This window comes from Podarcis filfolensis, assembly GCF_964270895.1.
Source record: "Podarcis filfolensis genome assembly, chromosome: 8".
NCBI lineage: Eukaryota > Metazoa > Chordata > Lepidosauria > Squamata > Lacertidae > Podarcis > Podarcis filfolensis.
In genome coordinates, this window is record NC_139611.1 from 912,705 (window position 1) to 1,056,883 (window position 144,179).

Here is a 144,179-nt window from a genome sequence, read left to right on the forward strand (position 1 = left end):
ATTGATTGATTGATTGATTGTGTGACTGCGGAAATAGATAAAAAAAACCTCATCCAGACAATGAGTATCATCAGTGCAGGTAAGAAAAAATAATAATTTTAATTTTTATCATCTACAATACTGTCTTATTTATTTTATAGTACAGTACATTGATGACCTTGAGCCAGACATCCTGGAGAGTGAAGTCAAATGGGCCTTAGAAAGCACTGCAAATAACAAGGCCAGTGGAAGTGATGGTATTCCAGCTGAACTATTTAAAATTTTAAAAGATGATGCTGTTAAGGTGCTACACTCAATATGCCAGCAAGTTTGGAAAACTCAGCAGTGGCCAGAGGATTGGAGAAGATCAGTTTACATCCCAATCCCAAAGAAGGGCAGTGCCAAAGAATGCTCCACCTACCGCACAATTGCACTCATTTCACACGCTAGCAAGGTTATGCTTAAAATTCTACAAGGAAGGCTCAAGCAGTATGTGGACCGAGAACTCCCAGAAGTGCAAGCTGGATTTAGAAGAGACAGAGGAACCAGAGACCAAATTGCAAACATGCGCTGGATTATGGAGAAAGCTAGAGAGTTCCAGAAAGACATCTACTTCTGCTTCATTGACTATGCAAAAGCCTTTGACTGTGTCGACCACAGCAAATTATGGCAAGTTCTTAAAGAAATGGGAGTGCCTGATCACCTCATCTGTCTCCTGCGAAATCTCTACGTGGGACGAGAAGCTACAGTTAGAACGGGATATGGAACAACTGATTGGTTCAAAATTGGGAAAGGAGTACAACAAGGCTGTATATTGTCTCCCTGCTTATTTAACTTATATGCAGAATTCATTATGCGAAAGGCTGGGCTGCAGTAATCCCTAGCCGGAATTAAGATTGCTGGAGGAAATATCAACAACCTCAGATATGCAGATGACAGAACCTTGATGGCAGGAAGTGAGAAGGAATTAAAGAACCTTTTATCGAGGGTGAAAGAGGAGAGCGCAAAATATGGTCTGAAGCTCAACATCAAAAAAACGAAGATCATGGCCACTGGTCCCATCACCTCCTGGCAAATAGAAGGGGAAGAAATGGAGGCAGTGAGAGATTTTACTTTCTTGGGCTCCATGATCACTGCAGATGGTGACAGCAGCCACGAAATTAAAAGACGCCTGCTTCTTAGGAGAAAAGCAATGACAAACCTAGACAGCATCTTAAAAAGTAGAGACATCACCTTGCCAACAAAGGTCCGTATAGTTAAAGCTATGGTTTTCCCAGTAGTGATGTATGGAAGTGAGAGCTGGACCATAAAGAAGGCTGATCGCCGAAGAATTGATGTTTTTGAATTCTGGTGCTGGAGGAGACTCTTGAGAGTCCCATGGACTGCAAGAAGAACAAACCTATCCATACTTAAGGAAATCAGTCCTGAGTGCTCACTGGAAGGACAGATCGTGAAGCTGAGGCTCCAAGACTTTGGCCACCTCATGAGAAGAGAAGACTCCCTGGAAAATACCCTGATGTTGGGAAAGATGGAGGGCACAAGGAGAAGGGGACGACAGAGGACAAGATGGTTGGATAGTGTTCTTGAAACATGAGTTTGACCAAACTGCAGGAGGCAGTGGAAGACAGAAGTGCCTGGCGTGCTCTGGTCTATGGGGTCACGAAGAGTCGGACACGACTAAACGACTAAACAACTAAACAACAAGAACAACAACAGTACATCGATTATTGCTTTCATTTTATTGATCAACGGTCTGGTTAGATAGTAAAATTCCTGTTAAATTCTTGTTTTAGGGGTTATTTTTAAAAGTCTGGACTGGATTAATCCCCTTTGCACTACTTTCTATGGGAAAGTGCACCTTGGTTTTGGAACGCTTTGGTTTCGGAATGGACTTCCAGAATAGATTATGTTTGAGAAACAAGATAACACTGTACTAAATTGAAACTCAGTTAGTGTAGAAGCAGAAGAATCCCTGTTGTTAAGTTGTGGGTGAACATATCAGATGACACAGCGATTCTTCAAACAGCTCTTGTTTATTCAGAGGCCAGAACTGAGCTGAAGGGTTCAGTCAGCCTGCTTATATAGAGCTCCAGTACACATAATTGTAACAACTTTCTAAAACTATCCAATCACTGAACGTCACTTTCGATCCCTTATTTGCATAACTATCTACAGTATCCCCCTGCTAGCCCAGGGTGAGAACTTCAGTACACCTGTTATCGGATATCTTGCATTAAATGTCTACTGTTTTTATTTGCAGATGTCTGAGTTATATTTTGTGATTGTATGAAATTGCCATGGCCCTCCGCTAGTACAATAAGCCCCATCATCCAGCCCAGACATTGAGGTCCACCTCCAAGGGCCTTCTGGTGGTTCCCTCACTGCAAGGTTACAGGGAGCCAGGCAGAGTGCCTTTTTGGTAGTGGCGCCCACCCTGTAGAACGTCCTCCTGTCAGAAGTCAAGGAAATAAACAACGCTCTGACTTTTAGAAGATATCTAAAGGGAAGTTTTTAATGACTGATGTTTTATTTTGTTTTTATATTTACTGGAAGCCTCCAAGAGTGGCTGGGGCAACCCAGCCAGATGGACAGGGTATAAATAATAAAATATCATCATCATTATCATCATCATCATCCAATATTAGGTGGAGCCAGAGCCAAAGAAAAGACAAGTGGAGCCAAATAATGCTACTTTTGTCCCGTTCTTTTGGAGTCTGCCAATGACACTCCCAACTGCCCACACTTGCATTATTCCATCAGGAGACACCTCCAGTCCATCCAACCATCCACACTCCTCACACAAGAAGGTCTGGATTGCTCTTCCTGAATATCCCCAACATTTAGTCACAATAATAGCTATGGAAATGCTGCTGCCCACTGATGGGAATTGCAGTCCAAAATGTCTGGCGGGCACCAGGCTGAGGAAGCCTGCATCTTATGCACGGGAAAAAGCAGCCCCCCTTTCTGGTTGCAAAATGAAGTGCCCCTCAGGCTGGGCCTTCAAGAAGACTGTTTCTTATTTTTAATATTTGTTTTAACGGGTCGGTGAGATTTTTCTTCCTCCCTATGTAGCCGGGGCAGGGTCTGGATTTAATCAAGGCTGTGGTCCAAGTGTGTTTGGTTTGGGCGGGCTATTTTAGCAGAGCCATGGAAAGAGTTTCACCAAATGTATCAGCCCCTAGCAGATGGCACCTTAGTGTAAATATACATGATGAAAAGGGGCTTACATAGAGAAGCCACTCTCTGCTCTCTGCACTTAGAAGCTCCCCCATCCACTCAAGCGAGTGACAAATGATGAAGGATGATTGCAAGCGGTGGATCTTTCAGTCGATGCTAAGTAAAGCTTTCAGGCTGAAATGGCACAATTTACTTTTTGTGTCAACTGATGCTTCAGATGGTCAAAGTCTTGCTGGACCTGGCCAAAGCGCAGAGTCCTTTGTAGCAGCCAAGCGACTCTGGAAGCTCATGCACAGAGCATGAAGGAGATGGCCTCCCCTTGGGTCTCGTCCCCAACATCTGTCATTTGGGGATATACAGCAACTGCTGCATTCATTTAGCCTGGCTCGTAGCAATCCTATGCAAATTGGTAGAATCATTCATTCATTCATTCATTCATTCATTTATTATATTGACAGTCCACTTTTCTTCCAAGTTGGGATTCAAGGCAGCTTCCAACATTAAAAAATTATGACAAAATGCTAAATAAATACTGTAATATGTTAAGATCTGGTTAACGACAACAATTTTTTGTAATGTATACAAGTCTGTTTTGTTTTCTACATGGGTTCTTTCTTTCTTTCTTTCTTTCTTTCTTTCTTTCTTTCTTTCTCCCTCCCTCCCTCCCTCCCTCCCCCTCCTCCTTGTTTAAAATAAAATAAAATGCTAAATAAAACACATGTTTTTACAATGTCATATACTTACTAAGGTTTGGGAGAAAGTAGTGGATTATACAATAGGACTGTGTGGAAGAAGCAAAAATTTTCAGAGGATAATATTCTTTTGAACTGCATGCCTACTATATGGAAGTTGACATCTGGACAATGTAAATTGATTTTCTGTGTCCTCACAATGGCCAAAAGACTTGATAGTGCTGCATTAAAAATATAAATGTAAGATCTGACGACACTTGCCACCTGTGAGCAGACTGCTTATAGATGCAGACTTTGCATTGACAAGTATAATGAAAGTTGGAACTCATTTATACAAAATACAGTAGTAAAAAAAAGAGAGAGTTATATGAGTGTATTAGAAATAACTATATATCTTTTTTGTATAACGTCTATATTAGATAAGGATATATGGAATTGTAACTGCTAACTGTTAACATTTATGGCAATATACTATATCCTAAAATAAATAATAATTTAAAAATGCTAAATAATAAAAACAAACTAAAAACAATAGTTAAAATACATCACAACACATTTAAAATCAGCAATTAAAATCCAGTTTGCCAGTGGTTAGCATCATCTGCTCCTTGGTTCTCAAAGGCTTGTCTGAAAAGGAAGGTCTTAGGGTACAGGCAGAAGGAGAACAAAGAGGGAGCCAGTCTAACTTCTCTTGGGAGGGAATTCCACAATGTGGGAGTTGCCACAGAAAAGGCTCTCTCTCGTGTCACCACCAACTGTGCTTCTGGCTTTGATGGGACCAAGAGAAGGTGCTCACAAATTCATCGAGGACTGGGGAAAGTTCACGGATTATCTGAAAACTATCTGTGATGAACAGACAACACTAGTGGGTTTTAAGGAGGCTTTGTGATAGTATAAGGTATATTGTAAAAAAGAAATAGAGATGGAAAGATAATATTAAATTGGCAATATCATATAGAAAATGCGTGAAGATAAGAAAAATGGATGATTGAGGGATGTGCTGGTGGAAGTTCAAAAACAGGAAATTTGTAAACATGGTTGTACGGATTTATTTGTAAAGGAAAAGCTTAATAAAAATTTATAAAACCGAAAAGAAAAAGAAAAAAAGAGAAGGTGCTCACCTGAGGTTATTAGGGAGATACAAGAAGTAGATACTTCCGGGCTGCAGTAGCCCAAGCTATAGAGCTTTAGATGTCATAACTTGGGACTAATGACAGGCTAGGGATGCATTTTAATTTGCATTTCAAGGCAAAGCTTCTTACCGCAGACTTCCCAGCTCAAGGTGATATTGTTGATATCACTGCCTGAACTCTCAGCCGAAATGGCTGTTAGTATTTTAGAACTGATCTTCAGACTGGGGAAATGTTTTTGAGAAAATCAAAAACATCAACAGATTCACCTATGGATCTGTTCAGTCTATAGAACCACTGCCTAAATCCTGACTCTTGCCAAAGCTTGAGGTGTGTGTGAGCATGTGTGCATAATGGTGTCATTTCACTGTTTGATGACCATAAAATTTAGCGACACAAGATAATTTAGTGTTGTGGATCAGGAAATAATATCTCTCAGAAAGTTGTAAATGTGATGGCAGCTCCTTATCCCGAGGAGTATGACAACTTCTTACAACATGTGAAGATTTATGGGTCTATAATAATAAATATCACAATGAAAATATCCCTCTTGGAGGCTTTGCTGAAGAGTCCTGAAAATGCTGGTGCTAGATGTGGTCTCTGCTACTTCATCACACACAATGTGTGTCAGGTTACAAGGTTAAGTCAAGAACAAGTTCAAGAATCAGACACATCACCACCAATCCATTACAATGGCAATAGGATGGCGGGACAGATGGCTTGAGTAAATAGCAAGGGTTTTTTCCAAAACAAAGAGGGCAGTTAATGCAAAACTGCTCTTTATATTCAGTATAAACACTTCCCACGTTCAGTAATGCCCTTTGACCTCATGGAAATGCCAACATTTTCTTAACAAAACCTTACAGATATTCCTCAGCCTTCTGCAGACATATGTCTGGTGGTATTTTCATTGCTTAAGAAAACAGGTTGCTTGCACAGAAAATGTTCCATATGCAACTAGGACACCCTGGAGAAACAGCCACTCAGGGGTGCCTGACTGAATGAGCCAGGCTGCCTCAAACCTTTGCTAGCAAGCTGCAGAAGAGAACACTGAACTGTACTTTTTCTAATTTAATTCCCTTTCTCAACACCTGTTTTTTTTCTAATGAATTGATGCTCTTATATTTTGCAAATGTCTTACCTTGCTGCAAGTTTCTCATCGGCTTCTGATCTCTACCAAACAGCAATGTGGGCAAAGAAGAAGGAAGATGCCACTGAGAGAAAATATATATAAATCAGGGGAGCAAAAGAGTGATGAAGAGCACCAAACCAACACAAACAAGATGAATATTTGCCTAGGTGGATGTAATGCTCAGCAGTTTGGCTGCATCCAATGGGCTGCTTCTGAATATCAAAACGGGAGATTTTTTGGCACAGTCTTCTTGTGATTGGCTGGTCTGGTAAAGACATGTCCTGCTGGCATCAGACATCTTCACCAGCTCCCAGCAGAAGTCCCAGGTGATTCACTCCTGCTTTCCTTCTCCTTCAGGTAGTTGCTTAGCAATCAAACCCCACTAAAGTAAACATTAAATTAGGACATTTTGCCCCAATATTCAACTCCTTACACTGAATTGCAGTTGCCATTTTACTCCCCATTTCCCAGTCTGGAGAGATCCTATCAGAGTTCTTCACAATCCCTGCAAACATATCTCACTACAGATCCTTGGAAGACTCTGGTCTCTACATCCCTCGCTTGGGAGAATAGATCACTTACCTCCAGCTTTGGTTGCAGTCTGGCGCAGCAGCAGAAAGTCAGTGCTGTCTCTGACACATCTGGGGGAAGGTGTCACTTCCTCCTCCACCAGGCATGATGGGTGCTGGGGTTAGCCGCCAGGGAGGGCGGGATACAAATAAAAGTTGTTGTTGTTGTCGTCGTCATCATCATGGTTGTAGCCAATCACGGGTGAGCTTGGAGGCGTGGCTTGGGGAGCAGACCAGAGGGTTGAAGTCTTCCCTCTGATCCACTCTCTGACCATAAAAGCCAGCTGTGCCCAGGCCCTGGCTGTGCCCCCTCATTGCTGGATTCCCCACCTACCCTCCCTGCTCTTTAAGTGGCCCAAGGATAAATAGACAGCCCCTTCAGAGGACCTTGCTACAGAAGTATCGTATATGGTTGCCATATTTGGAGACAGGGAGGAATTTGCTTTTAAACAAATTGGGCCTGTCTGGGGGTTTTACCTACCTCATAGCAATTGTCACAGCTTGATGGCAGATAAGGCATTTGGTTGCATCATTTGTGGACAGTGGGTGGATGGGGGCCCACTCCAAAGGATCAGGGTATCCCCTTAAAGGGATCCAGTGGGGTGCATTTGTCCAGATGTCTCAGATGGGGGGCAGATGGGCCATGGCACCCCAAAATGTTGTGGTTTTTTTATGTACACCATAGGATAGATCCTCACCCTTGGTTAACCCTGCCAAAGTAATCAACTAGCAGATAGGTTGGTTGATTCAGGATACACACCTATTGCCTTCAACAAAACCTGCTGATACCAATAAAGTTGGGGTCTTGGATGTCCTGTGGTGAGTGCTTCCGGACCAGCAACATCCATGTATTCCTGCCATCTGCTTCCCTTTTCTTAAGCAGTTACTGATATACAAGAGGACTTCTGCACTTATTCCATGGCTGCTAAGCTTTCTCAAGAGTCTTTGGTGAGGCACCTAGAGGCTTGCATCTATACAGTGGTACCTTGGGTGACAGATGCTTCAGGTTACAGACGCTTCAGGTTACAGACTCTGCTAACCCAGAAATAGTACCTTGGGTTAAGAACTTTGCTTTAGGATGAGAACAGAAATCGTGCGGCAGCGGCAGCAGGAGGCCCCGTTAGCTAAAGTGGTACCTCAGGTTAAGAACAGTTTCAGGTTAAGAATGGACCTCCAGAATGAATCAAGTTCTTAACCCGTGGTACCACTGTGCATACAAGTCAGCAGATGCAATTTTTATGCAAATAAGTGTCAGCTTTTGCCAACTTTTTTGTTTGGATACATTTCACACGGGGGGGTGAGGAAGTAGCTGCCTTACTTGCTTCTCTGGCTCAGATATATAGCATACGTAGGCTACCCCAGCAAAATGAGCAATAACTGGTTTTATTTCTTAGTTTCTGGTACCCAGCTTTTCTTCCGGCATCCATCGCAGAGCCACTTCCAAGGACAAAGGCCTCAAGCATGCTCAGTTCCAACAGTTTCCTCAAAAGAACACATTTGCCTTTTGGCCAATGGGGGCAACCACATAAACATACGTTACAGGAGGTTCTTGGGCATTCCACCCACTGCTTTTCCTTTGCTCAAGATCCCTCAGCCTCACATCTGACTTCCAGGGCAGCCCACAGCTGTTTGGCACTCTGCAGTGACGTCCCATTCAGGCACCCCAGGGCACTCCTGAGGCACAGCTGCTCCAATGCCACAAAGACTTATGGGCTGGGTGAGGGTCTGGCCAGGCTGAGGTCACAGCCACTCATATCACAACAAAAAAGTAGCAAGGAAGACCACACATGTTCTGATTACGGTTTCTCTCCTACAGTCTTCACAGGCCAACCTCATCATCAATCTTCCTCTGAAAGTCATCCACATCTTCATAAATAAATGCCACTTAAGGGCTGCTGAGTTTCCCCTTTCTCAGCACAGTTTACATTTGGCACTTATTGGGCTGTAAAATTTTTCCAAGGAAGGAATCAAGCACTTTCTCTATTTGCTTTCTTTCTCTCTCTCTCTTTTAAAAAATAAAAATTCGTGTACCATACTCCAGGTATAATTCAGGCAGATCCAATAAATAAACGCTTCCTGGAGAGCAAAGTTAAATGGAAGTTGTCCACTTCAGCTAAATTTTCTAAATGCTCTGGACTTCCGGGTCAGCGCCATCGACGAATGGCAGAGTTCCTCCGGTCGGAGGAACGGGCTCCGTGGAAATTGGGTCTTCCCGCCGCGGCGAAGGCGGGGACCCGCTAGAAATCCCAGGCGGAGGAGCCTGGGAACGTGGGGTTTGGCAGAGCACCAAGAGCGCCTCCCCTTCTCTCAGGGAAACCCCCTCTTTGGGGCTCTGGAGCGAAGTGGGGTGAGCAGCGCGGTGCAGCGAACCGATTGCTACTTTCACGGAGGGAAGCCGCACAGCCATCACCGGAGAGCGCTGACCTTTTCCTGATGACAGTTGGACTCTAAACAAAGTACCCGTGAGTAAAAACAGAAAATTGGATTAAGAAATTTATGAATTAGGCTCCGAAGCGGGAAGGTTTAAACAGGAAGTCCGCCTTCCGCTTTTTGTAAACAGACTGAAGCAAAAACCTTGCAATCTAATAGCCTGGAAAGTTGTTTTAAAGATTGAAATTTCCTGCATCTACTACCAATAAAACCCCCTTGGAAGCAGGAGAAAGGGGGGGAGGGAATTTGACTGTTTAAGCCTGCAGGAGAGAGAGTAAAGGAATATAAGTTTCCATCGTCCCAAACCTGGGAACGGGGTGTCAGGACAGAAATCGTTGGAGACGTCCATTGATTAAAAGTGGAGCACTTTGACAGATAGTCAAAAAAAAAAAGAGAAACAAACTAACTTCAACGCTGCTTTCTGCATTTCAAAGAAACAAAGTATTTGAAAATCGAAAGTAATTTTCCTTTGTTGGATACATTTTTGAAGATGGATACAAATAGAAATTGTGTCCCCTAGAGGGAGCCTGTCAGTTTGCTGTTGCAGTTTATTCGGAGACTTCACAGCTGCGAGATTGAGATCGTGGGACCAGTCGTTTGACCTTGAACAGAAATGTGCTGGGAGGAAGTTTTGGTGTCTGCCCTTGGCAGGACAAATGCATTGCTGGAGCAGTTGCATGAGAAGATGAACTTGATGAATGAAAAGTTGGACTTGATGACTGCTGTAGCCAGTGAATATGATTTAACAGGAAACAAGGATAAAGAAACTATACAGAGACCAATTCAGGAACCTGGTTCGACAGGGCAAGTCCAAGGGCAGATGAAGACGGAAGAGGTTGCGACTGCACCCCAAGCAACACAAATGGTGAGACCCAAAGTCCTGCAGGAGCAAAAGCCGCTGCTTTGGAAGATTGAACTTGGAGTGTGGCTGGAAGCGTCTGGAGTCAAGGAAGCTCTTAATTCTGGTGGGACTATGAAACAGGTTGACAATTATCTTTTGGATAACTACTTTTTGGATTACAATGACGATGACGGGGAGTGGGACTGCGGGGAATGGGCTAGCTTGATGAAGGAAAATGGAGATTATTACCGGCTGGAATTCCCCAGAGACCCACTCCCCAAAGAGAAAGGAAAGAAACTACGAAAGAAACCAACAAAAGACAAAGAAGAGCGTAAGCACAAACAAGAACAAAAAAATTTGCAGAAGGGGCATAGAAGAGACTTAAGGGCCTCGGACATAAGATCACCAGATTGGTGGACTGGATGCAATGATTAGAAAGGACTGACATAACCCGAGACCAGGAAGAAGGGACGTTGGATAAAAACTAGAGAAAAAGAAAAAGTCTATAAAAAGAAAAAAATCTTTCTATTTTTGGAATTAGTTTTAGTAAATTGGCTTTAGTAAAAAGGATTTAAGGAGTTATGTAGAAATATGGTTTAAAATTTGAATTTTAAGATTTTTAAGGCAAGACAAGGTTAAAGAAATTAATGTAAATTGAACAATAGAATATAGCAAAAGATGGAAAGGATATGTTGAGTTAATAAATAAGATAGACTGTTAAGATAAATTATTTAAACAAAAATTGAGAAATATGGGAAGAATTTGCTGAAACAACGAATTAAGCTAGAATACAAAAAGGGAGGTGTGAGGAGGTCCAAGAAACAAGCAAATGAAAAGGTGCAATATGGGATTTGTATTCTTTTTTCTTGTTTTTTCTTTTTGTACTTTCTTTTTGATATATTTTTCTGTTGTATTTTTCTGTTCCTTTTTTTATACTTATGTATTTTTGAAACTCTGAATAAATATCATATATAAAAAAATAATAATAAATTTTCTAAATGCTCCCACCCTAACTCTGCTGCCATTGTGGAATATGAAAGCCATTGTGGAATATGAAAGCTGGACATTTTGTCCTGGAAGGACATTTGTCCTGGACATTTTGTCCTGGAAGGAAAAAGCAGGCTGGGGGAACCTTTCTCCCCACAGGGCCACGTTTCCCCAAACTTTGATCAGACAGCCTTTCAAATAGAGGCTCATGCCATTGCCAGTTTATTTATATGCTGAATTTTCCACAAGCACATTTGTGCTCAAAGTGGTTCACAGAAAAATCAAGTTCTGACTATGGTAATACAATAAAAATCTATACAATATCACTGCAACATAGCACTAAAAGAATGAATACTGAATAGAAAACAATCGACAGTTCCTGCATTGCAGGAAGCTGAACTATATGACCCTTGGGATCCCTTCCAACTCTACAATTCAATGATTCTATGAAATAAACATTTAACCAGCCATACAGTTACAGATAGGTACATGGGATATTAGGGAAGGGGTAGTACATCTAGGGAAAGTAGCACCTCTAGGGAAGGGGTAGTACCAGGGGTAGGACCTGGTGGGGGACATGTCCTGCTCCTTCTGGGGTAGTTTGTGGCTCCTAGAAGCTGCCAGCAGGCGACAGTGGCCACAATCCCTGGAAGCAGCTGGCTAAACCAAGTGAGGGGAGCTGATGGGTCTCAAACCCTCTATGAGTGAGGGACTTCCCCTGCATGTAAAGACAGGCTCTGGCATAGACAGGACCAATCGTGGGTCCAGTGGGCAAGAAGGCGGTTGGAGCTTTTAAGCCGCAGCCTTTCAGGGGTTAATTTTATGTAGTAGATGAAGATCCTTACATCATACATGGGGCTGCTGCTCACAATCCCATTGGTCGCCAACCCTGCCTACCCCTGGCTTCCGGCAAAGCCATTATCGCCTCATGGGGGCTGAGTTGCAAATCCAGGACCCTAATGGGGAACTACAAGCTTATGCATTTGGGAAGATAATGGAATGTGAGCTTACTTTTTAACTGCAAGAGATAAGATAAGTCACATGGCCTTATGTTATCAAGACACGAGGTCAGTCGTGAGGTCAGTCGTGGCTAATTACCAAATGCCATGGTCAGCTCTTCAAGACCACGGCCATCATTTAGAACATGTCAAAATATTTAAAAGCATTCACATTCCCTCACAATTATTTATTTCATGGTTGTCTTGGCTGGTATCTATCAGCCATCAAACGCCTGGGCAAACAGGAATGTTTTAAAGTTTCTCCTTCTGAAAATCAATAATGAGGGAGACAGATGCACCTCACCAGGGAGAGCATTCCACAGATGGGGTACCACCACCAAGAAGGCCTTGGCATGAGGCAACGCCAACTGGGCGGCACCATTATTCTTTAGGAATATGCCATCAGCTGGTTAACATGAGACACAGCTGCTGCATAGTGTGAACTGTCAGGCTGTACATTTCATAGTGTCTGACATAACATTTATATCCTACCTTCCCTTCCTGAAGCTCAAGGAAGGGGCGGGTAGAGAAATAAGTTCAGCTTCCATGTTAATGAGAACCAGCTAAGTCACACTTTCTGAACCAAAGCATGAGCTGAAACAACTATCCTTTGAAAGTAACAGTTCTTCAAATTTTACGAAATCCATATTTAAAGTGTATGTTAGGGAAATGTGTGCAAATCTGTGTGTATGAGTGAAAATAAAGTATGAAATCCACTTTATTAGACAATATTGAGAACGCAAGTGCATGCATTAAAAGAAATGTGCACCCAATATATGCAAATGTTCGACCATCCTAGCTCAAGGTAATGTGGCCTCTTGGGGGACCTCCATCTCCCCCCACCTGCCTGACCTGTGGCCTCTCAGAGGACTTCCAGGCCAGGACCTGCCTGCAGCTGAGCAAGTAGGGAAGGGACCAGGACCCCAGGCAGGCAAGCAGGCAGGCAGCCCTGGAAACACTGGCTGCACCAGCTCAGCAGGCCCCCGCGGCTGGGGCAGCACTATCAAGCCTGCCTGCTCTGGGGACGCCCTCCCCCGGGGGCAACACCAAAGGGGCTTTCCCCCCTGGGGTGGCACTCTAGAGGTGGAACGAGGGCCTGGGCCAGCTCTCTTGTGATGAAATTATGGTTTTAATGGAGATAGAGTTTTAACTTCGGTGGGTGTGGTTTTATTGGGAGTGGAGCTGTTTTAAATTGTTTTAAAATGTTATATGTGGATTTGTATTTTGTATTTGAATTTGTGAGCTAGGATATTATTTAAGGGATTATGTTGAGGAATGTATTTTTTATTAGTTTGTATACATCAGTATTGCTAACTGCTTTAATTATTGCTATTGTGCACTTTGTGCTTTTTATATTGTAACTTTAAGTTGTGAACTGCCCTGAGACCTATGGGTATAGGGCGGTCTACAAATTTAATAAAGTCCAACTACCTAGGTGGTCTCCTATCCCTTTTTTGCATCCCATGTGCAAAATGGCCACCCTAGCCCCATGTCCGTTCTAGGGCCATAGGGTCTGCCCAGAACAGAGGCTGATTCTGTCTGCATGCAGAGACATGTCAGGACCTCTTCCAGAAAAAGAAAGAAAAAGGACAATGCATGGAAAATGTTCCTCCTACCAAAAAACAAGGCCAACTTCGAAAAGTTGAAAGCAGACCACAGTTATAGGGGCGTATCCTCTGTAATGAAAGAAAGCTTTTTTCCTATTTATTTCCTTTCTTTCAATTTCCCATGTTACTGCTCCTGCCTAATGGAATTAATTTGTCATTGCAGCATGTTCTGGCAGTATGTTGTTAGTCTGATAGCAACTGTGACTCAAATGACCTGATTATTTTCTTGCGCCATGGAGCAAGCTTTTTGGCAGAGTTCCATAAAGTGTTGTCCAGAACATACAGTATCTGGATGGCAAAACCAATAACAGTGATGTGGCCTTTTCAATGCCTTCCGAATGCCTACATTTTGTGCAGTCAGAAACTGTGTGGGCTGAAGCAGGACTTCACCCAGCATCCATGTGATTTACCTCCAAACTTTCCCTTGTTTCTTGTGCACCAAGCAAATGAACATGTGGAGGTGAAGAACGGGGCAGTGGGGGCAATACCACTCTCACCCATACAACCAGGCAATGCCTGCTCTAGGATTCAGAGTACCTTTGGGGGAAACCTCCTCCAGGGGCCCTAGGGTTGCCACACCTTCAGTGCCAGGTAGGTGTGAGTGTCTTTTTTAAAAAAATAAAAAAAAGGTCCGTGCAGCTTGCAAGATTCAGGATTAGGCAAATCCATGGAGCAGGCTGCAAATTATTGTATAGACTTTTTGGCAAGCTTCCCCTTATATATTCTACCCTCTCGGACACAGGGCTACAGTTAGAGATTAGGATCCTGGCACAGCTACCTCTTTGCTCATCCCTTACAGAAAATGACTGTTCTCCTGCACTGTCAAACCATGATTTAGCATTATGAGGATTAGTTTATCTTGGGCTCTCATGTCCCCCCCCCCCCAGCATGGCCACATGAAGCAAATCAGAAGCTTCCACTTACAAGCCAGCTACATAAACCACACCTTGTTTTAGTCAACCAAAGTTAAGACTAACCACAGTTCATCCAGATTGGATGTCACAAGATACAAGGGTGAGCCTAATATGGAAAGGAAAGCTTTTGAACTCTGCCAGAAGAGCTGGAAGGAAGGGCACACCAGCCTGAGGCTTGCACAGACTCAGCCCCATGAAGCCCATAATGCCAAGCCATGCTTTCATAATACATGGACATGCAAGGCTCGCTGTTCAGGAGCAAAATGGCTTACCTTGCAGTAACAAGGCCTCTGCAGCAAACTCTTTGTGGCACAAAGATGGATGTCTGCAGGCAGCCGAGGGGTTATCTGTCCAGTTCATCTTGTTTGTGGCCCCCTCCTCTTCCCCAGAGGAGGTGTGGGGCGAATTGTCCCCATCATAAGAGAAAGCCAGATTCTTTTCAATAGTTTTTATTTTATTTCTCTCTCTCTCTCCCTCTCTCTCTCTCTCTCTCTCTCTCTCTCTCTGTGTGTGTGTGTGTGTGTGTGTGAATTGATAAAGGCTTCCTACCAGTCTATAAAATCTGCTGATACTTTAGCTTGGCCATAAACTCATAATCGCATGCAGACTATGCTGTGCCTGTAAGTGCAAGCAGATGTATCTCATTGCTGAAATGCTAAATCAAAGCACAAAGGCCCTCGCTGTTATCTCCAATCATCAATTTACATGAAAAGCAAAGGACAGATTTTCAAATTTTATCTTTTGCAGAGCAGAACTGAGAGATTACATTCCTGAAGAAGCAGGACATTGCAAGAAAAACAAAACAGCTCAGAGAAAAATAAAGTTTTGTTACTTGGGGTTTGTTTACTTGGAAGGTTTTTGTCTCTTTTTTTAAAAAAAAACAACCACCACCACCACCCACCCACTCTGAATCCCATACCAAAAGGAATCCCTTCCCACTAATGAATTGTCTCTATTGTAGAAGAAAGTACTGACTCCTATGGAAAACTGCCACTGATCCAGGGTGTAAGGATGGAGGGAAACATGCTTTGTTCAGCCTTTTTCCTTTCAGTGTCTGATAGGGAATTTCTGCAGTGGGAAATTCTGCTTTTAAAAAATGCTGCCTTCCCAGGCCTGCGGCAGGTCTTCTGGGGCTGAAGTAATGCTCAGCAAAGGTTAGGTTATCAAGCTGACATCTTTTTAGCATTAGCTTTCTTGCCCTACACAATGTCTAAGCAGTGTTGGCTTTCAGATGTCTATATTAGCATGTTCCAAGCAGAAGGCTACCTCCCAATGTGCTGCGTGTGGGAGTTGGGCAACCCCCAGCGCCAGGGAGCTTGCAGGCCTCTTGTTCTGTCTCCCCCAGGGCCCTCCTGCCTTTCAGCAAGGCTCTCAAAAGCCCCGGGCTTCCCTTGGGACAAAGGCAGCTGAAGAGCCTTCCAGCAAGCAGGAAGCAGGGAGCACTCGTGCCATTCAGGGGCAGTCACCCAGCAAAAAAGCAGGAGCAGAACCTAATCTCCTCACAGTTACCCAGGGAGATTAACCATTCTGTGCAGTTTATTGTGACAGAAATTGTCTGTGTTAGTGACAAGGCAAATTGAACCCAGAAGGCTTGGGGGCTGCCAAGGTCCAGGGCATTTTCTCCATCCAAGAGAGAGAGAGAGAGAGAGAGAGAGAGAGAGAGAGAGAGAGAGAGAGAGAAGCTGTCCCCTTTTCAGCTTGCAGCCTGGCAAATTCTGGAGATGGATGCTCTTCTGCTATTCACACATTTTGGGCATCTGGGGCTCCAGGCAAAGAGTCTGGCCCAATGGCCAGTTGCATTCTGCTCCCATGGACAGACAGGTGAGACTGCATTCTTGGTTCTTGAGGGAGGCTTCCAAAAGTGTTTTAGTTTAGAAAAAAGCAAATAAGCAAATAACACTGGAATTCATGGACATCCAATGAAGTTGAATGCTGGAAGATGGATGACAGATAAGAGAAAGTCCTTCCTCCTCCCCCAGGAGGCAGTGATGGCCACCAACCTGGATGGCTTTCAAAGAGATTAGGACAAATTCATGGAGCCTAGGGCTATGGATGCTCACTGGCGATGAGGGCTTTCCTCTGCCTCTCTTCCTCCTTGTATGTCCCTTTGGCCCTGATCTGCTTTCTGTGGCTTCAGCCTTGGCTCTTTGGCCAACACCCTTATCTCAGCATCTGACCACCTAGAGCAGATTCCTGCTGAGACCAGACACAACTATACCTCTCAGATCTGATCGCTTCCATAATCAAATTCAGTTGATTCTGGCAGAGATAAGTTCCATAGGTTAACTCTGTGCAGCATGAAAAGGGACTTCTTAAAATCTCCCTTGTATCTTCCAACATTTGGCTTCATTGGATTTCTACAAGTTCTAAAGTTATGAGAGAGGGATGAAAACTCTTCTCTGTCCACTTTCTCCAGGCCAGGCATAATTTTCCTTGCTCTTCCTTGCCTTTTCCATCCACTAAGAAGCCCCAATGCTGCAACATTTCCTCATAGAAAAGTCACCCTGCCCCCTGGATCATTGCAGTTGCCCTTTTCTGACCCTTTTCTGACTCTACAATGTCCTTTTTGAAGTGAGGTGACCAGAACCCTTCACAGAATTCCAAGGGTGGTTGCACCATAGATTTGAATAAAGAAAGATGAGTGAGTGGAATGTCCTTTGTCAACCTTGGGCACAACAGCAAATGACCAATATCACTGCCGTCTAGAGATGGTTCTAAATTATCACCATGCCAAAGAATGGAAAGCAGTTCCATAAATGATGTTACCGGCCACCTGAATCCCTGCCGAGCCATTCACAGGATTCCAGGGGTTCTGGCCTTCGGTCAGTGTCTGTGCTCCTTTGCAGAAATGAAAACATGGCTGAGGCTGCAGTAGCTTTAAGAAATATGATGTATTAACCTATTTACTCCTGAATTTAGATGGAGGGAATCTAGATCTTACAGCATGGTCATCTCAAGAGGGGTCTGTTCCCCACAGCAGTGCAGTGCTGGAGTCCAAGGCATCTCTCCCAGCCAGCCTTCAGCCAGCCTGCCCAAGATGGATCTCTGTCTTTGTTCACCCCTTTTCTTACCAGTACACCTTGCTAAAGACTCTCTTTTCCTGTCACCTCACACCCAGTTATACTGGCAACCTTCCAAATCTGCTGTCTCTGTTCATATCTCGGAGCAAGTGAGAAGGATGGTTCTCTTGCCTTGCCAATGGCCCTCAATGCTTTCTTAATGGTCCTAAGCTTGGCCAGGTCATCCTGCATAGGCTAGCTCAGGAATTCCTCTGCAGCTGGTATTTTCCCCTTTTGATCCCAAATAATCAGAATCCTACCATTTATTAATTTCTAGGGTTTAGTGGTGCCCCTTCTAAGCCTATAACATCAGTCTAAGAGAATGCCTTTTCCCATGGCATTGAGGTCAGAGAAGGAGGCCTGGCTGGCAGTCGTTACACAGAATGACTCATGCAGCGCCTGGTTCCATAGAAGGGCCTTTTCAGTGGTGGCTTCACATCTGTAGAGCACTCTCCCTACTTCAGGTGCATCGAGCTACACCATGGTTTTCTTTTAGGAAACTGGTGAAGGCGTCACCTTCTAGCCAGCTTTTGGGTGAGATCATCAGTGACTGAACAATTCATGAATAATTTGGCACTGCTGATTATTATGAATTGTAGTGTTTCAACTATCATCATCATTATCATCATCATCACTTCATGGGAACTGTGTTACATATCCACGCTATGTTGCTTTTTGTGTTACTCTGTTGTAAACTACCCTGCACAGAGACCCTTGCACCGTGAAAGCCAGCAGATGACCCTTGCTGCTTGACTAGAGACAGATCTGGCCAGGCCAAATCCCTCCATTGCCCATTCATTCTATTTGAGGAGCTCACAGAGTCCCAGGCTGTGGGGCTCCTGGACCCACATTTGGGGAGGGGTGCATGTTGGGGGCAGGTCTGCCAAGGAACAAGCAGATTTCTTACCATTCCCTAAAGAACCCAAGGCTTGGACTGTCTCCCCACAGCCCAGGTCGTCTCAAGCGAAGTCGAGCTGACAGGGTGTTTAGCAAACATTTAAACCCAGGAAGCTTAATAGCTCTTTCAGGATTATTAAATAAACATTGAGAATGAGTGAGGAGGCAGGCAAAGGAAATGGTGGTGGGATTGGGGGTGGGTGGGGGCTAACATAAACTTTCCAAGGCTTGAGGCCAGGGGAGGTGGAGCAGGGCAGAATCCTGCCAAGTCACGACGGCCCTCTCATAATTTGAGAAATGCCACAAATTCGTGAAACTTTGCACTGCTGTGTCGTGTTAATTTTGGGAGGGAGAGCCATGCAAATGTTTAGTCTGGTGTTAATATTTCATTCCAGTCAAGGCCACCTTCAGGTGGGAGGCCAAGGCATCTGTTCCCAGTCCTGTTGAGGGGGCTGCGTTAAATTCAGTGACACAGCATTTTACACACAGGTGTCACGAGATCTGTGATGGCAGATGGTGACCTGGACATATCAGGATATAATGAACCTTTCAATCAGTGCTAGAAGAGATTTGGGGGGCAGCACACACACACACCCATGTTCAAAGGCAGCCAAGGAGGCTGAGCGCAGAGCCAAGTGCAGTGTGGCTTCAGTGGCTGGCTCCTTCTGCTCTTCCTGCCATGAAAGGGAAAGAGCGGGGGAAGCAGTCCCCGATCAGTGGTGGCGGCAAGAGCAGCAGCAGGAGGAGCCACGGCCACTGAAATTCCATGGCCACCACATCCAGCTCCACCTACAGCTCTTTCCGTGTCGTGATATTGCACACGCAACACCCCCACAATTCTCCTTCGGAAGCTGGCGCCTCTGGACCAGAGAGAGATGGGACACTTTCCTCCAAAGGTTTTCATTCTCCTTTCCATGGTGACCCACAGAGGCATAAATAAGACAATGCAGCATTTTTAACAGTCAGAAGTATGGACACATACATTTTTTTTTGTTTTGTCCTCCTGTCACTCCTGATCAAACAGGTTTTGCACCATTATCAAACCATGCAAAGAAAACCCGTACAAAACCTTTTAACCAGAGATAGAAATGTGCTAAGAGCAGTCATCCCTCTTGAAAACTGTTTTCCGATTGGGGCGGGAGGGGGGAACTATTATCTGTCTCAAGCCCCAGAAAAGGCCCTTAAGTTAAAGGAAGGGTGAAAACTTAGATACAGATACAAAACCTAAATATGAATTTATCTACAGGTGATCACTCAGGTCGCTTGAAACACAACAAACTAGGGTTAGAAAACAACATTTCTTCATAAAAACACTCATAAAAACTTTAGTTAAATGAACGTGAATAGACACAGGGAAAGCACTTGAGAGGGAAACAGAAGAAGTATGAGCCTGCACATAGAAGTGAAGTGGTTCCATCAAACAGTGTGTCCAATTCTGGGCACCAGCTCCGGCCACTGATGTGCTGGAGTCTCTTCTTCCTTGAAAGCCAGATCCTCAGAAATTGTCCTGGGCCCTAAAGTTGCAAGCCTGTGCCTGCCTCCTTGGCAGTGAGACCCAATCAACTCTCTTCTGCGCAGGGTCAGGCTGCATGTTTTGCAAACACCCGAGGTGGCCTCATCCTCATCCTCTCTCGACTCCATTGGTTCCACTCAACAGCAGACCTCCAAGGAAGCAGGCAAGGGGCATTCCCAGTCCTGCTAGATGATATCCTCTTAGCTGGAGATGCTGGGGATTAGACTTCGGACCTTCTGCCACTGACCTAGGAAAAGGGGGAGCTGCCATCTGCCTTGCCAGATCATGGGCCCATCTTTCTCCATATCATCAACACTGACTGACAGTGGCAGACCAGGATTTCAGGGAGAAGTCCTTCCCTTGTGCAATGACCTGCACACAGATAATCACTGGCCCCAATATGTTGCTGATAGTGCTGATATGGGCGGGGGGGGAGGCCTAGTGATGGCTCCCAAGAGAATGTGCTGGAGCTTCCAGAACATCCCTGCACATTTATTCATTTATTGATTACTTTGCTGATCCAATGACCTCTACTGACACTCCTTAAGAGACCCAGAGCCACTACATCGCAGGACTGAGGGAGGCAGCGTGTTAACCAAATGCAGGTGGTTAGTTTTCCCCACTCATACAGGTGCTTCCCTTCAGAGCCAAAGCTAGCTCATTGCCACATACATCGCTCTGCACTTCTGCCTTGGACAAGATCCATCATTCCCCTTCGCTGGGGAGGTGGAGCAGAAAATGAAACTTGCCACTTGAAAAGATAGCACAGAAAAAAGTTGTGTGTGCGGAAACCAATAGGTTGCCTTCAGTATTCCGACAAACGAAGGTCACCCCAAGAACTCAGTGCAGGACAGCTTGATCTCATGCATGCTTACTCCAAAGTAAGTCCCACTGAGTTAAGCAGGGCTTACACCCAAAAGGTGTGCATAGGACTGCAGCCATTGGCAGAAAATCCAAACATTTTATTCAACACCCTTATCAGTATTGAGCACAATCTATGTGAACAATTCTCCTGCTCAAGCCCCATTGGAAATGGGCAAGACCACAGCAAAAATAAGCATCTGAGTTGGGCCTGACTACATGGAACAAATCCGATTCTTCTGCCCAGTAGTCCCACAAAATGGAACTGGAAAAGCTTGATTCTGTGATTGGGAGGGAAATAGGAAGAGACCAGGCAAATTTGCCTCGAGCATGTCTTACCTCTCTACTCTCCGAGAGGAAATGCATTTATAGTATCCCTGCTCTTCATATTCTTGCTCTCTCCACCCCACCCCACCCCGCATTTCCCAGAATTGCCACTGGCAAAAAGCTCCCCTCATTTTTGGCTTGCCAGTTTTATGCTGGGGGGATCTTATACACAATTTCCGTTTTTCTTTATAAAGCCACAATAAAAATGCACAACTTTTAGATGTGAATCCAATATGCAAACTGGAAATATTTGCATATATTTAGCCAATTTGTAAATGTCTCATATTGCCTCATATAACAATGAAGAAGAAGAAGAGTTTGGATTTGATATCCCGCTTTATCACTACCCAAAGGAGTCTCAAAGCGGCTCACATTCTCCTTTCCCTTCCTCCCCCACAACAAACACTCTGTGAGGTGAGTGAGGCTGAGAGGCTTCAGAGAAGTGTGAACAGCCCAAGGTCACCCAGCAGCTGCATGTGGAGGAGCGGAGACGCGAACCCGGTTCCCCAGATTACGAGTCCACTGCTCTTAACCACTACACCACACTGGCTCTCACAATGGATATTATGCCTGTTTCCAACCTGGTGTCCCGTCCCCCCACATGCTGTTTGACTACAACTCCTATCATCCCTGACTACTGGCCATGCTAGCTGGGGCTGATGGGAGTTAGAGTTCAAGAACACCTGGAAGGCACCAGGTTGGGGAAGTCTGGGATATTGTGGCAGCTCTGGTTTGGGGCGGGTGGTGAGTCAAGGTACCTGGGAGCCATGGTTGGGCAGAATTTGGCTGCGCTGAGTGCAGAGGCCCCAACCAGGCCACCTGCTTTCTCAGCTTTGAACAATGGATGTGTCTTCTGTCCCTTCCCAGCATCCATGAGGAACTGATACCTGATCCCATTTTAAATGGTATTGGAAAGAGATGTCTGTGTTTTGTGTCAGAGACCTTGCACAGAGAATCATGGGGCTGCTGGGGTTGGGCAAATGTTGAGACTGCTTCTCTCCATAGAGCCTTTGCTGGAGTGGGGGACCTGCAGCTCCCCCAATGTTACTGGACTCCAACTCCCACCAGCTCCAGCCAGCCTGACTAATGGCCAGGGATGCCCCACATCTCTGTTTTTCAGAGTAATACAAAGATTTACAAGTAGCCTAAAAAGATTGCCATATGGCATTGGATGTATTTTTCTGCTTCTTGGGTTCTGTTATTTTTATGAAAATCAATATTAATAGAATAATGAAGAAAAAAGCACAAACTCCATTCTTAAACCTCAACATATCTCACATTTAACAACAAAATAACTGAATTTAAGAGGGGGTGGGGTTCAGGAAACAAGAAAATAGCATACTTTAAAACTAGAAAAAGCTACCAAAAACAAAATCCAAGGAAAGGGAACAGGGTTATAAACAATCATGTAACTTGTCCCTCCTGGGAAATAAAAAGGAACCCAGCAAGGTCCAAGCACAGTTAAAATAACTTGACACATTAATTAGCAACAGTTCATTAGATTACACTTTTCAGTAAATAACTAGAACAGGGATGGGCCACTGTCAGCCCCCAGAGCAATGTTCATCTAGCCTCTGGTGATGCTGTCAAAACTGAAGTCAGTATGCAGTAAAAAGCTTCATTCATAAGGACGATAAAAATGTTTTCAAGTTGCAGTACATATTCCATACTTTAATGCTACACATCTCTTTTGCTTTCCCTAAGCAATTTGTAAATGTAAAAATTATATTGGTATGTAATATGCTGTTCCTGAGTGCATGGTGTGCTCCGTAATTGTGAGGCTGTTAATGCTGGATGGCACCTGGGACAGCTCAGTGGATAGCGCCAGTGGCGGAGGAAGGGGGCAGGGGACAGTCCACACTGGGTGCCATCTCTGAGGGGGGTGACAAGAAGGTACCCCGCGGGGTGCTTGTCCCGCCGCCGTGAGCAGAAGATCCCACCGCCATCCGTACGGCGCTTGAGTGTATCAGTGCCGCGCATGCACTGCCGGGCGGTTTGCCCCGCCCCTCGACACCCCACACTGGGTGCCGGAGAGCCTTCCTTCGCCCCTGGATAGAGCATGAGACTTAACCTCAGGTTTCGGGGTTCAAGCCCCACATTGGGCAATGTTGGAAAAGATTCCCGCACTGGAGGGGGTTCGTCCCTTCCAACCCTACAATTCTATGAACATTCCAGAAGGATCTGTTTCTGCAGCAAAATGCACTTCTTTCTCCGAGCCCTCAGACCATTGTGTACAGCAGCCTCCCCAACCTAGGTGGCAAATCCAATGGTCAGAAATTAGAGGAGCTGTAGTGTAAAACAAATGGTTGGGGGAAGGCTGATTTAAAGAATGCCCCCCCCCAAATACAGACACCAGTCATTTCTGAACTATGGCATTATTAAACTTACTCTACCCCCATTCTGCCAATTTAACAATTAACTCTTTATCTGCTTAATCCTGTGCCTTGGCAACACACAGGACAAATGGAGTGGAACCCAGGGGTTCTCGAACTGTTTTGACCATGGTTCTCCCCTCCCTTCGTCTGCCTTGAGGAGGCAACCGGAACCCAAGTGCTTCCATTTATTCCACAGGAGAGTGTGAGGGTTGCACACAACCTTCTGCTGGTTCATGTGATGATATGTGGGCTGAAATACTAGCCGAGCTGTGGAAGCAGAAGAGGAGCCAGATGGGGCATTGAACTCCATCTTCCAACAACCACCTATGTGGAAATTTTGTCAGAAGAAAGAAGCTCTTCTGAGCTTCCTTCTTTCAAAACTGAATTGATGAGCCAAAGGGGAGAGATTTCTACCAATCTAATGTGAACTAATGAGGGTCCTCCGGCAGGGGACACTGAACTATGATTAGGGGAGAAATTCAATTCAGTTCCCATTTAAAGATGAATCTATCAAATCCACACTTTCCAAAACAAAACACAATCAGACCCCTCGTTAGGAAGGACTTCCTGATGTTACAAGCTGTGGAACAGACTTGGAAGGGGGTGGACACCCCTTTGTGAGGGGTTTCTTAAGCAGAGGCTGGACGGCCTTTCAGGGAGGGACTGAACTAGGTAGTCTTCTAAGTTCACTTCCAACTCTATGATCCAATGAAATGATTTAAAACACATCAAGTAAGCATGACATATGTGGGTGGTCTTAGGGTCCTCATTACTTCCTGTTGCACCTGCAGACACTCAGACTAAAGCTGAGTTTTTGTTTTTTTACAGACTAAAGCTGAGTTGAAATACCTCACAGTTTTTGTCGATGTTTTTGCCTTGCCAAAAGGAAAGAAAGAAAGAAAGAAAGAAAGAAAGAAAGAAAGAAAAAGATGTATTTCAGTTATATATTCCATTATACTGCCCTCAGTTACCTACAGTGGCATCATCACACAGCAAAATCTAACTGGCCACCTCTTGCTATGACACTATCCCATTCACCACAGGATTCCTTACTGGGTGGGATCGTCCACATGGATGGTCACTGAAGAAATAGCCAGGAGAAATGACAGAATCAGAAAAAGGAGGTTATTCAGAAATCTTACTTTTTTAGTGAAAACTTACACCCCAGTGACATTGAAGATTTCTCCCTGAAAACTGGAGAGCAGCCAGCACAGCTCTGCTGAAAGTGCTTCCTTTCAAAATCACCTCAGTCAGGGGCTTATAGAATCATAGAATTATATATAAAGTTGGAAGGAATCGAGAGGGTCATCGACTCCAACCCCCTACATTGCAGAAAGCTCAACTAGATCATGCGTGACAGATGGCCATCCAACCTCTGCTTAAAAATTTCCAAAGAAGGAGAGTCCACGCAACACCAGATTTAGGGCAGTGCCCAGCACAGGGCACTGAGCTAAGGGGGCACAACATTGAGAAGATCCATCACTGAGAAGATTCATTTGGGGTGCCAAATTTTAGCCTGGCTCAAAGATTACCCAAATCTGCCCCCATCCACCACCTCTCATGGGAGTCTGTTCCCCTGTTGAACAGCTCTTACTGTCAGAAAGTTATTCCTGTTTAGTCAGAATCTCCTTTCTTGTAACTTGAATCCACTGGTTTGAGCCCTACCCTCCAGAGCTCCCTCTTCCATGTGACAGCCCTTGAGATATTTGAAGACGGCTCTCATATCCCCTCAGTCTCCTCGTTTCCAGGCTGAACATACCCAGGAGGATGGCCTGGGCAGGGGTGCGTGCCTGAGGAGATGTGTCCCCAATGACAGATAGAGAGGCTTGGAGGGCTGCATTTGGACCTGGGCCTGAGGTTGCCCACCCCTGCTCTAAAGGAACAAACAGAAAGAAACGACAAGGGATCAAAGTTCAGTGTCCACCAGGGCAGAAGGAGCCAAAATGTATGAGCCACCAAGTCCAAAAGAAAGTCTGTGCAAGTTCAGGGCCAGCAACAAAACAAAACAAAGAGAAGAGAAGAAATGTTCCAATCCTGGCACCATCTGATCATTTGAAGACGGAGTGAAATGTGGGGCACTCGGGACTTTTCATTTTCTTCATGAACTTTTTGAACTCTTTGTTTTTCTTATCCCACTTGTGGATGGCCGTCAGAAGGTACTGGGTCTTCACTTTGCGCCCCATGATGAGAAACTGGTGACTGAGGTTGTCCAGTTGGTGGCAAGGACAGTCTGCCCCGTTCTTCAAATAGAGCACCAGCTTCTTGAGATCTTTCTTCTTGATGGTGCCCAATTTCAAGGGCTTCTTCTTCTTGGGGATGATCTTCTTGTCTCCATTTTCTTTTTTTACCTCTTTTATTTTCATCTTTAAAGCTGGAAGTCAAAAGAAATGGGAAAAGGAATTTTTAAAACTCTTACCCATCAGGCACATGTGATCATAGGGCAGGTGAAAGCAGGATCCCATTTCACTGCATGGAATGACTTCATTTCTTATACCACAAAATTAATAAGACATGAACACTGATGCAGCACGCATCAACTTGAAAAAAATAACCGTGGGAAAGGTCAAGAGATAAATTATTAATAGGGGTTAATAGGTAGGTTGGCATTATGATTTGCAGGTCTTGGTGTCAGCAATCAGGGAGTGGAAAGGGGTCATCTGCTCTCTTCGTAACAAAAGTGGGAGGAAAGATAAAATGTTATTTTCCTGTTGCAACTTCCTGTTGCAGATAGTTTTCTATTGCAAAGCTTTATAATAAAAAGAAATAATTGAGAAATAAATGAGTGCTAGCCTCTTACAGAAAGCAACAATAGCCAAGTGTCCTGTGGCCAAAGATGGAGGGATATTGCATATCCCTATATGTGTGTACATACTGTATGTGTGTACATACATTTCACCCAACGGCATGTGAATTTAGCACAAACAAGCTTGTTCAAGTCTACATTCACGGTCTCTTAAGTTGTGATCTTCTGTCAATTGCATTGAGGCAGCAATCAAAAAACCAAGGTTTACCTTGATCACCCTGACTTTTGAGCAGGCCTGCATAGGATTGCACTGTGAGCGATCCTAGATATAGGAGCTTTAGTAGCACCCAATCCTTGCAGTTTTGCTTGCAACTTGAAACAGAAGAGCAATGCCACTTCCAAAACTCTGGAACCCAAGTGAACTTTTGCAGCCAGACAGGCAGGACTGCCCCTCTCCCTACAGCCAAGCGCTGTGTGGGTTGTTTGTGCACATTTGTGTGGTGGGGCCAAAAGGTCAAATGCTCCTCTCCATCTCACTGCAGATCTCTCATTTCCAACTGTGGCTGCAATTTAGTGAAATTTTAAAGAAACAGATAGTGGCCAACCAAATGCCTGTAGGAAACCAATGAGCAGGACATGAGCACAGGATCACTCTCTCCTCTCTCCACCTGCAGCTGTCAGCAATCCAGAAGCACAAAGCAGAGCAGTTGCAGATATAGTCACCCCACTCTGGCTTTTGCAGGTCTGGAAGGTACACATAAAGTTAAGAAGAGTCACACTGCCTGCTCCACTCATTTTTGCCTCCGGCACCCCCCACCCCCCCGCGCGCAATGCAAGTGGTTCTTGGAAGGTTGTCTTTGAGGTCATGTGGCCCTCTGGCTGATAAGGCTTGTGCCCCACTCCTGACCTACACAGGGCCACACCTCCCCCACCAACACCACCACTTTAAATACCGGTCAAAATCCACCATTTCTGTGAAGCCCTCGGATTAACTCCTTTGTCCCTCACTCCTTTCAGAAACTAAACCTAAGTATGTGGAACTGGATGTGTCTCATGTTGGAAATGCAACAGCAGAGATCATTCAGTGTATAACTCAGGGGTTAATTCTGTTGGTGTTAAAGTCGACTAGCTAAGAAGGGGAATGATGGAGATGTTGCTTAGCAACCAGGCAGAATGGCTTAATCTTTGCTGAAGTACTGATTGACTGTACAGTTCTGCAAAAGCTTTTCTTCTGTATGTCTGGTTATATGTCTGCCTGCTATAAACAAGGTCTGCTCCTTTCTTCTCAAATTATACACTGTTTTTGCTCAGTTTGCTCAGTAAAGTGTTTATCGGGGCTTTTCTCTCTGGACTCTGCCTGTATTATTTAAGTGACTTTGCTAAACTCCAACCCAGTTGCCTGTTACTCCTACCTCTGTCTCTTCCCACCCATCTCTGCTGTTCCTTTCTTCTGTCATCTCCCTTGCTTTGAAATTTACACTGTGAACTCTTCTCAGGGCAGGTCTTTCCCTTTGCTTCCTTTACTCTGCAAAGCACCATGTACAACCAAGAAGGTAGCACAACAAGAAAAGGGCGCACGGATGATGCACCATGTTTCAAGCGTGGTGCAATCTGCAGACTGACTAGTCCTGCTGAAGGGCCATATGTGCTTGAGCAACAAACAGAGCCAAGCGGGAGAGAGAAAGGGCATGTTTAATGCACAACACATTGACGTCCTGTTTGCCCTATTAAACTGAATTCCGTCACACCGTCACCCGCAAAGGAACATTCACTGTGGGCTGAAGCTGCAATCAATAACTCAGAGAAAGCTCTGTGCCCAGCTGAGAATATTTTCCATTTAAGTCACAGCAAATTAGCTTCTCCCCCCCCCCCCCTCAACACACACGTCTGGGGCTGTGCCTGCAGTGGCAAGCTGTCCCGAGCACCTTCACTCTTGAGGTGCAGAGCGGGAAGGCAGAAACTGCATCTTCCCGAGAGAGCAGCACCACGGCATGCCTGGCTGTCATCCACACAGCTTTGCTGCTGACTTGTCAACAAAGCCCAGGCAAAACGGGACCCAAGAGTTGCAGCACCTTAAGCACAAACAACATTTATGGTTGCATAAGCTTTTATGGGCCAAAGCCCCCTCCATCATATGCCTGGAGAACATCAGCCACAGATTGGATCCTCCAGGGCCACATGCAACTAAAGCAACGGAAAAAGCTTAAGCGGTCAAACATCTTGTTCAGTTCATGGTACAATCTGCGCTCCCAGCTGTACATATTTCTCTTGCCTTGACCTGGTCCTGGCTTGGTCCCTGAGGGGGAAGGCAGATGCCCAGGGCAGGGTTAAGATAGCAAAAGGCCCGTCAGGGTAGGGAGCCAAAGCAGGAAGCTGCCTTACACAGAGCCAAGGAGCTGGGCTCTTCCAATAACTAACAACTGGCCATGGGGAGCTTATGTACCTTCATAAGCCAGACTCTGTCAAGTTAAAACGGGTTCGCCCAGCCCTCTTGGCCTTTGCAGAGGGTGAATGGCAAGGCCTGGTCAGGCACAGCGGGCTCCAGCGCCCTCTGCACCCTGCCTGGGGGCCATGGGAGCATGCTCCACCGCTGCCCCTACCTGAAAGCCGCTGCCAGTCAGCGTAGAACAGGGACAGCCACATGGTGTCCTCAAGATGTTGGTGAACTCCAGCTCCCATCAGCCCCAGCCGGCAGTTCAGGGATGATGGAAGTTGTAGTCCAAAAACATTGGCTTTCTCTGGCACAGGCAATGCTGAGGTGGGTAGGCCCATCGTCTGACTCAATATCAGGCAGCTTCCTATGCTCCTATTGGTGGGATTTCTGCCAGATTTCAGGGGAGGAACTTACATTTTTATTTTTACTGAATTTATAGACCGCCCTATACCCGGAGGGACGCAGGTGGTGCTGTGGTCTAAACCACAGAGCCTAGGACTTGCCGATCAGAAGGTCGGCAGTTCAAATCCCCGCGACGGGGTGAGCTCCTGTTGCTCGGTCCCTGCTCCTGCCAACCTTGCAGTTCGAAAGCACGTCAATGTGCAAGTAGATAAATAGGTACCGCTCTGGCGGGAAGGTAAACAGTGCTTCTGTGAGCTGCTCTGGTTTCGCCAGAAGCAGCTTAGTCATGCTGGCCACATGACCTGGAAAAACTGTCTGCGGACAAATGGTGGCTCCCTTGGCCTATAGAGTGAGATGAGCGCCACAACCCCAAAGTCGTCTGCGACCGGAATTAACTGTCAGGGGTCCTTTACCTTTACCTTTATACCCGGAGGTGTCAGGGCAGTTCACAGAATAATTTCTTTTTTAAAAGAACTGCTTGCTGCCACCCCTGCAGTGGAGGAAGGAGAGCTCCAGGCCCTTCCCAACATTTACCCACCTAGCCTTTCTGTATTTCCAAATTTAGTTGTTTTCCACCCATTCCTGAGGCAAGTCCACTGTCCTGCATAGCCCTCATCCCGCCTGGAGGTTGGTCCGGCTACTGCAAGGACTCCCTTTATCGTTTTTGCCTGCAGAAGTCATTGGGCAAATGGCCAGAGGAAAAGACTGGCTTGGAAGTCTTTACTCTCCTCTGAAAAAAAAGTCTTCACTCCCTAACCCTCCGCTGCAAGCACCGCCAGGGAAAGAGTAGAGTTTAAATACAGCCACTTATCATCACAGATCTTGGCTTTTGGCCTTCAGTGGAACTGCCAAAGCAAATATCCCTTTGCTGGTTCCCCAGCTTTCCCATCAGCTCAACACACGCTTGAGCATCCTGTCCCAGGTGGGATCCCTGAGGTGCAAATTACTGAGAAACTGGAATCCCGTCCAGATTGATGGGCGTTCAGCCACTCCACTGAACCCTGCACCATTTGGTCATCCTTCATCACAGCCATTATTCACCCAGAAAAGAGCTCAGCAAGAACTTAATTTTAGCATCAGCATGTACAGGAAATACCCAGATGGATGCAGCTAGACAAAAGAAAAGAAGAATGTACGAATGCAGTGAGTTGCAGTAGGCTATGGGCATCAGAGGACCAGGTAAGAAAGGGATGCTCAACTGTAAGCAGGACTGACTCTAGACATTTTGCTGCCTGAGGCAAAGGCAAAGGTGACCCCCACACCCTCCCCATTCCACATACAGAAGCAGATCAAACTAATGGCTGAATCAGGATAGGGTCCTCTTCTGCACCTCAGGGTGCCAGGCTTCTGAAGGGGTGCAGGGTGGTCCCCACGGAACACACAGCTCTGTCCTCCGGCATTTCATCTCACTCCCTCTTCCACCTGATGCCTGCTTGCCACTCACTCAAGCATATGCCACAATGCGGCAGTGGCACCGGTCTGCACCCTGTGGGCAAAGCAGCACACACAGGTGGGCGCAAGGCCTTCTGTGATGCACAGCCCACTCATGCAGCCTGGGGGCTTTCCTGGCAGTGCTGTCTCTGGTTACCATCCACAGCAGGTAACCCAGGAGCGGGGGTGGGGGGTGGCATCATCATGTGAGCAGCTCTTTCTACAAGAAGGGATGGGGGTGAACAGCAGCCTCGTGAGCCCCCATCAAGCCTATCCCTCTGCAGTTCACCACCCTGCCGAAAGAATCCTTAAGAGGCTGACCTCCAGGCTGAAGCTGAGCCCTTTCTGTGGCCTCCTGCCTGGCAAACTCTTTGGGGTGACACAGTAGGAGCAGTAGGAAGGGCAATCCGGCTTGGAGGAAGCTGCCTCCGTCCTCCCTTCCTCCTCTAATGGGGCACTGGGCAGTGGAGGTATGGCTGAGTCCTGTGAGCAGTGGCAGGAGCAGCCCTAGCTTCTCTTCCTCGCCTCCAGGGCTGCATAGGAGCTGTGCCCCGGCACTAAGGCGGAACAGAGCTACCTCAGGTGCCTCACCCGGCAGGAGCCAATGCTCCAGAGGGTGGCTCCCCGTAGCCACTGCTTGCACGAGAGGCCACTATTGATGTGAGCCAGAGCTGGCGGTGGCCCAGAGCAGCTCAGGAGAGAGGCTGTTCCATGAATGCCCTCGACTCTGGGGAGGTCAGTGCCTGGGGAGGCCAGCAACACCCTGGGGCTCCTTGTTTGCATGCACAGTGCCATGCGGTGCCCCGGCTGATGCACTCTGCCCTGGGCAGCGACGCTCACCTGGCCTTGCCATACAGTGGCAGAACCTGCGCAAGGCGTCCCCAATCATCTGTGGGGCTGGCTACGGAGGGCTGGCTGGCTACTCCACCAGTTCAAACCGGTGTGAAGTCCACATCCAGGAATCAACCGTCGCCTGCTTCTTCCGCCCCACCTTATTTTCTCCTTCCTTCTTATTTTCAGGCATCGTGATATATCATTATATCACAATGTTTAGCTGGTGATATATGACGATATATTGCCCAGCCCTACCAGGAACTCAATCTTCTTTCCCTGGACTCATTAAACTCCTCCTTCCCTGACTTACAAGCCAAAGCATCATCACTAAGGATGGGGGCAGGGAATCCCACAAGTCCTGGTGCTAAGTGGAAGCACCAGCCCTTCCTGCCCAGATTCCCTATGCAGGGAACAGGACGGGGCTTCATTCTCCATTGCCAGATGACCACTCTGCTGTGGATTTTCATTCAAGTGGTCTGAGGGAAACCTGCTTGTCTTCTGTCATTTTGCTTTTTTAAAGCAATTTTGCTACCGGCTAGTGATAATAATAATAATAATAATAATAATAATAATAATAATAATAATAATTTTATTATTTATACCCCGCCCATCTGGCTGGGCTTCCCCAGGCACTCTGGGCGGCTTCCAAAAAAATATTAAAATACTGTAATACATCAAACATTAAAAGCTTCCCTAAACAGGGCTGCCTTCAGATGTCTTCTAAAAGTCTGGTAGTTGTTGTTCTCTTTGACATCTGGTGGGAAGGCGTTCCACAGGGAGGGCGCCATTACCGAGAAGGCCCTCTGCCTGGTTCCCTGTAACTTGGCTTCTTGCAGTGAGGGAACCGCCAGAAGGCCCTTGGTGCTGGACCTCAGTGTCCGGGTAGAACAATGGGGGTGGAGACGCTCCTTCAGATATACTGGACCGAGGCTGTTTAGGGCTTTAAAGGTCACCACCAACACTTTGAATTGTGCTCAGAAATGTACTGGGAGCCAATGTAGGTCTTTCAAGACCGGTGTTACATGGTCTTGGCAGCCACTCCCAGTCACCAGTCTGGCTGCCGCGTTCTGGATTAGTTGTAGTTTACGGGTCACCTTTAAAGGTAGCCCCACGTAGAGCGCATTGCAGTAGTCCAAGCGGGAGATAACCAGAGCATGCACCACTCTGGCGAGACAGTCTGCGGACAGATGGGGTCTCAGCCTGTGTACCAGATGGAGCTGGTAGACAGCTGCCCTGGACACAGAATTGACCTGCGCCTCCATGGACAGCTGTGAGTCCAAAATGACTCCCAGGCTGCACACCTCGTCCTTCAGGGGCACAGTTACCCCATTCAGGACCAGGGAGTCCTCCACACCTGCCCGCCTCCTGTCCCCGCAAAACAGTACTTCTGTCTTGTCAGGATTCAATCTCAATCTGTTAGCCGCCATCCATCCTCCAACCGCCTCCAGACACTCACACAGGACCTTCACCGCCTTCACTGGTTCTGATTTTATAGTTATATAAACTATATATATAAACTATAGTGATAGTTATAAAAGAAGAGCCTGCTGGATCAGGCCAAAAGGGGTCCATCTAGTCCAGCCTCCTGTTCTCACAGCTAGTTCACCAACACAGGAGCCAGATATATGGAGAAACGTGACTCAAAGAAGTAGGAGGCCCAGGGTTCGCTCTGATTGTTTAGAAATACGCAATCGCTTTGAGGTCCTTTCCCCTAGCATGGAAGACGAAGAGCAGACTCCATTTGAGGATCTCTCCCTCATTACAGTCGATCAGGTATATGAAGACGAGCAGCAAAGGCAGTCCTCAGGGAATGTGCAGGCGACCTTGGAACGGACAGCTCACGGAAGAACCCCGACCAGACCTAAGAGGAGGCGTGTAGTGGTGATAGGGGATTCCCTACTGAGGGGAACAGAAGCAGTGATCTGTGGGCCTGACAAGATGTCTCGGGAAGTGTGCTGTCTCCCCGGGGCTAAGATCCAAGATGTAACTGAACGACTGCAAGGAATCATAAAACCCACTGACAAATACCCCTTCCTCTTGGTTCATGTGGGAACCAATGACACTGCAAGCAATAGCCTCCAGAAGATCAAAAGAGATTACGAGGCTCTGGGCAGGAAATTGAAGCAATTAAATGCACAAATTGTCATCTCATCTGTCCTCCCAGTTGAACGACGTGGCCCAGGGAGAGAGGGAAAAATAGTGGAAGTGAACAACTGGCTTCGCAAATGGTGTAAACAGGAACGGTTTGGATTCTTAGATCACGGAATGCAGTTTCTTGAAGATGGACTTCTGGCAAGCGATGGGCTGCACCTCACAACGGTTGGGAGGAATGTTTTTGCAAAAAATCTCAGAAACCTCATCAGGAGGGCTTTAAACTGACTAATGTGGGGGAGGGAGACAGTGCTCCTGAAGGTAGGAGTCTATCAATTGATGAAGATGATCATCCAAATGTCATAGACCGAATGGAGCAAACAGCACGCAGACCTAGTGGTGGGAGGAAAAAATCCTTAAATAAGAGACACGGGGGATGATTAATGGACTTCAATGTCTGTACACTAATGCGCAAAGTATGGGAAATAAACAAGATGAGCTTGAGCTCTTGGTACAGCAAACTAAATATGACATAATAGGAATCACTGAAACCTGGTGGGATAAGTCCCACGATTGGAATGTAATAATGGAGGGATACAATCTATTTCAGAGAAACAGACCAGACAAGAAAGGAGGAGGAGTGGCGTTATATGTCAGGGATGTGTATACCTGTGAAGAGATCCAAGATTTAGAACCTCAAAGCCAAAGTGAGAGCATTTGGGTCAAAATTAAGGGAGAGAAGAATAACAGTGACCTCATTGTGGGAGTTTACTATAGATCCCCAAGCCAAACGGAGGACATAGATGATGCCTTCCTGGAACAGATGGCCAAGCATGCAAAAGGAAGGGAGATAGTAGTAATGGGGGACTTCAATTACCCGGATATTTGTTGGATGTCAAACTCAGCCAAGAGCATAAGGTCAAACAGATTCCTCACTGGCCTTGCAGACAACTTCATGTCCAGAAAGTGGGAGAAGCAACAAGAGGAACAGCCATTTTAGATCTGGTCCTAACCAATGTTGATGACCTAGTTAGTGGGGTAGAAGTGGAAGGATCATTAGGCGCGAGTGATCATGCTCTTCTGAAGTTTACTATACAGCGGAAAGGAGCAGCCAAGCATACTAGGACTCAGTTTCTTGACTTTAAGAAAGCCGACTTCATAAAACTTAGGGAAGTGCTTGGTGAGATCCCATGGACAGTAATACTAAAAGGAAAGGGAGTTCATGATGGCTGGGAGTTTGTTAAGAGGGAGATAGTAAAAGCACAACTTCAGGCAATACCAATGAGACGGAAACATGGAAGGTGCCTAAAGAAGCCAGGGTGGCTATCTAAAGAACTTTTAACTGAGTTAAGATTAAAAAAGGATGTGTACAAAAAATGGAAAAGGGGGGAAACCACCAAAGAGGAATTCAAACAAATAGCCAGCACGTGTAGACACAAAGTCAGAAAAGCTAAAGCACAGAATGAACTCAGGCTTGCTAGAGAGGTTAAAAGCAACAAAAAAGGCTTTTATGGGTATGTTCGTAGCAAAAGGAAGAACAAAGAAACAGTGGGGTCACTCAGAGGAGAAGATGGTGAAATGCAAACAGGGGACACAGAAAGGGCTGAACTCCTCAATGCCTTCTTTGCCTCAGTCTTCTCCGATAAAGAAAACAATGCCCGACCTGAAGAATTTGGAGCAAATGATTCAGCAGAGGAAACACAGCCCAGAATAACTAAGGAGATAGTACAAGAATACTTGGCTAGTCTAGATGTATTCAAGTCTCCAGGGCCAGATGAACTGCATCCAAGAGTATTAAAAGAACTGGCAGATGTGATCTCAGAACCACTGGCAGTCATCTTTGAGAATTCCTGGAGAACAGGCGAAGTCCCGGCAGACTGGAGGAGGGCAAATGTTGTCCCTATTTTCAAAAAGGGGAAAAGAGAGGACCCAAATAATTACCGCCCAGTCAGTCTGACATCAATACCAGGGAAGATTCTGGAGCAGATCATTAAGCAAACAGTCTGTGAGCACCTAGAAAGGAATGCTGTGATCACCAATAGTCAGCATGGATTTCTGAAAAATAAGTCATGTCAGACTAACCTGATCTCGTTTTTTGACAGAATTACAAGCCTGGTAGATGAAGGGAATGCAGTGGATGTAGCCTACCTTGATTTCAGCAAGGCATTTGACAAGGTGCCCCATGATATTCTTGTAAAGAAGCTGGTAAAATGCGGTCTTGACTATGCTACCACTCAGTGGATTTGTAACTGGCTGACTGACCGAACCCAAAGGGTGCTCATCAATGGTTCCTCTTCATCCTGGAGAAGAGTGACTAGTGGGGTGCCACAGGGTTCTGTCTTGGGCCCGGTCTTATTCAACATCTTTATCAACGACTTGGATGATGGACTCAAGGGCATCCTGATCAAATTTGCAGATGACACCAAACTGGGAGGGGTGGCTAACACCCCAGAGGACAGGATCACACTTCAAAACGACCTTGACAGATTAGAGAACTGGGCCAAAACAAACAAGATGAATTTTAACAGGGAGAAATGTAAAGTATTGCACTTGGGCAAAAAAAATGAGAGGCACAAATACAAGATGGGTGACACCTGGCTTGAGAGCACTACATGTGAAAAGGATCTAGGAGTCTTGGTTGACCACAAACTTGACATGAGCCAACAGTGTGACGCGGCAGCTAAAAAAGCCAATGCAATTCTGGGCTGCATCAATAGGAGTATAGCATCTAGATCAAGGGAAGTAATAGTGCCACTGTATTCTGCTCTGGTCAGACCTCACCTGGAGTACTGTGTCCAGTTCTGGGCACCACAGTTCAAGAAGGACATTGACAAACTGGAACGTGTCCAGAGGAGGGCAACCAAAATGGTCAAAGGCCTGGAAACGATGCCTTATGAGGAACGGCTAAGGGAGCTGGGCATGTTTAGCCTGGAGAAGAGGAGGTTAAGGGGTGATATGATAGCCATGTTCAAATATATAAAAGGATGTCACATAGAGGAGGGAGAAAGGTTGTTTTCTGCTGCTCCAGAGAAGCGGACACGGAGCAATGGATCCAAACTACAAGAAAGAAGATTCCACCTAAACATTAGGAAGAACTTCCTGACGGTGGGAGCTGTTCGACAGTGGAATTTGCTGCCAGGGAGTGTGGTGGAGTCTCCTTCTTTGGAGGTCTTTAAGCAGAGGCTTGACAACCATATGTCAGGAGTGCTCTGATGGTGTTTCCTGCTTGGCAGGGGGTTGGACTCGATGGCCCTTGTGGTCTCTTCCAACTCTATGATTCTATGATTCTATGATTCTATGCTTCAGTAGGAAACCCACAAGCCAGAGTCGAGCACAAGAGCAGCCCTCTCTCTTCCTGCACTTCCAGCAACTGGGATTCAGAAGCACTGCGGCCTCCATTCAGGCAGAGGAGAGCCTGGCTGGCAGCCACTGATAGCCCCCTCCTCCTCCTCCTCCTCCTCCTCCTCCTCCTCCTCCTCCTCCATGAATTTGTCCAAACATCTTCTAAAGCCCTCCAAGTCTGCAGCCATCACCTCCTCCAGTGGGAGGGAGTTCCATAGACTGACTGTGTGAAGAAGTCCGTTCTTTTTTCTGTCCTGCATCTCCCAACATTCAGCTTCATTGTGTGCCTACAAGTTCTAGTGTTAAGAGGGAGAAAATCCTCTCCACTTACTCTGGGCAGCTTATAGCACATACAAAATTGTAAAACATAAGACATAAAAATTTCCCAATATAGGGCTGCTTCTTCTAAAAGTCAAATACCATAGTTGTTTATCTCAATGACATCTGATGGGAGGGTGTTCCACAGGGTGGGCGCCACCACCAAGAAGGCCCTCTTCCTGGTTCTCTGTAACCTCACTTCTCGGAGCTGGACCTCAATGTCTGGGCTGAACGATGGGGGTGAAGACGCTCCTTCAGGTATACTGGGCCGAGGCTGTTTAGGTATCTTCTATCGTGAGTACGCGGGTGGCGCTGTGGGTAAAACCTCAGTGCCTAGGACTTGCCGATCGTATGGCCGACGGTTCAAATCCCCGCAGCGGGGTGAGCTCCCGTCGTTCAGTCCCAGCTCCTGCCCACCTAGCAGTTCAAAAGCACCCCTAAGTGCAAGTAGATAAATAGGTACCGCTTTATAGCGGGAAAGTAAACGGTGTTTCCGTGTGCTGCGCTGGTGCTGGCTCGCCAGAGCAGCTTCGTCACGCTGGCCACGTGACCCGGAAGTGTCTTCGGACGGCGCCTGCTCACGGCCTCTAGAGTGAGATGAGCACGCAACCCTAGAGTCGGACACGACTGGCCCGTATGGGCAGGGGTACCTTTACCTTTTATCGTGAGTATGTACTCAGTCGATAATAGCAAGTAATAAAAGCAATTTAGCCACTAGCTAGAGATGGAGCAGCCAGCCAGGAGATGGGGCTGTTACAGCCACACAAATAGAAATGAAGCAATTCCCCTGGTGACAGGATGCTGCTCTCGGGGGAATTTTCTCCAAAGAAGACTTCCCCTCAAGTGTGGCCAAGTCATTTTTTTGGAATAATTGTAGAATTTATTGCCTTTCGGTGAATGAGTTTCTCATCTTTGTATTTTATATTGTATTTTATATCCACTTTGGTAACTTTTGGTTGTGAAGTGGTTTATAAATCCACAAACTGAAGAAATTAAATAAAACTTCACATGCAATGTGTGTTAAAGATGTAAAATTCGGTTTGAGACCAATGACAGGTCACCAAGACCCCTCACCCCCAGGGGGAATTGCTACATGGACTTCAAGATGTGCAGCCGCCGCCTCACACAATCACTGGTTGCTTTGAAGCAGCTGAAATTGCCTGGTAAAAACAAGAAAATATGGAGATAGAAAGGCAGCCCTTGGACTTCCTTGTAAGAACTCACGAGGCAGACCACTCTGTAGCATTGCTTTCCTTCATTTTTACATTAAAAACTTATGTGCAACTTATGGAGAAGTTGGCGCACAAGGTCAGAGCCAGACTTTCACAGATGACTTCAGTGCTGGTTGGAAAAGCTTCATCAATTATATTGCAACAACTGAACATGACTGTAACCCCACCCCCGACCCCAACACAGGGAGGTCTGTGGAAAGATGAACTTGGATGGCTAAAAGTCACGCTCATATTTCCTCTTGAACAATGATGTCCAGACTTTGGCCTCATTGAACTTGCTTATGCGTTTGTGACTCTCTTGATGGTTGTTACTGTTTTCTATTTAAATTTACCAAAACAACAGCAACACACAAACATACAACATAACCTGTGCAGATTTTAAGGATTTATACAGAGTCATCCTCAAGAACTTGCACAGTAATGGGATGGAACTGACTTTAGTCTCATTCCATGAGGATGGGCCCAGCACAGATTTTGCCCAGGAGAAGCCACCACTCCTGGAGCACCAGCTCAGAAGAATGGGAACAGGTGGAGGATTCAGGAGAAATGACCTGGGACATCTCAGGAGGAGCAGCCAGGGCAGCAAAGGGGCCTCCACTGGAGTCCCCAAAATCTACTGCCTCGGGTGACTCCTTGGTGGGCAGCATTTTGCAAAGTTTTAAAGAAAAGAAAATTGACAATAGCCACAGCCACGACTGTGAAAAGTAACCCCCTGCTTGCAGGGCAGCAGCTGAAGAAGGAGCAAAAAGGGTTTTCTCGTTTGTGTGTTTCTTTGTGGCTGATTAGCTGCTCTCCCTGCGCAAAGGTCAGAGGGGGCAGGGTTTCATAGAATCATAGAATCATAGAATCATAGAATCATAGAATCATAGAGTTGGAATAGACCCCAAGGGCCATCGAGTCCAACCCCCTGCCAAGCAGGAAACACCATCACCTTCTGTTGAGGCAGGTGATTAGCTGTGGGAGGAGCTTATCAGAGCTTGCAGGGCAGCGGTGTGCGCAGTTTGATCCATCTTTTAGATTTAGGGGAGCTAGTCTCAAATGTTTGTTGGGAGAGACCTAGGTTTTTTGGGGGGGCAGTTATTTGTCCTGTCTTCATGCTTTTTATGATGGAGGACCACTGTAGCCACCCCCAACGACACGTTCTCAAGATGGAGGGTGAGGGAACAGCTGCAGTCGCCTGCGGTTCCTGCGCAATGTTTTCCATCTTGCCAAAGGTTGCAGGCAGCTTTACCTGCAGCAATTGCATGTTGATTGCCCTCTTAGAAGACAAAGTCCAGCAACTGGAGGAATGTGTAGCTACGCTCCAAAGAATTAGAGAGCTGGAGCTCTTCTTGGAAGCAACAGAGCACACCGTCTCCACCAAGGAGGAGACAGGGGGCTCCCCTGAGAAGGAGGCTAGTTCACCAACACAGGAGCCAGATATATGGAGAAACGTGACTCAAAGAAGTAGGAGGCCCAGGGCTCGCTCTGATTGTTTAGAAATACACAATCGCTTTGAGGTCCTCTCCCCTGGCATGGAAGACGAAGAGCAGACTCCATTTGAGGAGTCATTACAGTCGATCAGGTACATGAAGACGAGCAGCAAAGTCAGTCCTCAGGGAATGTGCAGGCAACCTTGGAACGGACAGCTCACGGAAGAACCCCGACCAAACCTAAGAGGAGGCGTGTAGTGGTGATAGGGGATTCCCTACTGAGGGGAACAGAAGCAGTGATCTGTGGGCCTGACAAGATGTCTCGGGAAGTGTGCTGTCTCCCCGGGGCTAAGATCCAAGATGTAACTGAACGACTGCAAGGAATCATAAAACCCACTGACAAATACCCCTTCCTCTTGGTTCATGTGGGAACCAATAACACTGCAAGCAATAGCCTCCAGAAGATCAAAAGAGACTACGAGGCTCTGGGCAGGAAATTGAAGCAATTAAATGCACAAATTGTCATCTCATCTGTCCTCCCAGTTGAACGACGTGGCCGAGGGAGAGAGGGAAAAATAGTGGAAGTGAACAGCTGGCTTCGCAAATGGTGTAAACAGGAACGGTTTGGATTCTTAGATCACGGACTGCAGTTTCTTGAAGATGCACTTCTGGCAAGCGATGGGCTGCACCTCACAACGGTTGGGAGGAATGTTTTTGCCAAAAATCTCAGAAACCTCATCAGGAGGGGTTTAAACTGACTAACGTGGGGGAGGGAGACAGTGCTCCTGAAGGTAGGAGTCTATCAATTGATGAAGGTGATCATCCAAATGTCATAGACCAAATGGAGCAAACATCACACAGACCTAGTGGTGGGAGGAAAAAATCCTTAAATAAGAGACACGGAGGAATGATTAATGGACTTCAATGTCTGTACACTAATGCGCAAAGCATGGGAAATAAACAAGATGAGCTTGAGCTCTTGGTACAGCAAACTAAATATGACATAATAGGCATCACTGAAACCTGGTGGGATAGGTACCATGATTGGAATGTAATAATGGAGGGATACAATCTATTTCAGAGAAACAGACCAGACAAGAAAGGAGGAGGAGTGGCGTTATATGTCAGGGATGTGTATACCTGTGAAGAGATCCAAGATTTAGAACCTCAAAGCCAAAGTGAGAGCATTTGGGTCAAAATTAAGGGAGAGAAGAATAACAGTGACCTCATTGTGGGAGTTTACTATAGATCCCCAAGCCAAACGGAGGACATAGATGATGCCTTCCTGGAACAGATGGCCAAGCATGCAAAAGGAAGGGAGATAGTAGTAATGGGGGACTTCAATTACCCGGATATTTTTTGGATGTCAAACTCAGCCAAGAGCATAAGGTCAAACAGATTCCTCACTGGCCTTGCAGACAACTTCATTGTCCAGAAAGTGGGAGAAGCAACAAGAGGAACAGCCATTTTAGATCTGGTCTTAACCAATGTTGATGACCTGGTTAGTGGGGTAGAAGTGGAAGGATCATTAGGCGCGAGTGATCATGCTCTTCTGAAGTTTACTATACAGCGGAAAGGAGCAGCCAAGCATACTAGGACTCAATTTCTTGACTTTAAGAAAGCCGACTTCATAAAACTTAGGGAAGTGCTGGGTGAGATCCCATGGACAGTAATACTAAAAGGAAAGGGAGTTCATGATGGCTGGGAGTTTGTTAAGAGGGAGATAGTAAAAGCACAACTTCAGGCAATACCAATGAGACGGAAACATGGAAGGTGCCTAAAGAAGCCAGGGTGGCTATCTAAAGAACTTTTAACTGAGTTAAGATTAAAAAAGGATGTGTACAAAAAATGGAAAAGGGGGGAAACCACCAAAGAGGAATTCAAACAAATAGCCAGCACGTGTAGACACAAAGTCAGAAAAGCTAAAGCACAGAATGAACTCAGGCTTGCTAGAGAGGTTAAAAGCAACAAAAAAAGGCTTTTATGGGTATGTTCATAGCAAAAGGAAGAACAAAGAAACAGTGGGGTCACTCAGAGCAGAAGATGGTGAAATGCAAACAGGGGACACAGAAAGGGCTGAACTCCTCAATGCCTTCTTTGCCTCAGTCTTCTCCGATAAAGAAAACAATGCCCGACCTGAAGAATTTGGAGCAAATGATTCAGCAGAGGAAACACAGCCCAGAATAACTAAGGAGATAGTACAAGAATTCTTGGCTAGTTTAGATGTATTCAAGTCTCCAGGGCCAGATGAACTGCATCCAAGAGTATTAAAAGAACTGGCAGATGTGATCTCAGAACCACTGGCAGTCATCTTTGAGAATTCCTGGAGAACAGGCGAAGTCCCGGCAGACTGGAAGAGGGCAAATGTTGTCCCTATTTTCAAAAAGGGGAAAAGAGAGGACCCAAATCAGAGAGGGCCCAGTCAGTCTGACATCAATACCAGGGAAGATTCTGGAGCAGATCATTAAGCAAACAGTCTGTGAGCACCTAGAAAAGAATGCTGTGATCACCAATAGTCAGCATGGATTTCTGAAAAATAAGTCATGTCAGACTAACCTGATCTCGTTTTTTGACAGAATTACAAGCCTGGTAGATGAAGGGAATGCAGTGGATGTAGCCTACCTTGATTTCAGCAAGGCATTTGACAAGGTGCCCCATGATATTCTTGTAAAGAAGCTGGTAAAATGCGGTCTTGACTATGCTACCACTGAGTGGATTTGTAACTGGCTGACTGACCGAACCCAAAGAGTGCTCATCAATGGTTCCTCTTCATCCTGGAGAAGAGTGACTAGTGGGGTGCCACAGGGTTCTGTCTTGGGCCCGGTCTTATTCAACATCTTTATCAACGACTTGGATGATGGACTCAAGGGCATCCTGATCAAATTTGCAGATGACACCAAACTGGGAGGGGTGGCTAACAGCCCAGAGGACACGATCACATTTCAAAATGACCTTGACAGGCTTCCGGTTTTCGTCGCGAACAGACAGGGAGTGAGGAAAATCTCCGGAGGAGTTTTCCGAGTAATACAGGGGCTTGGGGGGGGCCGCAAAGGCACTGTGCCCCCCAAAAATCTCAAGGGGGAGACCCTTGGGGGAGAGATACCCAGCCGTGTGGATGCGGTCAGCTGTTTTTTCGGGGTTTTTTTTTCTTGGAAGATCTCGAGGCAGCGAAACCGCTAGCACAAAAGGGAGAGCAACGACCCTGTATTACGATGCCTCTGACTCCCACTGAAGAATGCGACTGACCTCCAAAACTGTAAGAACGGAACCCTTAGTGTGAGTAGACTTATTTAATGCTACAAAATTTGAAAATACACTAAGAGAACGTCGGATGTTAGATGATTTAATTTAGGAATTCACCTCGGAAGAGGATTAAAATGGCGCAGGCTACAAAGTCGCAAGGTGGAGGAAGGAAGTATCCCCTCGCCTGACTGAGTGACTGAGTGAATACAAAGTAAACGTTTCGGGATTTATTGTGGGGAATTAAAAGAACTTGAAACATTCCACTGTTATGACACATGCTCTGCTCTTTTCGGGGGAGGCAGACAAAAAAAAAAAAGAGCAAGCAAGGAACCTTCATAGAGCCATTTAAAACGGAGCTTCTTAGAACTGCTTAAAAGGACAGCTGGAAATACGACCCAAAGAAATTAAAGAAATACTCGGAAAAAGAACTTTCTCTAACTTCCCCCAACCTTGGGAATTTATCGACGCTTCTGGGATTTATTTTACGTATGTTTATTTGAACTTTGGTCCAAAGAACCCTAGGACCCCTTGAACTCTGGAACCTTCCACAGAGGCTGCATTTATGTCCCGCTCATAAACCCCTGGCTTCTTTCCTCTTGCCACTTTCTCCCCTTCCCTCCTTGTTCTCTTATGGTATTTAGGATATTTACATTTTGATTTGAATTAGAAAATTATCTGGTTATTTTGTCCCTCTCTTTTCTCTTTCCTTATTTCTATGTATCTGTTTTCTTCTCTTACCTTATATCTTCCTTTCTCCTTCGCTCCCCATTATAATTAACATAACTAATAATCTATCTTCCCTACCCTTAGCCCTGAGGAAAATTTACCCTGATTCCACCAACCTAAGCAGGACTAGCATTTAAACCAAGACGTCTTTTTAAGTAAATGACATGTTGAATAACTTCAGATTCTGAAAAGTTGGAGACTATTTGATATAATTCACTGAGAACTCCCTGAAATATCTACATCCTTTCAAGGACCATAAAGTGAACTAATAAATTCAAATCTCGAGGTAATAGAAAACAATGAAAGTCTGACGTATTTTCTGTGAAACGGATTAGGCCGACAAGTGGCTGAAGAGTACAGAAACTGAACAATCTTTTCTAGACTGTAAAAAGAGAATATTATTTTTGATTTTTGCCCTCCGTTCTGTCTTTCTCTTTCTTTGTTGTTGAAACAGCTATACTAACATATTAACACAATTTAAATATATGATAACAAAAGACTATTGGTAAAGCTAATGGGATTGGATAACTCTGAATAAGCCATTGAAAGATCTCTCTTTTCCTTTGGGGAATATAGGTTGGATGGTAATTAAAGAGGATATGTCAATAAGAGTGGCAAAGTGATATAAGAAAATAATATAGGAATATATAAATAAAGGTACTGAAATTACTGAAAGGGTAAAGGAAAGATTGTGAGCCCCCTAGGGGAGAGAGAAAAAAGTAAAGCCAGCCACTGAGAATTAACCCATAAAATGTCGGGGGGAAATGGGAAAAAAGTAGGAGGGACACCAGGAGAGAGAAAGGTATCCCGACAAGAGGAAATTAGAGATTTAGACATTTTATGGCTAAAGATTAAAGAGGAATTCAAGCAAAATGAATTGCATATGGAAAACAAATTAGGAGAAATACAGGAACAGATAGATAAGAAAATAGAAAGTGCTGTAGGAGAACTCTCTAGAAAGGTACAAGACTTGACAGCCAAGTCAAAAATAATTGAAGAAACCAATAAAAAAACTAAAAAAGATCTGAGAGACCAAAAAAAAGAAACAGAAAAATTAAAGGAAGAAGTAAAAGATTTAAATAAAATGCAAAATCAATTATGGGACAATTTAGCCATGACAGAAATGCGTCAGAAACAACTTAATTTAAAATTCCGAGGAGTTACAGAAGAAGTAAATGAAGATATAAGAGAAAAAATGGTTAAAGAACTTGCAAAATGGTTGGAAATAAAAGAAGAACAAGTAGCATACACGATAGAAAGTGTGTTTAGAATAAGAGGAAAATCACAACAAATCAAATCAAAAAAAATCCCTGGTGACTGTTTAGTAATATTTAATTCAATGGAAATGAAGAATACTATATTAAGAACAAGCTATAAAAGAAAGTTAATCATTGGAGGTTGTCCAATCATTATCTATAAAGAAATTCCAATTAGGATTCTGCGCAAGAGGGAAGGATACAGGCATTTAACAAATGTCCTGAAGAGAAATACAATACAGTACAAATGGGAATTCCCAGAAGGGATTTCCTTTTTTTTATAAGAATAAAAAGTTCAAACTGATAGACACACAAGAAGCCGGAAAGTTTTTGAGAAGATACGAAAAGGACCTGGGTAGGGAAGAAGAAAGATTTGGAAGAGGAGAGGGGAGAGTGGGGGAAAGAGGAGGGAGAGGGGGGAAAGAGGCCGAGGGATTGGAGGGGAAGGGAGGGGAGACAGAGGAGGAAGCGGAAGGTGCAGGATCGGGGGAGGAAAAGGAGGGGGAAGAGGTAGAGACTATTGGAAACAGAAGCACCAGAATTTAAATCAGAAATTAGGATAGAGGGTTGTTAGCTGAAATGACCCTTAAGTTTCTGTCGTGGAATGTGAATGGCTTTAATGAAAAGTCCAAGAGAAATAAATTTGAGAAAATTATAAAGAAAAAAAATGTTGATGTGATCTGTTGCCAAGAAACACATGTTGCCAAAAAACACAAACATATTTTAATAAATAAAAAGTTGGGAATAGAATTCATTAACTCAGATTCCAAGAAAAAAAGAGGGGTAGCAATTTATGTGAAAGAGAAATTAGAACCTAAATTGATATGTAAGGACGAGGAAGGAAGAATCTTAGGAGTGCAAATCAATTTTCAGGGAGAAAAACTCAACATGGTGACAGTCTATGCGCCAAATACAAATAAGTTGGATTTTTTCAAAAAATTGGAACAAGTCTTATTAAATCTAGAGAATAATAAACTGGTCCTACTTGGAGATCTAAATGGAGTGCCGAAACCAGAACTAGATAGAAGCTCAAAGAGGAAGAATCTAAATCAAGGGAAACTTCCGAGATCGTTTAATGACCTCGAGGAAAATTTAGACTTAATAGATATATGGAGATATAAAAACCCCATGACAAAACAATTCACTCACTTCTCAGAGCCGCATCAGAGTTGGAGCAGGTTGGACCAGATATGGGTATCAAGAGAATTAACAATAAGAGTGTTGAAATGTGAGATACTACCTAGAACACTATCTGATCACAACCCAATAATATTACATTTAAATTGGAAAACTCAGGGTATGTACAGATGGAGAATGAATGACTATTTATTTGAAGGAAGGGTTGATACAACCTCTGAAGGAAGTCTGCAACGAGATTATGGAGGGGAAAAGGGCACCCGATACGTGGAGAGAGGCCTATATTACACTTATACCAAAGACAGAGACTGAAAAGACCCAACTTAAAAACTACCGACCCATCTCGTTATTGAATGTGGATTACAAAATCTTTGCTAACATTTTAGCAGAGAGACTGAAAAGAGTTTTGATGGAGGAGATTCACGGGGACCAAGCGGGCTTTCTCCCAAAAAGGCATTTGTCGAATAATGTAAGGAATATAATTGACATTTTGGAAAAGCTGGAAGTGAACATAAACACTAAAGCTGTTTTGATATTTGTGGATGCCGAGAAAGCCTTTGACAACATTTCTTGGAGTTTTATGTTGAAGAACCTCCGGGGGATGGGGGTAGGCCAAGGGTTTGAGAATGGTATAGGTGCAATATATTCTGAACAGAAAGCCAAACTAATTGTAAATAATGTGGTTACAGAAGAGTTCAAGATTGAAAAAGGGACACGTCAGGGGTGCCCTATCTCCCCACTACTTTTTATATCGGTCCTGGAGGTTTTGCTTAATATGATTAGGAGGGACCAGTTGGTTAAAGGGATTCAGGTCGGAGCTAAACAATATAAACTGAGAGCATTTGCAGATGACTTAGTACTTACATTACAAGAGCCAGAAGCTAGCACGAAAAGAGTTTTGGAAATAATTCAAGAGTTTGGTCAAATGGCAGGATTTAAATTGAATAAGTCTAAGACAAAGGTTTTGGAGAAAAATTTGACACAGATAGAAAAGGAAAGGTTTCAGAACGAGACAGGGTTAACTGTGGTTAAAAAAGTGAAATATTTGGGTATAAATATGACAGCTAAAAATGTGAATTTGTTTAAAGATAATTATGAAAAAACTTGGAGAGAAGTGAAAAAAGATTTGGAGATTTGGTCCAACTTAAAGCTTTCCTTGTTAGGCCGTATTGCAGCTATAAAAATGAATGTATTGCCAAGAATGTTGTTTTTGTTCCAAGCATTGCAAATAATTGATAAAATGGATTGTTTCAAGAGGTGGCAAAAAGACATATCTAAATTTGTCTGGCAGGGCAAAAAGCCCAGAATTAAATTTAAGATATTAACGGATTCAAAGGAAAGAGGGGGGTTTGCCCTGCCAGACTTTAAACTTTACTATGAAGCGGCAGCTTTCTGCTGGCTGAAAGAATGGCTACTTCTTGAAAACACAGACATTTTGGATTTGGAAGGTTTTAATAACATTTTTGGGTGGCATGCATATTTGTGGTATGACAAGGTTAAAGCACATAAAAGTTTCAAAAATCATATTGTCAGAAAAGCACTATTAAATGTCTGGGTCAGATATAAAGACTTGCTGGAAAATAAAACTCCAAGGTGGCTGTCGCCAATGGAAGCTAAGGCAGTTAAAAAGTTAAATATGGAGTCCAAGTGGCCAAGATACTGGGAAATTTTGGAAAAGGAAGGGGACAAATTGAGATTGCAGAGTTTTGAGAAATTAAAAGGGAAGGTGAGAGACTGGTTGCACTATCATCAAATAAATGAAGCGTTTAAACTGGACAGTAAAATTGGCTTCCAGGTGGAAAAATCAAAATTGGAGACAGAACTGTTAGAACCCAGTACTAAGAATTTGTCCAAAATGTACAATTTACTGCTGAAATGGAATACACAAGATGAAACGGTTAAATCGGTCATGATTAAATGGGCTCAGGACATTGGTCATAATATTTTGTTTGCTGATTGGGAAAAGTTGTGGACCACCGGGATGAAATTTACGGCATGTAATGCCTTAAGAGAAAACATTATGAAAATGATATATAGGTGGTACATAACCCCAGTCAAGCTTGCAAAGATTTACCATGTGCCTGACAATAAATGTTGGAAATGTAAAGAAACTGAAGGTACATTTTTTCATCTTTGGTGGACTTGCCCGAAGATTAAGGCATTCTGGGAAATGATCTATAATGAACTTAAAAAGGTATTTAAATATACTTTCCCCAAGAAACCAGAGGCCTTTCTCTTGGGTATTGTCGACCAAGGGGTGTTAAAGACGGATATAACTTTCTTTATGTATGCTACAACAGCAGCTAGAATACTTATCGCGAAGTACTGGAAGACGCAAGAGCTACCCACACTGGAAGAATGGCAGATGAAGGTGATAGACTACATGGGCTTGGCAGAAATGACGAGCAGAATCCGAAACCAGGGAAGAGAGGCAGCGCAAGAAGAATGGAAAAAATTTAAGGACTATTTAAAGAAATATTACAAAGTCAATGAAAGTTAGAATGATGTTGGACTGGAAAGTAAATGGTTACTATTAGCAATGGTTAGGACAAGGAGAATAAGGAAGAATAGCCTAAATCTAAATTAAAATAAGGGAAGATTTGCTGAACAATTGATAAGAATTTGGAATACAGAAAGGGGAGGCATGAGGAAGTCGGGGAAGAAAGGTATATGAAATTAGGATATGAAATGATACATGTTTTTTGTTCTGTTTTTGTCTTTGTATGTTTATGTTTGTTGTGTTGTGTTTATATGGGGAAAAAAAATATTATAAAAAAAAAATGAAATAAAAAAGAGCTTCCTCAAATTCTATGAAAACCTATAAAAGAGAAGAAGAAGATGCCATAGAAATAGAAAAATATCTAGAAGGAAACAGAATTAACAACATATCGGAAGAGGAAAGAAGTCTGTTAAACAAACCCATAAAAGTAGAGGAAATTCAAGAGGCAATAAAGAGGATGAAACTGGGGAAAGCCCCAGGCCCAGATGGTCTATCGGCCAAGTATTATAAAGTCTTAGAAGAACTTATAACACCGGTGCTATGTGAAGTAATGAATGAGATTATAGGAGGAGGAAGAACACCAGCATCCTGGAAAGAAGCATACATTACGTTGATACCGAAACCTGATTCGGACAGACAGATCATTAAGAACTACAGACCGATTTCATTACTGAACAGTGACTACAAGATCTTCGCAGACGTAATGGCGACCCGACTTAAAAAGTGTCTAGTTAACCTCATCCATACCGATCAGGCTGGTTTTTTACCTAATAGGCAAATAAAAGACAACATAAGACATACAATAAACATCATTGAATACTTAGAATGCAAAAATGAAATCCCTGCAGCTTTAATGTTCATTGACGCCGAAAAGGCTTTTGACAATGTATCCTGGCGTTTTCTTATAAAATGTTTGGAAAAGACAAGGATAGAGGGCACATTCCTTGAAGGAATAAAAGCAATTTACTCACAACAAAGTGCCAAATTAATTATCAATAATAACTTAACAGAACCCTTTGAAATTTCGAAGGGTACAAGGCAGGGGTGCCCTCTGTCACCTCTTCTGTTTATTATGATGTTAGAGATAATTACAAATAAGATAAGGAAAACTTCAGAGATACACGGAATAAATATTGGAGTGAAAGAATACAAATTGAAAGCATATGCTGACGATCTTATGTTGTCTTTAGAGGATCCAAAAGAGAGTGTTAGTAAGGTATTAGATCTGTTAGAAGAATTTGGAAAATTATCTGGTTTTAAATTAAATAGAACAAAAACTAAAATGATGACTAAAAATGTGAAAGAGGAGGTAAAAAACCATCTTGAATCTCAAACTGGTATTAAAGTAACAAAAAAGTAAAATACCTTGGAATCTGGATAACAATGAAAAATATAAATTTGATGGAAGATAATTACATAACTGCATGGAAAGAAATAAGGAAGGACTTAGACACCTGGAATAGAATAAAACTTTCTTGGTTGGGTAGAATGGCGGCGATTAAAATGAGTTTATTACCGAAATTGTTGTTCCTATTTCAAAATATACCGATAATCAGGGGAACCTCAGTATTCAAAGATTGGCAGAAAATACTCTCTAAATTTATCTGGCAAGGGGAAAGGCCCAGAATCAGATTTAAACTACTCACAGATCAAAGAGATAGGGGAGGATTCGCAGTTCCAAATTTAAAGTTGTATTATGAAGCCTCGTGTCTTTGTTGGGTCAAAGATTGGATCGTTATTAAAAATAAAGACTTGTTAGATCTAGAAGGATTTAATATAAGATTTGGTTGGCACTCTTACCTATGGTGTAACAAGGGAAAGGTTCATAAAGGATTTTCTAACCACATTTTTAGAGGACCACTGCTGGAAGTGTGGGAAAGAAACAAAAAATTATTGGAACAGAAGACCCCTTGGTGGCTATCGCCAATTGATATCCTGACAATAAAAAAAATAAACATCGAAGGAGAAAGATGGACATATGAAGACCTACTAGTAAAAACAGAGACTGGTTGGAGGATTAGGCCTTATGAAGAAATAAAGAGCAAATTGACAGGATGGATCCAATTTCACCAAATTAATTCTATATGGACTGAGGATAAAAAGAATGGGATAAGTGAGAAAAAATCTAGATTTCAGATTGAAATACTAGAAATTAAAACAAAACTCCTATCGAAAATGTATAGCCTGTTACTTGAATGGGACACCAAAGATGAAGAAGTAAAGGAGGTAATGATCAGATGGGCAATGGACTTCGGACATAACATAGAGTTTGATAAATCGAAGGCATTATGGAATAAAGGTATGAGATTCTCGGCATGCACAACACTCAGGGAAAATATGTATAAAATGATGTACAGGTGGTATGTAACGCCCGTAAAATTGGAAAAATATATAAAACTGGTGATAAATTATGTTGGAAGTGCAAGATCAAGGAGGGCGATTTCTATCATATGTGGTGGTTGTGTGAGCCTATCAAAAAATTCTGGGAATCTATTTACAATGAATTAAAAAAAATCCTCAAATATACCTTTATAAAAAAACCCGAAGCCTTTCTGCTGGGGATAATTGGGGAGGAAATCAAAAAGGAAGACCAAACACTCTTTCAGTATGCGACAGTGGCTGCCAGAACTCTAATAGCGCAGAATTGGAAGACATCAAAAATCCCAACTATAAACGAATGGCAAACCAAACTATTTGATTATTTAGAACTGGCAAAAATGACACAGAAAATAAGAAATCAAAAAGACATAAAGTTTAATAAAGAATGGAATAAATTTATGACATACATGGAAACAGAGGTAAAAAATCTAAAAATCACAGTAGGTGTGACGTAACACTTGTGACGTAAAGAGTCTTTTGAGGAAAAGAAACTGCAGATAAAAAATCATATAATATATTCTGAAACCGAGATGAAGGGAAGTCAATTAATGTTGTGTGTTATTTAGTTATTTAGTTAATGTAAGTTAGTTAGTTGGTGTTTTATGTTAGGTGATGTTTTTTCTTTTGTTTTTTTTTATTATTATTTCTTTTATTTATGTACTCCTTTTTTGTATGTATGTGTTATGTATGTTTATTTCTTCACTTGTTTTAATGTTGGATGTAGCAAAATGAATTAAAACCAATAAAAAAAAAATTCAAAATGACCTTGACAGATTAGAGAACTGGGCCAAAACAAACAAGATGAATTTTAACAGGGAGAAATGTAAAGTATTGCACTTGGGCAAAAAAAATGAGAGGCACAAATACAAGATGGGTGACACCTGGCTTGAGAGCAGTACATGTGAAAAGGATCTAGGAGTCTTGGTTGACCACAAACTTGACATGAGCCAACAGTGTGACGCGGCAGCTAAAAAAGCCAATGCAATTCTGGGCTGCATCAATAGGAGTATAGCATCTAGATCAAGGGAAGTAATAGTGCCACTGTATTCTGCTCTGGTCAGACCTCACCTGGAGTACTGTGTCCAGTTCTGGGCACCACAGTTCAAGAAGGACACTGACAAACTGGAACGTGTCCAGAGGAGGGCAACCAAAATGGTCAAAGGCCTGGAAATGATGCCTTATGAGGAACGGCTAAGGGAGCTGGGCATGTTTAGCCTGGAGAAGAGGAGGTTAAGGGGTGATATGATAGCCATGTTCAAATATATAAAAGGATGTCACATAGAGGAGGGAGAAAGGTTGTTTTCTGCTGCTCCAGAGAAGCGGACACAGAGCAATGGATCCAAACTACAAGAAAGAAGACTCCACCTAAACATTAGGAAGAACTTCCTGACAGTAAGAGCTGTTCGACAGTGGAATTTGCTGCCAAGGAGTGTGGTGGAGTCTCCTTCTTTGGAGGTCTTTAAGCAGAGGCTTGACAACCATATGTCAGGAGTGCTCTGATGGTGTTTCCTGCTTGGCAGGGGGTTGGACTCGATGGCCCTTGTGGTCTCTTCCAACTCTATGATTCTATGATTCTATGATTCTATGATTCTATGATTCTATGATTCTATGATTCTATGATTCTATGATTCTATGATTCTATGCTCCTGGAACAAAATTCACCATGGTTCAGTGCACCTCAACTATGCACACACTTGTCATTCAGGCCTCTGTTGCCTTTGGTCAAACAGAGTTTGTTGCTTTTTGGAACAATGCAAAAACCTAGCAAATAGTTTAGCCAGAGACAAAAGTGGGATGAGTGAACTGAGCAAACTTCCACTGTGCAAACTATCGTCAACTCTTTGATAAATATATATCACCACAAATGAAATCTCCCCTCCACCCCAACAAATGGAAAGTCATTAACTCCCTGTAATGACCTGACACAACAGGAACAGGATGCAATTGCTCCCCATTTTTCATGGGCTGCTCCAAAAGCATTCATTCTTCAATGCTGTCCATCTCACTGCTGCTCTTGCCACCCGTGATAGATTTTCATTGCTTTAGAGGACTGCTCTCAAAATGCCTCCCAAGGGGAAAGGACAACAGATCCCACACTCCTCTGCATTGCAAGCAATGACCAGCTTGCTATGCACAGGGGCTCTGGATGCTGCAGAAATCTCAAGCTCCATCGAGTGAAGTTTCCAAAAAGCAAGATTGCTGGACCACATTCCTTCCCAAGTGAAACCTGGAGGTCTGTTTCATTCTCACATGGAAAAAGGTTTACTTCTGTAGTGTGTGAGAAAAAAAGAATGATCCATCTTCAGCGAAGCCCATCCAGTTCCTTTGTTTCTACATGGCTCTGGATGTGCCTTATGACTGGGAAGATACAACCCCAGCACAGGGACTCATTCATAGATGCAATGGGCAAGCTCTCTGGTGGCAAGTGATTTTGCAGAAACATCTCCACAGCCCCCTCCAAGAGATGTGGGTGGTCCAACTCTACCTGATGGAGATATGCAGCAAAACTGGACACCCAGGAAGAGGTAAGGCTGGAGCCGTGAGTCATGCAGAGACACTGTGGGGACCCCCTTCAGTAAGTGGGTAGTTTGGGGCTCACAGGGGAATGAATTCATGTATTCATTTGTCAGGGCACACCAGCCATTGCAGCACAGGAGTGTGCTTTACCACACACTTGGAAATTTCTGGTTGGGGATGACCATAAGCCAGACCATCACAAAGCCCCTGCCAGGAACAGCCAAGAGCTTACCTTGGTGCATAGGCAAACATCGCCCACCACAGTGGCTTGCCAGCTCTACAGCAAAACATCGCAGGGTGGAGTTTTCTGCAAATGTGGTCAGGCAAGATTGACTTGTTGCTGTTTAGCATCCCAGCATCCACTTCACACACATCCTCCCATTTTCCATTTTTTTCTCCCCCAAAGTCAGTAAGCATCCCATGGCCTCTGAGCATGTGCAGTCCTCACTGGGCTATTGTTTGCCCACTTATGTAGCTTTCTGACATAAATTGAAATTGCAGGTTATTGCAAAAGTGTGATGCAGCAGACATCCAAATGAACACATGCAAAACTGACATGGGTCAGAAACAGGCTGACCCCTTTGAACGCATGGCTTAAAATTCTCTCTGGTTTAGATTCCTGTTTGGGCAAATGAACTACCTAAACTCATCTGTACATTTAAATTAGGAATGATCTAACACCGTGGTTCCCAAAGTGGGTGGTACCACCCCTGGGAAGGGTGGGATTACCTGGGGGGGCTAAGAGTCAAGGGGGCAGCTGGCAGGTGCTGGAGGCGCAAATGACCATCAGACTTTGAAAAGCTGGTATAACTGGATCAAGTTCATCAATTCTGTTTGTTGAATGAATGAATGAATGAATGAATGAATGAAACTAAATAGTTTTCACTGGATTCTGAATAAATGTGCAATTAATGGTTATGATTTTAAATTTAAATGTGTTATTTTCTCCCTTGGTGGGTTGTGCAAACTGCTTCTCTGAATAATGTTCTTTACAGGGTAGGGTAGGGGGCACTAGGGATGAGTTTATGGAACCAAGGGGACCGTGACCTGAAAAAGTTTGGGAACCCTTGAACTAACACAATCTGGGTGCAACCTCCTACCCTACTATAACTGACGGAGCCCTCCAGTCCAACAGAGCAGCGAACTTTCTGCACTCATCTCAGAGCATTCACACTGGTGTGCCTGAAGCCGTTCTGGACATGATCCCCTGCCATGGGCCCAAGTGGCCCGTGTCCTCCTGCTTTGCTCTTTTTAGTGAAATCTATGCAAAATCTTTATCAATCAGATTTATTAAATCTGCAAATGATCATCGGATGAATTTTACGACCTTTTACTGTTCTCAGTTCAAAATGCATCTATCGCTCTTGGAGGAGCCAAGCACTACAGCAAGCAAAACCCTTCTAATATTTTTTTTCCTTTTCCCAGTTTGTACCATGACTATCACTTTTTAAAAGCTGGTGTCCATTTTATTTCATGTTCTGCTACTTTGATTTATTGCTATTATACACATCTGTAAAATATGTGCTATGGGCCTCTTGTTTTGCTTCTTTGATGCTGGTCATTAGCCGTAACTTTAAATATTTGATTTGATTCATCCATATTGTTAATATGATGGCTGGCAATGTTTTTATCTCTCTCCCCCCCCCTTTCCTTGTCTTATATTTGAAAAATAAATCTTTAATTTAAAACAAAACAAAACCAGAAATAGGCTGATCTGCCCATCCCCCAGCTACCACCAAGAAATGGGCTCCTTTCACTGGAATCCCTTTCCTCTCAAAAGACTGTGGGGTGGAGGCATCAAGGGGAGGAAACAAGAAAGCCCACTTCACTCTTCCATCTCGAGAGAAGGAAAGCTGCCAAGACATCCATTAGATCTGTAAGACAAGAAGGCTTTAGGCAACGACCCGCCAGTCAGAGGGGTAAGAAAACAAAACGGGGTATTGATTTAATTTTAGTTTCCACTGCATTTCATAAGGACAGTGCTTTTTTCTGGGTGGACACAGGGGTATGCATACCACTAAACATTTAGTGAATCTTTGTACAGTGGTACCTCAGGTTACATACACTTCAGGTTACGTACACTTCAGGTTACAGACTCCGCTAACCCAGAAATAGTGCTTCAGGTTAAGAACTTTGCTTCAGGATGAGAACAGAAATCGTGCTCTGGGGGTGCAGTGGCAGCAGGAAGCCCCATTAGCTAAAGTGGTCTTCAGGTTAAGAACAGTTTCAGGTTAAGTACAGACCCCTGGAACGAATTAAGTACTTAACCTGAGATACCACTGTGCTTTTGTCCATTTACTGTTTTTATTTCTCCCAATTTGAACTATAAAATGGTGATTTTCTTGAGTCAAAATGAGAGTACCCCTAAACATTTTTTTAGGGGAAAAAACACTGCATAAGGACATAAGAAGAGTGCTGCTGGATCAGGCCAAAGGTCCACCTTCTCTTCTGACAGTGACCAAGCAGATAGATGCCTGTGGGAAGCTTCCAAACAGAAAAGTGGACAGAGAGATACACTTTCCGTCAGCATCTCCCTCTCCCGTGCTCTCTCTCCCTGCCTTCTTAATGACATGAGTGCAGTTGCAGTCTTGTGAAACCCAGCAACTGTGTTTAGCCATATAGATGTCTAATCTGCTCTTAAAGCTGTCCAAGTTGGCAATCATTATCATTACATCTTGTGGGAGTGAGTTCCACAATTTAACTACGTGATGTGTGAAGAAGTACTTCGAGAATGACTTGCAGCTAATAGGGTAGCATCAAAATGAAAAGGTAGGTAAAAGGTAATGGTAAATGACGCCCTGGACCGTTAAGTCCAGTCAAAGGTGACTATTGGGCTATGGTGCTCATCTCGCTTTCAGGCCGAGGGAACCGGCGTTTGTCCACAGACAGCTTTCTGGGTCATGTGGCCAGCAGGACTAAACCGCTTCTGGCACAATGGGACACTGCGACGGAAACCAGAGCGCATGGAAATGCCGTTTACCTTCCCGTCGCAGTGGTACCTATTTATCTACTTGCACTGGCGTGATTTCAAATTGCTAGGTTGGCAGGAGCAGGGACAGAGCAACGGGAGCTCACCCCATCACGCAGATTCAAACCACCGACCTTCTGAGGTAAAAGCAGAAGGAGTGAATTCTGAAAGTTGTAGAAATGGTCTGAACATGTGAGAAAGTGTTTAGTAGGTTTCTTGATATTCTGAAGGAGAACCAAGATTCAGAAAAGATGAAGGTGGCAGACCTGGGGCACTGCTTGTGGCAGCAGAATAACAGGCAAATGAAATACAACCCCCATTGAAACAAGCAGGGCCCCTAGCACCACCCCTGCCGGGACCTTATCATGTCAATTTAGTAGTTTTTTTGCCACTAGAACAAAATATCTCAAGCTGGTTCTGACAGATGAGCTGCCGCAGAATATCTCCTTTCATTTCTTCCCATGGGTTGCGCACTCCAGCACCACAGAGGCCAGAGCAGCAAGGACCCTCAGTCTGTGTCCACACTGAATACACAAGGGCAGACTAGTGAATCGGGGGGAAATTGTGGATGGAGTGTATCTTGGTTTCAGTAAGGCTTTTGACAAGGTCCCCCACAATATTATCGCAAAGAAGCTGGTAAAATGTAGGTTGAACAAGGTAACTGTTAGGTGGTTGACTGACCGAACCCAAAGAGTACTCATTAATGGTTCCTCGTCATCCTGGGGAAAAGTGACAAGTGGGGTGCTGCAGGGTTTTGTCCTGGGCCTGTTGCTGTTCAACATCTTTAAAAATGACTTGGATGAAGGAATTGGGGTGCCCAGGCCCCCAGGAGTTGGTGCCAGTGCTCAGAGTTCTTCCAGCTTTACACTTCTATGGTTCTATGATTAGCTGACTTGGCAAACAAACATCTTCTGCTTGCACTGCTTGGCTGCCGTTTCCCCTTGAGTCTTTATTAGATCAGCAGCCTGAGTCACTGCACCTCCTCCCTGGTGCCCAGAGTTTTATAGGCACCAGGAACCCTGGGGCATGTAGTTTCCAGGGCCTGCAACATCCATACTAAGGACTTAGTTGTCCTGGAAATGTCCTGCTTGCCCTTCTCCACTCGAGACAAGGCAAAGGCACTGCAACATTTAGTCTGGAAGATGCCTCTGGACAATCAACAAACACCCAGGGCACCACCCAGTGCAAACCTTGGTGGAAGGCAGAGCTCAAATGGAAGGGTTCAGAGGATGCCAAGCCCATCTCCTCCCCCTGCTGAGGTCATATTCCAAAGTGTGTGTGTGAGTGTGTGTGTGTGTGTGTGTGTAAGACAAACTGAACACACACACACCCCTCAATTCATATATCATAACAATGCAAGCTTTCATTGTATAGACCTGGCTTTCTCCCCAGAAACTGTTACCTGCCAGTTAACAGTGTTTACCTTGGTGGAAATTCATGAGAATTTTGAGTCTGACTAGATTAGGGTTTGTGTTAAGTGCCAGGCATATGGTTTTGCCTGATAAGACACCCACTGGGGAACGCTTTCCTTCCGAAGAGCTAGCCAGGCTTCTCCAAGCGCTTTCCAAATGTGGAGCCTGTCCTGGGAGATAGTATTCTTCATGTCCCTTTCTTGGCAATCTGCAAGTTGACAGGTGCTGAGGGTTTCATTGGTATATGTTTAATACCTTCTCCTTGTCCATTCTATTTTCCTTTCTCTGTCTCACACTCAGAGGCCCACTATTTGCCATTTGCTATAAGGTGGTGCCACACTTCCAAATAAGCTTTTTTTGGCATTTGAGAGGCAGTGGGGATGAAGTGAGCCTGCACCTATGTCTGCACTCTGAGCAGAAGCAAGGGTGTCCTGGGACTGGGCCTTCTCTCTGGCAGCCCCCAAGGGGTGGACTCCCCTCCTCACACAGCTGCATCTGCTAGGCAGCTCTGCGCAGAAGAAACCTCTCTTGACCCTGGCCTGCAACACTGAAGCTGTGCGCTTTCAGAGTCCACCATATTGTGAATGTAATATGTTTTACCTGCTCTTAATTGTGAATTTTAAATTGTTGTAACCTGCCCCAGGGCCTGCTGGTAATGAAGAGCAGGTAATGTATTCAAATTATTGTTACTATTATTAATGTTTCTAGTAACGTTGGGTAAATCTGTCAATTTCTGTTTCCCTCATTTTCTCATTTTTCCAATCTTTAGCTCAATGCTCCACATTGCCACAGCTTGGGATCATTATTTTTTTTAAGTCCTCATAAAAATTCACCAGCATTCCAGTGTGATTTTCTTCTAAGATGCACATGTATCTATGCAATTTCCCCTAAAAGAATGCATTTTGTATGTCATCCTTACAAATATATGAATTTTTAAGCAGGCATGTGTCTTTTAGCTCACATTACCTGGCTGGAGAACTGCATTGCGGGATTTTGAAAAGTGTGAACTGCGAAGGACGGCTGTGTTTTGGTTCTTGCATGGTTCCATAATGTGTGTGTTAGGTAGGTTCACCTTTAAATGCTACCTAAATCAAAATTCTCCCCTGCCTCTATCTACACCACCTGCAGATGAGCTGCCTATACTTTACAAGGGTGGATCTGGTAACATAATCCCAGGATTACAAACTAGCCACAATTAAAAACGCATTTCCAGAGTTGTAGTCAGGTTGGTGTGCCTGAGGCAAGATATGACTCCTGGCCAACAGCTAAGGGAGGAAAGTCCGTTGACTGAGGCCTGACTTGGCAGGGGTCTTTTGATTCCCCCTTCCAAAAATCAATAGAAGCTATCAAAAGAAAAACAATACGCATAATTGCCAAATAATTCCTAACAGCCCTGTCTGGAAGAGGCCTGAGCCAAGTGCAATTAGGAACGGAAGACAGGAAAAGCAGCAGCAGCAGACTCTGCCAAGCAAAGGGACTCATAATTTGGTTGCAAACACCCCTGGCTGCTCACCCTAAAGCCATCCCACTGCAGCAGGACTACTCTAGAGGAGCTGCTCTCCCGACCATGGCATTCAAAGCAGCTGTTCTAAAACATTGCCTTTGGGCCAAACAAGACATGATATGGGACATTTCTCGAGAAGCAGCCAGAGTGTGTATGTGTGTGTGGGGGGGGGGTTATCTGGTTCACGCAGCAGCACTGGGGGAGGGGGGACTAACCTGGATCCCCCACATTGATTCTCCCACTGAAAATTTCTCTGACACTTCTATTAGCCCCAGAGGGGAAAACACACAGGCACCATTTCCTCCCTAAGGCTTCCTCAGGTGTAATAGCAGCTTCAGGAAGGAGTGACTTGGATCAGGGCTGCAACCAGGTGGGGGGGTTACACCCCTCGAGCCATGAGGCCATCTCAAATTGACCCTCCCCCCAGTTTTTTTGTTTGGGGGTTTTAAAGCGAGAAAAATCATAAATGTGGGAACATTGGAAGCTGCCTTAGACAGAGACTGAAGGTGGCTCCAGCTAGCTCAGTGTGTGAGGGGGTTCCTCTCAGTTCCCACTGGCCGAGGGAACTCATCACAAGAATTGTTGCTTTTCTCCCAAAAAGCACATCCTGTGCCAAAGACCTCCAACGCTTTCAAATCGGGGACAGGAAAACACACAGATAGATATTTGCAGCATCCTTATTCTACAACTAGAAGCCAGACTCCAGGCCAAGGATTGCCAGCATTTTGGGGCCGCCCATGGGCACATTTGCAAACCGAGAAAACTTGTTGGCACCTCACAGACGTCCCAGCTAAACTCACCTCTCCAACAACAGCTATAAGACAGTGCTTCTTTCAAGCCTGATTTCAGTGGTGGAAGGGCAGAGAAATGGCACCCTGGGGTGCACCCACTGGAGCCATGTTGGTGACCCAGGCTCTGAGTTAAGAGATTTACAAAGCTCTAACCTTTTTCCAAGAGAGCTAAAGCTCTTCCACAATGACAGACAGGCTTGTAAGTGGATATTGGCCTTGTCACTGGAGGTGAACAAGCATTGCTTCCAGCCAACTGGAAAGTTGGGAAGAACAAGGTTTCCAAGGTCCAGCCTGTGTGGTGCCGTGGTTCACATGTCAAGCACTCCAATCTCCACTCAGCCCTAAAGCTCACTGGGTGACCTTGAGCCAGACATTCACTCTCATGGCCTGGTTGCTGTGAGGAGAAGGGGGCTCCTTGAAGGAAAGGTGGGGTATTAGTATAATAAACAGGATGGGATAGGATGGGATGGGATGATCTACTTCTTCTGGGCACCATTATGTGAGACTACGGTTGCATCAATGGGTTCTTAGTCTAGCATGTACCACTTAAAAGCCAACATCTCATACGACAAACTTGGAAAAGCAAGAACCTCTGAAATGTTAACCATTTTACTTTCGTGTATACCCCACCATTCTTCCTTCCATGGAGATCAGTGCAATAGACCCAAGGGAGCCCCAGCAATCTCCCATCCAGGAACGGACCAGACCTGGACCTGCTTAGTTTCAACAAGGCTCTTGCCTCACGTGCCTTCAGTCTGTGCCCCAGGAAATAGGAACCTGCATGGTCAGGATGAGGAATTTGGCTAAGGATCAGAATGTTTACAAAGGAGTCAACCTTGACAAACATTTTTTAGTGGAAGTGAGGAATCTGGAATATATATTTTCTCTACTGATGAACCTGACTATGTATTTCTTTTAGTCTCTCTGGTTCTCACTTTCCCATGTATATATTTCCTTATGTCTCAATGATCCCAATTAGAAAACTACCACCTTGCGCACGGGGTGGGGGGAATGACCTCAGGCCTGGGAGCCATGTGGCCCTCCAGTCCTCTCTCCTTGGCCCTTGGGACTCTCCCCAGGCCATACCTCCTCTCCTCAGGTGACATCCCAATTTCTGCTTGTCTTCTGCTCTATCAGTCCCAATGGGCACCAGCCACCAGTGCCAGCAACTAGAGGGAACCATCTTGGCAATCCCTAGGATAAAGGAATCCACTGAAGGTGCTGCCCTGAGGGGCTTGGAGAGAGATATACTTCACAACTGGGGATAACTTTTCATGCATCTGATGAAGAGGACTTGAGTTCACAAAAGCACCGGCCACATTGAATCTCCTTGTTTCTGCACCAAGACTTTATTATTCATACTGCAGCAAACTATCAGTGAGGGGACAATATTTATAACATCCCTCCCGACCTGTTGCACCTCAGATGTTTTGGACTGCAACTCCCAATGACTTGAATTTTGAATATTTGCAAATGTGTGCTTCTATCCTAGCCTGCACTCAGATGTTGGAAGCTGGGCTGCCATGTTGAACAAAAAGTTGGATGTTCACCTCCACATCTGTTTTGCCATCCAGGCTGAACCAGGAATGCCCTGGCCAAGCCAGGACTCAGGAGTGGCTGTTGATATTATTTTCCTGGTATAAAAATGTTCCCAATAACCACTCTGGACTTGGAAAGATTTGGCAAAGCAGCTGCCCTGGAGAGTCAAGAATTTGTTAAAAAGAGAGTTCCACTCCCTGCTTTGACAAAACGTGGCACACCCAAGCACTAATCCCAGAGGAATGCCCACCTTCTTCAATAGGCCTTTCATTTCCTTCCTGGAAAATTAAGCTTTGCCAAAAAGGCATAAACATCACTCGTTTGAACTGAACTTGTGCTGGCCAAATACCAGAGCCGGTCTTGGCTCCAGGGGCATCCTGGCTGGATACTCCCTGCCACAGCCCGCCATACAGATATAGCGCTTACAAACTGCTTTTATTCCAGCATGCAACTCAAGGCACTGTCTATGGCCTCTGCATCATAAGAAGATGAGAGCAGTGGAAACACACCACCGGGGGGGGGGCAGATTAGGTCAGCTACTGTCTTGACACCTCACTGACCTTGCCACTTCTCCCCTGCAGCATTGACTCACCTGCTGGGAAGTCAGGTAACTGTCTGCCCTCCACCCCACTGTTTCCAAGTGCTGGTAGTTCCAAATGTAGCGGGCAGGGAGGGAGCCATCAAAGACTGCAAAATCTTCCACACCAAACTATGGATTACTTCCTACCAGCCCAGCCCACCCATTCCATAGGTGAGAAGCCCCTTCCTGTAAGCCAATGCCGCCGTCATTTTTGAGCTGGAAGAGGAGGGTTGGGTTGTTCTGGTTCCTGAGAAAACAAGTGTCCTCCATCCCTGGCCTAGGGCAGTTAAGCTCAGAAAAAGGAGGATATCCTTACCAAATTCACTCGCACACAGGTGCTCCAGGATGGCGTCTGACTTCATCTCATTGTCACAGGGAGGACATACTGCAGTGCCTGCCAAGAAAGGGGACAGCAGAGGATTAGTATGAAGGGCAAAATAATTATTTGGGGAGACTACCACTATAAGGGCCGCAGTGCTGCCCCTGGGATGCTAGAGGGTTCTGTGGTGGAGCATCAGCTTTGAATGCAGAAGGTCCCAGGTGCTAGGAGATTTAGACTACCTGACCCCTGGAGGGGTCAATGCTGGGTGTGCTCCTTCAGCACAGCCAGAATTTTTTTCAGGCTCGTTGGCAAACCTGGAGAAAGCATGATGGCTATATTCTGCCTCTCTGGTTGGAGGCTGTGATGCTTCTGAATGCCAGTTGCTGGAAACCACAGGAGGGGCTTGTGCTCTTGCACTCAAGTCCTGCTTGCAGGTTTCCCATGGGCATCTGGTTGGCCCCTGTGAGAACAGGATGCTAGACTAAAGGGTCATTGGCCTGATTCTGCAGGCACATCTTATGTTCCTATGAGAAGCAAAAGCCCTGACCGAGACCTTTGCTTAATGGGCTTCAGACCTAAAACCAGAGAGCCCTTTCCCATCTAAACATGCTGTCAGTATCAGCAATCAGAGCCTCCAAAGCTGAACCTGTCTTGTTATTCCCTGTCATTATCTTTACAATGGAATTGCTTTCTCTTCTCTTCCCCCCCCCCCCTTCACATTTCACTTGCCTCTTCGCTCATTTCTCCTAAGATGTCTACACAGGCCCTGAAGTCAGCCATGAAAAATGTGGAGGAGAGCTACAAGATTTCCAGAGCAATATGTATCCAAAGAAAACTCCAGCTAGGATGACAGAAGTTCCCAGAACGCAGCCATACCCGAATCCCTCTGTGTGTGTAGGTCTGCAGGTGTCTATGCAACAAATGAAATCAGATTCCATTTTGTTTCTCTACCATGGACCTCAGCCAAGTGAAGACTGATCTGATGGTCCCCAACAGAGGATTCGCAGTCTCTTCACAAAAGAACAGTTACAGACAGGGATGGGGGAGGAATTTGTTTCAATTCACATTTGAAAACTAATCTATGTGACCGACACTTTACAAAAGCAAAATCCAGCCATTCAAATTTATCTGAAATTTGCAATGCATTTCTCCAACCAAGGAATGGGTACAGAAGACGGTGGAAAAGAAAGGCATAATTGGTAGAAATAACATACAAAAAGACATCATATTCGAGGAAATGTGACTATAAGGCATACAAAAATGAGCATATTATAACAAATTAGCACTATAAAATGCTGATGAATTTTCAGGAGGACTTAAAAAATAAAAATAAATTACCAAACGTGGAAATGTAGAGAATGGAAGGCTAGGGGGGAAATGAGAAACAGAAAAATGGTAACTGTCAACTCAGAGATGGTTGGGAGGACCAAGCCTGAGTTTAGAGTGTTAGAGTTGAAAGTGATGTGACCTAGAGGTAAAGCAGCAAGTGGAGAGAGAGGCAAAGCCATCTCTGCTGTCTGTTTGAATTCAAGGCTACGGCTGTGGGAGATACAAGACCCTTGGCGGGGGGTTAATACTCTGAACTCCACCATCGCAGGCTCAGGTGGTATAGATGTGTCAATGAACCATATCTCATAAAGGCACCTCAGTCTCCGCTGTGCCTTATTTCCAAAAGGAAACACAAACCCTTGGTAAGGAATCCCTGGAATCTGGCCCCCAGCAGAGACTGGGGTGGGGGGCAACAGTTGTAACTATTAATACAAGGTGTGCCGGAAGTGGATATTGCTCGCCGTACCAAAACTTGGGGTCATCCATTGAAGCTGAATGGTGGGAGATTCAGGACAGACTGGAGAAATCACTTTTCACACAGCACACAAGGGATTTGCCACCAGAAGACAAGCTGATGGCAGAATTTTTTGGCCCTGCTTTTTTCAGTGAGGAGAATGAGGGGAAGGGAAATAAATTAGGTTCAAAAATCACACAAAGCTCACTGTGTGATCTTGGGCCAGCCAGTATCTGTCAGCCTAGTCTGTCTCACAGAGTTGTTGTGAGGATAAAATGGGGTGGGCAGAAAAAAACATGAAGAGCACCCTGACCTCTTTGGAGAAACATAAATGTAATAACAAGTGAATGCATAATATGAAGCCAATCCAAAGCTGCAGTGTAGAGATGTTCTTGGACTTGCCCAGCTAAGCCTGTGTTTCATCAGGTTTTCTTCCCATCTCTTTGCAGCAGCAGCATCCCTCCTCTGACCCTTTGCGCAGCACAGTGCTGCTCAAAGCAAAACCTTACTCCAGGGCGAGGGAGAGGAATGTGCAACGCTCTACTAATCGGCAGCTCCCACCCAGTGCATCCAGCAGGTCTGCAGGCTTTGCCATCGCCGTGCCTAAAGCAAAAGGAATTCAGGCAAGTCAGCATTTCAGAGGCAGGGACAAATCCCACTTCTCAGGCGTTAATAGAGGAAAAACTGGAAATGATTTTGAATGTCTATATAGGATCTTCTGGAGGAACACCAAGAAACTTACACAAACACAAGTCACCTTTGTGGGTTTGATATATAGTCATACCTCGGGTTAAATTTGCTTCAAGTTGAGCGCGTTCGAGTTGTGCTCCGCAGCAACCCGGAAGTAACGGAGGGCGTTACTTCCGGGTTTCACTGCTTGCGCATGCGCAGACGCTCAAAATGACGTCACTCGCATGCGCAGAAGTGGCGAAAAGCGGCGTGCGCATGCGCAGACGTGCCGTCACTAGATACATTTACCTCTAGTGCGAACAGGGCTCCGGAACGGATCCCGTTCGTATCTAGAGGTACCACTGTATTACAATACTTTTTAATGTGTTAGAACAGCGGTGGGGAATCTCAGCTCCGGGGACTTAATACAGCCCTCTAGGCCTCCGTACACATCCCTCACAACTTTTCCCAGACCACCCCCTCTCTGTATAGGTCATACCACTCCACACAGTTTGCACCCACCTCGGGCCAGAATGGAAGAGGGGCACCCAGGCTCAGCTGACAGCTGAGGAGAAGGAGAGGAGCAACAAAAGGCAGGTGATGTCTGGACTGGGGAAGGGCGGGGCACTCTGCAAGCATAAGCCAATCCAAGGCTGATAAATTTCCGCTGCCAGGAAACACAAAATCCCAGCTATTCTGCGAGATCCAAGAGGTACAACGGACCATGTAGGATGGACCTCCCAAAGAACCCTTGCGCTCCAAACCCACCTTGGCCTTGCTGTTCAAAATGGGACCAAAGGGGGCAGTCAGGTGTGGACACATCCTAGCTTGTGCCCAGTCATGTATATCTTAAAGTCCTGCTTCAGGTTCTGTATCTTGGTCTGTGTTTAAATGGTGTCCTAACTTTTGGAATAAAGCTTTTGGGGATTCTCAAGCCAGGAGTCCATGTACTTTGTCTGAGAAGTGAGAGCCAGGACACTCACAGGCCAACCAGGGACAGAGAATAAATTCAGTTCAGATCACATTTAAAGGCAAACTTACTGAATTCACTCTTTCCAAAATAATGCATACCCTTCAACTGTCTTGGGAAAACCGGGATACCCCATTTTCTCACGTGAGAGTATGGCAGCCATTTTGGACACCACAACCTTGCCCCCCAAAAGTGCTTTTGTCGTACAGCACCACAAAATGCATGTTTTTGAGCACCATGCTCTCATGGTAGAGCACACCCCCGGAAAAAAAGTGTATTTTGGGGGCCGCACTCTCGTGTTGGTCATGTGACTTGCCTGGGAGATGCATGTCCCAGTTTTTGGCCTGGACATGTTGAAGGGCATAATAATATGCAAACTGAAGTACAAGCCCTCCTCTAAAATTGCAGTTCTATCGCTATGTAACATTTACCAAAAAAAAAGCATATAATAGGGTACAGTGTCCATCTAAATGCTAATCTTCTCTGTATCGTTCCAATTTTAGTATATGTGCTGCCGAAGCGAGCACTCAGTGTCCATCTAAATGTATATGTTGATGAAAATAACATACAAAAGCACATTACAGTGGTACCTCGGGTTACATACGCTTCAGGTTACAGACTCTGCTAACCCAGAAATAGTGTTTCAGGTTAAGAACTTTGCTTCAGGATGAGAACAGAAATCGTGCTCCGGCAGCACGGCAGCAGCAGTAGGTCCCATTAGCTAAAGTGGTGCTTCAGGTTAAGAACAGTTTCAGGTTAAGAACGGACCTCCGGAATGAATTAAGTACTTAACCCGAGGTACCACTGTATATTAGAGGAAAATCCTTTCAGAAGTGTCTATATTGGGAGAAATTTGCACTAAGATGTTGATAAAATTTCAAGACAGCTTTTTACAAAAAGAATTGCTAATCATTGTAAAAATGTGGAGAACAAAACTTAATATCAGAAAAATGAGAAACACCCGTTTCAAAAGCCAATGAAGTGAGGCCACGCACTATAGCTGCAGTCCAGCTTCCACTCTGGTCATGGGACCGAGATGGCTCTGGTCGCCCTAACAGACGATTTCCGTAGGCAGCTGGATTGAGGTGGGTCGGGGCTGTTAATTCTCTTAGATCTGCCAGCAGCCTTTAACATGGTCGATCACGAACTTTTAGACCACCGCCTCACCGACGTGGGGATTCAGGGCACAGTCCTATAATGGCTGCGCTCGTTCCTTTCTGGTCGGGGACAGAGGGTGGTGCTGTGGGGGGGGGAGCTAGCATCACGCTACTCCTTGGTGTGTGGAGTACCGCGGGGCGCAATTCTCTCCCTTATGCTTTTCAACATCTTTATGCGCCCCCTCGCTCAGCTTGTCCGGAGTTTTGGGTTGGGCTGCCATCAGTATGCTGATGACACCCAGCTTTATCTGTTGATGGACGGCCATCCTGACTCGGCCCGAGACACACTGATCAAATGTCTGGAAGCTGTGGCTGGATAGCTATGTGAGAGCCGGTTGAAGTTAAATCCTTCAAAGACAGTGGTCCTTTGGCTGGGTCGGGACGATATAGGGTTGGGGGATGAACTCCCATCCCTTGCAGGGGCACAATTAGTGCCAGCGCCTTCTGTCTAGAGTTTGGGTGTAATCTTCAACGCCTCGCTTTCTATGGAGGCGCAGGTTACAGCTATAACAAAGGTGGCATTTTTTCATCTCCGCCAAGCTAAGCAGTTGCTCCCTGACCTCTCTCGCCCTGACCTCGCCACTGTGATCCATGTGACAGTCACCTCCAGACTTGATTATTGTAACTCACTGTACGCGGGGCTGCCCTTGAAACTGACCCAGAAACTCCAGCGGATGTAGAATGCCGCAGCGAGGCTCCTTACGGGCTCCTTGCCACGGGACCACATTCATCCAGTGCTTTACCAGCTGCACTGGCTCCTGGTGGAGTACAGGGTCAGGTTTAAGGTGCTGGTTTTAACCTTTAAAGCCCTATGTGGCCTAGGACTTTCGTACCTACGGGACCGCCTCTTCTGGTATGCCCCATAGAGGACCTTACGGTCTGCTAATAACAACACCTTGAAGATCCCGGGCCCCAGGGAAATTAGACTGGCCTTGACTTGAGCCAGGGACTTTTCGGCCGTGGCCCCGGCCTGGTGGAGTGCTCTCCCACAACAGACCAGGGCCCTGCGGGATTTGACATCTTTCTGCAGGGTCTACAAGACGGAGCTGTTCCACCAGGCCTTTGGGCAGGATGCAGTTTGACTTACTTTCCTTTGTATAAAACAAGCCCAAAGGAGGCCCCCAACCCGCTCACAGGTCCTTGTATGATCAGTGGAAACAATTCCACCCTGATAATTGCCACCTGCCCAGATTTTAACTTGTCTGAATTAATTTTAAGATTTTAAGATGTATTTTAATGAATTGATGTCTATTTTTATGCATATTGTGTTGTTCTTATGATGTTAGCTGCTCTGAGCCTGGCCTTGGCCGGGGAGATACAAATAAAAAAATATTATTATTACTATTATTATTATTATTATTATTATTATTATTATTATTATCTGAGAAAGTAGCCCAGCCTTCTCCACATTTACTCAGAGGTAAGATCCATTGAGTGAAATGGGACTCCCTCCCAGGAAACTGTGCAAGATTGAAAAAGCTCATGGGATGCTTTCTTTTCCCTAAATCAACAGCAATGAAGAATATATCAGCTACCCTGGGATCCTTTGGCAAGTAGAGCAAGATATAAATTTAATAAATAGATAAAGATTCCACTAGCACCAAAATGATTAGGAGGGTTGGCGCAACTCCTAAAACAGGGACAAGAAACTTTCACCTCTCCAGTTGTTGTTGGACTATGATTCCCATCATCCCTGACTGTTGTCCATGCTGGCTGCGGGTGGTGGGATTTGGAGTCCAACATCTAGAGGGCCACAAATTCCCTGTCATTACCCTGCAAGGAAAGCTTACAACATTTGGGGATTTTTTAGTTCAGAGAAAAAGACGAGTAGGGAGCATGTATAAAATTATGACTGTGGTGGAGAAAATGGGTAGGCCTTTTTCACGAGACTAGAATACAGTGTGTTTGGTCACCCAGTGTAGCCGAATGTTGGGGAGATTTAGGATGGACAAGAGAGGAAGCAATTCTTCACACAGCATAGAGTTGCTAAGCCATGGATTTTGCTGTTCATGATAGCCAGGCTACAAAAGGCCCCTTGTGATAATGGCCACCTTACCTCCAGAAAGGGTGCCTCAGAATACCAGTGGCAAAGAAGCATCACCTGGAGACGGCCATTGCCCTCCTGTCCCGATGGCAGGCTTCCCAGAGGCATTGGGTTGGCCAGGTAGGAAACCGGATGTTGGAGAAGCTCAGTGGCGTAGCGTGGGGGGTGCAGGGGGGGCAGCCTCACCGGGCGCAACATCTGGGGGTTAGGGTTAGGGGGCGTAAATCCACGGGTTAGGGGGCGCAAATCCACGAATTAGGGGGCGCAAATTACTTGCCTTGCCCCGGGTGCTGACAACCCACGCTACGCCACTGGAGAAGCTTTCTTTGCCTCACGGAAGAGCTTCCATTGTTGAGTTTGGGACGGGAGCCAAGACAGGCAGGGTGACCCCGGGATTGGATGTAAGTGCAAAGGCAGGCAGGTGGAGGTTGGCTGAGAGCAGAGAGAGGTTGGTGGGGCAGAGCAGCGTCTGCTGTGCCAATCCCAGGAGAACATCAGAACCGTCATAACAGTTTGACTGTCCAGAGGTCCAGTGGGAAGGGAAAGGTGCACATGGCTGGCTAGCACAGATTGCCTCTCTCACACACATGGATTGCTATGTGAATCAACCCAAAAGATGTCCCTGATTACTCAGGCAGCTTCTTTGAGGCATACATATATATCCCTCAAATATCATGCCTGTTATGACATATGCATGCCCATGATCTGCAGCAGGGATGAGAGTCATGAAGACTTCCAGATGTTGTTGGACTCTCACCAGCCCAGCCAGCAAGGCCAATGGCCAGCTGTGGGGACAGAGGATAAATTCAGTTCAGCTCACATTTAAAGGCAAATATACCAAATTTGTACTTTCTGAAGTAATACATGAAACACCTTTTGAAATTCGCACGCATAGAGCAGAGTGCATTTACTAGTGAAAATAACATACAAAAATTGAATTGAGGAAATTGCTTTGCAGAAATGTGTGCATTGAGCCAAAATGCATATAAAATTTGTATATTACAAGACATTTGCACTAAAATGCTGGTGAATGTCATCATTGCATGCGGTCTCCACACTTATTTCTTTTGTCCTATTGTATTATTGAAGCGCTTAAGAAACTCTGTCAAACCAGCGTTTGACCAGGGATGGGAGTAGTGGTGGGGAATGAATTGGAAGGAAACATTTCCTATGCAAATCCCACCACCCACCCCACCCCCCGCGATCGCCAGCAACTGGTTCTGAGGCAAACTTCCCAGGCCTACTGGAACCTGAACCGCAGGCCTTCTGCATTCAGCACACACTCTAACATTGATCTCCTCTGACCATGTCCTCATGAGCCAGCCTGCTCCCTCCATTGCTCTGGGAAAGGCCTTGTGTCCGTTCCCCGTAATCTGATCCAGGTGCAAAGAATCTTTTTCAGCTGGAGGGACACATTCCCTTCTGAGCAACTTTCTAGGGACCCCGTGCCAGCGCTGGCTGAGGCCAGAGGCAAAAGTGGGCTGAGCAAGGACTGACACTTTTGCACAGAAGTCTCATTTCTACACACACTCCCACCTCCCTCTCTATCCCCTGTGAAGTGAAGCCAGAACCATGGACGCCAAAAACACTCAAAGAGGTGTGAATTGGAGCAGCGAGAAGGCTACTCTGGGAAGGGGAGGTGTGGCCTGGGCAGAGTCCAGGGGCCAGACAGCGAGGACAAAAGGGTCAAGCTCAACTGCTGGGCCTGAGGTTCCCCAACCACAACCTGAGGTAAGGTGGGCCATCTCAGTGGAATAACCTCCCAAGGGAGCTTCTCTAGGCTTCCTGTAGGTGGGTTTCAGAACTGACCTGTGAAGTCTGTTAAAACCTTCCTTTGTGATAGATTTTTTGGAGAGGCACACCTCTTGCAGATGTTGTTCTTACATTTTCTTACTCAAGTTAATGTTTCGTCGCTATTCTGTGCCATCACATGACTGTGCTGGGTTTTGATGCAGCTGTTTTTATTTCAATGCGAGTTCCTTTTGACTGGGAAAACAGAACGTACAGCAAAGCCCCAAACGGCTCAATCACACTGGCTCCAGGGCCAGATCAAGGTAGCTTGAGGAGGAAAAACCAAATGGTTTTGCAAGTTCTGCAGTCTCTCTGCATTGGAAGAGGCCTGAGCAGAAGCAATCAAGGCCTTTTCCAAGGGGCTTGCACAAGAGAACGAGGCACTCCTTGGCAGTTCCAAAGTGCTCCAGGTGCTTCAAACACACTACCCTGGCAAACTTCACAACAACCCTGCATGGTGGCTTCTTCTTCTTCTTATTATTATTATTAGTAGTAGTAGTAGTAGTAGTAGTATCCCTAACATGTAGGGATTAAAGACAGCAGCTTGCTTAAGTCTGAGTACTTGCCATACATTTAAAGCACAGGTCTTCCCACAAAGAATCCTCAGAACTGTAGTTTGCCCCCTCACAGAGCTACAGTCCCCAGCAGCCTTAAACTACAGTTCCCAGGGTTCTCTAGGAGAAGTTCTATGCTTTAAATGTATGGTGTGGATCTGCCTTCAGTGTGTCTTAAGGGTCACACCCCTACATTCCTCATGGCGAGATTTGGACCAGGATGCCCTCCTCTGTGTACCAGCTCTTGATAGACCTGCCCACCCAACCTGCTAAGGCCTGCTGGCTTTACTTTATGAAGGGGGATTGGGCAAGCTCAACGGGGAGGAGAGGGTTCTCACCAGCAACAATTATTGGTGGGTTTCCCAGAAGCATCTGGCTGGCCACTGTGGGAAACAGGATGTTGAGATACCTCAGCCTTCGCCAACCCAACATCAGTCCCAGTCAGCAGCCTATCAAGTTGGCAAAGTCTGGTCTAGATGAATCTTGGATTTGATCCCCCACAGCTCTTAGCAAGCCACATTATACCATGTTAAACCACTGATCCATGTATTTTAATTTTCTCCCATGATTGGTAGCTGCTCTCCAGGATCTTTCCCACCCCAACCTAGATGCCAGGGATTGAACCTGGGATCCTTTGCCTACAAGGCAGGTGCCTCTGCCGTGGAGCTGGAGCCCTTCCCTCTTATGTCCTCCTTAACGTCACACAGGAGCCTGCCTTCTACAGGTTCCTCTATCCCAGGATCGTCTGTTCCGGGGGGCCCAACATGATGCTCTACAGGATCAAGGATGATGGGAACTGGTGTCCAACAACATCTTCAGGGCAGCCCATTGCCAGCCCCAGATCTGCTCCAACTGGAAGAAGCTTTCCACCATAAAGGGTTCTTTCTCAGCCCAACTACCAGAGATCCTTAACAGAAAAAGGAGGGGGATTAGGCTGGGACCTTCTGTGTGGAAGCTAAGGACCCTCTCCCTGAACATCCACAAGACCTTCCCAAGAGAACATGCCCCAGGCGGGCCTGAAGTGCCTGCGTCCCCACCCTGCCATCCCTAATCTGCCACCTGAAGCAACCATCTCACCTGGCTTCACAGCAGGGCCATCACAGACTGGCTTGACCCTAAGGTGGTCATAGGCACCTCTCCCAACTTTGCCTGCCTGCTTATCACCAAAAGAGAAGGGTGCTACTCATGGCAGACCCTTACCTTGAGGTTTGGACGCCTCCGTGGCATTTGGGGCGGTCATAGCAATGCACACGTCATCCTGCGGGAACTGGTCACACTTGAGCATCTCGGGCCAGTAGAAGCCAAAGAACTGCATGACGGGCTCACAGGAGTCGCGGACGGCCTCGCAGAGCCAGCGGCAGGGGTAAATGGGCCTGTCCAGGCAGACCGGGGCAAAGAGGGAGCAGAGGAAGACCTGGGTGCCCATGTGGCAGTTCTTGTTGAGCAGAGGCACCCAGCTGCTGGCTTGCTGCTTCACCTCCGCCATGGTCTCGTGGTCCAGGAGGTTGGGCAAGACCATCTTGTCGTAGCCCACGCTGTGGCACAGGCGGAGGTCAGCCGGGATGGCCACGCACTGAGGGGGCTTGGTGTAGAAGCGGCCGCTCTGGTAGGCACTGATGTCGGACTGGAAGCTGACGTAGTCATACTCGTTGCCCTTGGCCAGGCCGGGCAGGAGAAGAAGCCCAAAGGCCACCAGGATCAGCACCCGGGGCCCCTTCCGCGAGGGGCCTCTGGAGCACCAGCCTGCGCCCATTCTGGCAAGGAAGCCCGCGCCTTGCGAACGGCTGGGCATCAGCCGCCTGCTCTTTGCCCCGAGCTCTGGAGGTTGGCAAATAAGGACGGGCGGAGCCCGAAGGTGGTCGCGACTCCCTCCCCCGGGCGAGACCCCCATCAGCTCCTGCCCCGGCTGCGGCTGCTGCGCAGCTCTTCCCCCGCTTGCTCCACGGGGTCGGGACGTTCTCTGCTGCGCGGATCCCCTTCCCGATCTCAGTCAGCAGCGGGACCCGAGGGGACCACCGAAGAGCACTTTCTTGCCGAGAGTTGCGGAGCCCCTTTCCCCCCGCAGCCAATCAGTGCCGGCCTGCGCCCCTCCCCTTTCCTCTGCCCCCTCCCTCCCTCCCCCAGCTGTCGCTCAGGGGCTGCCTTGGCCAATGGCGTCGCGGGCCGGGGCTGGTTTCCAGGCTGCGCGGGTCGCCTCCCCTCTCCGCGCGGCGGGGAAGGTGAGCCGCGGAGGCGCTCGCTTGGCGCCCGGAGGAAGGCGCGGGCGCGGATCTCGGGCGCCTTTCCTGGCGCGCATCCCCCGCGGGGGCGCATCTGGCTCGCTCGCTCGCGCCGGCAGCCGGCTAGCGCCATCCTGGGCACGGTTTCGAAAGGGGTTTCGTTTCGCTCGGTGGGGTTTCGCACAGAATCGCAGCTGGAAGTTGCGCGCGCTTCTTGGCAAGGATGGGCAGCGCCTCAGCCCAACGGGATTTTCCTCCAGACCCCGTAATGGGCGCAAAAGGTGCGCAACGCGGCTTCAGTAAGCGCTCTCTCACGGAAGTAAAGCCCCGCTGGTTTTCCACATGGCTTACTTCCAAGTAAATACTCTCGAGGTGGGGGGGTGTATTTGTGCAGCCCGGGATTGTGTAGGTTTACCCCAAAGTTAATTAACAGCGCAAGCCTAGCCACGTCTACTCAGAAGTAAGTCCTGTTGAATTCAAGGGGGCTTGCTCCAAGGTAAGTGGGGTTAGGATTGCAGCCTACGTTCCGCGGTGTTCAAGAGAACATCGGGTTTTCTGGATAAGACACCCCACTCCGGACCCCTTTGTGCGTGGCCCCTCTTGGAGTCCTCGATGTGTTTAGGGATGCAGCCTTCAAGCCCAGCTGACCCGCAGTCTTACTCTGCAGGTCTGCAAGAGAGCAAGCGCTGCTTTTGCCTTTTACCAGGGTCACAGCGTGGCCTCCCCAATAAAGCAAGGAAACCTAGTTAGCTGGTAGTTGCGAAGAGCCAGACTGCGGGGCCACCTCCTGGACCACGAGACTAGAGTGTGGCGCTGAGAACGCCAAGGTTGCAGGTTTGATCCCCATATGGGTCAGCTACATATGCCTGCATTGCAGGGGGTTGGACTAGATGATCCTCAGGGTCCCTTCCAGCTCTATGATTCTATATGTAAGAGACTCATTTATAATTATATTTTGGGAATGATGCATGCTCTTATGTATCTTCATTGCGTTATGCTTTCTGCATGTCCCATGATCGTATTATAAAGTAATTGTGCTCTGTGTCATAAATAAAGTTCCAGTTACAGATAGGTAGCCGTGTTGGTCTGCCATAGTCAAAACAAAAAAAAAATTTTCCTGCCAGTAGCACCTTAAAGACCAACTAAGTTAGTTCTTGGTATGAGCTTTCGTGTGCATGCACACTTCTTCAGATACCCAATCTGAAGAAGTGTGCATGCACACAAAAGCTCATACCAAGAACTAACTTAGTTGGTCTTTAAGGTGCTACTGGCAGGAAAAAATTTTTTTTGTCATAAATAAAGAACAGCTATGAGTTCTTTCTTTTTGTTTTCCAATGTATTTCTTATCAAGAAAAAAAAATTGATGTGGCGTGAGCAAATTTTTATTCTGAAACTGTGGCCCAGGCCCCAGAGAAGAAATTATAAGACCCACTGGCTTATAGGATTGCAGCCTAAAAGGAATTAAGAGATATCAGTCAATCTTTCCATTTTTCAGAATAGGCACAGCAGGGGTTTTTTTTTGGGGGGGGGGATACCAGTCCAAGAAAAATGATGCTAAGAGGGCCACTGGATTCAGAAACCATTTTATAATCACAGCAGCACACCCTCCTGAAAGTATTTTTAGTCTGTCTTTTTGGAGGGGAGGCACAAGACGTCAGCACATGATGAATGCCGCCACCTACCAGCTTTCAACAAATTTCTGCCTCTGCTTCCTTAGTGGGCAATAATACAATCATAAGCTATCACATTCAACAAATGAGTTTATTACAATCATATGTACACTTGATTTTTTTTTAAAGGATGTACATTTTAAGAATTAGTACATTTTGAGAACAAGTAAAAATACTTATCTATCCACCCTTACTACAACAGCACTTTAAAAAATAAAAATGCTTAGACATCCTCACAGGGTGGGGGGGGGGTTGCAATGGGCTCTGCCCCAGTTGCTCCAAGGGTCCCTGCAGAGGAAGGGGGTTGTGTTGTTCCTGCTCTCAGAGACATCAGTTGTTCCAGGGTTGGGTTCCGACCCTGACAAGTTCAGGGGCTCAACGTGAGCACAAAGTAAGCCTGAGCTCTTGGCTGTTCCGGGCTCTGGTGTTTTTCCTTCACTTGTTTTGATGCATATTAACCAGAGTTTATATGAGAAGGAAAAGTACACACCTGCCTGACAGGTAAAAAGAGGAGACAGGCACTCCATGTCCCTAGCTGGGCGTCCAGTTCACTAACCAAGACAAGCTGGAGGAGGGGCTCCACCCCACCCATTTGCCCCTTTCCTTTGTTTCCCTTAATGGCCCATCACTTCAACACAGGAAACAAGCCTGGCTTCAGTGCTTTTTTTCTAGAAAAATAGGTGCCGGTACTCACAGTGAAGTTGTTACAGTAAGTGCCACACTTTTTAACAACAACAACAACAACAACAACAACAACAACAACAACAAAAGGTGCCAGTACTGCGCACCCTTGAGTATCCCTGGGGGGAATATACTGCCTGGCTTATATTTTAACACTTGCTGGATCCAGGAGTTAGAAGGGTCTCACAGACAGCCTACTTCCACCCAGCCCAAACTCATAACCATATTGTTTCTTCAGTGCCACTGGGCTGGGTTCCTGCATTCAAACAACTTAGATGTAAATGATTTTTCTTCCCCTGCTGGCATTTTCAAAGTTGACAGTGCCTTTGAGGCTTACATAGATGCCCTAAGTGACCTCTCAAGGCTTATCAGAGCGGAAGATGAGCTGCCCCAATGATGGTTGCTGTGTGAAGCACTAGATTCAAATGATGCATCATGGTTTAAACTTAATCTTTCCCAAACTGATGCCCCCCAGAGGCTTGAGCTACAACTCCCAGGCTTGTTCATGCTGAAGTGAAACACATCATTTTTAACTGGGTGGCAAGTAATATTGAACAGGCTTGGCACAGTTTCATGTAAATGTGTGCTAATCCCACAAGACACGCTAGATTTACAGATCTCTTTTCTGAACCTAAGCTATTGTAGTCCGGCTGGTTCTCCTTCCTTCAAAAATATATGGGACTATATATGTATTTTCCTCACAGTTGCACTGCATCATGGACATTGTAGTCTCAAGTCCTCCGCAAATAGATTCTTGTACATTATGTTTCACAAATGGTGACGCTGTGTCCATGAATTTCATAGTTTTAAATATATTTAGTTGTATGTACACAAATGCACTCAAATGCTAAGTGTGAATTGGCATAGCACACTGGCTAAGACCTGAGTCAGATGCCCCCAGTTCAGATCTCTTGATATTTTTATCTCCTTATTCTCAAGAAAGAAGCAAGAAAACGAGTGCACAGAGAGACCCGTGTACTTTAAATCCCACAGTATTAAAAATATTAAAAACACAGTACAGCAGTAAACATTAAAAACTTCCCTAAACAGGACTGCCTTCAGAGCCAGTGTGGTGTAGTGGTTGAGAGCGGTGGACTCTAGTCTGGGTGACCTTGGGCCAGTCACACTTCTTTGAAGTCTCTCAGCCCCACTCACCTCACAGAGTGTTTGTTGTGGGGGAGGAAGGGAAAGGAGAATGTTAGCCGCTTTGAGACTCCTTCGGGTAGTGATAAAGAGGGATATCAAGACACAAGATCTACCCACCGTGGAAGAATGGCAGATGAAAGTCATAGACTATATGGGACTGGCAGAAATGACCGGCAGAATCCGAGACGAGGGAAAAGAGACGGCGGAAGAAGATTGGAAGAAATTTAAGGACTATCTTAGGAAACATTGTAAAATTATTGAAGGCTAGAACGATGTTGATTCAGAAATTAAGTGGTTAAAAGCTGTAATGATTATGTGATTAAGAAAAGAAAGGTTAAAAATTATACAGAAATTAGGGGAAGGATTTGCTGAATTGACTTAATTAGAGAATGGAATACAGAAAGGGGAGGTATGAGGAGGTCGGGAAAGTAAGTTTTATGAATATAAGGGATTGAAATTATACTTGTTGTTGTATGTGTTCTGTTTGGTTTGTATGTATTTTTATTGTTCTTGTTTTTTGTTCTGTTTTTTCTATTTTATATAAATTCCTAAAACCTTAATAAATATATTATAAAAAAATAAATAAAGAGGGATATCAAATCCAAACTCTTCTTCTTCATTTTTCTTTAATATAATTTTTATTAGTTTTTTTTAACATATAATTTTCAACAATAATTAAACATACTTTTTCATCTTATTCAATTTTTTGACTTCCTTCAATCCTGTCTGAAAATTTTCCAATCTAATCTCTCAGTATGCATTTCTTATCTTCCCTATTACATTTCAAACTCATAACCAATATCTCTATCTTTTTCTACTTTGTAACACTTCATATATTTCTCCTTACAAAACTTCTTGTAATCCTACTAGCGTAATTTGTTGATTACAGTTGCTCTTCAAATAATTCATATACTTCTTCCAATCTTTTGTAAATCTCTGGTCCTGCAGGTTTCGAATCCTTCCTGTCCTTTTGTCCAATTCTGCATAGTCCATTAATTTCGTCTGCCATTCTTCTTTCGTCAGAATTTTTTCTTGTTTCCATTTCTGGGCTAACAATACTCTTGCCGCGGTTGTTGCATATAAAAACAATTTAACATCTTGCCTATTAATGTCCTGACCTATAATACCAAGTACGGTAAAAATGCTTCTGGTTTTTTAAAAAAATGTATATTTCAACATCTTTTTCATCTCATTATATATCATTTCCCAGAAGTTCTTTACTTTTTTACATTCCCACCACATATGATAAAATGTTCCTTCTTTTTCTTTACATTTCCAACATTTATTATTTGTCTTATACGTTTTACCTAATTTCACTGGTGTAATATACCATCTATACATCATTTTCATCATATTCTCTTTCAAAGCATTACAGGCTGTAAATTTTATCCTTTCATTCCACAACCTTTCCCATTCTTCAAGCTGTATAATATATCCAAAGTCTTTTGCCCAATGTATCATTACCGATTTCATTTCCTCATCTTTCAAATGCCATTCCAACAGTATTTTATACATTTTAGACATTGTTTTACATTCATTGTTTAATATATCTATTTCAAATTTAGATTTTTTTATCATCAAATCCTTTTCCCTTTAAATCCTCTTTATATATTTCATTGACTTGGTGATAGTGCAACCAATCATTTGCATATTCTTTAACCTCTTCATATGGTCAAACTCTTCTTCTTCAGATGTCTTTTAAAAGTAGGATAGTTGCTTATTTCCTTGACATCTGATGGGATGGCGTTCCACAGGGCAGGGGCCACTACCGAGAAGGTCCTCTGCCTGGTTCCCTGCAACCTCACTTCTCACAGTGAGGGAACCACCAGAAGGCCCTCAGTACTGGACCTCAGTGTCCAGGCTGAACAATGGGGATGGAGACGCTCCTTCAGGTATACTGGGCCGAGGCCATTTAGGGCTTTAAAGGTCAGCACCAACACTTTGAATCGTGCTCGGCAATGTACTGGGAGCCAATGCAGGTCCCTCAGGACGGGTGTTATATGGTCCCGGTGGCTACTCCCGGTCACCAGTCTTGCTGCCGCATTCTGGATTAATTGTGATTTCTGAGTCACCTTCAAAGGTAGCCCAATGTAGAGCACATTGCAGTAGTCCAAGCGGGAGATAACCAGAGCATGCACCACTCTGGCAAGATACTCTGCGGGCAGGTAGGGTCTCAGCCTGCATACCAGCTGGAGCTGGTAGACAGTTGCCCTGGACACAGAATTGACCTGCACCTCCAAGGACAGCTGTGAGTCCAAAATGACTCCCAAGCTGCGCACCTGATCCTTCAGGGGCATAGTTACCCCATTCAGGACCAGGGAGTCTCCACACCCGCCCGCCCCCTGTCCCCCAAAAACAGTAGAATCATAGAATCATAGAATCATAGAGTTGGAAGAGACCACAAGGGCCATCGAGTCCAACCCCCTGCCAAGCAGGAAACACCATCAGAGCACTCCTGACATATGGTTGTCAAGCCTCTGCTTAAAGACCTCCAAAGAAGGAGACTCCACCACACTCCTTGGCAGCAAATTCCACTGTCGAACAGCTCTTACTGTCAGGAAGTTCTTCTTAATGTTTAGGTGGAATCTTCTTTCTTGTAGTTTGGATCCATTGCTCCGTGTCCGCTTCTCTGGAGCAGCAGAAAACAACCTTTCTCCCTCCTCTATGTGACATCCTTTTATATATTTGAACATGGCTATCATATCACCCCTTAACCTCCTCTTCTCCAGGCTAAACATGCCCAGCTCCCTTAGCCGTTCCTCATAAGGCATCGTTTCCAGGCCTTTGACCATTTTGGTTGCCCTCCTCTGGACACGTTCCAGTTTATCAGTGTCCTTCTTGAACTGTGGTGCCCAGAACTGGACACAGTACTCCAGGTGAGGTCTGACCAGAGCAGAATACAGTGGCACTATTACTTCCCTTGATCTAGTCCCTTGATCTTCCCTTGATCAGAAGTACAAGACAGTACTTCTGTCTTGTCAGGATTCAACCTCAATCTGTTAGCTGCCATCCATCCTCCAACTGCCTCCAGACACTCACACAGGACCTTCACCACCTTCACTGGTTCTGATTTAAAAGAGAGATAGAGCTGAGTATCATCCGCATACTGATGAACACCCAGCACTAACCCCCTGGTGATCTCTCCCAGCGGCTTCATATAGATGTTAAAAAGCATGGGGCAGAGGACGGAACCCTAAGGCACCCCACAAGTGAGAGCCCAGGGGTCTGAACACTCATCCCCCCAACAGCACTTTCTGGACACAGCCCAGGAGAAAGGAGCAGAACGACTGTATAACAGTGCCCCCAGCTCCCAGCCCATTTAGACAGTCCAGAAGGATGTCATGATCAATAGGATCAAAGGCCGCTGAGAGATCCAGCAGAACTAGGAAACAGCTCTCACCTTTGTCCCTAGCCAGCTGGAAATCATCGACCAGTGCGACCAAGGCAGTTTCAGTCCCATGAGGAGGCCTGAATCCCAGTTGGAAAGTGAAATATACTCAGAGTCGCAAAGTGATTTCATGCTCTTTATTCAGCTCATAGTGGTGAGGAGGAATGAATGAAAGTCCCCTCAAGGTATCTGCTTTATATACATTATTTACACAATGGGCTGCACATGATTGGCTAATTCCGGAATTCTACTGTAAGCCAATCAGGTTGTGGATTCACTTCTATCTGGAGCATGATTGGGTGGTTCCTGCCAACCAATCATACTGCTGCCTTGTTCTAGGACCAATCAGACTGCTGCAGTCTGAATCCTATTGTTCTAGGACCAATCAGACTGCTGCAGTTTGGATCCTATTCAACTCAGTACATAACACCCCTCCCCTCTAAGTTCCAGTCCTGCCTGGGAGGTCGCATTCATAGTCCTCGAGGTACGCCGGCGGCCTACGTGTGCGTTGCGGCCTGGGGTGTTCCCTGGTCCGGGGTTCAGGTTCTGGCTCGTGTTCCAAGAATGCTGGCTGTGATGGGGCTGTATGGTCTGGCGCAACCGGCTCGTCCAGTCGTGGTTCTGGTTCCAGTGTCCTTTCGGCCTCATGGGTCCTCTCTGTATTTACTGATTCTGCCTCTCCTGCTTGCCCCTGCTGCTCTATGGGCCTCACTGCCCCACTGTTCCCTTGGGACTCCTCTGACCTGTCCTCCTCCTCCTGGCTTTCTCCCGGGAATCGTCGCCATATCTGGTCGCAGTGGCGGCACCAGCATTGCCCCCCATCTGTTAGCACCTCGTGCGACATGGGGCCAGTGACCCTGGTGACTGTGACGGGTACCCATGCAGGGCCTGCCCCAAAATTCTTTGCATACACTGGGTCCTGGGCCTCGAAGGTCCGGGGGTTCCTGCCTTCCCCCACCACTACCTCATCCTGAGCTCTATCGGGGTGAAGGCGGTCCAATCTGATTGCAAGGCGCCGACCCATTAGTAGTTCAGCGGGGCTCCGGCCAGTCGTTGAGCTGGGGGTGCTGTGCTGTGCTAGAAGGAATGTGGCAAGGCGGTACTCCCAATCCGCTTGCGTCATGCGGCGAAGGGTGTCCTTGGTGGTCCGCACCATGCGTTCTGCTTGGCCATTGGTAGCAGGGTGGAATGGCGCCGAACGGATGTGGCAGATGGCGTTCTGCGCTGTGAAGGTTTGGAATTCTCCTGACGTAAATGCAGTCCCGTTGTCTGAGACGAGAGTGTCAGGGAGCCCGTGGGTTGCAAACAGCCTGCGTAGTACCCGGATGGCTGCGGACGTAGAAGTGGACGGTACCAGTGCGACTTCCAGCCATTTGGTGTAGGAGTCCACCACTATGAAGAATGTTTTCCCCTGAAAGGGGCCAGCGAAGTCCACATGCAGGCATGACCATGGTGCTCAGGCGGACTCCCAGGACTGGACTGGGGCCCTTGGGGGATCTGGGCGGGATTCTTGGCAGGCCTGGCAGTGTTTGACCCAGGCCTCTATCTCTCCGTTGATCCCCGGCCACCACACATAACTCCTGGCAAGGGCCTTCATTCTTACTACCCCTGGGTGTGTCTCGTGTAGGGCTGTGAGGACCCTTTTGCGGAGGGGCTGGGGAACAACGACCCTGCTTCCCCATAACAGGCACCCCTTGTGGGCCAACAGTTTCTGTTTGCGGGTTGTGTAGCCAGCGAATTCTGGCCCGGGGCTGCTGCTGGGCCATCCCCTCCACACCCAGTCCAGGACCCGGGAGTTGACCCTATCTTTCTTGGAATGGTGTGCAACTTCTTGTGCCTGAATGGGGTGCTCGGGAAGCAGCTCCAGGCTCATAACCTCTTGTGCCGGTGCTGGGTCAGGGCCTGTTTCCGGTAGTGGTAGCCTGCTGAGGGTGTCCTCATGGCCCATCGCCTTCCCAGGGCGGTGAATCAGTGCATACTGGTAGCTGGCAAGGAAAATTGACCACCTGAGGACGCGAGGAGACAGCACTTGGGGGGTCTGCTTTTCGGGGGCAAACAAGCCAAGCAACGGCTTGTGGTCAGTCACCACGGTGAAGGGCCGCCCGTACAAGAAATCATGGAATTTTTTTACTCCCTTCACGATTGCCAGACCCTCCTTGTCGATTTGCGAGTAGTTCCGCTCGGTTGCGTTGAGTGTCTGGGAAAAGTATGCCACCGGTACCTCTCTTCCATCTGGGAGTTGGTGTCTCAGGACAGCGCCGATGCCATAGGGCGAGGCGTCACATTCTAGCACCACCGGCAGCCTCTCGTCGAAGTGTGCCAAGACCGAGTTTGAGACAAGCAAGTCCTTGACTGCCTGGAATGTGGCCTCCTGGCGCTGGCCCCACACCCAAGGGGCCCGCTTGTCCAGGAGTCTGTGTAGGGGCTCCACTACCGCCACCTTGTGGGGAAGTAAGGAATGGTAAAAGTTCAATAGTCCCAAGAAGGCCTGAAGTTCAGTCTTGTTCTTGGGCACTGGGGCATCACAAATGGCCCGTACCTTGTCCCCAGTCGGGTGGACCCCTTCTGCGTCCACCATAAATCCCAGAAAGTCCACCTGAGGCACTCCTAGTAGACATTTTTCCCGCTTCACCTTGAGACCCACCGTCTGGAAACGGTGCAGAACGGTGCGGAGGCAGTCCTCAAACTCCTCGGGTGTGGGCCCGGCAATCAACACATCATCGAAGAAGGGGGTGACACCAGGAATCCCTTTAAGGAGAGAGTCCATTAGATTCTGGAATATGCCTGGTGCCACGCTGACACCGAATTGCAGCCGCTTTACCCTGAACGCTCCTCTGTGCATCACAATCGTCTGTGCCTCTGCTGTGGCCTCATCTACTGGCAGCTGTTGATATGCTTGGGCCAGGTCCAGCTTGCCAAAAATTTTCGACCCAGCCAGGGTAGCAAGGACATGGCTGACCACTGGCACTGGGTATGCATGGGCCGTGAGGGCCTTGTTTATGGTACATTTGTAGTCTGCGCAGATGTGGACCGAACCATTAGGCTTGACGGGTGTGACGATTGGGGTTTCCCAGGGGGCATTAGGCACCGGCTCCAGCACTCCTTGCTCCACGAGTCGGTCCAATTCCTCGTCTATACGGGGTTTCAGGGCGAACGGGACCCGGCGGGCCTTGAGCCTGACCGGTCGTACTGCGGGGTCAAGCTGTAGAGCAATGGGGGGACCCGTATACTGTCCCAATTTCCCATCGAAAACTCCTGGAAATTCCTTGCATATGGCATCCACGTCCACTTGTAAGGTAGTGTGGTTCACCCCGGTGACGGCTAGCCCCAGTGGTCCAAACCATGGCAATCCAAGTAAGCTAATGTAGGGGCCCTTGACCACAAGCAAGTCCAGTTGCCGCGTCCACCCTCGGTACTGCACCCTGAAGGTCCCCACCCCCATTGTGGGGACCTTACGTTTCTGGAAGTCCCGGAGGGTGAATGGGGCCGGCCTGAGTTTGGGACCCCCAGTAGGACACAGTTTCCTTAAGGTCCTTGCCGAGATTATGGATAGAGTTGAACCCGTGTCAAGCCCCATGCGGCATGGGGCCCCCTCTATCTGTACCTCTACATAAATTTTCTCTACGTTGGGGTGGGGCAACTGGTATACCTGGAAGTATGTGAGCTCCGTCGAGTTGCCTTGGTGCGTTGGGCCCCGGGACCTGGGGCTCTTGGATTGGTCATCTGATTCCTGGCGTCGGGTGGGCCGAGCTCGACACACCCGGGCGATGTGTCCCAATTTTCTGCACTGCCTGCACTCTGCGTTGCGGAAACGGCAGGTCCTCCTCTCGTGACTTTCTCCACAGCTTGCGCAGTTCCCTCCTTCTCGTCGAGGCAGCTGTGGTATGTGGGCTGCTTGTGTGCGCTACTGTACTCGGTGCACCTCCTCCCTGTTGGATCCTGAGTCATCAGTGAGGTCTTCGTGGTGGACCCTCGGTTGGGACGGCTGGCTCGGCCGTGCCTCTTGCGTCGACCTCTTGGCAGCTTCCGTTGCCAGGGCCTCCTCCAGAGCGACCTGGAACGTTAGGTTCTTCTTAGCGTAGAGGCGTCGTTGCAGCTTCTCATCCTTCAGGCCACCGACGAGGCGGTCACAAAGCATGTTCTCCAGCTCTGAGAAGTTGCAGAACCGGGCAGCTTGGCGGAGAGAGGTCACAAACCCAGTTATGGTTTCCCCAGGGGCTTGCCGCTTTGCGTAGAAGGCATTTCGACGAGCCACCACTGAGGGCTGTGGCGAAAAGTGCCCCTTCAGCTGTTCCATTATTGTTTTGTATGGAACAGTAGCAACATCTTCAGGCGCAAGGAGAGCCCGGGCGATTTCAAACGTCTCCTCTCCGCAGACGCTGAAGAATATTGCCCTCTTCTTGGCGTCTTCTTCATCGGTGACCCCTTTGGCTTCTAGGAGGAAGGTGAAACGGGAAGCGTACGCTTCCCAGTCTCCAGATGCTGGGTTGAACGGCGAGAAGCTGCTGTCGGTTGCCATTCTGATTTCCTTGTGTCCCGGAGCTGAAGCCTGGATACACGGTGCGAGGCAGCGGTGCAGCAGGTGGCGGTGCTGCGGTGCTGTGTGTGGCAGTCAGCACAGCGGGATCCCACCTTCGTCACCAGTGAAATATACTCAGAGTCGCAAAGTGATTTCATGCTCTTTATTCAGCTCATAGTGGTGAGGAGGAATGAATGAAAGTCCCCTCAAGGTATCTGCTTTATAGACTTCCGGGTCAGCGCCATCGATTAATGGCGGATTCCCTCTGAGTCTCGGAGGGACCAGCTCCATGGGATTGGGTCTTACCGCTGCGGCAAAGCGGGGGCCCTTTAAAAATCACAGGCGGGGGAAGCCTGTGAACGTGGGGACTTGGCGGGCAGCATTTGCGCCCCCCCAATCTGCAAAGGGACCCTTTTTAGGGCTCCGGAGTGGGACGGGGTGAGCGGCACGGTGCTGAGAGTCGACTGCTTCTTCCGCGGAGTGAAGCCGCACAGCTGTTATCGGAGAGCGCTGACTTTTTCCTGGGACAATTGGACTCTGAAAGTAACTACCCGTGAGTAGGATTAAATTGGATTTAAAAGAATAAGTTAATTTGACACCGAAGCGGGAAGGTATAAACAGGAAGTCTGCCTTCCCTTCTTGTAAACAGATTAAAGCAAAGAGACTGTAAAGCGGAAACTTGAAAAGACGTTTTGGAAAAAGACTTAAATCTTAACATCAGGAAAGCGGTCTCCCCTCCAGTTTGCAGGAGAGGAGGGGGGAAAGTTTGAGGTGTATTTACCTGCAAAAACAAGAGGAAAAGGAATCTAAAATCTGCTGCCTAAAACCTGGGAACGGACTGCCCCCAGACAAGGAAAGCCGCTCAGTGGAAAGCCTATCGGTAAGCAGAGGACCTTTGACTTAGCTCTGCAAAAAGAGATACAGTGTTTCTGGACTTCTCCTGGTTTTAAAGTAACTGTCAAAGTGGACTGAAACTGTTGTTTTTAAGTGAATTGGGGGACTCATAAGGACTATATTTGTCTTTAAAAGTTGCAAACTTTGGTTGTTACTGTGTGCCCCTAGAGGAGGTTTGACATTGCTACAATAACAACTGGATTATAGGAAAATTCCTTTTCAAAACAAACTTTTAACCGTGGGATTGACCTTGGATTCTCATGAGAGTGGTATGGCAGATGGGAGAGGAAAGTTAGAGTTGGCGCAGGAAAAGACTACTAGGTCTGGCAGACACTATCGGACAGACACTGCGCAGCAGCGAAGGGCTTCAACATCTGGAGCATCTGGAACATCAGGAGCTGCTCCTCCACAGGTCAAACCAAAAGTTATGTCGTCCGAAGACGTTTTGGCACATGCACTTGGAAAAATTAATGAATCCTTGGAAAACTTAGCTAAGCAGGTAGCTGAGACAAATAAACAAGTAGCTGAAGCATCAGTTAAAATTGATTTGAATACTACAAGCATTAATAATTTGGGACAGAAGGTGAATACCAATACACAGTCTATTGAAAAATTATTACAGGAATCTGCTTCGACCAGAAAGATAGCTGAAGAAGCAAAAGATATTGCAACTGCTACTCAAGAGAAGATACCACCAGTATATAAGCAATTGGAGGACCACGGTTTGTCTATGATTGAATTGAAAGAGAAACAGAGGAATTTAAGAATCAGGGCTGTACCAGAACGTGAGAAAGATAATCTGGCCGACTTTCTTACACAGGAATTTACAGATTTTTGGCAACAGGACTTGGGGAAGGAAGAATTTAAGATAGTGAGTGCATTTAGACTTGGAAGAGGACAAAGGAGGAACAAGGTGAGGGACTGCTTGATTACTTTTCAAACAAAAGAGGAGAGAGATAAAATTTTGAACCTGCACTATCAAAGGACTTTGGAAATTGACGACTCAAGAGTGGAGATATTTAAGGATATTCCAAAACATCTTTTGGACTTAAGGCTTAACTACGGGGATCTAGTCGCCCTGTTGAGAAGAAATAGAATTCTCTTTAGGTGGGAATTTCCCCAAGGTCTATCCTTTAAATATAAAGGAAGAAAGATAAAAATAAGATCAGTTAACGACAAAGACAGGTTTTTGAAAGACCACGAAGAAGATCTACAGAAAGAAGCGGAATCTGGAGAAGAGCCAAGAGCACTGGAAAAAGGAATACTGGATATAGCAAACCTATCTTTTGGATTGCACGGTCCAGAGAAAGAGACACCACTGACAGAACAAGAACAGACACTTGGTGCAGTCGGAGGCAAAGCGAAGTAACCCCATCATGGCTCTGCAACTTTTAAGTTGGAATTGCAACTGTCTTAACTCTCCTCGGAAGAGAAAAAGTGTTTTTCATTTATTAAAAAAGGAACAATTGGACTTGATTTGTCTACAAGAAACTCATGTAACAAGGTTACACAGGAAATTACTTATTAATAAGAGATTGGGACAGGAGTTTATCTCATCTGACAAAGTTTAAAAAAGAGGAGTTGTGATATATGCAAAGGAGAGACTATTACCGAAATTTATTTTTAAAGATGAACAAGGAAGATTCCTGGCAATTGAAATTCAAGTTCAAGGAGAGAAATTTCTGATCGTAGGAATTTATGCATCGAATGAGGGGAAATCTGAATTTTTTAAAAAGTTGCATGAGACATTATTGGACTATCTGGATTACAATCTGATTTTGATGGGGGATATGAATGGAGTTGTATCTACAAACATGGACAAGGCACAAAGACAGGTAGTTACCAAGGATGGTAGACTACCAAAAACTTTTTTTGAAATGACAGACAATATGGACTTAGTGGATATTTGGAGAACAAAGAACCCCTTGGGAAGAGAAGGAACCTTCTTTTCTGAAGCCAATATGACATGGACTAGAATTGACCAAATATGGGTAACTAGAGGAATGGCACCAAAGATAAAGTAAGTGGAAATCTGCCCAAAAACTTGCTCCGACCATAATGCTGTAAGGATGGAGATGAAGCAAATATCAACTGGCTCCTTCAGATGGAGGATGAATGACACCTTATTTGGAGATGAAGAAGTGTATAAAAAGGCCCAAAAAACTTTGAGAGATTATTTTGAAATAAATATGAACACTAATGTAGAAAAAAGAGTAATCTGGGACGCAAGCAAAGCTGTTATGAGAGGGTTTTTGATACAACAGAATGCAATAAAGAAGAGAAGTCAAAATGAGAAGAAAGATAAAATTTTGGAGAAAATAAAAGAAAGTGAGAAGAAATTGAGGGCAAAACCAAAGTCGCAGGAGATCTTGAGAGAAATAAAACTATATCAAGTACAATATATGGAAATGATGAATCAGGAAATAGAATGGAAAATTAAACAAATGAGACAAAAAACATTTGAATCAGCTAATAAATGTGGGAAATTGTTGGCTTGGCAAATGAAAAAAAGGCAAAAATTAAATACTATTACAAATTTAGAAGTGGAAGGAAAGAACATACATAACCCAAATGAGATTAGAAATTATTTCCAGAGGAATTTAAACAATTATACTCACAAGGGCCACAGAAAGAAATGGACACAGACCGATTTTTGAAGACAAATGGATTACAAAAAATCTCCCAAGAAAGTAAATTAATGTTGAACTATAAAATATCTGAACAGGAAGTAGAAGGTGCCATTCAAAATATGCAATTGGGCAAATCTCCAGGACCGGATGGGCTGACTTCTAGATATTATAGATCTTTGAAAGAGTGGTTATTACAACCTTTGAAGGAAGTCTGCAATGAAATTCTGGAAGGGAAGAGGGCACCAGAGTCGTGGAAAGAGGCGTATATTACACTTATACCGAAAACAGAGACTGAAAAGACTCAGCTTAAGAACTACCGCCCTATATCGTTACTTAATGTGGATTACAAAATTTTTGCTGACATTTTGGCCAAGAGATTGAAAAAAGTATTGATGGAAGAGATTCATAAAGACCAAGCGGGCTTTCTCCCGGGAAGACATTTGTCTGATAATTTGAGGAACATAATTGATATCTTGGAAAAACTAGAAGTGAATATAAACACTAAAGCAGTTCTGATATTTGTGGACGCGGAGAAAGCCTTTGACAATATCTCTTGGAGTTTTATGAAAAAGAACCTACAGGGGATGGGGGTAGGCCAAGGTTTTGAAAATGGTATAGGTGCAATATATTCTGAACAAAAGGCTAAATTAATTGTAAATAATGTGGTGACGGAAGAATTTAAGATAGAAAAAGGGACACGACAGGGGTGCCCAATCTCCCCATTGCTTTTTATATCGGTCCTGGAGGTTCTGCTGAATATGATTAGAAGGGACCGGTTGGTTAAAGGTATACAGGTCGGAGCCAAACAGTACAAATTGAGAGCATTTGCAGATGATTTAGTATTGACGTTACAGGAGCCAGAATCTAGTACTAAAAGGGTTTTAGAACTAATTCAAGAATTTGGTCAAGTGGCAGGATTCAAGCTGAACAAGTCAAAAACTAAGGTTTTAGAGAAAAATTTAACACTGATTGAAAGAGAGAGGTTTCAGAATGAGACAGGTCTGACTGTGGTTAAGAAAGTGAAATACTTGGGGATTAACATGACAGCAAAAAATGGGAATTTATTTAAAGATAATTATGAAAAATGTTGGACGGAAGTGAAAAAAGACTTAGAAATTTGGTCAAATTTGAAGCTTTACTTGTTGGGTCAAATTGCAGCTATAAAGATGAATGTATTGCCTAGAATGCTGTTTTTGTTTCAAACGCTGCAAATTGTGGACAAGATGGATTGTTTCAAGAAGTGGCAGAAAGATATCTCTAGATTTGTCTGGCAGGGCAAGAAGCCCAGAATAAAATTCAAGATATTAACTGATGCAAAGGAAAGGGGTGGATTTGCCCTGCCAGACTTTAAATTTTACTATGAATCAGCAGCATTCTGCTGGTTGAAAGACTGGCTGCTTCTTGAGAACACAGACATTTTGGATTTAGAAGGTTTTAACAATGTTTTCGGGTGGCATGCATATTTGTGGTACGACAAGGTTAAAGCACATAAAGCATTTAAGAACCATATTGTCAGGAAAGCTTTGTTCAATGTTTGGATAAGATATAAGGATTTATTGGAGAATAAAACCCCAAGCTGGCTGTCACGAATGGAAGCAAAAGCCCAGAAAAAACTCAATATGGAGGCCAAATGGCCGAAATATTGGGAAATTTTGGAACAAGAGGGAGATAGACTAAAACTGCAGAGTTTTGAGAAACTAAAAAACAAAGTGCGAGATTGGCTTCATTATTGCGTGGCTATTCCCTCCCCCTCCCACAGATGGAGTAAATAAAGACACAGGACACCAGAATTTAGGTTAATGGGCGAAAAATGGCCACAACTTTATTGATTACAGGAAAGAGCGGTATTGGCTTAGGCATTGGCCCTAACAGACTATCCGGTTCTAACCGGGAAGGGTTAAACACCAGCAGGGGGAGCCCCCGAGATGCACATCCCTAGGCGCTCCCCGAGGGGTTACCGCTCGGGAGCACGCTTTAGGCCCTAGCCTCCGTAGGTTTCGGACGAGGCGACGCCCCTCGGAGTCCTTTAACGAACTACCCTTCAAGAAGTGGGGGAGGTGATGGCGTTCCTCCCCCCCGATCTCATTTGCATAACAATACCCCGGGCAATGCCTAACCGCCAAGACCAAGAAGTTGTGACGTTTGCTACGAGGTAGGCGAAAAAACCAAGTGGCTTCAAAATTCCAGCCAATTAGCCAAATGGAAAAACTCCTACCAGGCCCCTTGCGGCGACCAGCCAAAGCCCATAGCAAAGTCTGAATGCTAAACCTAAAGGGCGGGTGGGTGGGAAAACACAGCTGCTGCGAAGGAGGAAAAGGGGCGAGCCAAGGGCTGCCCCGACCTTAAGTGCCCCTAGGTCGGCCCGCCCCTGCTGCCAGCCGATTGGCTGAGGCTGCAGGAGATGAATAATAAAAGGGAATCCCTGGTGTGGGCGGCGTCATGAGCCCGCAACACCCCCCCCCCTCCTAAATTCGGGAGTGGCTTTGCGTGGCTATTCCCTCCCCCTCCCACAGATGGAGTAAATAAAGACACAGGACACCAGAATTTAGGTTAATGGGCGAAAAATGGCCACAACTTTATTGATTACAGGAAAGAGCGGTATTGGCTTAGGCATTGGCCCTAACAGACTATCCGGTTCTAACCGGGAAGGGTTAAACACCAGCAGGGGGAGCCCCCGAGATGCACATCCCTAGGCGCTCCCCGAGGGGTTACCGCTCGGGAGCGCGCTTTAGGCCCTAGCCTCCGTAGGTTTCGGACGAGGCGACGCCCCTCGGAGTCCTTTAACGAACTACCCTTCAAGAAGTGGGGGAGGTGATGGCGTTCCTCCCCCCCGATCTCATTTGCATAACAATACCCCGGCCAATGCCTAACCGCCACCCGAGCCAGGCTCGCCGCCAATACCCTCAGACCTGTAACCAATCCCTGATACCCTGACAAATATCGGCCAGCCAAATATCATTTCCCGCATCAGAGAGATGCACGCCATCCCCGCGATAGAGTGCTTCCTTGCTAAACTGGATGCATGGGTGCTCAATGACCCGCCCACCCATCGCAGCCACTCTACGCGCCACCGAGCGCTCGAGGATCCTCCTGGCTCTATTCACAGCCACAGGATTTGCGGCGTCCCGCCAGTAGCGCCTCTCCAGCAAAGATGACCAGATTATTGTAATGTTTGAATATGAAGCCCGCAACTCCTCCAGGTCATTGACAATGTTCCACATCAAGTCCACCCCTTTTCTGTAAGCCAGGTCATTCTCGCCCAGTTGGATGACCAGCGCATCGGGTGGGCCTTCAACTGCAATTCTATTTGATACTGCCGGGAGGAACTCTTCCCAACGCATTCCCCGCCGTGTAATCCAAGACAATTTGACATTGTTGGGGAGTTGCAGGTCACCGCACCAATCCCTGGTGACCGCCCGAAGTCTTGCCCAGTGAACAATACTGTGGCCAACGATCCAGAGACGTACTGCCCCGACACCTGAAAGAAGAGAATAGGAGAGCTGGGTCAGGGGGAATGCTGTGGAAGGGGGAGTTAGCGTGGTTTGCGGATGTATCCCTTGTACGCTCTCGACTTCCACCGTCCCATGTCCATTATCCTCTCAGCCGGTAAACCCATGTGGACAGCGGTGGTCGCAGCCCCGATGCGGAAAGAATGTGCAGCAAACTCCTCAGGTGGAAGCCCAATGGCCGCGATCGCCTTGCGCAAAACCCTTGTAAACTGATGTTTTGACAGGCGGGAGCCATCGGCGTGTATGAAGAAAGGGCCACTTACTTTTGATCTTATGCACAAAAACTTCCTTGCGTCCTTTACCGGGCAGGGGCCAGCTTTCTGAGTTGCCTGCAAGCCGATTAAGGCCCCTCTACCAAGCTGATCGGTCTTTGAGCTACGGATCCTCAAGATTACCTCTGAACTAGACAAAGATACATCCTCCAACAAGAGCCCCCTATTGCTACTAACCGGTACTTCTTCACAGACCACCTCGCCAATGCGTAAGGCCCCAAAGAAGGCAAAGGAAAACGCTGTGGAAAATAACTTGGCCTCATACCTGGACCAGCAGATGTCCCTAAGCTTCTTACGTATCTCCCAGAGCAAGTCATAAGTTATGGGTCTTCTGCTGTCGGGGCCAGTAGGCCGCGACCTACGCCAGCCCTCCAGCATCTTCCGCACCACGAAGTGCGCACAGGGGTCAGCTGAGAACAAAGCTTTGGCGAAGAATGATATTGCTGCGGAGTGAATGTTGAGGGTTTTGGGGGCTCGACCTAAGTCACGGAGGTGGACAAGATATTCAATGACGTCTGATTCAGACGGGGGCCTGCCTGGCTTGAATAGCCCTTTTTTTTGGCGAAATGATGTGAAATCCAACCACGCCTTATTATAGGATCTTAGGGTTGAGGGTGCTACTGATGACAATACTCCCTTTATTGCTTCTCGTTGCCAATACTCCAGAGATGTACCGGAAACGGCTGCGGCAGCTGCAGTGCATCCGGTGCCAAGGAGCGAAAGCGATCCATCTGGAAACGAGATAGAGCATCCGCAATGTTGTTATCTATACCTGGGACAAATCTGGCAGAGGCATATAGGTTTAGCCAAAGGCAGGAAAGAACAAAATAACGCAACAGCGACGCCACCCTGGGGGAGTGAGAGGATTGCTTGTTTAGGACAGACACCACCGCCTGGTTGTCTGTCCAAAAGCAAACCCTGTGGTCTTTAAATTGTTCAGCCCATATGTGAATCGCCACCACGATGGAGGCATATAATTTGGACAAGAAAATTGGCTTCCAGGTGGAAAAATCAAAATTAGAAACAGAACTGTTAGAACCCAAAACTAAGATTTTGTCAAGGATGTATAACTTGCTGTTGAAATGGAATACTCAGGATGAAACGGTGAAATCTGCTATGATTAAATGGGCACAAGATGTCGGACACAACATTATGTTTGGTGACTGGGAACAGTTGTGGACCACAGGTATGAAATTTACGGCATGTAATGCCTTAAGAGAGAATATTATGAAAATGATATACAGGTGGTACATGACACCAGTCAAGCTTGCAAAAATATATCATTTGCCCGATAATAAATGTTGGAAATGTAAAGAAACTGAAGGTACATTCTTTCACCTTTGGTGGACGTGCCCAAGAATTAAGGCTTTCTGGGAAATGATCTATAATGAAATGAAAAAGGTATTTAAATATACCTTCCTGAAGAAACCAGAGGCCTTCCTTCTAGGCATTGTGGGCCAATTGGTGCCAAAGAAGGACAGAACTTTTTTTATGTATGCTACAACAGCAGCAAGAATACTTATTGCAAAGTATTGGAAGACACAAGATCTAACCACTCTGGAAGAATGGCAGATGAAGGTGATGGACTATATGGGATTGGCAGAAATGACTGGCAGAATCCGAGACCAGGGAGAAGAGTCGGTGGAAGAAGATTGGAAGAAATTTAAAGACTATCTACAAAAATATTGTAAAATTAATGAATGTTAGAATGATGTTGGATAGAAATTAAGTGGTTTCCAGCTGTAATGCTTTAAGAGAATATGAAAAAAGGGTTATAAATAGGTAAAAACATAATTAAAATGATGTTGGATTGGAAATAAGTGGTATTAGCAACAAAGTTAGTAAGAATATGCAAAAATGAATTGATAATGGATGAAAATACAGAGTTATAAAATGTAGAGTTAAGATAAATGAAAGAGGGTAAGGATTTGCTGATTTGATTAATTAAATGGGAATACAAGAAGGGGAGGTGTGAGGAGGTCAAAGAAACAAGCAAATGAGTTTTAAGTTATGAAAAATGGAATTGTTTTTAATTTTTCTTATTTTCTGTGTTTTTATATGTTGTATTTTTATTTTTATTTTTTCTTTTATTATGTGTTCTTGCATATTTGTTTTTGTAAAACTTCAATAAATATTTCTTAAAAAAAAAACCAAGGTATCTGCTTTATATACATTATTTACACAATGGGCTGCACATGATTGGCTAATTCCGGAATTCTACTGTAAGCCAATCAGGTTGTGGATTCACTTCTATCTGGAGCATGATTGGGTGGTTCCTGCCAACCAATCATACTGCTGCATTGTTCTAGGACCAATCAGACTGCTGCATTCTGAATCCTATTGTTCTAGGACCAATCAGACTGCTGCAGTTTGGATCCTATTCAACTCAGTACATAACAGAAAGGATCCAAATGGTCCGCATCTTGCAGGCGTGCTTGGAGTTGTTCAGCAACCACCCACTCAATCACCTTGCCCAAGAATAGAAGATTTGAGACTGGGTGATAGTTGGCCAAATTCGCCAGGTCTAAAGATGTTTTTTTAAGAAGCGGTTTAATGACCACTTCTTTCAGCGGGTCTGGGAAAGCTCCCTCGCAGAGGGAAGCATTCACCACCCTGCAGAGCCCATCGCCCAGCCCTTCCCGGCTCGCTTTTATCAGCCAGGATGGACATGGATCAAGGAGACAGGTGGCTGGTTTCATTCATCCAAGCAGCCTGTCCACATCCTCGGAGGTAACAGATTGGAATTGATCCCTGTTGGACAGAAGTGAAGAAAGATCTAGAAATATGGTCAAATTTGAGACTTTCCTTGTTAGGCCGAATCGCTGTTATTAAGATGAATGTTTTGCCGAGAATGTTATTTTTGTTTCAAACATTGCAGATTGTGGATAAAATGGATTGTTTCAAGAGGTGGCAAAAAGACATATCTAGATTTGTCTGGCAGGGCAAAAAGCCCAGAATAAAATTTAAGATACTAACTGATGCAAAAGAAAGAGGGGGGTTTGCCCTGCCGGACTTAAAATTGTATTATGAATCAGCGGCTTTTTGCTGGCTGAAAAACAGGCTGCTTCTTGAAAACACAGACATTTTAGATTTGGAAGGGTTCAATAACAGATTTGGCTGGCATGCATATATATGGTATGACAAGGTTAAAATCCATCAAGGTTTTAAAAACCATATTGTTAGGAAAGCATTATATAATGTTTGGATTCGGTATAAAGACTTGCTGGAAAATAAAACCCCTAGGTGGTTGTCACCAATGGAAGCTAAGGAAGTGAAAAAACTTAATATGGAATCCAAATGGCTAAAATACTGGGAAATTATAGAGCATGAGGAGGGAAAAGTGAAATTGCAGAGTTATGAGAAATTGAAGTCTAAAGTAAGAGACTGGCTTCATTACTACCAGATAAATGAAGTCTTCAAACAGGACAGGAAAATTGGCTTCCAGGTGGAGAGGTCAAAATTAGAAACAGAGCTTTTGGAACCCAATACTAAGAATCTGTCAAGAATGTATAACTTGCTGTTGAAATGGAATACACAGGATGAGACGGTTAAATCAGCTATGATTAAATGGGCACAAGATATTGGTCATGACATTATGTTTGCTGACTGCGACGCCACCCTGGGGGAGTGAGAGGATTGCTTGTTTAGGACAGACACCACCGCCTGGTTGTCTGTCCAAAAGCAAACCCTGTGGTCTTTAAATTGTTCAGCCCATATGTGAATCGCCACCACGATGGAGGCATATAATTTGGACAAGAAAATTGGCTTCCAGGTGGAAAAATCAAAATTAGAAACAGAACTGTTAGAACCCAAAACTAAGATTTTGTCAAGGATGTATAACTTGCTGTTGAAATGGAATACTCAGGATGAAACGGTGAAATCTGCTATGATTAAATGGGCACAAGATGTCGGACACAACATTATGTTTGGTGACTGGGAACAGTTGTGGACCACAGGTATGAAATTTACGGCATGTAATGCCTTAAGAGAGAACATTATGAAAATGATTTACAGGTGGTACATGACCCCAGTCAAGCTTGCAAAAATTTATCATAAGCCCAATAATAAATGCTGGAAATGTAAGGAAACTGAAGGTACTTTCTACCACCTTTGGTGGACGTGCCCAAAGATCAAGGCCTTTTGGGAAATGATCTATAATGAAATTAAGAAGGTACTTAAGTGTACTTTTCACAAGAAACCAGAGGCCTTCCTCTTGGGCATGGTAGGAGTTTACCTCCTTCCGAATCGGAGCGACTTTATCTGAAAAAATACTTTGCAAAATCATTGCAGGAGATCTTGGGGTCCCTACCAGGCCCCAGTGACGAAAGTGGTTCTGATAGATTCCGAACCACCTGAAAGAGTCTCCTGCTGCTGTTTTCTGCAGATGCAATAGAGGCAGTGAAGAACATCCTTTTTGTCGTCGCTATCGCCACTTGGTAGGCTCGACATTGAGTGTCCGGTCCGATTCAGAATGTGTTTTCCGCCACCGGCACTCTAGCTGTCTCAGCAATTGTTTCATCGCCCTCAGCTCCAAGGGAAACCACGGGGCCGTCTGGGCTCCATGTAATTGGAGAGGGCGCTTCGGAGCCACACAGTCAATAGTCCTGGTTAACGCCGCATTCCAGCAGGTCACCAGGGAATCGGGACTGCTGGGTACCTCCTTAGGAAATCCACCTGTCTCACCAAGGTTTGTTTGTGCTAGTTAGCTGGATCCCCTCCCTCTCTCTCCATCTGTGATAAATGTTTTGTTTGTTTGCTTGGAGAAAAAGAAGATCCATTTCCAGCTCTGCCTGCACCACCTTCCCAAAACCCTCTGTGAGGTCCTGAATCTCAGCCAGGCTATGGAACATTATGAAGAGGCTCTTGTTAAGCCTACCGGGAGGTCCTTCCCCCCCAGCCCCCGCCACTCAGCATTTCTGCTCTGCTCCTACACTGAGCACTGATATAGAACACAGCTGGGAAAGTTGGCTTCTGTGGACATGCATTCAAAATCTGAGCATTGGCTGGGTCTACAGAGCACACCGGCTGTTGTTCATAAGACAGAAGCAGAATCCCAAGTGAGATGGCAGAAAGGGAACTCTCCACAGTTCAAGAAGGACACTGACAAACTGGAACGTGTCCAGAGGAGGGCAACCAAAATGGTCAAAGGCCTGGAAACGATGCCTTATGAGGAACGGCTAAGGGAGCTGGGCATGTTTAGCCTGGAGAAGAGGAGGTTAAGGGGTGATATGATAGCCATGTTCAAATATATAAAAGGATGTCACATAGAGGAGGGAGAAAGGTTGTTTTCTGCTGCTCCAGAGAAGCGGACACGGAGCAATGGATCCAAACTACAAGAAAGAAGATTCCACCTAAACAACTCCAACTCTACAGTTCTGTGATACTATGCCCTGGGTCCTGCTGCAGCTGAGTCAGAGCTGCCATTTTTATTTCCCACAATGTCCCTCATATAAGTTGCTCTGGGGCATTGTGGGAAACTTCAATGTAAATGGGGGGCACTAGTGGGGACTTGGCAGCTGCCATTTTAATTTCCCTTGATGCCTTGGAGCTGCACCACATCAGGGGGATTGTGGGAAATGAGCATGGCAGCCTCCAGACATGCCTATGTCCACACAAACACACAGGTCATGTCTGCACCATACATGCGCAGCACTCTTGTGCCACTTTCCGAGTCATGGCTTCTTTCAAGGAATCCTGGGAACTGCAGTTCGTGAAGAGTGCTAAAGGTTGTTTGGAGACCCCTGGTCCCCTCACCAGCATCCCCTGTGAAGAGAGAAACTGCAGCTCTGTGAAGGGAATGAGGCCTTCTAACAACCCTCAGCACTTTTGATGAACTATAGTTCCCAGGATTATTTGGGGGGAAACGCGACTATGAAAATAATAGAGTTTAAGTTTAGTGTCGAAGCAGCCAAAATGAAGTCGCCTGGCAAGGTGGTAAAATTCTGGACTGGACTACTGCAAGCTGGGGGGTGGGGGGAGGATGGCTTTTTTTTTTTAATGCTCACAGACACAAGCCATGCATGTAGAAAATGAGTCCAGCAAGATGTTTTTGTTTGTTGCTTTCTAATGTGGGGAAACATTATCAAAGATTTCTCTCCCTCCCACCTCTGTAGGTGGTGCAGTCCACAATTCTGCCACTTCATTCTGCTTCATGAACAGCCATTAAAATAAACCCAGGATCCATATTTTCCTTGCTCCTGGCTCTCTGAATCTACACTTTGCAGAGCCTCCAACAGACCCAAACGATGAAACCTAGTTGCACATGAAAGAGGGAGAGTGGGAAGAGAGAGGCAAAATGAATAGCTTCTCCAATACAAATGCCATTCAACCTTTGTTTACAGAGCCCTGTGTCCCCTTCCCCTCCCTACCCCAGCCTGTGCCAGAGCCCCAAGAGGAATGTGCAGGGGCTCTCTCCCAGGCCTGCTGCACAGCTCCCCCATTGAGAGCACTGTTACACCAAATATTACCCTTAATTTGAAACAGATGAGGGAAAGGCTCCAACACTATAGAGCTAGTATCGCAGAATGACCTGACCTTTCCAACTTGCTGAAAGTCCTGCTGAAATTTACAAGAACACATTGCAACTTCTGCAAAGAGTTATTTATTGCAAGCCCATAAATAATATTTGTGATGGATTTTCCCTGCTAATCTAGAAAATGAATTAGATTGGAGGGATCTGTGGAATTGCTTGAACATCAGGTAGATGTGTTGGCTTAGACCTGTTTAGTGATTGCTCATTTCTTCTTCAGTTGGCTAGATAGATTAAGTTTCATCTGCAGGGAAGGAGAGATTTTTAATCAAACCCTTTCTAACTCTTTCTAGTTAGGGTCTGTGTGGACTGGAAAGCAAAGACCTCTCCCCTCTGCTTAAACATTCAGACTTAGATATTAAGAATGCAATACTGGTTTCTAGAAAATGCAGAATCACTAATTCCGTTTTGGCCTCTCTAAAACACACACACACACAGAGAGAGAGAGAGAGAGAGAGAGAGAGAGAGCGAGCATTCTTTGGTTTGTTCAAAAGCAACTGATCTCCAAGAGGAGTCGTGGAATTATGCAGTCAGTGATGAGTGGATTCCCCAAATTCTGGGAAATAATCTGGGAAAAGCAGAATAATTTTCTGAATGCCTAGGAAATTAATCTGGACCACAGACTGAAGTCACTACCAGATGGTCTGCTCTTTAAGTATTCATTCTGATTTGCTTGTGGGGAAGTTGGAGGGGGGAGCATCAAGTGTTTTTCCACACTTTCCACAGCATTTCCTCATCACAGACCCTCCAAGTGTCCCTATTTTCCAGGGATGCCCCTGATTTAGAGAAGCTGTCCCAATTTCTCATTTGATCCGGGAATGTCCCACTTTTCCTTAGGATGTCCCTATTTTAATTGGAGAAATGTTGGAGGGTATGAAATTATCTGATCCTTGAGCCGTCTGAAGGCAATCCTATTTAAGGAAGGTTTTTTAAAAAATGTTTAATGCTTTAATATGTTTTTATATATGTTGGAAGCCGCCCAGAGTGGCTGGGGCAACCCAGTCAGATGCGTGGGATATAAATAGTAAAATTATCATTATGGAATGGGATGTCCCTATTTTCATTGGAGAAATCTTGGAAGGCATGCCATCACTCACCTTATCACAAAACGTTCAGTTGGCGTGGGGCATGGCTTTGTTGCCAAATCCACTTTAATTTTATTGACATCAAGCATGCATCTTCACTACACTCTTTTCGGCACCTGCTTAAAGCATTTTTAGGCAAGCCCACCCAGACACATAAAGCTTGAAAGAAAAAGAAGAAAGCTTTTTCTTCTTTTACTTTTAATTATTTTTAAATGTTTGCAACTATTTTTACTGAAAACATTTCTTGTAAAGTGGCTAGAGGCTTTTAATACAGCCAAGCAGTATATACATTTTTTAAAATAGGTTGCAGAACGTGAATGTGTCAGCATGCGGCACAACCCCACCCCAAGATGGCAAAGGTTTGCCTAGGAGCACCCACTGTCTTGGGTTCATGGCCGTCTTTACCCGGCAGTGCAAGGGGTGAGGGCACCCAGGCGCCAAATTCTGGGGGGCGCCAGGCGCTCACTGCTGAAGCTGCCTAAGCTAACTATCTACCTGTTATGAAATAATAAATAATTTTGATCGAGCTAGAAGAACAAAATGCATATATACCTAGGTATTACCGAAATGTATACCTACTGTTTCACTAAAGGACTTTTGACTTTGTGCGCTCATTTAGCAAAGACGCTCTGCACCAGCGGCGGCACGTGTCATTCACAACAGCGCTGTGCACGCGAAAGGAACTTTTACATCAAAATATCATGTTACATATTGCATTGAGCTGCGCTGCTATGTGGCAGCAGGGTCAGCAGCACCTTTGACACGACTGATGTTTCTCCTAAGTAGGTGCCTAAACAATACTTAAAAGTTTAAGTGTGGTGGTTGAGCAAATAAAAAAGTTTGTTTCTTTTTCCTCCCTTCTTTCATAAACAAGAGATAAGGCGTAAGCGTGGTGTCTGACATAAGCATAATAAAAGTTAGTTTGGGGGCTAAACTAAATTTGGGGGCGCTGGGCGGATCTTTACACCCCAGCGGCGCATATGCTAAAGACTGTGCTGCTTGGGTTGTGGCATCATGTGACAATGACACTGCCCACATGTTCCTGTTCAAGGCATTGGTTTCAGATGGAACTGCCCAAGCAGGGGTTGTGGCAGACAAGCCAGTGGAGAAGCTGAAAGCCGCAGGGGATCTCATTGGCCCTGTCGTGCATTCAAAGTTGTCATTTTATTGCCAAGAAGTTAGTTCTTCATTTCAGAAGTTGCCTGTAAAGGGAAGGAGGCTTGACTGGCTAGAATCATGAACAGGAGTATGGCAGACTTCAAGATTTCATTGCAGGGCTGCATACACACCACACATATAAAGCGCATGGCTTTCCCCAAAGACCCCTGGGACTGTACTTAATTTCTCTTAGAGCTACAACCCCAAGGACCCTGAAACAACAGTCTCTCCCTGATTCTTTGGGGAAGCCATATGCTTTAAATGTGCTTCAAATGTTTGGTGTGTACACAGCCTAACTCATATTTGCAAAACATTAAAGATCTACTGCAGAAAATTGGTTGCACTAAAGCTGAGAAGCTTTAGTGATGGTAAAAGTCACATTATGAGCCACTATAGGAAATGAAGCCTTTCCTATTTTGGAAAGTTGGAAACCATCTTTGCTGTATTGAAATCCTTCTGAAACATATCATGAAGATTGTCTTGAAATATTAAATAAGATCCAATACAGTGGTACCTTGGGTTACAGACGCTTCAGGTTACAGACTCCGGTAACCCAGAAATAGTACTTTGGGTTAAGAACTTTGCTTCAGGATGAGAACAGAAATCATGCTCCGGTGGCACAGCAGCAGCGGGAGGCCCCATTAGCTAAAGTGGTACCTCAGGTTAAGAACAGTTTCAGGTTAAGAACAGACCTCCAGAACGAATTAAGTTCTTAACCCAAGGTACCACTGTATTAGTCAAACCCATTCAGATCCTGGTGATCCTTTCCATCTCTTCTGCAATTATATGATTCTTTGAAGTAAATGGAATCAAGTAGTTCATACCCAGAGGGTCTTAGCCACCTAATTTCAGCACAGAGGTGGACTGAGGGCAGCCCAACCGATTCCCCTGCACAGAGCATAGGGGCCAAGGAGCCTTCTTCTCAAAGTCTAGTGAGTGCTGGGCTTTGGGAAGGAGGCTTGAGATTCTGACAGGATCCTAGAGTCCTCCTTCCCAAAGTTTTGGGAAGGTAGCAGAAGGGCTGGGGGCAGGTGTCCAATTTTGGCCTCGGACAGGATGCCATATTACCAAGGTCCACCCCCATCCTACTCAGAGTAGACCCACTGAAATTAATAAACCTAAATTAGTCATGTCCATTAATTTATATGGATCTATTCTGAGTAGGACTAGCATTGGATGCAACCCATTGATATTTACTTAAGATTTACTTAAGTGTGACATTGCCTAGAGTTCCCTTACCACGAATGGACCCTCCAATCTGGATTGTCTATAGAATATTTGTGGTACTTTTATTTCTATATTTTTATGCGTATAAGTATTACTAAATATAAATTTTAAGAGAATGTGTGTGAGAGAGGGGGTGGGGAGAAAAGTCAGTGTGCTCCTTTCTACCTGGAGACAGTCTCCCACTGAAGATTAAAGTCTAGGATGCAGCTCTAAGTAATGAGAGGTGGGTTGGGGGACTAGTGCAGGGGTCTGCATCCCGCGGCTCCGGAGCCGCATGTGGCTCTTTTACACCTTTGCCGTGGCTCCAGGGCGGATACTAGCGAGGGGAGGAGCTGCATTGTGCGCCCCGACACTCCCCACTCTGGCGGACGCTGTACTGGCTGTGACGTCGCATGGGGGCGGTGCTTGCGTTAGTCACGCACCGTCCCGACGTCACCTTCCCGCCCACCCGCTACATTGTAAGGGGCATGTACGCTGGTCACTGTTTTGAAGGGGAGTGAAGAACACACACACACAAAAAGGTAACTTGTTAATTTAACATTTATTTCTATGAGGAGGAGTAATTCTGAGGGGTCAAACAAAGAAATAATAAAAAAGTGACAAAAAAGTTATTTTTATAATGACGAGTTTTGAGGCTCCCAGTTTTTTTCCTTCAGAAACGGTTCCAAGTGGCTCTTTTTGTCTTAAAGGTTGCAGACCCCTGGACTAGTGGATTAATGCCATGCATATTAATGCCATATAAGAACATAAGAAGAGTCTTCTGGGTCAGTCCAATGGCCCATCTAGTCCAGCCTTCTGTTCTCACAGTGGTCACCCAGATGCCTATGGGAAACCCACAAACAGGATTCAAATGGTTTTCATTTTTTTTTATAAAATATTTATTTCCGGTCAGCGCCAGCGACCGTAATGGCGGTTTTCCTCTAAACTCCGGAGGAAATCGGCTTCGTGGAGCTGGGGTTCTACCGCTACGGTGGAATGACATTCTAGTCCAGCCTTCTGTTCTCACAGTGGTCACCCAGATGCCTATGGGAAACCCACAAACAGGATTCAAATGGTTTTCATTTTTTTTTTATAAAATATTTATTGAGATTTTACAAAAACATAGGTTTACAAAATACAAAGAAGACATATGGAAAGAAAAAGATAAAAAAAAGAAAACATACAAAAATACATTAAAAAGAAAAGAGAAAAATAAAAATACAAAATACAAAAAACGAGTAAATAAAAAAGAATTAAAAACAAATCCGTTTTTTGTAACTTTAAACTCATTAGCTTGTTTCCTTGACCTCCTCACACCTCCCCTTTTTGTATTCCCATTTAAATAATCAAATCAGCAAATCCTCACCCTCTTTCATTTATCTTAACTCTGTATCTTAACATATTATAACTCTATATTTTCATCCATTATCAATTCATTTTTGCATATTCTTATTAACTTTGTTGCTAATGCCACTTATTTTCAATCCAACATCATTTTAACATTCATTAATTTTACAGTGTTTCTGCAGATAGTCTTTAAATTTCTTCCAGTCTTCTTCCACCAACTCTTCTCCCAGGTCTCGGATTCTGCCAGTCATTTCCGCCAATTCCGTATAGTCCACAGGATTCAAATGGTTTTCAGAAACCTTAGTGTCATAATCTCCACTCGGCCAAGCTGATAAAGCTCATTTTCCGGCCGAGCCTTCGGAATTGCCCTCCGACGAATAATTAACGACCTGAGCCTTTGATAAGGCCTCAGGCACGCTCCCCCATTCAGCAGAGAATCCAGCACAGGGAAGTGATGAGATTTATGGCTACATCTCTATGCTTTATTTCTTACTACGCAGACAACAAAGAAATATACATCCCCTCTCTATGAAAGCAGAGAGCAACTGAACAACAAAGGAACAAAGGAAACAGGAGACTAGTACGTCACATCCGTCTCTAGTCTCCCGTGAGACTTCCAATAGCCTGGACTGTCTCTGGAATGTAAACAGAGCCTTGTGACTCTAAGCAGCTGCTCAGTGCCAAACAGAAACTAACACTTAGCACCTCCAACTCTGGAGGCAGAACATGGCCTTCATAGCTGGCAGCCATTGATAGCCATTGATAGCCATTGATAGCCATCTCTTCCATGAATTTGTCCAGTCCTCTTTGAAAGCCCTCCAAGCTGGTGGCCCTCACCGCCTCCTGTGGGAGGGAGAGCCATACTTTAACTCTGTGCTGTCTGTATTGAATCTTCCAACAAGATGCCATAAGTAGTTTGAGCCTGGCAGTGCCCAGCCAAAGAGCCCCCAAGATCCTGGCATCTGCCCTGAAAAGCAGCCTCCGTTTCATTATTTTCTACAATCCTTGAGTCCATCCGCTTATCCTTACTGGTTTTCATCATCCTTGACTGATTCTGCCCACCCTCAATGGCATCTTCATGCAACTAAAGCTGGTTGCCTCCGTAGCATTTTGATATCTTCCTGTTCAATGCATGGTGCCTGGTTGGCTGGGACTGCCCAGGTGACTGATGCAGGAGGTATTGTCCTTAAACTCAGTTCTCTGCCTACCCTCAGTGATGTTATCACAAGGCCCAAAGTGATTGGGAATGCAGGATTATGAAATCCTCCCTTTCACAATGAGATCCCTGATTGTTTGGGGTGTGACTGATCCAGGAACATGAAAGAAGGAACAGTCCATGAGAAAATGGCGCAAAAGCAGCAGTGGCAGTCAGAGAAAACAATGGCCCTGGTTGGTTGGCATCCACCTGCCTTGAGAGACAGTGGAAGACTGCGCCTTGGAGGTGAAGTCAAAGCGTCGGAGAATTACGCCTGTTGAAGCTGCAGAGACGGCTATGGGAGAGACATGTTCTGTTGCAGCGGGGCCAGATGAATAATCCAAAAGGAATATTTGCCCACAATGTAGCTTGGGAAATATTAGCACCCGCTGAAACTGCAATTTTTGAACAAGAAAATCACACCTTAAAAATATTCATCTCAGCCCTTTATTGGGGTGTAAAGGCCTGTGAGGGAGCCCTGAAGCCAGAGGCAGCATTGACTGCACTTTGCACCAGGCTTCCAGGAAGCTGTGGAGGTCAGTGGCAAAGCCGTTGGGCACATAGCCAATGGTACCCACTCTCCATGTTGTAAACTGGGCCCCAGCAAATGTATGGAAAGTGTCAGACGTGGGCTATCTAATAAAAGTGAAGTCAGCTTTACCAAAAGCAGCAGTCTGGGACACCACTATTGTTTGCAGGAGTTGATCAGAGGGAGTTTGCCAATGGGTTATTTAATTTGAGCTTGTATCTTGTTGCAGTTAAGGAAGCGTTCCCAGTAGAATAAGCCCTAATCAATAAAAAAAAATTAAAAATGGCAGCAGGTGGGTTGAAGCCACTTGGATTTTCCATGGGGGCACAGAATGTCTTCAGCCAGCTCCTCCGGTTTTCTAGTTGCATGTGTGACAAAGGCAAGCAGGCAGCTGATCCATACATGCCTGAACAATTGACACTGCTCTTCTGCGTCTTTCCTTCCAGGCCTGGAGTGCTCCTGGAAAAAAACTTGAGATGAATGATTTGATGTGGCTCTCTTCTGTTATCAGACCTTGCCCTTTCCCCTCTGGCCTTTGCCCTGTTCCAAGGGCAGCAGAGCAGGACTCTGGCCACAGTGCAGGCTCAGCTCCCATGGGAACAGAAGCATCTTTCTGAGCTATCTTCCACTGGGAAGCAGAATCTGGACTGACTCAATTTCCCCAGTCCAGCAGCTGGAACAGGCAGAGAGTCCTCTCCAGAGAATTCTGCCACTAATACCAGCATCCTCTCAGGAGCTCTTCCTGTGAGGATGCTTCCCTGCGTTGCTTTCTCCTGTTCTAGGTGGTAAAGCAGCCTGCAAAGAAACAGTGAGCTACAGAGCAGGGCAGAAATTCACATATGTGTATTAATGCAAAACTTCCTGAAACTATATGCTAACCAAACTACCGCACATTTCTCCTTTGAAATTTTCATTCTCCAAATTTTACAGTACAGTTCAGGGGTGGGGGTGAGAGTACAAACATGCATGTTTTATGGGAAAATGTGCATTAAAATGCATATATTAGTGAAAGTAGTAGACAAAATACATTATATTAGGGGAAATTGCTTTACAAAAATATGCAACAAAATTGCAGACAAAAATGTGTATAAAAATAAATGATTTTGTTGTGAGGACTTTGAAAAACCTGATGTGAAAATGTGGCAAACAGAATTTATGATTGGGAAAATTTGAAACTTGCTGCCTTTCGTCTCCTATTTTAGCACAGTCCTAGCCTGGGTTTACCAAAACTAAGAACCAAAACCTATTTTCACTACTTGGCTCATTCATCTCTATAACATCTCAAGTAATAGTAAAGAAACACACCAATGAGCATGTAAAAAGTGTCTTTTCCTTACCACTGAGTAAATACAAAGTCCCCACAAATTCATTAACTTTGTTAAAGAAAACTTATTACTCCCCTTTTAACTGATGAACAGCCATCTATGTTCACCAGCTGCCTTTGTTGGGTGCCCCGTTTGAAACAGCAGTGGACTACTATCTTGATTCCACAGCAGTAATTTAACCCTAAAGTCTTCCTTTGCTGCCTTAGACCCTATAGAAACCTTACAGGAGAATGTAGACACCCAGCAATTGGCTTAAATGTAAACTACCAGGCAAAGACTCACCAACAGTGAGGAGTTATTAGCTCCCTTCTTCACTGCTCTGAACTCCCAAGATGCCAAAGCATTTTGCCTAAAGTGAAACATGGAGGTGAAATTGGAGAGCTCTGCTCCAGCAAAACATCTCAGGAATTCCGAGGAGAGAGCCAGCCTTGTTTCTATAAGAACACTGTTCTGATGTTAGCTTGACCATTGGGGTCCTTCCTTGCTAATCTTTCAAAGGAAGTAAAACAAAACCTGTTAGCCATTTCTCTCCTGCTGGAGGGAGGGGTCCCCACGGTGTCCAGCCCTTAGCCCCAATGGCACGCACGGCAGATCGGGTATGCTAGCCCCCAGGTATGTTTGCATGCAGAGGGAGGCCTGGCTCTGATCCATACCTGGAGAATAATACTCTGGTCAGAACAAGGCAGCAGTGACAGCAGAGAACAACATTCATCCATTTTAGTCATTACATATCTACACACTACACACAATACAACCCAACCAGGGAGGACAGGGACTACAGACTAATTTTTGCAGTCACTTCAAATTAAAAACCGAGGGGCATCATGATATATAGAACATTCTCAAATCCTTAGAAAAGCCATGTTTCACACACTGCTAAAGCCATTGAGTCCTAAGGCTATTTGCAGCAGTATAAGAAATGAAGTCCCTCCACAGAGCATAGAAATGTTCTGGAGTTTCCAGTCCCCCAGAAACATTCAAATTAGGCACTATTTTGTCATATTCACAATGGTCCATGTGTTTTTTAAACTACAGGGAAATTTGTCACTCTTGCAATGTCTTCCATTTTTGTGCAATACATAGTCTATCTGCTGCCAACAACCTGTCATGAATTCTTTTAAATGCCATTGTTGAGTCTGATCATTCTGTTGATTTAACAGCAAAAGAGCTGTAGAGTCATTTGAACGGGAGCCCTACAGATAGCAGAAAACCTCAAACCAAAAGTTTTGTACAAGCGCTGCCAACATAAACGGGGGGGAACCCACCCTTGTACTTCACAGCCATGCTAACAACATAATGTCATTTGTGAAGTTGTCTCTAAAAGCTGGATCAGTGTACGATACCTTGCCATATATATTAACTGATGCACATTGATACGGCTTTTACATCCGTCATTTCTTCCACTTTCAGTCTGAGATGACTGTCCTCATATGCAAGCCCCAGAGCATCTTAAGTGTAGGAGAAGCACTGAAGCCGAATTTGATTGATGGGATACCTGGCCTCTAGTGGGCAGGGCCTTCATGTGGTGCTCTAGAATCGGCCTCTCCCTTCAGTTAAAAAGAGGCTAAATGCCACTTGCCTCAAGATGTGCCATTTTTCTCAGTCAATGTGTCACATTAGTAATTAAAGCTTTGTTTCATAAATATACATGTTATGTACTGAGCTGAATAGGATCCAAACTGCAGCAGTCTGGTTGGTCCTAGAACAATAGGATCCAAAATGCAGCAGTCTGACTGGTCCTAGAACAATAGGATTCAGAATGCAGCAGTCTGATTGGTCCTAGAACAATGCAGCAGTATGATTGGTTGGCAGGAGCCACCCAATCATGCTCCAGATAGAAGTGAATCCAAAACCTGATTGGCCTACAGGAGAATTACGAAATTAGCCAATCACATGCAGCCCATTGTGTAAATAATGTATATAAAGCTGATACTTTGAGGGGACTTTCATTCTCACTACCCCTGGGTGTGTCTCGTGTAGGGCTGTGAGGACCCTTTTGTGGAGGGGTTGGGGAACAACGACCCTGCTTCCCCATAACAGGCACCCCTTGTGGGCCAACAGTTCATGTTTGCGGGTTGTGTAGCCGGCGAATTCTGGCCCGGGGCTGCTGCTGGGCCATCTCCTCCACACCCAGTCCAGGACCCGGGAGATGACCCTATCTTTCTTGGAATGGTGTGCAACTTCTTGTGCCTGAATGGGGCGGTCAGGAAGCAGCTCCAGGGTCATAACCTCTTGTGCAGGTGCTGGGTCAGGGCCTGTTTCCGGTAGTGGTAGCTTGCTGAGGGCGTCCGCATGGCCCATCGCCTTCCCAGGGCAGTGAATCAGTGCTTACTGGTAGCTGGCAAGGAAAATTGACCACCTGAGGACGCAAGGAGACAGCACTTGGGGGTCTGCTTTTTGGGGGCAAACAAGCCAAGCAACAGCTTGTGGTCAGTCACCACGGTAAAGGTACAAGAAATCATGGATTTTTTTTACTCCCTTCATGATTGCCAGACCCTCCTTGTCAATTTGCGAGTAGTTCCGCTCGGTTGCGTTGAGTGTCTGGGAAAAGTATGCCACCGGTACCTCTCTTCCATCTGGGAGTTGGTGTCTCAGGACAGCGCCGATGCCATAGGGCGAGGCGTCACATTCTAGCACCACCGGCAGCCTCTCGTCGAAGTGTGCCAAGACCGAGTTTGAGACAAGCAAGTCCTTGACTGCCTGGAATGTGGCCTCCTGGCGCTGGCCCCACACCCAAGGGGCCCGCTTGTCCAGGAGTCTGTGTAGGGGCTCCACTACCGCCGCCTTGTGGGGAAGGAAGGAATGGTAAAAGTTCAATAGTCCCAAGAAGGCCTGAAGTTCAGTCTTGCTCTTGGGCGCTGGGGCATTACAAATGGCCCGTACCTTGTCCCCAGTCGGGTGGACCCCTTCTGCGTCCACCATAAATCCCAGAAAGTCCACCTGAGGCACTCCTAGTAGACATTTTTCCCGCTTCACCTTGAGACCCGCCGTCTGGAAACGGTGCAGAACGGTGCGGAGGCAGTCCTCAAACTCCTCTGGTGTGGGCCCAGCAATCAACACATCATCAAAGAAGGGGGTGACGCCAGGAATCCCTTTAAGGAGAGAGTCCATTAGATTCTGGAATATGCCTGGTGCCACGCTGACACCGAATTCATAGGATCATAGAATCATAGAATCATAGAGTTGGAAGAGACCACAGGGGCCATCGAGTCCAACCCCCTGCCAAGCAGGAAACACCATCAGAGCACTCCTGACATATGGTTGTCAAGCCTCTGCTTAAAGACCTCCAAAGAAGGAGACTCCACCACACTCCTTGGCAGCAAATTCCACTGTCGAACAGCTCTTACTGTCAGGAAGTAAGAATTGCAGCCGCTTTACCCTGAACGCTCCTCTGTGCATCACAATCATCTGTGCCTCTGCTGTGGCCTCATCTACTGGCAGCTGTCGATATGCTTGGGCCAAGTCCAGCTTGCCAAATTTTTTTGACCCAGCCAGGGTGGCAAGGACATGGCTGACCACTGGCACTGGGTATGCGTGGGCCGTGAGGGCCTTGTTTATGGTACATTTGTAGTCTGCGTAGATGTGGACCGAACCGTTAGGCTTGACGGGTGTGACGATCAAGGTTTCCCAGGGGGCATTAGGCACCGGCTCCAGCACTCCTTGCTCCACGAGCCGGTCCAATTCCTCGTCTATACGGGGTTTCAGGGCGAACGGCACCCAGCAGGCCTTGAGCCTGACAGGTCATACTGCGGGGTCAAGCTGTAGAGCAATGGGGGGGCCCGTATACTGTCCCAATTTCCCATCAAAACCCCCCAGAAATTCCTTGCATATGGCGTCCACATCCACTTGTAAGCTAGTGTGGTTCACCCCGGTGATGGCTAGCCCCAGTGGTCCAAACCATGCCAATCCCAGTAAGCTAATGTAGGGGCCCTTGACCACAAGCAAGTCCAGTTGCCGCGTCCACCCTCGATATTGCACCCTGAAGGTCCCCACCCCCATTGTGGGGACCTTACGTTTCTGGAAGTCCCGGAGGGTGAATGGGGCCGGCCTGAGTTTGGGACCCCCACTAGGACACAGTTTCCGTTAAGGTCCTTGCCGAGATTATGGATAGAGTTGAACCCGTGTCAAGCTCCATGCGGCACGGGGCCCCCTCTATCTGTACCTCTACATAAATTTTCTCTACGTTGGGGTATACCCGGAAGTCTGTGAGCTCCGTCGAGTTGCCTTGGTGCGTTGGGCCCTGGGACCTTGGGCTCTTGGATCGGTCATCTGATGCCTGGCGTCGGGTGGGCCAAGCCTGACACACCCGGGCGATGTGTCCCAATTTTCCGCACTGCCTGCACTCTGGTTGCGGAAATGGCAGGTCCTCCTCTCGTGATCTCCCTGCAGCTTGCGCAGTGCCCTCCTTCTCGTCGAGGCAGCTGTGGTCTGTGCACTGCTTGAGTGCGCTACTGTACTCGGTGCACCTCCTCGCTGTCAGATCCTGAGTCGTCGGTGAGGTCTTCGTGGTCGACCCTCGGTTGGGATGGCAGGCTCGGTCATGCCTCTTGCATCGACCTCTCGGCAGCTTCTGTTGCCAGGGCCTCCTCCAGGGCGATCTGGAACGTTAGGTCCTTCTTAGCGCAGAGGCATCGTTGCAGCTTCTCATCCTTCAGGCCACCGACGAGACGGTCACGAAGCACGTTCTCCAAGTCTGAGAAGTTGCAGAACCGGGCGGCTTGACGGAGAGAGGTCACAAACCCAGTTATGGTTTCCCCAGGGGCTTGCCGCTTTGCGTAGAAGGCATTTTGACGAGCCACCACTGAGGGCTGCGGTGAAAAGTGCCCCTTCAGCCATTCCATTATTGTTTTGTATGGAACAGTGGCGACGTCTTCAGGCACAAGGAGAGCCCGGGCGATTTCAAACGTCTCCTCTCTGCAGATGCTGAAGAATATCGCCCTCTTCTTGGCATCTTCGTCGGTGACCCCTTTGGCTTCTAGGAGGAAAGTGAAACGGGAGGCATACGCTTCCCAGTCTCCGGATGCTGGGTTGAATGGCGAGAAGCTGCTGTCGGTTGCCATTCTGAGTTCCTTGGGTCCCGGAGCTGAAGCCTGGATACACTGTGCGAGGCAGCGGTGCGGCAGGTGGCAGTGCTGTGCTGCTGTGTGTGGCGGTCAGCTCAGCGGGATCCCATCCTCGTCGCCAGTGAAATATACTCAGAGTCGAGAGTGGATTTCATGCTCTTTATTCAGCTCATAGTGGTGAGGAGGGAATGAAAGTCCCCTTATGTGTGGTGGCCGGGGATTGACAGAGAGATAGAGGCCTGGGTCAAACACTGCCAGGCCTGCCAAGAATCCCGCCCAGATCCCCCAAGGGCCCCAGTCCAGTCCTGGGAGTCTGCCCGAGCACCATGGTCACGCCTGCATTTGGACTTCGCTGGCCCCTTTCAGGGGAAAACATTATTCGTAGTGGTGGACTCCTACACCAAATGGCTGGAAGTCGCACTGGCACCATCCACTCCCACGTCTGCAGCCATCCGGGTACTATGCAGGCTGTTTGCAACCCACAGGCTCCCTGACACTCTCGTCTCAGACAACGGGACCGCATTTACATCAGGAGAATTCCAAACCTTCACAGCGCAGAACGCCATCTGCCACATCCGTTCGGCGCCATTCCACCCTGCTACCAATGGCCAAGCAGAATGCATGGTGCGGACCACCAAGGACACCCTCCGCCGCATGATGCAAGGGGATTGGGAGTACCGCCTTGCCACATTCCTTCTAGCACAGCACAGCACCCCCAGCTCAACGACTGGCCGGAGCCCCGCTGAACTACTAATGGGTTGGCGCCTTGCAATCATACTGGACCGCCTTCACCCTGATAGAGCTCAGGATGAGGCAGTGGTGGGGGAAGGCAGGAACCCCCGGACCTTCGTGGCCCAGGACCCAGTGTATGCAAAGAATTTTGGGACAGGCCCAGCATGGGTACCCGCCACAGTCACCAGGATCACTGGCCCCGTGTCGTACGAGGTGCTAACGGATGGGGGGCAATGCTGGCGCCGCCACTGCGACCAGATATGGCAATGATTCCCGGGAGAAAACCAGGAGGAGGACAGGGCAGAGGAGTCCCAAGGGAACAGTGGGGCAGTGAGGGCCATAGAACAGGAGGGGACAGCAGGAGAGGCAGAATCAGTAAATACAGAGAGGACCCGCGAGGCCGAAAGGACACCGGAACCAGAACCACGACTGAGCGAGCTGGTTGCATCAGACCAAACGGCCCCATCACAGCCAGCATCCTTGGAACCTGAACCCCGGACCAGGGAACACCCCAGGCCGCAACGCACACATAGGCCACCGGCGTAACTTGAGGACTATGAATTCGACCTCCCTGGCAGGACTGGAACTTAGAGTGGAGGGGTGTTATGTACTGAGTTGACTAGGATCCAAAATGCAGCAGTCTGATTGGTCCTAGAACAATAGGATCCAAAATGCAGCAGTCTGATTGGTCCTAGAACAATAGGATTCAGAATGCAGCAGTCTGATTGGTCCTAGAACAATGCAGCAGTATGATTGGTTGGCAGGAGCCACCCAATCCAGCTCCAGATAGAAGTGAATCCACAACCTGATTGGCCTACAGGAGAATTCCGGAATTAGCCAATCACGTGCAGCCCATTGTGTAAATAATGTATATAAAGCTGATACTTTGAGGGGACTTTCATTCCCTCCTCACCACTATGAGCTGAATAAAGAGCATGAAATCCACTCTCGACTCTGAGTATATTTCAATACATAAGCTGTTTGCTTCACTGGATAAAGAGACAAAACTCTGCTAAAGAAGGAGAAGGTGGCATCTCTTACACTGGTTGAGTGAGGAGTTAGTTCCCTGACAGGAGGACTGAGTTTTAGTCACCCCCCTCCATCAAGCCCTATAAGGGGTCCAGATCTAACCATTCCCTATCCATTGAGGAGGCAAGCTCTTTTCCAAACAACGCTGGCAATGCACAGGGTGATAATCTGCTCCTCCAGTGATTTACCAGATAAGTGCACACAGGGACTAATGGTTTCTAAACATTTTCTAATGACTGTCATAAAACCCATCTCTAGCTGCTCCAGGATGACACTGGAACACCAGAACAAAGCCAGGAAAGCCCCTTCTTTCCTAGATTCAAACTCCGTGTAAATTACAGCACAAATATATATTCTGGGGTCAAAAAAGATTTAAACACCGGAAGTGAAATTAAAAGAGGGACAATATTCTTCTCTCTCTCTCTCTTCCATTGTGGGTTCCCTGCATTTTCTTATATTTAGTAAAAATTTGGCTCCAGAACATTTGATTTCCATCTGAGTGCCTCCAAAGTGGGTGCCTGTGTTTTCCTGACGGTCCTGGGAGCTTCTTTTGTAAATCACTGGAGCAGAGCATCATTAGTGAGAAGTGCAGAGACGTTGTACAAAGAGGAACTTGCCAAATTACTAATAAGCAAAAACCCTCATCCATCTTAATGAGACAGGGTTAAGAAAATAGCAACCTAAGCTGCACACAATGAGGGCCTTCCCAAGCTGTTCATTTATTGTGTTCAAAAGTAGTTCAGAGCTGGGATGATGTGCTTGTGTGAGATGGTTGTGGGATCCCCCAGTGGTGCCCTTGCAAGTCACAACATTCACATAATCTGCAGACCATCATGGCTAAAATCTGGAGGTTCGGGGATAAATCATTTGGGAACTCTGTGCAAGTTTGTAGAAAATGCCACAAGTGGGATATAAGCATGATGCACAATGCATATTTTCTACCAGGAGATGCATGACAAGAATGGTCTGTCTCAGGATAGACAAGTATCCAGTGTTCAACATCGTCAAGCAAATGCAATAACCATATCCTACCCAATTATTTGTAAGTGTTATTTGGACACTTACGGCTGATGGTTGCTGCCAGATGTATCCATATCCATAAACATGCCCAAACCAGTAGCCATTAGGCACGGGGAGTGGGTAATGATTTTGTTCGCACTGTGATGCAAAACTACCTAATCTGCACTTTCTGAAACTATATACACACAAAAACTTACACTTTCCCAACTTTTGTGAAACAGTCATTCAACCAAAGGTTCGGGGATCGTACCTAAAGCAAAATCGCATACGGTCAAACCACACTGGGTTCAATGGCAGGTGGAACTGTCAAGGTCTTTTTTCTTGGACACCTGCCCCCTTTCTGCCCCCTGTTAAACTTTTTTTTTAATTGCCAAATGCCTAAAGCTGAATGTAGACAAGTTAAATGCACATAAGTTGTGGGTTCCCTGTATAGCAAAATTGGAAGCGGATTGAAAGTGCAGTATGCAAGAAGGTTGTGCTATCTCAACAACTGACAGGACTAAACTCAAAGACTAAGCTGAGTAAGAATAAAAAGGCACAACTCCCCATCCCATGTAAAGATATAAAAAGGCAAGTGTAGTCAAAACAGATAGTACAGTCTTGGGAAGATGATACAATAACAAACTGACTCCTCTATTCAGGACAAAGCCTGATCAAAATCTTTATATAAATTTATATAAATATAAATTTGTGAAAGGCCAATAGTCAAAATGAATAAAATCACAAAGACAAATATATGTGTCATAACAAATATGGAATGATATGACCAGAGTTCAGATCCTTGCTGAGCTCACCAGAAGGCCTTGAGTCATTTGTATAAAATGGGGAGAAAGAGAACCAAATGCACCAGCGGGAGCACCTTGGAGGAAAGATGCAATCTCAATGCAACAACTAAAATAATAAATAAGAAGACGGAACTATGCACAAATGGCCAGTGAACATTTTCCACTGAGAAATTGGGAAGGGGGTGTGAAAACCAAATTTCTCCAGGGGGTAGATAAATTCCTGAAGGGTTGCCTGCTGCTCCCCATTAGCTGTGGCAGAGGCGTAGCTGCTCTGTTTTTTCTTGCTGGGGCAGAACTGTGTTGCTCACTTCCTAGCAGGAGGGGTTGCTGCTGCTCCCCAGGAGGCAGAAGCAGAGGGGCCAGGCAGTGGGGAGTTTGGTGTGGGTGCACCAGCCACACTTTGACACCACGCAACCTCTCCACCTTTCTCTCCCATTAAGCAGCAGGGACACTGCTGCTGGGAAGGAGAAACTTGTGCCTGGCTCTGCTCCACTGGGCAAGGGGGGGGGGGCGTTTCTGAGTGGCAGCTACTTTTTGATAGCACAACAGCCCCATTTTGTATCCTCTGCAATGTCCTGGACTTGGAGTCATTCTGAGGCATTGGGAGGGGGAGAATAGCAGCCACCTCCAAAAATGGTGGATAATATTTGGAGAAAATTCTGCAAAATGGCCCCCTTTTTCTCAGAGGGTGAGAAAAAGAGAAAAGTATTCTGATCAATTTCAGCTGTGGTCTACTTCAAGAACTGGATGCCCCCCCAGCTCTTGCACCCCCCCCCCCCCCCCCCGTTTCCCTTCTGCCTTCCATGCAGACAGCTGTGGTGTAAACCCTTCTGGGAAATTCCAATGTTTGGGAAACCTCTACATCATTGAAGTTCATTATGGAAAGGAATACCTTGTAATGCAGCTGTTTCATCGGAATAAATATTTATAATTACAAGGCATCTATTTGCCATAGGTTTCCATCTCCTTTAGGTTACAAGGAGAAGCATTCTCCAGTAACTTTTGATGACGATGACAATGTTAAAAGGCCCACTCCCTGGCAGTTGAGACCAGAAGGAAGAAAACGCCGAGGGAGCTAGCAGGGCATGCCTTCTATTTTACAGAGGACAGTCCTCAACTTAAAGGACTATCTAGTCCCACCCCATGTTAAAGAGAAAGAATCCTAAGAGACGGGGGGGGGGGCTTAAAGTAGGCCATCAACAGTGAGCACCTGGGAAGCCGGCTGAAGAGGCACGCAGCTCACCTGCTTTGAGTCTCCCCCATTGTGACAAGATGCACGATGTCTATTACTTATTTATTTGTTATATCTGTTGGCTGTTCTCCTCACAAAGGGGACCCAAAGCAACATTACAACCATTTAAAACAAACACAACCAATCAAAGCCTAAAAGCACATATATCCAGAGAAAAGACAGGTCTTACAGATCCCGCTCCGCTGAAAGAGGCCACAAATGCCCCAAACCCTTCAAAGACTGAACAAGTTAAATTCGTAATGATACACTGGGCAAGGGATTTGGGGCATAATATTCAGCTTTCAGATTGGGAAAGGTTATGGAAAACAGACTTGACATTCACGGCATGTTGTACGCTGAAAGAAAACTATACGAAAATGATGTACGGGTGGTATTTGACTCCTAGTAAGTTAGTAAAAATGTATAAAACAAGTACAAATACCTGCTGGAAATGTAAAGAAAAAGAAGGTACCTTTTATCATATGTGCTGGTCATGTAAGGTAATAAAGGCTTTCTGGGAAATGATATATAATGAACTGAAAAAACGTTTTAAATAACTTTTGTAAAAAAAAACCAAAAAACAACCAGAAGGTTTTTTTTATTAGGAATTGTGGGTACCGACATCCCGAAGGAGCAGAAATGACTAGCTACTAGCCCAGAGATGGAAAGATGAGTCCCTGCCATAGAGAAACGGCAAACCAAGCTGTTAGTCTACGCCGAAATGGCAAAGCTGGCTGGAAAGCTCAGGAACCAAGAGAACAAAAACTTCAAGAACAAATGGGGAAAATTTATAATTTATTTAGGACCCACCACTTTAAACAGATGAAAACATTAGCAGGATTTTAATTTCACTTGTAATGTAACAAACATTATGAACAATATGGACAGATAAAAAAGATAGATTATGAATTAATATGCAGTTGAAAATGTTGACAATAGGTCCCATGGAGGGAATGGGGGGAAGTTTTGAGATTCAGATAAATCTCTATATATGGATATGTTTTTGTTACTGTTATAAATTTACATTTGTAAAATCAAATAAAAATGATTTTTTTAAAAAAGGCTCAAAGACTGGGTAAAGAGAAAAGTATTTGCTGGTGCCTAAAAACAGATAGAAAATGCACCAGAATGCATGCCTCCCTGGGGAAAGCGTTCCACCAAGTGAAAAGACCTATTCTCCTGCAGCCACCCTCAGGACCTCCCATGGAGGGAGCACACAAAGAAGGGCTTCAGATGTCAATCACAGGGTCTGGACTGGTTCATGTAGGGAGAGGTGGTCCATCAGGTATTGAGCTTTATAGGTCAAAATCAGCTCTTTGAGTTGAGTCAGTAACCAGTGCAGTCATGCCAAAATTTGTGTTATATGCTCCGACAGTCCTGCCCCAGTCAACAATCCAACTGCAGTTTGTGAACATCTTCAAAGACAGCCCCATGTATTGCTGTAGCCCAACCTAGAAGCCACCAGAGTGCAGAAAACAAAAATTAACCTCTCCTTCCCAGGATTGGGGCACAGATGGGCAACCAGTCAAGGCTGATGGAAGGCCACACATAGACTACTTGAGCCTCAAGTGACTGATGGATCCAGAAGTACCCTGAGTACATCTCTGCTCCTTCAGAGGAAGTGCCATTCCATCCAGAGCATAGAATCATAGAATCATAGAATCATAGAATCATAGAATCATAGAATCATAGAATCATAGAGTTGGAAGAGACCACAAGGGCCATCGAGTCCAACCCCCTGCCAAGCAGGAAACACCATCAGAGCACTCCTGACATATGGTTGTCAAGCCTCTGCTTAAAGACCTCCAAAGAAGAAGACTCCACCACACTCCTTGGCAGCAAATTCCACTGTCGAACAGCTCTTACTGTCAGGAAGTTCTTCCTAATGTTTAGGTGGAATCTTCTTTCTTGTAGTTTGGATCCATTGCTCCGTGTCCGCTTCTCTGGAGCAGCAGAAAACAACCTTTCTCCCTCCTCTATGTGACATCCTTTTATATATTTGAACATGGCTATCATATCACCCCTTAACCTCCTCTTCTCCAGGCTAAACCTGCCCAGCTCCCTTAGCCGTTCCTCATAAGGCATCGTTTCCAGGCCTTTGACCATTTTGGTTGCCCTCCTCTGGACACCCCAAGGTGGTTGTCACCGATGGAAGCGAAGGCTCAGAAAAAGCTCAATATGGAGGCCAAATGGCCGAAATATTGGGAAATTCTGGAACAAGAAGGAGACAAATTGAAATTGCAGAGTTTTGAGAAATTAAAAGATAAAGTGCGAGACTGGCTTCACTATTATCAAATAAGGGAGGCTTACAATTTGGACAAAAAAAAATGGCTTCCAGGTGGAAAAATCAAAATTGGAAACAGAACTGTTAGATCCTAAAACTAAGATACTTTCAAGAATGTATAACTTGCTGTTGAAATGGAACACTCAGGATGAAACGGTGAAATCTGCTATGATTAAATGGGCACAAGACGTTGGACATAACATTATGTTTGCTGACTGGGAACAGTTGTGGACCACAGGTATGAAATTTACGGCATGTAATGCCCTAAGAGAGAATATTATGAAAATGATATACAGGTGGTACATGACACCAGTCAAGCTTGCAAAAATATATCATTTGCCCGATAATAAATGTTGGAAGTGTAAAGAAAATGAAGGTACATTCTTTCACCTTTGGTGGACGTGCCCAAAGATTAAGGCTTTCTGGGAGATGATATATAATGAAATGAAAAAGGTATTTAAATATACATTCCTTAAGAAGCCAGAGGCCTTTCTCTTGGGCATAGTCGGCCAATTGGTACCAAAAAAGGATAGGATTTTCTTTATGTACGCAACAACAGCAGCAAGAATACTTATCGCAAAGTATTGGAAGACACAAGAGCTACCCACCCTGGAAGAGTGGCAGATGAAGCTGATGGACTATATGGAATTGGCGGAAATGACTGGCAGAATCCGAGACCTGGGAGAAGAGTTGGTGGAAGAAGACTGGAAGAAATTTAAAGACTATCTTCAGAAATACTGTAAAATTAATGAATGTTAAAATTATGTTTGGATTGGCAATAAGTGGGAATTAGTAACAAAAGTTAACAAGAATATGTAAAAAATGTATCGATAAATGGATGAAAATATTGAGTTATAATATGTTATGACACAAAGTTAAGATAAATGAAAAAGGGTAAGAATTTGCTGAACTGATTATGTAAATGGGAGTACAAAGGGGGGAGGTGTGAGGAGGTCAAGGAAACAAGCATATGAATTTGAGGATATCGAGAAAAAATGGATTTGTTTTCTCTTTTTAACTTCTTCTCTAATTAGCTGTTTTTCGTGTGAATTTTTGTATTTTTTGTGTTTTCTTTTTTTTATTGTTTATCTCTTTTTGTGTTTTTTTTTACTCTGTAAATCTCTACTTTTTTTTGTAAAACCCTAATAAATATTTATATAAAAAAAAAATGCTGAATTTTGCTTTAAGATGTCCATGCTCTAACCTGGCTGCTATAAAGGTAAAGGGACCCCTAACCATTAGGTCCAGTCGCAGACGACTCTGGGGTTGCGGTGCTCATCTCACTTTACTGCCCGAGGGAGCCAGCGTACAGCTTCTGGGTCATGTGGCCAGCATGACCAAGCCGCTTCTGGTGAAACAGAGCAGCGCATGGAAACGCCGTTTTACCTTCCCGCCGGAGCGGGAGTACCTATTTATTTACTTGCACTTCGTGCTTTCGAACTGCTAGGTTGGCAGGAGAACGTGGCTGCTATAGACTTTAGTAAATTAGCAGTTTCCAGACTTCTTACCTCCCTTGAGCCTATTCTGTGTAGATATCACACAAGAAGAGCCGCGCTGGATCAGACCAGTGGCCCTTCCAGTCCAGCATTCTGTTTTCCTTGTGCCCAAACAGAAGCTGATGGGAAGCCCACAAGGAGGACAAGGGCAACCCCACTCTCCCCATCCTACCAATTGCAGAGGACTCTGGAACCCATTCTAGGAGATACACCTGGTTCATACAGAGCTCTGGCCAGACTCGTTGGGACTGACATCAGCTGAGGCCAAAGCCCCCTTTCTGTGTCAGTTGCATGGAGAGGGCCAGCATCTGTGCACATGGCAGGGGCTCTGATGCTGTGTTTGAGTCTCTGTTGTGTGGCCTCTTGTTCTTGGTGGGGAGCTCCTTTAGGTTAGGGCACTTTATGTATGAAGCGCAGTCCAAGCCCATGAAAGGGAAAGATAGTTGTTCAGGACGGTTTGTAATAGGAATGGGAAAAACTGTCAGTTTTGCTTTTTCTCTATTTCTCATTTTGATGCTCTGAAGTTTCCCACATTTGCATATCAGTCTGCAATTCTTATACTTTTTAAAAAAATTCTCCTAATATGCACATTTTTGTAAACAACTTTGCAGAATATGTACATGCAATTTCTCTTAATATCATGCATTTTGTATGTTATTTTCACTAATATATGCATTTATATGTACTCTTTGCCTTAGTATATGCATTTTGTACACATTTTGTACACATGGCTGGGGGACTGTGGGTGTGCAAATTTTGAAAGATGGTTGTGTTTTTCTTCCTGTATTGTTTTGGGAAGTGATAATTAGGTAAGTTTGCCTGTAAATGTGAACTGAACAGAATTTCTGTCCTAGCAATGGTTTTAGCTGGAGGTGGCAAGTGGTATTCTGTCCTTTTTCTTTCTCGGCTGTCCTAGTAGTAGATTTCTGGGTCCCCATCTGAGACTGACTCATGAAGTTACAGAGCTGATTTGGAACTGGCTCTGTGAAATGAACAAAAGCCCAGCAGCGATTATGAAAACGTTTGGGTCAGTTTGCTCCAGGCTGAGGCTCAGATGCTTAAAAGGACACCCAGATCCATTCCAACAGCACAGGTGACATTTAATATCTTCCAAAATCTTTGATTTGAGTGGCAAAGACGTTTTGGTAGCAAAACATTGCCAACATAATCCAAAAATTCACTGGAGATTTAAGAGCCCAGGTTCCCCTACTCTCCCAAGCCCAAAAGAGCTGCCAAAAAACTCTCGGGAAACACAGCCCAATCTTTGTTTAGTCATTAATGTTGAGAGTAAAAGCAGAGAGACTCTTAGGAAATGCTTTAAATGATTAGGGGGATCTTAACTCTAAGGAGCTAAATAAATGCAAAGTAATTCCTCCAAGACCCTTTGCACTGCTCCATAATGTAATCTCATTTCTAAACACACAATTACAGATTTTTTAAAAAAAGAAACGAAAAAGAAAAAGAAAAAGAAAGCAAAGAAAATAAAACAAGCCAAAGAAAAGAATAATTATTTTCTGCTTCCTCATGCAAATCCTTTGACCAATCATTTAAGGATCAGGAGCAATTCAAGCTTCTGGTGGAAACACCCAATTGAAGGCTTGGGGGGGGGCGCAGAGGGAGAGGGAGAGGCTCTGGGGGGAAGAGGGGGGAGTGAAAGGATTTACTTTTCTAAGAACCAGAATTAACAAAGGTCCTATTTTCTGTGCTTATGGTGTCTGGCTAGACAGGCCTTGCTGACAAGCTCTCAAAAAAACATGTGTTGGGCCTGTTGAAAAGGGGCTCACTGTTGACTGACAGACAATTGAACTGACAAATTGTTTCATTGTAGTTGACAGGGGGAGCGCAGTATAAGATAATTATGGTGAGGAGGGAAGCGAGAGGTCGGAGGTCAGAAGACACGTCTGACCCTGTTTTCTGAAAGACCTGAATGGAACCCGGGTCCGGGAGCCCAGAGTATGACATGGACTCCTTTTCCCATTCTCATGATTAAGAGCTAAAGAATATTGAGAAGAAGAGCCCCCTCCCTCCCCACCCGCACCCAGGCAGAGTTTCAGCTCTCACAGAAAACACTTGGCGCAACATCTCCTGCTAACAGGCCCACAAAGTTGCTTTCCAATAAACTCTGTTTCCCAGCCCCGGCTGCAATTCTGATGCGTCAAAAGGAAGACAGATGTGCCATTTGGACAGCAGGGTCTGCGCCTGTGGTGTGATCCTGGTGTTGCAATTCTGATAAGTCAGACGGGAGGCAGAAGTAGTTTCCAGGTTTGCCAGGTGGAGGCTCAAATCTCTAGGTGGCCTCTGGCGTCCTGCTGTCCCCTCTCAGGCGCAGCAACTGAGGCAGATCAATGGCCTTCGCTCTGCAGCCGCTGGTACTGGGGTACCCTGACCTCCCCAGGTTTCCATACGAAAGCGGGGAAATGCAGCGCAACCTTCAGCATTTAGGGCTGCTGCTGTCATAAATGCTCTGCCTTGGATAGAAAGACTGTGACGGACAATGAGAAGGAAGAAGACGGTGAGATGGCAGAGTGAGACCAGCGAATGGAAGTACTCCCCTTTCCTGAAATCTGGCATCTTTGTTGGTTTTTAAAAAAAAAAAAAATTATTAAGGTTTTACAAAAAGAAGGTTACAGAATAAAAAAGAAAAAAGAAAGGAAAAATACAAAAAGTACAAAAATACATAGGGAAAAAAATACAAAGTACAGAAAAAAATAAATAGAAAATAGTTAAAAACAAATCAATCTTTTCATATCTTAAATTTCGTTTACTTATTTCCCCGACCTCCTCACACCTCCCTTTTTTGTATTCCCGTTCACATGGTTAATTCAGCAAATCCTTACCCTCTTTCTTTTTATCTTAATTCTATATCTCAACATATAACATTTTATTTTCATCCAATTTCAATCCATTTTTACATATTCTTATTAACCTTGTTGCTAAGGCCGCTTGATTTCAATCCAACATCATTTTAACATTCATTAATTTTACAATTCTGCAAATAGTCTTTAAATTTCTTCCAATCTTCTTCCACCGACTCTTCTCCCTGGTCTCGGATTCTGCCAGTCATTTCCGCCAGTTCCATATAGTCTATCACTTTCATCTGCCATTCTTCCAGGGTGGGTAAATCTTGTGTCTTCCAATACTTTGCGATGAGTATTCTTGCTGCTGTTGTAGCGTACATAAAGAAAGTTCTATCCTTCTTTGGCACCAATTGGCCGACCATGCCCAGGACAAAGGCCTCTGGTTTCTTCAGGAAGGTAGATTTAAATACCTTTTTCATTTCATTATATATCATCTCCCAGAAAGCCTTAATCCTTGGGCACGTCCACCAAAGGTGAAAGAATGTACCTTCAGTTTCTTTACATTTCCAACATTTATTATCGGGCAAATGATAGATTTTTGCAAGCTTGACTGGTGTCATGTACCACCTGTATATCATTTTCATTATATTCTCTCTTAAGGCATTACATGCCGTAAATTTCATACCTGTGGTCCACAACTGTTCCCAGTCAGCAAACATAATGTTATGTCCAACGTCTTGTGCCCATTTAATCATAGCAGATTTCACCGTTTCATCCTGAGTATTCCATTTCAACAGGATCTAACAGTTCTGTTTCCAATTTTGATTTTTCCACCTGGAAGCCAATTTTTTTGTCCAAATTGTAAGCCTCCCTTATTTGATAATAGTGAAGCCAGTCTCGCACTTTATCTTTTAATTTCTCAAAACTCTGCAATTTCAATTTGTCTCCTTCTTGTTCCAGAATTTCCCAATATTTCGGCCATTTGGCCTCCATATTGAGCTTTTTCTGAGCCTTCGCTTCCATCGGTGACAACTACCTTGGGGTTTTATTTTCAAGTAGGTCCTTATATCTTATCCAGACATTAAACAATGCTTTCCTGACAATATGGTTTTTTAATGCTTTATGTGCTTTAACCTTGTCGTACCACAAATATGCATGCCACCCAAAAACGTTATTAAAACCTTCTAAATCCAAAATGTCTGTGTTCTCAAGAAGCAGCCATTCTTTCAACCAGCAGAATACTGCTGATTCATAATAGAGTTTAAGGTCTGGCAGGGCAAATCCACCTCTTTCCTTTACATCAGTTAGTATTTTAAATTTTATTCTGGGCTTCTTGCCCTGCCAAACAAATCTAGAAATGTCTCTTTGCCACTTCTTGAAACAATCCATTTTATCCAAAATTAGCAATGATTGAAACAAAAATAACATTCTTCGCAATACATTCATCTTTATAACAGCAATTCGACCTAACAAGGAAAGCTTCAGATTTGACCATATTTCTAGATCCTTTTTCACTTCTGACCAACATTTCTCATAATTGTCTTTAAATAAATTTAAGTTCTTAGCGGTCATATTAACCCCCAGGTATTTTACTTTCTTAACCAATGTTAAACCTGTCTCCTTCTGAAACCTCTCTTTCTCGATCAGTGTTAAGTTTTTCTCAAGAACTTTAGTTTTTAACTTGTTCAACTTAAATCCTGCCACATGACCAAATTCTTGAATCAGTTCTAATACTCTTTTAGTGCTAGATTCTGGCTCCTGTAACGTCAGTACTAAGTCATCTGCAAAAGCTTTCAATTTGTACTGTTTGGCTCCGACCTGTATACCTTTAATCAAACGGTCCCTTCTGATCATATTTAGCAAAACCTCCAGGACCGAAATAAAAAGCAATGGGGAAATTGGGCAGCCTTGTCATGTCCCTTTCTCTATCTTAAATTCTTCTGTCACCACATTATTAACTATTAGTTTAGCCTTTTGTTCTGAGTAAATTGCACCTATACCATTTTCAAACCCTTGACCAACCCCCATCCCCTGAGAAATCTGGCATCTTTGAATGGGGAGACAGGGATCCTGACTCACCTCTTCCCTACTGGGGAGAGGAGAACATGCATGGGGTTTGGAGAAGGTATTGACTAGCCACTGGTGGTGGAGGAACCAGAGTCAGAAGGGGAAGGCAGAGGACGAAGCAGCAGTTCCACTTCTGGAAACAGACCCATCCTCCTTGACACAGTGCACGTCTTCATGGTTGACATTTCCACAAAGCACAGGAGTTACCTGAGTAAGCTTGCCTCTCCTTTAAAGGACAACTGTCAGGAAAACCTCCGTTGCTTGCACAAGGTTCTGAACTCCTTGCCCTGATCTTGGACTCCTTGAACTTGAACTGCTACATCTAGCCCAGTAGATTCCACAGTTCCCATCAACTAGTTCAAGCCATGAGGCTGTTGTGATTCAGTTCCTTTTGCTGAGCCTAGACCTTAAAGACGCCTCAATAAATATATCTTCCTTACTGTCACATGATGGCTTTTGTTGTCATGGTCTGAGCAGGAGCCCGGACAGCTGCTGTGCTCAGGATGCTCTTTCAGTTTCAGCACAGTGACCAAAGCTGGACTCTTAGCCAGCCTGTCATCCCAGGGTCACCTCAACAACCTTTCTTCCAGCCAATGTTTCCTCCATCCAGACATTCAGACTCCAGTCAATGAAACTCCGGGGAATATGATGAGAGGGCAAAGTTATACAAAAGGTTTGCCTCATGTTACATGGCTGATCTTTGGGAGGCAAAGGAATATGGACTGTGTTTCTTCCATTACACCAAGATGATGGAAAATGTAAGGCTTGGGTCTCTCCCAGACACATGAGACAACTTCAGCAGTTACCGTAATTAAGATTTATTGGTTCAACAAAAGCCCCGGTTGGAGCTCCGTTAATTTCAGTCTTCCTCCGATGCCACTGTTGCCGGGACTGAGCTTTGCCCCCTTCTCCCCAAACAGGAGAAACCCCACCTCCTCTTCCTGTAATTTTCACGCTTCTCGCCTAATCTCGTGAGTCTTCGAGATCGGGGTGATTGCACTCTCTCTATTTCTGTGTCTGTATCACTATCTGAGCCTTGCAGCTGAATTCCTGCTCTCTGTGTCTCTCCGTTTCTCTCTGTGTGTGTACAAAGGCCAAATTCCTGTGGCTAACTGCTTCTCCCCCCTCTTCCTCTGTGCATGTTCTTTCACTGCTTGTCAGAAAGTCCAGTTCTCTGACACCACCACCTCCACTAAGCCCCCCTTCCTCCTCCTCCTTGACTTCACTGCCTGCCACAGAGGGCTCTCTCGCTGCAGGTTCCCACCATGCCTCACTCTCCTCAGCTTCTTCTTTGCTGAGGTCAACCTCCTCCCTCCACCCTCTGGGTTTGGGTTTGTGGGGGTACCTGCAGTGGAACTGCCGCTGCAATGCTGGGGCATGCAAATCCTGGCTTCGTACCCAGGAGTTTTCCTCAGGACCCTAACCTTTCCAGGACACTAAATACTGCAGCTGCATTCTACAAAACCTCGAATCCAAAATTTGTTGGATCTCATACACCTCTTGGTCTTCCACCATAACTGGAGAAGGAGGTGCCTGCTTAGGTTCATGGAAATGGTGCGCCGGAACAGATGGCGACAGAAGAGCCCTATGGAATACAGGATGTATCTTCATTGAGGCAGGCAATTTAAGTTTGAACGATACAGGATTTACCTGTTCTGCAACTTCAAATGGCCCCAACCGCCTTGGCTCTAGCTTCCTGCACCTCCCCTTAGTTGGTAAGTCTTTAGTCGACAACCACACCTTGTCCCCCACTCTGGTCTCCTCTCCCTGCTGCCTATGCTCATCAGCACTTCTCTTGTACGCAGCCTTAGCGTCAAGTTTCTCCTTTAGCAGTTCCTGTAGAGCCTGTATTTCACCCATGAACTGCTCTGCCGCTGGCACCAACAAGGTGCTCCATGGCTCTGGAAACGCTCTTGGATGTCTTCCATAGTTGGCCAGAAATGGAGTTTGCTGGGTAGACACATGCACTGTGTTATTATATGCGAACACTACTAGTCTCAATTTCTCTACTCAGTCCTCTTGCTGGTAGTTCACATAGCAACAAAGGTATTGTTGCAAAGTAGTGTTGGTTCTCTCAGACTCCCCATTGGTTTGTGGGTGTCTCACTGAGGTCAGGCACACTTCTACCTCTAAAAGCTGCATCAGCTTTCTCCAAAATTGCGCCCCTCTGTCTGAAATCACTCTCAACAGCAGCTTAAACACATGGTCCACAAACATCTGTGCCATCTCCTGGGCCAATGGCAGCTTTTGGCACAGCACAAAGTATGCCATTTTTGTGAACAAGTCTGACACTACCCAGACTACTGTCTGTTTCTGAGAAGCCAGCAAGTCCATGATAAAGTCCATCGCAATCATCTCCCAAGGTCCTTGCAGGGTCAGAAGTGGTTGCAGCAGTCCTGCAGGCACTACCTGAGGCGTTTTTACCCGTTGGCAAGTTTCACATGCCCTCACATACTCCTTAGTCCCTTCCTGTATTCTTGGCCACCAAAATCATCTTGTTAGTTGATGCAGGGTCTTGTAATGTCCAAAATGGCCCGCCATCAGGTTATCGTGACACTGCTGCAGCACTAGTGTCCGCAAGTGGGATTCCACAGAAGGTAATGGGATCTTCTAAGATGGTAACGGCTTAGCAAGCAGGCTTCGGAGCTCCACAGATAACAGGACTGTAATTAGCACTGATTTTTCCTTTTTTTACTTCTCTACTTTTAAACTTTTTAGTTCCCGCAAGTCCCCTTCTGGCACGTAGAGCACCTCTCCCTTAAACAAAAGACCTTCCTTTTCTGTGAAACTCTTGGTGCTGTTCTCACCTCTCCACACCGCTGCCAGTTTCTGCCACACGAATTCATCCCCTTCCGTCGGTCGTTTAAACCCCTCAGCCCCAACAACAGGCACCGCCACCAGTTGCAACTGTTCCAGCTTCAGAATGTGTCTCAACTCTTGTTTCTGCTCACCTTCCATGTACTCAGGTTTCCGGGACAAGGTATCTGCCCTCTGGTTTAGATGCCCCGGCACGTATTGTATGCTGAAGTTGAAACATGCAAAGAACTGTGCCCACCTGATTTGCCTCTGGTTCAGTTGCCTCACTGTTTGCCAGTATTCTAAGTTCTTGTGATCTGTGAGCACCTCCACTTGGTGTTGCTCTCCCTCTAGAAAATGTCTCCACATGGCCAAAGCTTCTTTTATAGCCAGTAGCTCTCCCAAATCATGTAGTTCTGCTCCGAGGTGTTCAGCTTCTGGGAGTGGAATACACACGGCCTTAGATCCCCATTGTGGTCCTCCTGAAGCAGCACTGCTCCTACTGCCCTTTTAGAAACATCTGTCTCCACCACCACCGGCCAATGTGTGCAAGGTGCAAGTACGCCTCTTCTGCGAACATCTCCTTGAGTCTCTCAGACGCACGTTACGCCTCCTCTGTCCAGATGAACAGCTTCTTGCCCCTCAAGCAGTCCGTAAGGGGCGTTGTGAGCTGAAAGTAGTTGGGCACAAACTTCCGGTAATAATTCATGAAGCCTAAGAACCTCTGCAAGTCTTCCTTAGTCTTAGGCTTCTGCCAATCTAGCACCGCCTTCACCGTGGCCGGGTCCATGTACACCCCGTCAGGAGACATGTGGTATCCCAAAAACTCCTCTTACGTGGAACTGGCACTTCTCCAACTTCGCGTAGAGTTGGTGTGCCCTCAGCCGTTGCAGCACTTCCTTTACGTGTTGCACGTGCTCTTTGGGCTCTCAGAGTATATCAAAAGATCATCAAGATAAGACAAAACTGTATTGTCTAACAAGCCCGCCAACACATGATTGATGAAGGCCTGGAAGGTGGCTGTGCTCAATTGTAATCCAAACGGCGTAACTAAGTACCCAAAATTTCCATATCTGGTATTAAAAGCCATCTTCCACTCATCACCTTTTCTCACACGTATCAGATTGTACGTCCCCCTCAGGTCCAGCTTGGTGAAATTTTTTGTTGACCTCAACAGGTCACCAATCCGTGGCAAGGGGTACTGGCTGGGAATCATGAGTTGGTTGGTCCTTCTGTAGTCCACGATGAGCCTCTTCCCTGGGGGGTCCTTCTTGCTCACAAAGAAGACTACACCCCCCGGTGCCTTAGTCGGTTGAATAAACCCCATTCCAAATTCTTCTGCAAAAACTCCCTCAAATTGGCTAGTTCCGCTTCCGACATGGAATATAGGCGACTGGTGGGTATTTTGGCTCCTGGCACCAGGTCTATTTTGCAATCATAAGGTCTGGGGGGGTAGCCTATCTGCCTCTTTCTCACAGAACACATCCCTATAAGCTTTATACTGTGGGGTTATGGAACTCTCTTCTCCCATGAGTTTCCCTCCTACCTCTGCCCCGTTTGCTCCCCCCCCCCCTTCTCGGCGCTTCAAGCCCCAGGCAGTTCACTTGGCAATAAGCTGAAGCAAACATTAAGAAACATTGCCCCCACACTATTACTGGGTCATGCTTCATGAGCCACGTCATTCCCAGGACTAGGGGGTAAGTAGCTAACTTGGTGACGTGCAACCTCATTGTCTCCTTGTGGCCAGTTATCTCCACCCCCACCGGCTGTGTGGCATGGGCAACTTCCCCCCCACCAATGGTCGGCCATCAATTGTTTGCACCTCCAATCTAATCGCTGCATCCCCAGCTTCTGTTAATAATAATAGTAATATTTTTTTATTTATACCCCACCCTTCCCGGTTCAAAAACCGGGCTCAGGGCAGCTAACAACAAATTTAAAATACTTAATTGTAAAAGCAGCATAAAATGCAGTATAAAAACATGAATAACAATAAAATTCAAAGTTCAGAAATCAATTTAGGGGAAATCCATCTAATAAGCGTTAGATAATCAACAGGGCTGGACGCGGGTGGCGCTGTGGGTAAAAGCCTCAGCGCCTAGGACTTGCCGATCGAAAGGTCGGCGGTTCGAATCCCCGCGGCGTGGTGCGTTCCCGTCGCTCAGTCCCAGCGCCTGCCAACCTAGCAGTTTGAAAGCACCTTAGGGTGCAAGTAGATAAATAGGGACCGCTTACCAGCGGGAAGGTAAACGGCGTTCCGTGTGCTGCGCCGGCTCGCCAGATGCAGCTTGTCACGCTGGCCACGTGACCCGGAAGTGTCTGCGGACAGCGCTGGCTCCCGGCCTATAGAGTGAGATGAGCGCACAACCCTAGAGTCTGGCAAGACTGGCCCGTACGGGCAGGGGTACCTTTACCTGTTTAATCAACAGGGCTAGCTGGCTGAATTAGTCCTACTTGGGCCAGCGAGGAGGCCAGGGGAGAATTAGCTGTGGGGTCCCAGAGCAGATAATCTTCATAAAAGGGGAGGGGGAAGGAAGAGAAGGGAAATAAAAGATCAAGCTGAATTCAAATTAAAGGCCGGGTGGAATAGCTCTGTCTTACAGGCCCGACAGAAGGAGGTTAAATCCTGAAGGGCCCTGGTCTCCTGGGACAGAGCATTCCACAAGGTCGGAGCCATCACTGAAAAGGCCCTGGCCCTGGTGGAGAATAGGCTTCCTTAGGGCCCGGGACCTCTAAACTATGGTTATTCATGGACCTTAAGATCCTCTGTGGGGCATACCAGGAGAGGCGGTCCCGTAAATACGATGCTTTGAGTTTCCAGACTCTCTGGAATGGGGAATATAGGACCATCCTCTACTGTTGTTCCACAGTCTACATCTATAAAGTCTAGAGAGACCTCTGAGTCTACCAACCCCTGCATTTGCACCCTACAACCGTCTGGGAGTTGTAGTGTCATGGGCAGAGCTATCCCAGGGACTGCTGATTCCATCTGAGGCCCTTTTACTGACTTGCCTCCCAGCCCTTGGCCTCTTTGGTGGGCTGGGACCTGCCGTTTCCCACCTGTGCCTCTTGAGGTTTGAACCTTTCCTCTACACTGGCCCCCAACAGGGATCCCTCTGTCTTCCTATCAGGACACTGCTTTGCCAAATGCCCCTGTCAACCACACACAAAGCAACTGCACATCTCCCTATGGCATTGACTCCCTTCTTGCCATGCCATTCTAGTCTTCCTCCTTCCTGCCTTAACCCCAGCTGTAGGGAAGCCCTGACTATCTCCTCCAGTGACTGCATTGGCTGCATCTTTGCCATTTCATCCAGGATCAATGCATTCAATCCTGCCCTGTACATGGCCTCAAGAGGCCCATTGTTCCATTGCCAGTCAACCTTCCGCACTAACGAATTGAAGGCAGTCCAGTAAGAGGCCACAGATCCACCCCCTTGTCGCAGATTCAACAGTTGTTGCTCAGCTGCAGCATTCTTCAATGGACTTTGGAACATGGCATCCATCAACTCCCAGAACTCCCGCAGGTTTCCCAGGGCACTGTGCTGGGCCTCCATTAAAGGAATCGTCCAGTCTTTAGCTGGCCTCTCCAGCCAACTGATCAGATAAGCTGTGTGATGTTTATCTGAGCTGAATTCTGCTGCTCTCATGTCCAAAATGTATCTGGCTTCCGTTTTAAAGGCAGCATAATGTTCTGGGTTCCCATTGTGTTTGGAAAGGTGAACCTGAGGTTCCTTTCAGGCTCTGTGTTCAATCTTTGTTCATTTAGGGCCCCCGTGAGGGTATCCAACTGGGATTGTAGCTGCCACGTGTAGTGTTTCAGCTCCATTATGGGGCCTGTGGGCTCTCCTGCCCCTTCCCCTGCTCCCCCAGCTGCTTCTCCCCCAGCTTGTACTTGCCCTTGCATCTTGCTCCCTGTTTTCCTCCAGCGTGAGAGAGATGTCAGTCCTGGCAATCTGTAAGGCTTGGGTCTCTCACACGAGATGACTCCAGCAGTTAATTAATTAAGATTTATTGGTTCAACAAAAAGCCCCAGTTGGAGCTCCGCTAATTTCAGTCTTTGTCCGATGCCACAGTTGCCGGGACTGAGCTCTGCCCTCTTCTCCCCAAACAGGAGAAACCCCACCTCCTCTTCCTGTAATTTTCGCGCTTCTTGTCTAATCTCATGAGTCTACGCAATCGGGGTGATTGCACTCTCTCTATTTCTGTGTCACTATCTGAGCCTTGCAGCTGAATTCCTGTGGCTAACTCCTTCTCCCTGCTCTTCCTCTGTGCCTGTTCTTTCGCTGCTTGTCAGAAAGTCCAGTTCTCTGACAGAAAAGATGCAAAACTCAGCCATTACGGGACCATACCTGAATACTGAGTTTTTCTGCTTTTTTGGTGCTGTATTAGTGGTACACCATGTTATGTTTGAGCTGCATTGTACACCTGTCCAAAGATGAATTTATTAAAATCCAGATTTGTGCTCCTTTTTCCAGATATTAAGTCAAAATCAAGTGATTCATTATGCAACCAAAGGCAACATAATCAGTTAAGTATTTTCATATTGGACTCACATCTTAGTAAGAATGTGCTTGTTTGCACACAGAAGGTCCCAACTTCAATCCATGGCATTTCCAGGTAATGCTGGAATAAACCCCTGGCAAGCTGCCGCCAATCAGTGTAGACAATAATGATCCTTAGGAACCAAGGGTGTGACTCTTTCTAAGGCAGCTTCCTCAGTTCTTAATAATTTAGGATTGGGCCATAGCTCAGTGGTAGAGCACATATTTGCATGCAGGGGGGCCCAGATTCCATACCTGGCATCTCCAGGTAAGGTTGGGAGAGACACCTTGTCTAAAACCCCAGTGCGGATATTAATGCTGAGAGAGATAGACCACAGCCAGGCTTGGTATAAGGCAGCTTCCTATGTCCCATGCATTTTGACCAGTAGCTTCTCAAACTCTTCATCTCTACCTCTGCTCTGCCCACAGACCATTTGAAAGTTGCGGAGAGTCTCAGCAGATCACCTAATGCTTTTTCTGCCTGTTGTAGCAATTGTAATGCATGGTGCTCAACGTGTATGATTTCTAGTTGAATCAAAATTAAACCTTAATTTTAGCCTCCCATTTACTGTCTTGCTTACCTTTCGGGTTAACTGCCAGGTTCTAAGAATGATGGAGCAGCTCCAGCCCCAGCCCCAGCTGTTCTTCACAGACATGTCCCAGACCTCCTCAGTGAAGCTCATGGACCACTGGTGGTCCACAGAGCACTATTTGAGACCATATTCCTAAATGGGGCTTGAGCAGGAGACTTTCTGGGGACCTGGTGGTTTTGATCTGCCTTCCCCTGATCTATTACAGTATTATTAATAGCCTTACTTTTCCTCATTGCACATCAGTTTCTGCAAGAAGACCTGATGGACTCAGATTGAAGTTTTTTATCACACAAAGCACAATGCATCTCTGGGGGAATGGATTTGCTCCTTCTGCCCTCTCTACAGGCCATGTCAGCATCAACTGACAAATGCTATGGGTGAAGCTAATGGAGCCATGACAGCAGAGAAGGTCAGAAGGGCATATACCGACTGACTGCTAACACAGCATGTTTAAAAAATTTCACACAGCAAGGGAGTTGATACTGCAGGGTCACAAAAGCAGGAGATAGACGGGGGGGGGGGTTGAAAAGTGATTTGAGTTGCTGGGGGAAATGAGTGGGAGGAGTGCCATTGCGCTCAGGTCCTGCTTGTGGCTGGGAACATGAGTACATCAGAAGAGTCTGGTAGCTCAAGCCAAGGCCCTTTCTGGTCCAGCGTCCTGCTCTCACAGTGGACAACCAGATGCCTATGGGAAACCTGCAACAAGGCCTAAGCACAGCAGCTGCCTCCTTCCCTGTGGCGTCTAGCAACTGGTATTCAGAAGCTTTGCTGCCTCTGATCATGAAGGTAAAACAAAGCCATGTGGCTAAGTAGCCATTGATAGCTCTCCCCTTCATGAAACTGTCCAATCCTCTTTCAGAGCATCCAAATGGGGGCCATCCAATTCCATAGTTTAAGTGTACATGGCCTGAAGAAGTACTTTATTCAGCTTCATTGGATATGCATGAGTTCTAGTGCTAGGAATAGGGGGGACAGGAATTTTATCTATCCCCTTCTCCATATGATGCATTGCTTTTTATACAGGCAACTCCCCATTTATGTGGTGGTGATGTTCTGAGGTACCACGTGTTTAAGTGAAACTGCAAATATTGGGAACTCCATTGAAAACCCGGCAAACACCCTCTAAACCTCTGGAAATGCAAAGGCTCATGGGATTGCTAGGCACTATTTTTGTCCACTTTGGCCGTTTATGCACTCTTTTAGGGCCATTTTTGTCCCTTTTCGTGTGACCTCTGGGTTCACAGCAATGCACACATGCAGTCACATGTGCCTTGAACATGCATAAATGGGGAGTTGTCTGTATTTCTATCATGTTGACTCTTGCTAGCCTTTGCTCTGCAGCGACTAGTCCTGAACTCTGCAACCTTTCCTCATAGTGACATCCCTCCAGTATCTTGATCATTTGGGTTGTCCTTTTCTGAATCTTTTCCAACTCTGCAATATCCTTTTTCAGGTGTGGGGAGCAGAACCACTTCATGAGAAAACCAAAACTGAAGAAAGATGGAATTCTGTCTGCTCCAAGCAAAGGCCTATTTGGGAAACAGTCAGTGGTTTCCAGGCCCCTCCACCACCACAGATGCCCATATTCAAGAGGTTAGAAAAGCAAGGCTCCTCCAGCAAAATCCTGACACTCCTTCTGGGGAGCATGGCAGGCTAAGGAAATAGAAGGCAGCTCCTGTTTCAGCTGAAGCCTAAGAGAGCAGGGATTGGCTTGCCCTCCCAACCTTGAAAGTTGAGGCAGGAGCCCAAAGGGAAGTTCGTGAGATGGCTCATCTAGTAGCATAGCTAGCTGCTCAGGTGCCCGGTGCAGAACATGCTGCCCATGGGGGTGGAGCGTGCTGCATGGGGCCTCTCCGCCACCTCCCCCTCAGCTGTAGGGCAGCTGAGGGAGATGCGGTGGGCAGGCGCAAGCCCTACGCTGCTGCTTCACTCCCAGGAGAGATGTGTGGCTCAGGCATGCTGCAGACCCTGCGGTAAGTGCCAGACCCTGCGGTGTAGCGCCCAGTGCCAGCCACGTTTTTTTACGTTTGTTGACTGAACGAAAAAGTTTCGTGAGCCCAATTTTTTTTAACTTATATTTTTGTCATTTTGTCACCCCCTCCCCCAGTGATGACACTGTTAGGATATTTCCGTTCCACCTTAAAAGGGAGCAGGATGTTTGTGTCACAGCCTGCGTAAGTTCCTGTCTCACAGGATGTTTATGCTATATGTTCCTTTCGTTTTCTGCTGCTGTTTTGCCTGAGCAGTCGGAGCAGACGGTCATGATTTCTTTGTTCTGACCAACGCCAAATAAACTGTAAATATGCTGTCCTGCTTGTGCAACTTTTGCTGTGTGAATTCTGCTGTTAAGAGTGTGCACTAAGCCAGAGGCTTAGTGTCGCTAAATTGCTGATACTGCGTGACTACGGGAGGTCGATGGATCGTCCGGCACCGAGCTTGGGGGCTCAGATGGATTCTATCTCCCTGGCAGTATCCCAACAGACACCCAGGGCAGCCCGCACCCCGCTTCCTCTGCCACTGGGTTCATCCATGTTCTTGAGAGCCAGCCCATCGGACTCCCTTCGCTCTCTGACCAGAGCAGTTGCTCCTTCACACAAAGGCAACCTGGAGGTGAAATCAGATGGCGCAACCTCGCCTGTATGTGGTTGTTTAGAAGGCGATTCATAAATTAAGGATGATAATAATATTAATGCTTCCTAGCTCTAGCACAGACCTGCCCAACCTGGTGCAAATCCCATCAGCCCCAGTCAGCACAGCATGATGGGAATTTGAGTTCAAGCCATCTGGGTCCCAGACTGGGAAATGCTGCTCCAGGAACCGAAGACTACTCCAGGCAGTCTGTCGACTAAGCATCTATCCTCTTTTCCTTGCAAAAGTTTACAAGGAGGTTAGATAATGTCCAGCCCCTACCAAGCCTTTCTTCTAACTGGTTTTCAGGGATGTTATGGGACAATGTGCTCTCATCCTCATTTGCTGTGCAATGTTCATTCATTTCTCCTTTTGTTTTTCTTTTCTTTTCTTAATTTTTTTTTATTCAAAGTTATAACAAAACATATTTTCCAAAAACATATCCTTATTCCCTCCCCATTTTTCCTCCCCCCTCCCCCCACAAACCCCCACCCCACCCCACCCCCCGACTTCCCTCAGTTCCAGTCTTTGGTTTCTCCAATAATGCTATTTTCTGCATGTTACAGAGTTGTATAGATCCTCCAACTGTTTAGCTAATTATTATCAGTAAAAAAAAAAAAATTGTGGATGTTTATTCAAAACCTGCCAAGGAGTCCAGTTCACTTTGTTGCGTCTTCAAATACTTTCAAATACATTCATCCTTAAAGTCACAGTTATCCTTGTCCCGTAGCTTATGAGTCAATTTTGCCAGTTCTGCATAATCCATCAATTTTTCTTGCCATAATTCTTTAGTTGGGATTTCTTCAGTCTTCCATCCTTGTGCTATCAGAACTCTCGTGGCCGTTGTCGCATACATGAAGATGTTTTTCAACTTTTTGGGCAGGTCTTTCCCTACGATCCCCAACAAAAATGCCTTGGGTTTTTTAACAAATGTTAGATGGAACATTTTCTTCAGTTCATTGTATATCATTTCCCAAAAAAATTTAATTACCTTACAATCCCACCACATATGATAAAATGTTCCCTCCTTTTCCTTACACTTCCAACATATTTGAACTAGTTTTGTACATTTTCCCTAACTGCACTGGTGTTGTGTACCATCTGTACATCATCTTCATGTAATTCTCCTTCAATAGGGAACAGTCTGTAAATTTTAAGTAAGTTTTCCATAATTTAACCCAATCCTCCATCATGATGTTGTGACCTACATCTTGTGCCCATTTAATCATAACTGATTTTACCTCTTCATCTTTCGTCTCCCATTCTAATAGTATGCTATATGCGGCCTTCAGTAGTTTCACTTTCCCTTCAATCACTTCCGTTTGAAACCTAGATCTAGTATAACTAAACCCTTTCTTACAGTCTTCTTTATATGCTTCATGTAGTTGTCGATAATGCAACCAACTCTGAAAGTGGTCTTTGATCTCATCATAATCTCTTAATTTCCATTTTCCATCATGTTCCTTTAATAAATCAGCATATGTGAGCCATTTTCCTTTCTTTCCAAGTGGTTTGAGCAGTAATGCTTCATGTGGTGAAAGCCACCACGGAGTCTTTTGTTCCAATAAGTCTTTATATCTCTCCCATACTCTCATTAATGATTTCCTGATTATATGGTTGTAAAAGCTTCTATGAATCTTCCCTTTCTCCTTAAATTGTTTATCCACCCCATGCTTCTCAGTGCGCTTTTTTAATGACTTTTTAAATGGCAGAAAGGCTGTGGGGGTTTTGTTTTTATTAAGTGGAGTTGAGGAGCAAGGGTGACAGAGCAATTTAAAGGTAAAGGTAAAGGTACCCCTGCCCGTACGGGCCAGTCGTGTCTGACTCTGCGGTTGCGCACCCATCTCGCTTAAGAGGCCGGGGGCCAGTGCTGTCCGAAGACACTTCCGGGTCACGTGACCAGCGTGACGAAGCTGCTCTGGCAAGCCAGCACCAGCGCAGCACACGGAAACGCCGTTTACCTTCCTGCTATAAAGCGGTACCTATTTATCTACTTGCACTTAGGGGTGCTTTTGAACTGCTAGGTGGGCAGGAGCTGGGCCCGAACGACGGGAGCTCACCCCGCTGCGGGGATTCGAACCGCCGACCATACGATCGGCAAGTCCTAGGCACTGAGGTTTTACCCACAGCGCCACCCGTGTCCCAATTGTGCAAACTGAGAGCTTAGAAGAGAAGAAGAAGAAGAAGAGTTTGGATTTGATATCCCGCTTTATCACTACCCGAAGGAGTCTCAAAGCGGCTAACATTCTCCTTTCCCTTCCTCCCCCACAACAAACACTCTGTGAGGTGAGTGGGGCTGAGAGACTTCAGAGAAGTGTGACTAGCCCAAGGTCACCCAGCAGCTGCATGTGGAGGAGCGGAGACACGAACCCGGTTCCCCAGATTACGAGACTACCGCTCTTAACCACTACACCACACTGGCTCTCTTATCCTGGCTTCCTTTTGTGCTGTGTTTCAAGGCACAGGTCCGCATTTTAAAGCAATGTGTCTTAGTGCTTTTGTGGGTTTTTTGCCTCAAACTTTCCCTCTGAAAACTTGCTCTTTCCTGCCTGCTGAATCAGAGCATTTATTCAATTTAGTATGAAAGGGCAGAGTTTTCTGGGGAGAGCAATGGGCAAAAAAAAAAAGTGCTCAGAGATGGACTGGGAAAGCAGGGACCTGTCCCTAGAAAGCACAGGGCAAAAGGTGTGGGGGAGCCGTTAAATGTCTGATATGCACTTAAAACCCTCCCACAAAATGCTGGCAGTCTGGAAGTGACCAGCCTGGTCAACCACCTGGAATCATTGCCATTATTCCTCCTCAAAACCATCCAAGTTGCCCTTCAAGCCAGGCTCCACCTACCGACGCGGAAGTTGCTGTTTCTGAGTTTACATGAAGCCACTCCCAGGTGCTTCCTTTGGAGTTTCTCCCCAGCAGCGCAGTCTTTAGCACATGCACCGCCGGGGGGGGGCAAAGATCCACCCAGCACCCCCAAATTTAGTTTAGCCCCCAAACTAACTTTTATTATGCTTATGTCAGACACCACGCTTACGCCTTATCTCTTATTTACAAAAGAAGGGAGGAGAAAGAAAGAAACTTTTTTATTTGCTCAACCACCACACTTAAACTTTTAAGTATTGTTTAGGCACCTGCTTAGGAGAAACATCAGTCGTGTCAAAGGTGCTGCTGACCCTGCTGCCACATAGCAGCGCAGCTCAATGCAATACGTAACATGATATTTTGATGTAAAAGTTCCTTTCGCGTGCACAGCGCTGTTGTGAATGACACGTGCCGCCGCTGGTGCAGAGCGTCTTTGCTAAATGAGCGCACAAAGTCAAAAGTCCTTTAGTGAAACAGTAGGTATACATTTCGGTAATACCTAGGTATATATGCATTTTGTTTTTCTAGCTCGATCAAAATTATTTATTTTTCATAACAGGTAGATAGTTAGCTTAGGCAGCTTCAGCGGTGAGCACCTGGCACCCCCCAGAATTTGGCGCCTGGGTGCCCCGCACTCCCTTGCACTCCCTGGTAAAGACGGCCCTGCTGCCCAGCTGGACAGGCTCAGCACAGCCAATGGATGCCCGGGGGGGTGCGTGCGTGTGTGTGCGTGCGTGCGTGCATGTGTGCAAGTGGTTAAAACTAGCAAACCCCATTCCGCTGTGAAAAAACTTGGCTCCAAAAAGCAACATTTGGCATGTCTCAGAGGCTGGATCTGCAGCCTTCAGATCCTAGCTGGTTCGACTTGCCAAAAACAAATGCAAACTTTTTTAGTGGGCTTCCCACCTACACAGGTTCAAATCACACTGCGGGAGGGAGAGCAGAGGACTCTTGGACTCCTCATGGCTGAGCTGCAGATAAAAACACAAGGATGGATTCAAAGAAGGAGGCTGAGAGCAGCAGGAGGAAGGAGATCTGGTCATTACTAGCCTTTTTAGGACCCTAGGAAGCTCTCTTCTGCCAAGTCACGGGAGCATCAAGCTCAGTCTTGTCTATACGTCCCACCAGCCCATCCTAATACTCAGGGCCAGGGAGAGTTGTGAACCAGCAACATCTGATTGGCCACAGGTGTGGATGGTTGTATCTGTCGATTTGGGTGTCTTTCAGTTTTTCACTTAAATGGGCTGGCATAGCTCAGTTGGTAGAGCATTAAGCTCTTAATCTCAGGATCATGGGTTTGAGTCCCATTGAGGGGGGTTGGCCTAGATGACCCTCATAGTCCCTTCCAGCTCCTACCATTCAATGTTTCTGTAATTTTTCCAATCTTCATTTCTCTGCATTTCCACATCAGTTTGCAGAATTTTTGGGTAAAAGTCTACATACAAGTTCACATTTTAGTGTGGATTTATACAATTTTTTGCAAATAACATTTCCCCAATCTAATGCATTTTTCTATGTTATTTTTGTGGGATAACTAGCCTCATTTAACCCACATGTTTTAGTCTAATTGATACATGAAGGGGTTAAGACCATAGAGCATAAGTGCCAGCTCTAGGGGGCCTGGGGTTGCAGGGCACCCACAACATGGGGCTCCGATGTGACTTCCAGTTTCTACTGCAAGTCACATCAGAGCCCCAACGCAACCTCCCAGATGATGTCCGAGGCCCTACAAAGCCTCGGAACACAACTTCCAGTAGAAACTGGAAGTTGCATTGAAGTTCTCGCGAGGCCTAGAAAGCGCTGCTGTGCCACCAATGTAACGTGACATCAGGGTGTCAGGACGTCACATTGTGTCATATGTCATTATGCCATTGGGCCCCTATAACTTGGGGCCCAAGTCAGGGCTCCTGCCATAGAGCAGGCTGTCCTGCCAGGCTTAGCTCCCCTTGGGAAGAACTAGGTAATCAGGCCTATTATTCTCCTCCAGTCTACCAAAGAAGCTCAACCTGTGAAGAGACTTTGAACTGGTTGCTGCAGCTCAGACCACATGGCTCTTGCAAGCCATTCTTGTGTTCCTATACTAATACCGGTAATTTACAAATTTTCACCACGTTAACTAAGCCAGGTTTTATTGCCTGTACAACTTTTCTGAATGCTGTGTGGAAAAGCACATGAATCTGACCACGGTAGAGTTTGTAAGTAAACCATTTTTAACTTAACTAAAGGCCTCCTCCCTTGGGCAGCTCCTAGGGGCTGCAGGAGAGGGGGCAAGGAGCAGAGGCTGCTGCCACTGAGATCCAGCCCTGCAGGACACACTGGCTCCGAGGGGCAGGCAGAGGGCAGGGAGACCCTGGGACGGAAGAAAGGAGTCTTGATTCTGTGTATATGTGTGTGTGTGTGTGTATATATATATATATATATATATATATATATATATATATGCTTTGTGCATTATTGTGCATCTAATATTGCCCCTTTCTAAAATGTATTTATTGGTGTGTGTTTTTCTTTTTGTGAATCTACCAAAGAATAAAATAAAATCAGGATTAAGGGGTTTTCTCAGGACAGTGGAGGCCGTGTGCGCTGTGTCCCATGGGGTGGTGGTGGCGGCACTCACCCTTCTTCTGACAGGAAATGCTCTGGGGGGTTGAGGGGAGTGAAAAATGTCCCTATTGTTGTGTATTGAGTCAAAGGATTTTATATCTGTATTATTGTTGTCTGTATTTGCATTAGGGTAAAGTAACTGCCTTTTGGTTCCAGAGGGTACAGCTACTATTGGTTCATTTAAGCTGCTGTATTTGGATCCTCTGTCTTATTGGTTTCCTCCAAAAGGCAGGACTGTGATTGCCTGATATTGTTCCCTCCAAAATGTATCCTTTCTAGCTAGTTCCCTGTCCCTATAAATGTAGCTCTCCCCTCCTCAGTTCTCAGTCTTGTTTGCTGTAATAAAGAAGCGTTACTACAGAACTGTCTCCAGCATATTATGTCAAGAGAGCTGAAATCACAAACCCCACGTCACAACAACTGGCGACGAGGATGGGATCCGGAATGCTGAGGAGCGGTTAAACGCAGCCCTGCCTCAGAGTCCGGCTTGTAGCTAAGAACAAGACTCACTGGCCGGCTGAGAAGACGACCCTGCCCACAGGACAATGGAGAGTCCAAGGGTATTGGAGCCCTTCCAGCCATCAGAGCCCCACACGTGGGAAGACTACGTCGAACGCTTTGAGTTCTTCGCAGTGGCTCAAGGGATCACCGATGCCAGCAAAAGAAGGGCCACATTCCTGAGCTACTGTGGGCCTGAGACCTTCAAGCTGGCCAAGGCATTGCTTGCTCCAGCGAAGCTAAGTGAGACACCTCTCAAAGATATTCTTGCCTGCCTGACAAGCCATTTGGCGCCTACTGAGACCAAGATGGCCCGGTGGTTGGAGTTTCATAAGAGGCAGCAGCGTGCTGGGGAGTCTGTATCTGCATTCCTAGCTGAATTGCGGAAGCTCGCTCAGCACTGCGACTTCCAATGTCTGGAAGAGACTCTCCTGGATCGGTTTATCGGTGGTCTGAGCAGCAAGAAAGCCAGAAGACGCATCGTGGCTAAAGAAGAGGTTACCCTTGCTTCAGCCTTGAAGGAGGCCGCTGCCACGGAGAATTATGAAAGAGAGGAGCTTGATGCCAGTCGCAAGGCCCCTAAGATAGAAGTTGCGCATGCCATGGACGAGCTAGAGGCTACTCCGAGCCAAAGCCCAGTCCGTGGGGTTGAGTCAGTGCGTCAGGCCTGCACAGTGCACAAAGATCACCGAGGCAGGTGCCCTGGTTGTGGCGGAAACCATGAGCGGAAGAGTTGTCGTTTCCGGGATGCTATGTGCCGGACGTGCTGGAAGACAGGTCACATTGCCAGGGTCTGTAGATCGGCGGCGCTGGGAGCGACAGGAGCAACTAGACTGGAGCATCGCAGACCGTCCACGGCAAACCATGTTCTAAAGGACTGCCACTATGTAACGGAGATCAACCGGAGGGTCGTGCAGTTTCCAGCGCAAGGCAAGGCACACGTCAAGGTGAAGATTGAGGGTCAGCTGTGCGACATGGAGGTGGACTCCGGATCTGGATTCACTATCGTGTCGGACCAGACCGCGAGGACATTCTTCCCCAGGGGTAAGTTGCCCCCTCTGGAGCCCTTCCCGGCAACCTTGCAGTCATACTCAGCGGGCCGCATCCATGTCATGGGAATGTGTGCCGTGAGAGTACAGTTCCGGGACAAACAGGCGGTACTCAAACTGGTGATTGCGAAGGGCAGTCGCCCCAGTCTCCTGGGCACTGACTGGTTCCCCGCCCTGGGACTGAGTATATCAGGGCTTAATTCAATCCAAACCTGCCCTGAGATGAGCGAGGCATTATGCAAAGAATTTGCCGGTCTCTTTAATGGAAAACTGGGTTGTTATAAAGGGCCCCCAGTTGACTTCGAATTGGACCCTGGGGTGGCCCCAATCCGACTCAAACCAAGGCGAGTGCCATTTGCACTGCAACCCAAGATCGAAGCAGAGCTGGATAAATTGGTCAAGCAGGGAGTTCTCTCACCCGTGGACTCTGCTAAGTGGGAGACTCCAATTGTCACGCCCCTTAAAGCAAATGGGGAAGTCAGGATCTGTGCAGATTACAAATGTACTATCAATAAGGCACTCAGGGGAAACTCATACCCCATTCCAGTCGTATCACATCTGTTGGCTAAACTGGCTGGGGGCAAGGTGTTCGCCAAAATTGACCTGGCACAAGCTTACCAACAGCTGCCAGTAACCCCACAATCAGCGGAAGCACAGACTATTGTCACACATAAAGGGGCGTTCAGAGTTAACAGATTACAATTTGGAGTTTGTGTGGCCCCAGGGATTTTTCAAGGGCTCATGGAACGCCTGTTAAGAGGTCTGCCGGGGGTCTTGCCATTTTTTGATGACGTTTTGATTGCTGGAAAAGACCCACAGGAACTGGTTGCGCGTGTCCGTGCAGTGTTGCTCAAGTTCAAGGAGGTGGGGTTGCAACTGAAAAAGGAAAAATGCAGTTTTGGGGTGCCAACCGTGGATTTCTTGGGGTTTAAAATTGATGCATCAGGCATCCACCCCACAGATGCTAATATTAAGGCCATCATCGAGGCACCACGACCACAGAACAAGACGCAGTTGCAGTCATTCCTGGGACTTATTAACTTTTATCATTCGTTCTTACCCCACAAAGCTTCGGTAGCTGAACCATTACATCGACTGTTGCAGAAAAAGAATGTGTGGCGATGGGGGCAGGGGCAGCAGAAGGCTTTTGACTCCTTGCGAGGAATGCTGAGTAGCAGGAGCGTCCTTGCTCATTACGATGAGTCAAAGCCGCTGGTCCTGGCATGTGATGC

The 144,179-nt window shown here is 45.8% G+C and overlaps 1 protein-coding gene across 1 annotated transcript; it reads right to left on the reverse strand.

Moving 5' to 3' along the window:
- Window positions 1–19,622: 19,622 nt before the first annotated feature.
- On the reverse strand, window positions 19,623–73,646 carry SFRP1 (secreted frizzled related protein 1). The gene is made up of 3 exons (XM_083629604.1): window positions 72,770–73,646; window positions 62,596–62,673; window positions 19,623–25,859 (listed from the first exon to the last, which is right to left on the reverse strand). Exons 1-3 carry the CDS (start codon window positions 73,458–73,460, stop codon window positions 25,537–25,539), a joined length of 1,092 nt encoding a protein of 363 aa, XP_083485730.1. The 5' UTR covers window positions 73,461–73,646; the 3' UTR covers window positions 19,623–25,536.
- Window positions 73,647–144,179: the final 70,533 nt, after the last annotated feature.

Excerpts from the sequence above, each read along its gene's own strand:
- SFRP1 (XM_083629604.1), bottom strand. The coding sequence starts at position 73,460 with ATGGGGGTCTCGCCCGGGGGAGGGAGTCGCGACCACCTTCGGGCTCCG. Across the intron at positions 62,674-72,769 it reads GGAGGCGTCCAAACCTCAAG|GCACTGCAGTATGTCCTCCC; the intron begins GTAAGGGTCTGC and ends CTTTCTTGGCAG. Across the intron at positions 25,860-62,595 it reads CCTGTGTGCGAGTGAATTTG|CTTTAAAGATGAAAATAAAA; the intron begins GTAAGGATATCC and ends TTTGACTTCCAG.